At 43.7% G+C, this 117,173-nt stretch overlaps 12 protein-coding genes and 1 long non-coding RNA gene across 14 annotated transcripts; 6 read left to right on the top strand and 7 right to left on the bottom strand.

Moving 5' to 3' along the window:
* Positions 1-364: 364 nt before the first annotated feature.
* On the top strand, positions 365-14,946 carry LOC308146784 (G1/S-specific cyclin-D2-like). Its single transcript, XM_080518705.1, has 5 exons — positions 365-738; positions 1,543-1,758; positions 6,370-6,529; positions 10,038-10,186; positions 13,304-14,946. The coding sequence occupies exons 1-5, from the start codon at positions 544-546 to the stop codon at positions 13,466-13,468; spliced, it is 885 nt and encodes a 294-aa protein (XP_080374831.1). The 5' UTR covers positions 365-543; the 3' UTR covers positions 13,469-14,946.
* A 3,038-nt stretch (positions 14,947-17,984) lies between these two features.
* On the top strand, positions 17,985-21,373 carry tigarb (TP53 induced glycolysis regulatory phosphatase b). The gene is made up of 6 exons (XM_080518425.1): positions 17,985-18,041; positions 18,349-18,386; positions 19,346-19,467; positions 19,556-19,633; positions 19,735-19,845; positions 20,634-21,373. Exons 1-6 carry the CDS (start codon positions 18,010-18,012, stop codon positions 21,036-21,038), a joined length of 786 nt encoding a protein of 261 aa, XP_080374551.1. The 5' UTR covers positions 17,985-18,009; the 3' UTR covers positions 21,039-21,373.
* A 1,763-nt stretch (positions 21,374-23,136) lies between these two features.
* Positions 23,137-25,799, bottom strand: fgf23 (fibroblast growth factor 23). The gene is made up of 3 exons (XM_080518402.1): positions 25,516-25,799; positions 25,304-25,407; positions 23,137-24,514 (listed from the first exon to the last, which is right to left on the bottom strand). The coding sequence occupies exons 1-3, from the start codon at positions 25,751-25,753 to the stop codon at positions 24,044-24,046; spliced, it is 813 nt and encodes a 270-aa protein (XP_080374528.1). The 5' UTR covers positions 25,754-25,799; the 3' UTR covers positions 23,137-24,043.
* Positions 25,800-27,596: 1,797 nt separating this feature from the next.
* On the bottom strand, positions 27,597-31,047 carry LOC308146764. Its single transcript, XR_013937120.1, has 2 exons — positions 30,482-31,047; positions 27,597-29,070 (listed from the first exon to the last, which is right to left on the bottom strand). It is a non-coding gene; the product is annotated as an uncharacterized lncRNA (long non-coding RNA).
* Positions 31,048-31,415: 368 nt separating this feature from the next.
* Positions 31,416-35,970, bottom strand: LOC308146377 (fibroblast growth factor 6-like). Its single transcript, XM_080518158.1, has 3 exons — positions 35,205-35,970; positions 34,527-34,630; positions 31,416-32,127 (listed from the first exon to the last, which is right to left on the bottom strand). Exons 1-3 carry the CDS (start codon positions 35,548-35,550, stop codon positions 31,951-31,953), a joined length of 627 nt encoding a protein of 208 aa, XP_080374284.1. The 5' UTR covers positions 35,551-35,970; the 3' UTR covers positions 31,416-31,950.
* Positions 35,971-53,880: 17,910 nt separating this feature from the next.
* On the top strand, positions 53,881-57,029 carry rad51ap1 (RAD51 associated protein 1; the record flags this gene model as incomplete). Its single annotated transcript, XM_080518689.1, has 9 exons — positions 53,881-53,897; positions 53,982-54,028; positions 54,690-54,825; positions 55,544-55,650; positions 55,729-55,815; positions 55,931-56,035; positions 56,118-56,303; positions 56,381-56,506; positions 56,902-57,029. The coding sequence occupies 9 exons, from the start codon at positions 53,881-53,883 to the stop codon at positions 57,027-57,029; spliced, it is 939 nt and encodes a 312-aa protein (XP_080374815.1).
* An 891-nt stretch (positions 57,030-57,920) lies between these two features.
* Positions 57,921-62,120, top strand: LOC308146647 (putative polypeptide N-acetylgalactosaminyltransferase 8; the record flags this gene model as incomplete). The annotated part of the gene is made up of 11 exons (XM_080518550.1): positions 57,921-58,113; positions 58,468-58,678; positions 58,929-59,095; positions 59,333-59,516; positions 59,619-59,816; positions 59,922-60,036; positions 60,107-60,292; positions 60,392-60,529; positions 60,798-60,893; positions 60,994-61,161; positions 61,974-62,120. The coding sequence occupies 11 exons, from the start codon at positions 57,921-57,923 to the stop codon at positions 62,118-62,120; spliced, it is 1,803 nt and encodes a 600-aa protein (XP_080374676.1).
* Positions 62,121-62,248: 128 nt separating this feature from the next.
* Positions 62,249-68,394, bottom strand: ada2b (adenosine deaminase 2b). The gene is made up of 10 exons (XM_080518649.1): positions 68,297-68,394; positions 66,460-66,832; positions 65,543-65,762; positions 64,573-64,783; positions 64,363-64,490; positions 63,582-63,672; positions 63,353-63,461; positions 63,116-63,273; positions 62,823-63,025; positions 62,249-62,581 (listed from the first exon to the last, which is right to left on the bottom strand). Exons 2-10 carry the CDS (start codon positions 66,761-66,763, stop codon positions 62,494-62,496), a joined length of 1,512 nt encoding a protein of 503 aa, XP_080374775.1. The 5' UTR covers positions 66,764-66,832; positions 68,297-68,394; the 3' UTR covers positions 62,249-62,493.
* Positions 68,395-68,540: 146 nt separating this feature from the next.
* atp6v1e1b (ATPase H+ transporting V1 subunit E1b) lies at positions 68,541-75,462 on the bottom strand. Its single transcript, XM_080518703.1, has 10 exons — positions 75,384-75,462; positions 75,201-75,262; positions 73,513-73,578; positions 72,783-72,892; positions 72,515-72,581; positions 71,824-71,913; positions 71,662-71,730; positions 70,925-71,019; positions 70,744-70,831; positions 68,541-69,129 (listed from the first exon to the last, which is right to left on the bottom strand). Exons 2-10 carry the CDS (start codon positions 75,231-75,233, stop codon positions 69,067-69,069), a joined length of 681 nt encoding a protein of 226 aa, XP_080374829.1. The 5' UTR covers positions 75,234-75,262; positions 75,384-75,462; the 3' UTR covers positions 68,541-69,066.
* Positions 75,463-76,680: 1,218 nt separating this feature from the next.
* Positions 76,681-80,044, top strand: washc3 (WASH complex subunit 3). Its single transcript, XM_080517892.1, has 7 exons — positions 76,681-76,843; positions 77,572-77,670; positions 77,767-77,832; positions 77,911-78,048; positions 78,792-78,908; positions 79,196-79,260; positions 79,357-80,044. Exons 1-7 carry the CDS (start codon positions 76,793-76,795, stop codon positions 79,457-79,459), a joined length of 639 nt encoding a protein of 212 aa, XP_080374018.1. The 5' UTR covers positions 76,681-76,792; the 3' UTR covers positions 79,460-80,044.
* Positions 80,045-80,612: 568 nt separating this feature from the next.
* On the bottom strand, positions 80,613-86,578 carry dram1 (DNA-damage regulated autophagy modulator 1). The gene is made up of 7 exons (XM_080518012.1): positions 86,346-86,578; positions 84,826-84,893; positions 83,892-84,034; positions 83,570-83,747; positions 82,573-82,631; positions 82,401-82,493; positions 80,613-82,324 (listed from the first exon to the last, which is right to left on the bottom strand). Exons 1-7 carry the CDS (start codon positions 86,474-86,476, stop codon positions 82,286-82,288), a joined length of 711 nt encoding a protein of 236 aa, XP_080374138.1. The 5' UTR covers positions 86,477-86,578; the 3' UTR covers positions 80,613-82,285.
* A 1,713-nt stretch (positions 86,579-88,291) lies between these two features.
* gnptab (N-acetylglucosamine-1-phosphate transferase subunits alpha and beta) lies at positions 88,292-107,574 on the top strand (the record flags this gene model as incomplete). Its single annotated transcript, XM_080517877.1, is given in 24 exon segments — positions 88,292-88,423; positions 89,068-89,153; positions 89,804-89,923; positions 90,045-90,095; positions 90,184-90,285; positions 90,287-90,387; positions 91,231-91,295; positions 91,915-92,049; positions 97,902-98,063; positions 98,247-98,426; positions 98,896-99,066; positions 99,159-99,282; positions 99,349-99,570; positions 99,986-100,401; positions 100,404-100,946; positions 101,170-101,369; positions 101,799-102,018; positions 102,114-102,227; positions 102,292-102,377; positions 102,459-102,557; positions 102,688-102,740; positions 102,743-102,854; positions 103,885-103,975; positions 105,592-107,574. Coding segments are annotated over 24 exon segments (3,657 nt in total). The 3' UTR covers positions 105,664-107,574.
* Positions 107,575-107,782: 208 nt separating this feature from the next.
* On the bottom strand, positions 107,783-116,812 carry chpt1 (choline phosphotransferase 1). Of its 2 annotated transcripts, XM_080517963.1 has the most exons (8): positions 116,451-116,812; positions 113,496-113,643; positions 112,892-113,033; positions 112,433-112,517; positions 111,837-111,968; positions 111,600-111,758; positions 110,734-110,859; positions 107,783-109,205 (listed from the first exon to the last, which is right to left on the bottom strand). In XM_080517963.1, exons 1-8 carry the CDS (start codon positions 116,688-116,690, stop codon positions 109,089-109,091), a joined length of 1,149 nt encoding a protein of 382 aa, XP_080374089.1. In that variant the 5' UTR covers positions 116,691-116,812; the 3' UTR covers positions 107,783-109,088. The 2 variants fall into 2 exon arrangements, with proteins under 2 accessions (XP_080374089.1, XP_080374088.1); XM_080517962.1 differs by having other exon boundaries at positions 111,600-111,968.
* Between the last annotated feature and the right edge of the window lie 361 nt (positions 116,813-117,173).

Raw genomic sequence — 117,173 nt, 5'->3', positions numbered from 1 at the left:
CAGGGCCCAAACCTACGTGTGTGTTCTTTCTTACACAAGCACAGTTTGATAACATAATAATAAACGATAACTAAGTAAAAAGTTGTAGCTACAGTGGCTGAAATCAATACTTCACCTGGATTGCAGCGTGAAAGTATGTCTAAAACACGCACACACATAAATCATGGACGTTTCTCTGGAGAAAAAAAAGTTCCTTGAGATGATATTTGTGTTTTATTCAAATACAATAGAGAAGAATGAATGAGCAGCCACGCGCTGTGACGCGCAGGCGGAGCTGCAGCTCTGGATCCGGGTGGGGGAGGCGGGGGAGACGGAGGGGAAGACAGGGGGTGGAGGGGGGGAGAGGCAGAGGAAGAGGCGGCCGGAGCTGAGCAGCAGCCGCCGCAGCAGCAGCAGAAGCAGTCTGAGCCTCATGCTTCGTCCTGGACGCTTCTCCCGCTGCACCCTCACCTTATTTATTGCCCCTTCTCCACTGTTTGTTTCCAGCGGCGCGGCGGCGGGGGCGCGCGGCGGCGGCGGCAGCGGGCGCGCGGGGGCCGAGTCATGGAGCTGTTCTGCCTGGAGTCCGACTCCGCCGTGAGAGCCCTGCCCGACCCGAACCTCCTGAGCGATGAGCGGGTGCTGCAGAGCCTGCTGACCGTGGAGGAGCGCTTCCTGCCGCAGTGCTCGTACTTCCAGCGGGTCCAGAAGGACATCCAGCCCTACATGAGGCGCATGGTGGCCGGCTGGATGCACGAGGTTGGACGGGCTCTTTAACATTAGCATTAGCTCAGGCTTTTTTTTTTTCTTTCTTTCTTTCGTTCTTTCTTTCTTTCTGCCATGTTTGCATGCACACTGGAGCTACTTAAAACGGCATTTTCCAGCGTGTTTCGGCTGTTAACCTGCCTCACAATTGAATGAGAGTGACTCACCAAAAGGCGTGGGAGAGTCGGAAATTCCAACACCGAAGAAAAAGTCAAGCCTCGCCGCATATTTACATCAGCTAGCTGCTATAATGTCACTGCTTTCTGCCCACGACCTTCCCCGGCCCACAGGGGAGGCTTTAATCTTAATTTACGTGACGAAAAAGTCCACGTTTGGCCCGCACAATAATTAATATTAATTTTTTAAAAGTGGCTCCGGGCCCAGCCTGCAGCCTGTGGCGCAAGGCCTCTTCCAGTCACTCCACTTTTCTGCAACGGTCGGAGCCTATTTGGATAAAACTAAGCACTATGCATGCTTTTTAAACACCCCCCATATGCTTTATTCACGTTTTTAAAACCCTTTTTTTTTTCTTCGCCTGAACGAGACAAGCCCCAACAAGGAAGAGGAGCTGAATAGCAGAGGGGGGGTTGGGGGGGGGGGGGGGGGGGGGGGCAGATCAACGACTTCCTATTCAACTCGCGTGTTTCTTGCCTTGTGTGACTTTGCAGCCTTATTAAAAAAACAAAAAAGCATAGAAATGTGTGTTTTTGTCTTGCAACCCATATTTGTGTGTTGAATCTTTCTAATGTGTGTTTTGATCTCTCTCTCTTTCTCTCTCTCTCTCTCTCCTCCTTCCAGGTGTGTGAAGAGGAGAAGAGTAATGAAGACGTCTTCCCCTTAGCCATCAACTATTTGGACAGATTTTTAGCCGTGATGCCCACAAGAAAGAGTTATCTGCAGCTCCTGGGAGCCGTGTGCATGTTCCTGGCCTCCAAGTTAAAGGACTTCAGGCCCCTCTCGGCAGACAAGCTCTGCATGTACACAGACAACTCCATCACACCACGGGAACTGCTGGTAAGGACACCCACAAAGTCCCATTCATTCATTTGTTGGGTCTGTCCAGGCCAGAAAATGTTGTCACATTTCTTTTGGGTGGGGGTGAAGGAGGGGTGGGTGGGGGGGATTTTTTTATAATGCCTAAAAGCTGAATCGGCTTCACAGGAAGTTTCCCATTTTCCCCAGAAATGGAACTTGTGCACAATAACAGCCACATCCTTTCTTTGGACCCATGTGGTCTGAAGAGGCGTGTGATGCCATCTAGTGCCAGTAATGCAGTACAGGATGTGGACATCATGGAGAATTCTGGGTTTCACTTGGCACATAAAAAAAAAAAACACTTTATATTGTTGAAAAGGTCAAATGTTCTTTATATTCGGGTCTTAAAAGGTTTGGTTTTTTTCTTCTCATTAGCATACAGCTTGATTGGGCTTTTAGGGGATTTCCAGTGTGGATTTGAGCCAATGACGAGGGTCTAATATAACTAAACCATAAGTTTCACTAACATCTACTAAAACATGAATTAAACTAAAAGTTAAAACCTCACATGTACTGCTGGTGGAGAAACTGTGTGGCCTCTCCTGTTAATGGTCCACAAGACAACCCAGTTGTGAGTTGTTCGCCCAGAAACTCCATGGAAAGAGTCCATATCATGGTCTAAAACAAGAACAAGGTGTAAGAAACATCAACCTGCCTTGACTCATGTCCTCCCATCTTGAGCGTCCTTTCCTATCTGTCAGGGAAACGTGTTAACCTTTCAGTTCAGTGGTCTCTCGCTGCCCAGCTTGAGCTTGACGTGGCCAGAAATACAAAAGACAGCATGATGACTAATAACTAATAATGAATCTCTAAATTTGAGCAAGAGCAAAGCGCATGTGGACATTTTTCACTCTGAGGAAATGGGAGAAGTCTGTCTCTTCTTCAGTGTTTTACTTCCGTGTCTCAGTGTTTTTTTTGTTTTTTTACGTCTCTCCTCTCGGTGGAGGAATGAAGAAATGGCTTGTTTCATTTTTAACCCAAGTGTCACTTCATCCTGGGGCTCTAACGTTCTGGCCGACCAGAGGTGCTCTCCATATGGAGCAGCAGGTCACACGGGTAATGACCAGGATGTAAAGGCTTTCCGTTATCCTCGGGGGGGGGGGGGGGGGGGGGGAGGGGGGGGGATTTGAAGTTTAAAGTTTTTAGGCTGTGGCTTTGGGCATTGAGATTCAGAGTCAGGCCCTTTGCTCTGCCTGCTGTTAGGAGCTGCTGATGAGAACAAGATGGCAGCTTCACAGGAAACACAACAACAAACTGAGCAATTCACCGACTGATATTTGAAAATACCTCAAGTGTATATCCCCCGTCTAGAGCGTCACTGTTTGTTAATGACGTTTGAAGATCCACAAAGACTTTATATAAACATTTTGTTGAGTTTCTCTTGATTAAAAAAACCCACCTAGAAATGACTTTGTATTCGGTGCTGTATAAATAAAGTTCAATTGAATAGAATTTTACACCTGCTATGGTACGAATGACAGGGGTGTTCTTCTCAGAACAGTAACTTGTTAAAATGAAGCAAACGTGTCCAGAAATGAGAGAAACATTGAATCGTGACCGCAGATTATTTACTCTGTTGGACTTCCTCACTACGACTGATTCACCACTTTAATTTGTAACGTGAGCTTCTCAGTACTGTGGAAAAACATCCATTAATATTGAATAATTGCCAGTTAATTAAACTGACATTGGAAAAATGGTAGAAGCAGCCATTGGTGGGACACTTTCTGATGGTTACACCACGACATCGTTATAAATCCAGGCGTAAGCGGGTCGAAACAATGTTGGAATCTCATTGAATTTCCTCACGTTTCTGTTAAAATGTCAATCTTAAGGGGACGTGTTCCACATGTGATTGAAGTTTTCATAAAACCAGTATGTATGGAACGCACCCCTTGGTCCTGCTGTACAAACACAATATATCACCTTAACTGGGGGGGCGGAGCTTAGAGAGTAACCAAACATTTCTATTGGATGACATCTGACACAGTTTTACAGGAAGGAAACTGGATGTTATGAGACTGTAATCATTTTTTTCTCCAAACAATTATATGGTGCAGATCAAGGGAGAAATGAATAAAATGCTCACACAGGCAACGTTCCAACCACACGAGTTCTTTAAGATCACATTTGATTCATAATTCTTGGTCGTTTTGTTCCCGTTGAAGCTTCATGAAAATGATTTGGTGAAGTTGCCGGATATTACGCGCGACATTTCTTCCTCTGCATCGAGACGGTCACATGAAGACTAGGTCGATGTCGGTATGTGAAAAATTAAATGGAAAATAAGTGAATATCTGCCGATACGTTGGCATTTGGTCACCAGAGCTGCACACCAGCTGCTCCGAAGTTTCTTATTCCTCCTCCCCACGCTCTCTAAACTTCCTCCTGCCTCGCTTGCAGCTGTTGAGGGAAACGGCATTCACCCCCATCCGACGCTCCATATTGTCCTAAACACTCCGGATCGCTGGATATCCTCACAGGATGCGCGGGGCCGGCAGCATCTCCGCGTTGTAATGACGGAGCCGCCGCATCAGCTGGAGGAGAGAACTTTTAAAAAGCTGCTGCTGCTTCTGTAGGACAGCTGTTGAGGAAGTGAGCGTTACAACCAATCACTGGTGTTCGGTCGGGTTGGAAGAGTCTGAGCACCAACGTGGCCAGGGCAGGTTTCGAACAGGAAACCCACGTAAATGTGAATGATGGCTGACATTTCACAGGTGACGGGAAAACGGGGGGGTGTTACTACATTTACTTCATAGGTCGGACTTTTCTGTGTTGGCAGTGAAGTTCAGTGCTTATTAAACTCGTAGTGAACATGTGGAACATTATTTTTTACCTTGGTTCACTTGCATGTTTCCTAATTTAACAGGACAATCAACAGTTTGCAGAGTTTGAATGCAGAGTGCATGTTGACAAAAGTTATCGCAGTTCAGTCAGTCTTTTGTGGTATGTATATTGCGCACAATGATATTGTAATGACTATCAATTAGCAATATATTGTACCTTCTAATTCTTAACTAATGGCAGTAATCCAGTTGAAGTCATGGGGGAACTTTGGTTGTTTTCGTTGTCCACAGCTTTTCTACAGCTACGATGAGCAGAATAGTCACTTGGCTATAGTGCAGTGTTGGAAAACTGAAGATGTGCAGAGAACAATGCGATCGGATGGTTTTGGCTTCATGAAGTGGAGTGCATGATTTGTTCCCAGTAAATTCAAATGCAATCTGTAATCGCACCAGTGTGACGGTAGTGTATTTGGGGTTAAACGCAGAAAAAGAGAAAAGTCATTATTGCACACGTTTTGTTAACCATCAACTCGGGTAAAAGAACATCTGTTCAGTTTGTAATTTGACATATAAGCTTTGTTTTCAGCACACATTATTCTAAACTGTGAAGCTCATATCGCTTATTTCATTCAGCATAAGAATTTAGATTTTCAGCTATACAATGTAAAACTGGGAGTTTAATGTGAAAATGTGTGTAAAACGAATCAAGATTTGTGGCAAATGGCAACAAATGAGACGTGTTCAAACCACAGCTCACCAGCAAACTCCTTTTCTAATTGAGAAACTCGTCCCTCTTCATAATTATGACTGTTGTTCTTTCTGAGTACATGTTGGGCATTTAAAATTTTGTGGCATTGCATGTTTTTTTTTGTTTGTTTTTTTTTTACTTGTATCCTTGAAAAGCCTTCATACATTAGTTCTTGACATTTAAGGTCTAAAAATGTCTTCAAAGGCCATGAATTTAAAGAGGTGATGCACTGAATCTGATGTGTGGCAAAATGAATGAACACATCCTGTTTGTTTTCTTTTGCTATCTGCTGCAGCCCACAGCTATTTTATTGTATGTTAAGTATAAATTGATATAACATAGTCCCTGGGGTGAAATGTTTAGATAATAAAGCATTCATAAGATCTGACGTTTTTTTTTGTTTTGTTTTTTATGCATTTGTGGTGTTAATCTTAATTTAGTGTATATTTAATAGAAAATAATGAGTATACTGTGATCTCTGATGCCAGTGGCTCGAAAGGTTTTTTTGTTCTGGGTTTTTGGCGGTTATAAAAACACTTTTGAAGGGAATTGATTTGTTTTTGAAGTATACCATGAAGTAAACTTTGGTGACCTGCTGAATTTGAAAGGCAGCGACTCATTGAGAGCTGAGAGCACTTCTTTCTTTCTTGACTCGCTCGGTTGCAGAGTGTTCAGGCGTCTCGAGAGCTGCCGCTTTCTGTGCTCTGCAAAACTCTTTGTAGCTCCTCGAGGCTTGTGACAGGAAGGAAAGGCCCGGCCGTCTCATTGGCAGGCGCTCTAAAGCGGGGCAAAGCCTGTCACATGCCGGCGATATGAACACAAAGGATGCGAGGAATGAGAGAGGCATGCAGATAATAAGATACAGCGAGGAGAGATAAAATGAAGAAATGTCGCTCCTCTGACAGAGCCGTTTCCTCTGGGAATTGGGAATCGCTGTGATCTCTTCCACGGTCAATGGAGGCGTGGCTGCGACGCCGTCGAACCCCCTGACCGGGGACGCGGAGTAGAAAGTGGCTGAAAGTGACTTTTCTCTTCCCCTCTTCTGTGCGTCCGCAGGACTGGGAACTGGTCGTGCTGGGCAAGTTGAAGTGGAACATGGCCTCGGTCATCCCCAACGATTTTATAGAGCACATCATTGGCAGGCTGCCGCTTCCCAAAGACAAGCTGTCGATGGTCCGCAAACACACGCAGACGTTCATCGCCCTCTGTGCCACAGGTAAAAAAAACGACTCATCAACCCGTCTTCTGCCGCTGCTTTATTCGACTGGGGTGGGTCACAGGTCAAACACACGCCTCCATTCACATCAAGGGCAAATTTGGAGTCACCGGTTACTTATAAACCTGCTGCTGTGTCACTGTGAACAACAGGAAATGGAAAAGTCTACCTCACAAGCTGAGATTCATGAGTGTCATGTGGAGGATTCCTATCTTCTCAGGTTTTGGTGCACTTTCGTTGCGCTGTTCTAGCCCCACTACAGACCTGGTTGCCCCTGGTTACCCCAGGTCGACTACTGTTTTTCCGTCTGTGTGGGCAGAGTTCGATTAGCTCTCAGTGATTAAGACAATGTATTTCATAGGTGGAATTCATAGACGACCGTCGGAGCATCTCCCTCGTTCCAGATCAGGCCCCGTTTACACGGCGCGTTCAAGTGAACACCGAAAACCTTTGTTGCGTTTCGTGTCGGCTGTTCACATAACAATGGCTCTTGTAGCTTCTGAACGCTCAACTTTTTGAAAACTGCTCTCAAGGTGAAACTTTCAAAACATTTTGACTCCGTCTCCATGGAAACAGGGGGGGGGAAAAGCAACTTTCCCGGAACTCTGTTACTCTGCCTGTGCAACATGACTGTAAACAGTCCTACACATGGGCGAGTTGATCACAATTCTAGTTGGTCATTTCACAGTTGAGTCACCTGGAATAACAATCCGAGTCCACTGCTAATAATTGAGCGTGGGCAGTGTGTGTTTTCATTGGGAAATCAAACAGTGCCCACTTGAAATCCAACATCAAAACTACATCATTCCCTGTGTCTCTGCCACTTCTTCACAAATGAACCTTGTGCAAACCACTCGACCTCGTGTGTGTGTGTGTGTGCGCATTTCAGAAACCAGAGAAAACTCTCACACTCGCGCAGGGACAACGTTCAAACTTCACAAACAAGCAGAACAGAATTGAATCACCTGCCTACATTCTGCCCCCCCCCCCCCCCCCCCCCAGTGCTTGTTTGCCAGGGCCCACTTTGCTGCCTTGTGATCGCTCCATCCAGCCCAATATTCCCACACACACTCACATTCTCCCACCGTGAGTCATCCGTGGCCATATTCTTCTCCGCTGGCCGCTTTATCCACTTTCTCGTCCCTCCACAGCCTGTTCTGCCGTCTTTTTTTTTTTTTTTTGTAAACGTTCTTCACAGCTGCTAAAAGCTGGGAGAGCTCCTCTCTCGGCCCCTTGTTTAGATTGGCCACGTCACGCCGGGGAAGAGGCAGCGGCTGCATTGTGAACGCCGCGCACGCGCCGCGCCGGAGTGACTCAGGTGCGGCGCACGTCCTGCATTGTGTTTGTTGACGGGGGAAGCTTCCAGGTTTAAAAAGTCAGGGCCATGATCCAGCGGTCTTCCTTCCTTCTTCCAGCCTCATGTCCAAAATAAACAGAGTCAGATGTCCCCCCCTCGGGCCCCCTCCCCCCCCCCCCCCCCGAGGTGGATGTACACGGCATTCCTCCGCCTGCGCCGGGAATCCTTTCTAATATTTTCATATCCTGGACAGAAATACTCCTGCAGGATCTCCTAATACACCAACTGCACAGGAGGGCCAGTGTCACAAGGCCGCTTTTCATCCACCGCCGCCTTTCAGTTAATTCTGTGAAGGAAATCAGACAAAGGAGGTCACTTCAGCGCTGGAATTCCTCACCAACGTCAGCGCGGTCGGATCCAGCCAATAAGCACTTGTTTACTAGCGCTCGTTATTGGAACCATAGATCCCTTCCATGAGTCTCATGCCCCGTTTAGCACAGTTTTAGTGTCACACTTATTTTTTTTTATTTTTTTTTTTAGCATTTGGGTGTGTTTCAGTGGTCGCCTCTGCTATTCATAAGCAGCCGCTTCTATCTGAGCACAAAGCAGCCGCAGTGGGGGAAGAAGGAGGCCTGCTGTGGTTGTGCAGTAATGTAAATGTTTGGAGTTTTATATGGAGTTGAGACGTTATTCTTAAATGGAAGGAGCTCCTCCTATGGACAGCTGTGAGCCGGAGGAGGCGGCGGGTGCAGTGAAGCTGTTGGGCCACCAGGACGTGCTGCAAAGTCCCACAATACATCTTGTGTGTTGTGCTGCATTTCATTTCACTGTATTGTTGGACATTTGGGAACTTCTTCCCTGGACTGTATCGGCTCTGAGGGTCAGTGCAGATCTTAACTAATTTAAATTCGTCTATGGATGCTAGAGTGTAATCCTGGTCCAGACCCTTCTTCTGTTGCAAGCTCTCCCCCGTGCAGGTTTTTTTTTTCTGGGCACAGCTTCCTCCTCAAACAGGGAGATGGCATTGTTTGGTTAATCGGAGACACCATGTCACCTGCCAGTGTCTGCAGCTCGTTGATGAAGACGTCCATGTTTTCTGCCTTTTGTCCAACGTCAGTTGGGCTAATATCTATTATCCCTGTTTGTGCTCAACAGTCATGTGGCTTTTAGCTTTTTCTCTGTAGTCAAGCCTTCCTTACGATTTTGATCTTTTTGTGATTGTGCCCAAAGTGATCTTACATGCCACTATTTACTGTATTTAGATTGGAATGGGTCCTGAGGTTGAGACCGAGATGGTTTGAGGAGAAAGTCGGAGAAGATTCACGGATGAAGACAAAGAAGTTGGATTAAACTGTGAAAAACAGTGTAATTTTAGTTTTGGGCTTTTTGAAACTTAACAGTAAAGACACTTTCTATTCTACCTGCTTCATCCAAGTTAAGGCTCGGTCTCCTATCAAAGACAAGTTGCCCCCTTTAGAGTTCACCACTTCATCACAGGCAAACACACACACACACACACTCGCGTCTCCAGCCACATCAGAGTCACCAGTTAAACTACCACACGTCTCTAGACTGTAGAAGCTGGACGGTTGAGAAGTCCCACCTCCAGTGCACTGCCAAATCTGTTTCTTATCAAATCAACAGTTGGATTTTTTTTGGGACGTACCAGTTGCAGACAAAAAGAAAAAAGCACAGATTTTTTCTGGAAAATTGATTTGGTTGAGATTTTGTCAGCATTTTCTTTTATGCAGAATCATGTGCACGAAAATGGGCTCTGGGGTTTAGTGGTTAATGCGTTGGTTATGCTAATAATTAACTCTTAAGCGTGCCGAGGAAAGAAGGCTTTCGGGCCTCCTTCCTCTTCCTCTTGTAGCCGGCTGCAGGTTCAGTCCGTTCGACTTGGATTTGGACATGAAGGGAGTCATGCCTGGAACTCATTGCTCAGTGAGTAGGAGGATTCCGACTCTGCTTTTCTAATCAGACCGGAGTTCTCTATGAAAGCAATGACACCGGTTCCGCCGGGCCGCTACCTCTGCTGAAATCCAGACTGTGGGAAAATCGTGTTCAAGCTGTGCAGCAGCCAACACTGGAGACGATTCAAGACGTTCTCACCCCACGAGCGTCTCCCGTCCTCCCTCTCGCGGGGAAGGATGGCCTAAAGCTGCTGCCTCTGCTTGACTAATTGTGCATTAATGCTCTTTTCCTCACCAGATGACCGCCTCGCCATGAACCCTCCCTCCATGATTGCCACCGGCAGCATGGGAGCTGCTGTCTGCGGCCTGCAGCTTTACCACAACGACCCCAGGCTGAGTCGGGACAACATGACAGACCTGCTGGCCAAGATCACCAACACAGAAGTGGTAAGTGAAGGGGTGTGTGTGTGTGTGTGGGGGGGGGGGGTTATACTCCCCAAAAGTAATTCCTGGAGGGTTTCAGGGGTCCAAAACAATCGTCCATTAATGGCAAACAATGCAGCATCTCACGGCAGCAGCTTAAAAGGCTCTTCCGAAAACAACATGACTTCAGTGGTGGCAGACTGAAGCTATTTACTTTTCAAAGGGGGGCGGGGGGGGGGCAGATTTTGGCTCTTGGCTGGCGAGCCAGACTGCAGCTATAAAGAGCAGCGGCGGAGGGAATGTCTTCTTAAAACCCAAAGCCCACATTCTTGTGGTAGGACACATGCAATTTCTTCGCTGGGCTCCCACTTTAGCCGTGTGCCCCTCCTGGAGGACGGATATGTTTTCAAGGGAGGCCAGACGCATCACTTCACTAAGAAACGGAAAGTGACCTGAGCTGCAGTCGCACCTGAAGGCAGCTTTAAAATGCTTTGATGACTCTGTATAACTCATAATTAGCTATGAGTGTATACCAAGAGGTGCTGAGTGTGAGTGTAGTGTCGTCCCGTTGATAATAACGTCATGAATTATCTCTACATGAGAGTTTCACTATTTCCATGACTGTGGAACAGATTGTTCAGAACATGGGTGTCAAACGGACACAGCACCGTTGCTGCCATGAAAGCTAGAAAACTAGCATGAGCCTCAAAGCCGTGCAGCTATAGGAGATGTTTTTAGGACATTTCATTACATTTTGCATGAGAAGATTTCATTAAAAGTGGCTTCATGTTGAGATTGTAGTAGTTATCGGTAGCATTTGTTTGGTTTTGCAGAAATATCCACATTTTCACCATGTCGACGTCCGTCTGGGTGGATTAACTGTGTTAATGCCGCCGCCATAACGGTTCATACAGTGAACATTGTTCTGCATTCAGCGTTTAATGAGGAAGTCAATGATTGCCTGATGATAAGCAATGATAAACTGCTCATGTTCTCACAATGGACTTTCAGTGTGCACAGTTTTATAAATTGAGGAAACTGTTGCTATATTTTCGGTTCGTAGTAAACCTGAAGGTATTTTATGTGTCCATATTGTTTGATCCAGAAGTCAATAGGTTTATTCCAACCATAATAAAAACGTTGAATGTTATTTTTAATTTACATTAAGATGTAATGTGTGCATATACTGTCTTAGAAATTAAGTGGAGGTCAATTTGCGTCTACCTTTTAAGTGTCTGTACTGTGTAGAGTTGTTTGAATACAGCAGATGTTAATGAGGCGGTCAATGGGGCTCTGATTTGAAGGAATGCATTTCAAACTTCTGCACGCAATGAGTCATTTCTTGAGACGGTATTTAGTCATTGGAACCTGGAGTTTGTTAATATACCTTTTTGAAGTCACTGGGTTTCTAAGAACTTCAATTATGAGGATTGCATACTATCAATGAGATGGTTTAAGTTTATAATTGTACACGACGCAGTGTTTTGTATACTTGAAACCAGTGTTGTCTTGTAAATGCAACTCAGTAGAAGTATGGAAGTCTCTGTGTGGAGATTTTCTGCAGGTCAGGGGTGGAAAGCGCTCAGCATTAGGGAATATCTGTTCAGTTTATACTACATACGATTGATTGAGGTTTTAATAAGTTGTAAAGAGAAGCTGACATCATCGCAGCTTCAAAGAATTACGCACATGCCCACATCTGGTCTGAATCGTTCCTGTGCTGCTGCACGGCAATCAGGCTAATGAAAACCTATCCTTTGTCACAAGTGCCGAAATCCCACGCGGCCGCAGGAGCGGCGCGGCTGCCTCTGAGCTCTGTGGTTGCGTTGCGATGGTGATGTGGGCCCCGTGACCCCGCCGTCACAACAGGCGCTCCGGCTGCAGCCCATCGGGTCTCAATTATTCCTACATTTTAGAGGAATGTTGGCCTCTTTGCGAGCTTCGGCTCATTCTTTTAAGAGTCCCGCCTGCAGCCGGCTCGGGGAGGCAGCAGACCTCCCACATCTCCGACACAGACCTGCAGGAGTGGGAGGGGTGGGGGGGTGGGGGTGGGGTAGCAGGGGGCAGACACAGACAGACAGAGAGAGGATCCCATTTCATAAGAGAAGCTGTGTAAAAACATCCGGTCCCACTGTCCTCTATACCGTTTTACACCCAAACTCTGAGGGTCAGGGAGCAGTAGGTCAAAGCCATTTCCTCCAGACCTCCACACGGGGTTGACCGCTCCGTAAACCCACCGAGGGGGGGGGGGGGGTTTAGACGGGGCGTGCAGAGTTTCAGATCTCTTGATACCCTGATAGACCACAGAGCCCCTTCTGGAACCAAACCACCTTTGAAGCTTCGCTGGTATCGCAGACACGGAGCCCCGTGTTGTGGCGGCGCTGGTACTCATTGTTCTGGCCGTGATGCAGACGGGACCACCTACCTCAGACACCCATAATTCCCCGCTGGTATGCCGTGCATGTGACCCAAGTCTGTCAAATGTCCTGGAAACCAACGACCTGCACACTCGTGTCGGCACACCGCTCAGTTTATTCATAGAACATGGAGATTAAAGCTGCTTTTACTTCTTCGGGGTCTTTACAGAGGAAGTCGATTAAAACCTTTTCGAAAATGACTTTTTTTTTTTCTTTTCTTTTTGTTTTCTTTGCTGAATTGTGCTTGAATCAATCTTCTTGTTTTTGTAGCTTATAACAGGATTTTATTTAGTTTATATAATTTCTTTTTTTTTTTTCTTTTTAATGCAGAAAAACTGACGGTAGAATTTGATCCACGTGGCTCCAGAGACACATTTTGAACCGTTTAATTGGCAGATGAAAGCAGAACCATGTAAAAATACATGTTAAAGTATTATTCTGTGTGTGTCATGACAATTACTGGACCAGATATACTTCCTCTGAAAGCTTTAGGAAGTTGAGTTTGAATCCGCAGCGCAAACGTTTTACAGTGTTTCCTTTTTTTCGATATTTATTTAGAGTTAATCCGGCCCAAATAAAAGAACCGTTGGACGAGCCTGTCCAGAACGGTACCTTGGCCTCGGCGCAGCCCCCACCCCTGACGATCACGTTCCTCTCACACGGGGCAGCTTAGGTTTTGATGGGAATGTGTGTGTTTGACCAGCGCTGACCCGTCCCGTTCCAGGACTGCTTGAAGGCCTGCCAGGAGCAGATTGAGCGTGTGCTGGCCGCCAGCCTGCAGCAGGGCCAGCACCACCGGCAGGAGGGCGGCCTGCGGGCCGGCGGCAAGACCCGGGATCAGCAGGACCAGTCCAGCACCCCCACAGACGTGCGCGACGTCAACTTATGAACTCCCAGCAGAGGCCACGCCGCCCCACACATGGACTGACGGAGGAGGGCTGGAGGCCCGGGGGCTTTTCAGCGATTGGTCTTGACAATCGATGAACTTTTAGAAATAAAAAATTTCAGCTTTTTTTTTTTTTAATTATTATTATTGTTATTATTATTACCCTTTGGCACCTCGTTGGGTGTACGTTCACCGGTTGTTGGGCCGCATGTAATCAAAACAAGCTATTTAAAAAAAAAAAAAGAAAGAAAAGAAACTGTCTTGAAAACTTGATAGTGCCTTAGGTTCCCCCGAGAGTGGAAACCTGGATATATTTTCATACTTGAAAACAAAAAATAGCATAATTATATTAAATATACGTATTTTTCTTTTTTTTTTTTTTTTTTGATACAAACTAGCAAAATGTATATTTAGCTAGCATTTAGTTATGTTACTCTTTACCCATTTTTAGTGAGCAGTTATCAAATGAATGGGATCTTCTGTGTGACGGTGACAGTAATGGCATTTAAACGGAGCTGCGATTATCATTGTGCGCCTGTAGCACTGCTCATTATTTATGCAGAGGAGGTGCTGGCCGGGAGAGGGCTGGGCCCGCTCACACAGGAAGGACGAGAAGATGGAGCGAGTCCTCGGACCGGAGCGGAGCGGTGACCGGACCGGACCGGACCGGAGCGGAGCGGTCCACTTCAGCCAGTTGTTGTGTTCCCGCAGCTGGGAGCTGGAAAGTTGCCTGCTTGGGGAAAAGTTCGATTTCCCAGTTGGGATTGCCGTGTGAAAATCTGTAAAAATCCATCCTCATCACTTGTTCGAAGTTGTTTTATGTCCAGAAATACTGCTGTCAATCTTCAAAGCGAGCTTCATACGCTAATCTAATATAGCCTGGGTAAGTGAATCACTAGAAGGGAGGACATTATTCCAGTTCAACGTTTGGAGCTGTGTGTTATTTCCACTGCGAGATGGTTGCTCCGTTAAAGAGCAGATCATTCAGAGAACATTTCTCATCCAAATGCGTCAAAAGTTTGAGATTTCCTCGACGCCTCATGTCAGGAATCCCGAGTTTGACTGCCTTCAGATTCACTTTTCCCACTTGGAAGTAGGACTTTTCCCCACATTCCACTTCCCCATGAACATAACGTTGTTCTGTTGTTTATATTTCTTTCTCTTTTCTCTCTCATTGTTCGTACATGTTCGAAAGCATTCGGGAAGGTTTTTAAAGCCTCCGTCAGGTGGGCCTGATGTCAAGAGGGGGAGAAAAGGAGACGCGGCAGGTTTGTATTTGTACCAAGTTTGAGAGGGAGCGAGTGGAGGAGTGCGAGGAGAGGAAGAAGAAAGTGTGGAAAGACGTGCGGATTGATGATTGAGGAGGTTAACTTTTAAGCTTTATGATGTTCCTGCAGTTGCACGATGGCAGTAATCGAGTTTGACCATTTATTTGAGACTTGGGGAACAATATTGATGCACTTTTAAACACACTCCTTAAGATGGGTAAGGGGATGGTGGTTGAGGAGAGGGGAGTTTTTTTGAGGGGGAGGGTTTTTTTTTTGTTTGTTTGTTTTAGTTTAAGTTATTTGATTTTCTTTCTTTCTTTTTCTTTTTTTTTTTCCGGGCTGGATCCCCACGGGGTAATGCAGGTTGTCTTGAAAGCTACGCCCCAACAGGTGACAGACATAGGATGACCGGTGTCGTAGTGTAACGGTGTACACACTAAAGAAAAGCCAAGTCATGTGTAGACTTCAGTGCGTTTATTTACCTTTGAACTTGAATTTTTTTTTTCTTCCCTCCTTTTTATAAATCCATAGTCGATCTTGCCCTACTGTGTCCTGAACATCCCTGTCCCTTGTAATGTACCTCGCTCTCAACTGAAGTTTTAAATCTACCCTTTTGTTTTGTATATAGCAGATTTGCTGAAAATCCTCATGATGTATTCGAACAGAGATCTTGTGTCTAAATTGGATTTGTGCATGTTTTGATTGTGTCAACGGCCAAATGTTTTTCCACCCCTTCCAAAAACAAAAAAAACAACAAAAAAAATGCTTTAAACTGAGAAAAAGTTTATGCTTTTCCAGGTTTTGTTTATAATTTGAGAGGTAATTCCAAAGTTAGAAAAAGATTATATATGTTCTCTTGCTGCTATGAAGCTTTTCTTTTCTAGTCTTACACAAAGATGCCTTATTGTCATTCACTTGTGTGCTGCTATATTATGATTTTACATTTTTATTTTTTTTTTTGTATATGTAACAAGTCTTTGCTTTTCTGTTGTATATGTACCGGAGGGAACGTAACACAGTTTGGTGCGGGACTGGAAGTACTCGTGTTTTGCCGATGTCGTTGATTAGCATGTTTTTATTCTTTTATTTGTTCCATTTGTATCTTTATATTCTATAATCTTGCTGCTTCTTTGTAATGTTTGTGTACCTCAGGTTAATTTGGACAGAGCGAGAGCCCATCTCACCATTACCTCATCACACCTCGATTCACACGCGTCGTCATCGCTCTTAATTTGTTGGACTGGTTTCACTTTTTATTTTACTTTTAGAGGAAGTGTAGGACTTACACTTCTATGAACCCCCCCCCCCCCCCCCCCCCACTGAGCAGTTCAAAGTGCCTGCAGCCATTTTAAAATGAGGTTCTCTCTTCACATCTGGTGCTAAGTCAATGCAAACCTATATTGCGCCTTAAACTTGTATCTGAAAAAAGACTTATTGTCACGTTCATCAACAGGTTTTCATCAGTTCAGATCAAAGTGGAATATTGCTCATTTTTGAGGTACCCGGTGATTTAAAGTTCAGCCCACCAGAATGTTTTGTTGTTTTTCAGTGTGGTTATGACGTCAAACTGCCCTCCCACTGTCCCCACATGCAAAAACACAATGTACCTCAACAATTTGTCCTCAATAAATTGGCTAAAATCACTTGTCTTTTATTGTCCAAAGGTATGCTATTAATAGCTCTGCCACCAGGGGACGCCAGAGTCGGTAAACTCTCCAAAGCTGGCTTGCTGTCTCAATAACTGATCAGTGGTTTGGCACACATACATTACTCATGGTTCAAGATGCTTTATTTATCCTCGAGGGGCAATTTAATACTAATTTGCTAGTCTGGACACACTCTTCCAGTGGTTTTTACACCCAAACTGGAAAGGAACGAGAAACCTGTGAAATGAATAAGTTTTACTCCACCAGAATGTTTTAACTTTTAGTTAAGACGTTTTGCTCTGATGACAGATGTGTACACTCATGCTCGTCTCATGAGAGAGCGACCTAAATTGGGTGTCCGTTCACCGGGATGCCTTATCAAGAGTTAGTCTGTGGTGTCGTGCAGCGGTCAGGTGGGTACAACGCTCTGTATAGTGATCTGTTTTACTTATATTTTAATCCACGTCATGGCGACAAACCACCCTCCATTGACCAATCTGACTTTACAAGAGTTCAACTCATCCTCCAGTCCAGTTGCAAAGCCCATTAAATGTTTTGATGAACCTGTCTCTCATGAGAAGACCCAGAGTGACCTTTGCTGCAGTAGTACTGAACTCTGAAAACACACATTAACAGCACCACAGATTAGATTAGATTATATATGTACATCACACATGTCAACGTCAGCTGTTCAGAGGAGACTGAATCAGCCTTCATGGTCGAATAGCTAAAAAGTATTACATTAATTTGAAATATTTAAATTAATTATAAAATATGACTATAATGATGATAAAAAAAAAATTTATTGAACAAAAGAGCAGAATATATACATATAACAAGGCACTTGAATGTCACATACAATGAACAATATAACAATAGTTAGGATACAATTTCAAAAGCAATGCCACAAGTTCAATCTTTATACAACAGAAAAAAAATGGACACACACACCAAAAAAAGGAGCAGCAGCACAAAGAATAGGAAAAATATAAAATAAAATAAATAATACTTATATAGGGGCTTTAAACGTGGTGTGATCAATGGTACGCTCCAGTACAGATTTAAACGGGGCTATGGTTTTTTTCTGTCAGTGTAAATTCTTCAATCATGTTTAACAAGTTTTTGGCTATTTTGTATTTTTTCTTTTTTAGCATTTTGTGGGATTTAAAATATTGTAAGAAAGAGTTGTGAAAGGCATAAAAATGAGGTTTGACTTTCGAGTATTTTGCTTTGTGTATAAAAAAAAATTGACCAAGTATAATAATATTGTTAATAAGGAGGTCGTGGTGTGAATTTTCCATTATAAGACCAAAAATAATATCCTTTTCTGAAAATTTATTTCGCAGAGGGACTTTGTTCTTCTTCGCAACAAAAAAAACAATTAATTATTTCAAAGTTAGACGGGTAGATTCCATTCAATATCTTAAAATGGATTTATTTCAATTTAGGGGAAATAGGAAAGTTTAAATAATGGGATCGTAATTTGGCGATAATTAAAACGTATCACAACAAGACGTCATGATGACGCGACCGTCACGTCGCACTGCAGCGCGTCATGACGCGCGCGGTGACGTCACCGATCTGCACCAGCGGGTCCTCCACGGAAGTGTCACGCAAGCGGCCGGCGAAGATGTTCACGTTCAGTCTGACGATGGTGCGACAGTAAGTGTCCACTTTAATGGCCATTCGGCAGGTTTTTATTTTCCCGCCTCGGCAGCTCCTCGCGAGGAGTTTGCGTTTTTTTCTCCGCGCGAGCGACAAAGGCGGTTTTGGGTTGAAGCGGCGGAGACAGTGACTGGAGCATGGCCGCTGAACCTCCTCACCTCAGCTGTGTAAACTTGTAGGGTTGCTTCAGGGCAGGATGCTTTTCCCCAGGATGGAAACTGGTTTATTTTCCTCTATTTAAAAAAAACAAAAAAAAAACAATAATAATAATTCCATCTAACGTGGTGTCTTTGTTTACACACAGCGGGGAGACGCAGTACAACAGAGACAAGCTGCTGCAAGGTAAAAAAAATGACATTTTAACACTGAATTCAACCACATAAAGTAGAAACGTAGGTTTCATCTGAGTGGTGTGACATGTGGCCTTTCATGGGAAAAAAGATTTGTATATGTAGAATACACTCAGAATATACTCAAAACACCCATGATTACACAAATATGTGACACATACTTAATGGAGGCAATGGTAAGATAGAGAGTAATTAAAATGTCATGCAATGTTCATAGATATACAAAAATACAGCTCAGAAAACAGACATGGAGTGATTAAGTGCAACACAATAACACCATGGAGACAAAAATGATCAATTCATGAAGCAAAAGCAGTCAAAAACGAGCAAAATGACCAAAATCAATTGTAAACAAGGACATAGCCATAACGAACGATCAATATGACAAACAAAACAGCACACAGGCAATGAAATATGTATGTGATACACGAATTAGTCCAAAATCATTGAAGAAGCACAATGGGACATATACAGTATGTGACACCAAGTCAGCAAAGGCCATAAATGTAACCGTAAACACAAAAACACACGGTACACAAAATGGGCGCAGAGACCTTCAATGGAATATGTTTGTAATCTAAAGCTAGTGGATCCGCAATCTTGCAAAAATATAGGAGAATTAAACAAAGTGGCATAAATGAACACAACCAGGTTGTAGTCACAAATAACCTGTCGGCCATGAATTCCCCCCCCCCCCCCCCTGGGATTAATGAAGCGTTTTCTATTCTGAGAACGGGGAACGTTCATAACGAGCACAACACATGGATGCAGCCCTGCGTCTCATCCCACAATTGCACGCCCTTTACAAACGTGGCGCCATTTAAAAGAGAAATAAAGGCGCTTTCAACAACAACAACAAAAACACCCAACTATCTATTAGACGTCTGCGTTGAATGCTGGTGGTTGTGAGTGTCGATCCGTGTGGGTAGTGAGTGTGAACTCTGCCCCCAGGGCAGGGCGTGGACACGCCGCTGTCGGAGGCGGGCCTGCGGCAGTGCGAGGCCGTTGGACGGTACCTCAGAGACGTTCCCTTCACCTGTGTGTTCGTCAGCAACTTGCAGAGGGCCGTGCAGGTGAGGCACGCTGACAGACGTCACACTGACACGCAAGTGTTTGTGATTTTAATTTTTTTTTTTGTCTCGCTGGCGTTTCCTCTGTCAGACGGCTGAGATTATTCTGAGGAACAACACCCGCTGTGGCGGCGTCGAGATGACTCTGGAGCCGCTGCTGCGAGAGAGGGTGAGTCTGCTTCCTCCTCCTCCTCCTCCTCCTCCTCCTCCTTCTCCTTCTCTTCCTCCTCCTCCTCCTCCTCCAGAGGAGTAACTGACCTGTGCTCTCAGGGCTTTGGCATCGCCGAGGGTCGACACAAGGAGGACCTGACCAACATGGCCAACGCTGCCGGGCAGGCGAGTCGGGATTACACACCGCCTGGGGGAGAGACGTTGGACCAGGTGACACACACACACACACACACACACACACACACACACACACACACACACACACACACACACACACACACACACACACACACACACTGTGGACTCTTTTTGTACATATTTATAAACAGATCCAATACGTTCCATCTCTAAAGTTGAGAGTATTGCCTGTGCAACAGCACCACTCAGTGTCCATCTTGGGTATTGCAATACGATCAGGAAAAAACTTGAAGCATCAGACGTTCTCGGGTTCTGTTTGTTTTGGGAAAAACGAGGGTTTTTGCATCACTTTAATCCCCCTTTAATGGTTCTGGTTGAGGCTGAATGTGGAGTCATGGAGAGAAATCAGCCAGACCAGTTTGCCAAGCAGTATTATTAACTCAACTCAACTCAACTTTATTTATAAAGCGCTTTAAGCAGCCGTCGCTGAGACAAAGTGCTGTACATTGAAATAAAAATATAAGAGGCAAAATAAAAACATTAAAACAATAAAAACAATAAAAAAGTTAAAGCAATAAAAACAATCAGATGGTAAAACAATAAACAAAACATTAAAAGTTGAAACAATTTAGAAAAAAAGCAAATAAAAAAAACGAAGGCACTAAAACCAGAGCAGAGTCTTAAAGATAGGAATGTTTCAAACAGGACAAAGACACTGCCGGTGTGGGCAGGTTGTTACAGGGCGGTGTATCTTCAGATCGCCTCAGTTTTTCCAAATACTTCAAAAGACCCGCTGGAGTCACCTCCACGTTTCAGGTCGTAATGATGACCGGAGCATTTCGCTGTCGCCTCACTTTCAGGTGAGGCTCCGATTCAAAAAGTTCCTCCAGGTCCTCTTCAAGCAGATGCTGGACAAACACAGCCAGTCTGAGCCCGACGCCTCCTCGGCAGCAGGCGGAGAGGCCGAGGCGGCGGCGGCGGCGAGCTCGGCCCACGACGGCCTCCAGGGAGTGCCTGTTCACGCCCTGGTGGTGAGCCACGGCGCCTACATCCGCGTCGCCGTCAGGCACCTGGTGGAGGACCTAAATAGCGCCCTGCCGGCGGGGGTGAAGATGTCCCACCTGTTTTCGCCCTGTCCCAACACGGGCGTCAGCCGCTTCCTGCTCACCGTCAGCCCGTCCGAGCCCCGGCCCAAGCTCGCCGCCGCCCGCTGCCTCTTCACCAACAGGAAGGAGCACCTGGAAGGCCTCGCCGAGGCCCCGTGAACACCAAAGTGTCCGACCGGGGATCGACGATGGAAGAGAAGAAGAAAAGACCTCAGTGGCGGCGGCGCACAGGGTAGATGAAGTCCAGTCATTGTTTTCCTGTGGATCAGCAGTCATTATGCAGTACTGTATCTTTAAAGACCATTTTCGTCTCTCTGTAGACAAGAAAGCACCTTGAGTGTCATACTTTACTTTTTTTTTTTTTTCATAATGGTATCATTCTCTTTTATGATCTTATGCCAAAGTTTAAATTATTTATTGTCTTGCCGAACACTGTCTGTGGGTTTTCAGCTCGTTTTACTTGTGCAATGTAACATGAGAACACTGAGTTGTTGAGTGAACCGTTTTGTACAATCAGAGTAATAATGAATAAATAAATGAATAAATATTATGCCCGATCTTCTCTGCTCACGTGGGACTGCTTTTCTTTAAGAATCTTCTCATCCCTCTTACAAAGTGCACTCTTTAAAGAGAAATAATCTGGTTTTCCAAGGTAAACAAAATGTTCGTAATTGTTTATAGAAGTGTGTGACAAAAGTCTATGTTCTATTTAAATTCAGATAAATGACCCTAATGGTACAACAGTTCGCCTTGTGTTGTTTTATATTTTCAGCTGGTTTTGTTGAATGGAAAAGACTCAGACTTTGAGTTTCAGTACTTCAGCAATTTAAAGGTGATTTTATGACGTGATCACAGACATTAAACACGCAACACTGTGAGTTTAAAGAGAAGTGGTGTTAATACATTTGTGTTGATTTGTGTGATCAACAAAAGCACATAGAGAAAACAGGTTTACATTTCACTGAATCATCAGGTTGTAAAGGTGCAAGACGTCTTCATAAAATACGTTTGGTTGTGTTGCAAACAAAATCCTGTGACTTTTAAAGTTGCAGCTCATGATTAACTGGTTATTTGATCACTTTTAGCGTTTCAATTTTGGATCATTTGAATTTGGCAGCTTTACTTTTGTCTAACCTGAATACCTGTATTTGTACTTGAAATGGTAATAAGATGCTAATAGTTCGTCTTCTACAGTCAACAGTTCAGTAAAACTGGTTAGAAGACGTCTTTTTTTAATGTCCTTGACACTGAGATGTTTGAGGACTGACTCAGCTTGTGGATTTTGGAGCTTGTTTTTCCATATTGTATTAATTTTATAGCTCTGGACTCGCTGACGTTGTAGAGTTTCCACATGTGACATAAAGCAAGACTTCAACAATCAATGAATTAAGATTTTTTTTTGCCTAAAATTAGGATCAGAGTTTTTCGATAGCACTCTCTGTCTCAATCGGTTAGTTGGTAAATCAGAAGCCAAAAATTATATAAAATGAGATTTAAGTTCCCCGAATCACATTTTAATGTTTAATCTGTAGGAATTCAAACACATGGTGTTGTGCGTAATAGCGTCACCGGACAATTTAGTGCTCGGCGATGCAGTTTACGTGAAACTTCAAAATTCTAATTATATATAAATTTACGAAAAATATAAAATACATTAACTATTCATATGAAAAGCAAATGAATGTGCACAAACCTCTTCATAACGCTCCGTTTTGTATGTTTGAATGGTGGTTTGTGGGCCTGTGCTGGTGTTACGCTGTGAACTGTTGCCAGACTAATTTGTTCCTGTCGCGCTCCCATTCCGTTGCTGGGCAACGACAAATGTGGTTTTTGAGCGATTGCTTCAAGAATTTACAGATTCATGAAAATTCTGGTTAAATTAACAATAAATAAATAGAAATGTAGTACTGAAAAATATTCTTAGATGAGTTTTAAAGAGTCTCTATATGTTTGAATATTTATTTACAATATATATTTATTATATAATTGTCCAGAAATGGCAGGGAAATTAAAGAAATTTTGCTAAGAGCACCTGCTCAGGTGTAAAATTGGCTACTTCCATCATTACCCACATATGAACCCAAAGACAACTTGGCCTGGGACGACATATAACGACACATAGACGCAGAACAAGTTTGTTTTGCAAGTTTATTCTTGTCCCAAATTCAAGCAACAATTCTTCCAGCTCGTACATTCAAAGACAAACTTTCATTTGTAGCACAACCTTATTATAAATACCATAAATAACAACAAAGGAAAGGATTTAAATAAATAAATACTCGTTGGGACTGTTTCTTTTCTTTTTGAATTGAGTTTGCAGGTGGTGCCCCGCACCTGTAAAAGTCACATAAAGAGGAGTTCATATTGGATAACAGGAGTGTGAAACACCCGGAGTTATGAATTGGTTTGATTCCTTACAAATGGAGATAAACGGCCACATTTTAAGTAACTGAAGTGATTATTTGGTGGAGTTATTTCACTTTTTATGGCAAAGTGACAGTCTTAAAAATACGCCAACTGCTCAATTTAACACTTTAAAAATGTAACCCTAACACTAATAAATGCAACTTGTAAGTAAAATAGTAAAGTTATGATTATTATGATTATTATTGATTAATTAATGCTTGCCTCAGACAGATTTATGTTTCCAGATAGTCAAAGTCGATTCTAAATGTTTTTTTCTCAGACCAGCTGTTTAAAAAAAAAAAGAAAACCTCAAAGAGAAGAGATGACTTAAACAAAGCTAAAGATTTGCTGCATTCAGAATATGATATTCTTGCATTTTGGACCCAAGGAAATAGATCATTCAGCTCTTTCTTGTCTTAACTAATGCCACATCTAATTGTTATTCCTGCAACCAGACGTTTTAAAGCAATGAATGCAGACTATTTATTGATTTACAATATTACATTTACAAAATACTTACAAAACAGAAAGGAAGGGATGGTTTACAGATTAAAAACAAAACCAAAAAAAAGATATACAGATTGTTTTAAATTGTGCAAAAGAGGTTGCAAGTCAAGTGTACATTCAGTGTATTATCACACTGCTTTCCTAACGACTAAAGACTGAACACTCAGAAATCAGTGTGAAGGAATAAAGAGCGACCGTCTGGCTCCAGTTTGTGACCACAAACCGTTAAACTCACACGGAACCGACGGAGATCAGCCCGTGACCCCGGAGCTCCGGGGGCTGCCCTGGTGCGTCGTGAGCACGTTCCACGGATCGTGGTTCACCGGAGCCAGCGCGATCTCCCGGGACGCGTTGCGCCCGTCGTCCCCGACCTCCACCTCCGCCTCCACCTCCACCTCCGCCTCCGCCTCCAGCTCGGCGTCGTCCTCCGGCACGGCCCGGGAGTCCGAGGCCTCCTCCGTGCGCCCCGGGTAGACGCTGTGCGGGTCGGAGGGGTCCAGCAGCCGGTTCCTCTTCTCCCGGTGCAGCAGCAGGCGCTCCAGCGGCACCGTGTTCTTCTTGGGGAGGAAGAGGGAGGTCTGCGGCACGTTCTGCCCCGCCGAGTACACCTGCCGGGAGCCCTCCAGGTTGAGGAGGATGCTGGTCCGGGTGGAGTAGTACACGTCCCGGTTGTTCTCCAGGAGCCTGTGGTTGAAGAGGCACTCGTCTCTGAGGCAGGTGGGCTGGAACCACAGGGAAATAAGGATCAATTCACCAATTTGCTCAATTTGCTATTATTACCATTTGATACACACATAAATCGCGTATTTCTATCAAATGGCCAATGACAGTACAGTTCAAATGGAAAGAAAGATAGAAAAATCCACGCGAAAATTAGGGATAAAAACGCTTGAAGCTCTATTTCATAATAATAGATTTAAAAAAGAAAAAAAAAATCACAAAATGCTTCCAGCAGGAATCTTTTATACCATTTGGCATGTTTACTATTCGTATAAATGAGATTAGAGTGTAGTAGGCCAATCGAAAGTTGTGCGTAAAAGCAACATTGAAGAACGAGCAATAGAAAATGCAGAAAAAAATATAGAAGTAAACCCCAAATTTAAAGTACTTGGAAAAACCCAAATCCGATAGGCATTAAATACATATGTATCATTTTACCTGAAGTAATTAACATTGAAGATGTGTCCCGTTTGCAGTAAACAGTTCAATGCCGCACAAAATGATCCAAAACAGTCTGAGGTGGACAGAAGTAATAATAATAATAATAATAATAAAAAAAAAAAATCAAAACTGTGGATCCCTAAAACACACTCCTGAGATAGTTTTTCCAATTTACTGTCCAATATTCCCGTGAAATTGGGACGAGGTTGAGATAAGAGGAGGATGTTTGTGCGTAAAAGTTGCGTAAAACGCGCCAAACCGACGAGAATGGAAAATCCTGTGGCAGGGATCGATTCGGCAAGACTACCCGTTACAAAGAAGTGTGTGTATAAAGTGTGTGTTTTGCTCACAGAGCTGAACGGGTTGCCCTCCAGGTCCGTGCACAGGTAGCGGCTGCTCTTTACGCCGAAGATTGCGATGCGATCTCGGGTCTCAGCCTTCAGGAGAAGCACAGCTACAAGAAACACAGAAGAAAGCGTTACATAATTAAGGATGATCTCCCCCCCACCCCATGTTGACATAGTACGCCAATAAAATCTGAATTAAAACGAGGGTTTCTTACTATATGAGCCCCTGACTGTGGTTTTGCGCACTGTGCCATCTAATCGGATCTCCAAGTAGAAGTTGTTGAGGTCCGTGGACGTCTGTAGATGAACGTATCTCCTCGGGTTCCCCCAGTTGGACCCAACCAGCGGGGATGGATTCGGGACCGCTTCGCCGAGGGGAAACCCCCGCAGAACAGTGAGGAGCAAGAGCGCCGGCACGGTGTCCCTCATCCACTGTCGCTTGTTGACGTCCATGCTTGGATTACACACCGGTGGCTTGTCCTTCTGAACGCTGCTGGCAGTTTTCAGATGCTCTGTTGTCCCAAAGGTTGGAGACAGACCCTATTTAAAGGCCCCAGAGTGCCACTCCTGCTCACATCCTTCGCCTAAAAAAAAAAAAAAAAAAAGGGAAAAGATCTCGCCCCCGAGGCAGATGTGCGGCTTTGCAGCGGCGGAAGGGCCACTTCCACCTCTGTGTGTTTATACCGATGCTGCTGGTCGGACAACAGCGCTCTTATTTTTGGTCACAGGCTGTGACTCCTCCACTTTCAACTAAGACACCAGTAAATGTTAGTTTGGAGTCTGGAGGTGTGTATAGAAAATAGCACAAATACCATATACGTCTCTAAAAACACATCAGGATTAATTATAGTGTCACTTTATGAAAGAACGGTCTCAACTTACATTTTATTGAAGGACTGTTAACCGGTATATAACAGATTTAATTAGAATTTCTCTAGGTCTTCTCAGAGTTGTTATGTTACAGCCTTTACGCACCTGCACGACACTTTTCTCCTCTTTGGCCAGCAGAGGGCGACACACGCTTGTTTAGAGAAGACACAGATTGGGAAAAACTATCCTGGGATGCTTTAGTTTTCCGTGAAGAGTCTTGAAACTGTTTAGTCACAGCAATGGAAGTAAAATTAAATCATTTTACAGTAATACTTCAAGAATTACTCTAATATGACTACATCCATATAAAGTCACTTCCTCTTCAGAGGTTAAAGGTCCAACCTGCACAGGTCACAGAGAAACGCAGCCACACACAAACCCACATTCAGCACTAACGAGAGATTCAGATTCACCAGGTAACCTTGAATGGATAACCTGAAGCACAAGAAGAACATGCCAACGCCACACAGAAGGGCCTCCTCGGCTCCAAACGGAGCCGTGCTCACCGTGAGAGTAGAATGCTGACCTCCACACTTCCAATATTGACAAGTCACCGCATTACGCGGCACTACAAGTCGTGGTTAAAGTGGAGTATTCCCCCACTTTCCCATTTTACATCTTACAACCGATGTGGTGAATGATACTTTTATGAAACATTGCATTTCTGAGGTTTAAATCACCTTTTTGGACACAGAATCCAAGACTAAGTTCTGATCCAAAAGTAGGGGTTTTTTTTCTGTTAGGTGTCAAACATAAGGCCCGTGGGCCAAAACCAGCCCGCAAGAGGCTCCAATCCGGTCAAACCACCAAGCAAAGTACAACCATTTCAGAGAAAACATTCTTTTTTTTAAAGAAATGTTTTAAAAGCAGAGGAAAACAACACAACACAGACCTGAGATGTCGGTGATGCTGCCATGTAAGATAAGCAAACGAGCATTATCCTCGAATCCACGAAACCGTCCACAATGCAACAGCGATCATAAAAGCCTTTTGGACATTTCATTGTATTTTGAACCAGAAGATACCCATTTTTAAACTGGCTTTATTTTGCGATTGTAATAATTTTCGGTTGTAATGTTCAGGCTTTTGCAAAAATATAGACATTTTCAACATGTATTATACTCTGTAACACCACAAAGGGAAAAAAAACTTTAAAAATTTTCAATTGAAAGACAATGAATGCATGTGGTAACTGATGATATCGTAGCAGTGCAGTGCTCGGTAGTTTATAGATTATTGCCAAATGATCGTACATACAACCAACAAAAATAATTCTATAATTCTTTAAGCTACAGATTGTGAAAAATGTTTAATTTTTTTCCTATAGATCTTAAAATATCCTATAACAACGAGAACCAACTGTATTGCAATTTCGAAATACAAGATGACTTTTCGCGACCCGCATGAAGAAAAAAAAGACAGAAAAGAAAAACAAACTTTTATTGGTATCTCAGGAATACAGTAGACTGCTGTGCACAGCACATACGTACAAAAATAAAAGGAAACAACTTTGAACGTCCTTACTTAGCGTTGTCTGTGTTTTCAGGAACAAATAACCGAAGTTTGCTTTGTCTTGATTTACAGTCGTCAGCAGACCCAAACTAAGGCAGAAGGTGAGGTATATGAGAACAGAGGAGAGGAATAAAGTACAGCAGGAGTTAGAAAAACGAAACGTGAGCGCCTCTCGTCACGGCTCCGGGTGCAGCCATGCTCCACGTACATTAAAACATCATTCAAAAAAAAAATAAAAAATTCCTCACCTTGAATTATTCAATTTGACCTATGATAATCTGAGGAAAGAAAAAAAAACAAACAAAAAAAAACAACAGAATAAATCTGAATGAACTTTTTGGTCAAAGCTTAAAGGTGATCTTTTAGTTTTAGACACAAACTTTCCCTCCTTTTCTTGACATGTGGGGAAACTTGCTTCTTTACGCCATTTTTTATTATTATTATGAAAAGATGCCAACGATAAGGTGCTACTAGAGGAGTGCTCATTGCTGCGCATGCGCAAGGTTAACCTCGGCACCGTGTCCGGTCGGGAAGCGGTTCCGCATGCGGCCTCGTCCGCTACTTCCAACGAGTCTCTGGGTCGTCTCGCCTCCGTCTCGGAGAGGATGAATGAGAACGGGGCCGAGAGCCGGGAGAAGAGGCGAGGAGAACACTGTAATGGTGCCACAGACGGGCGAGCAGCAGGTGATGCCGAGTCAGCGTGAGGCGTGACGGGGCCGCGGGGTCAGGAACGGAGCCCCGCGGCGGCGGCAGAGGGCTCGGCCCGAGGAGCCTTCCTGCAGGACGGAGCGGTGCAGCGGGACGGGCTCGGCGTGACGCACACACCGCATTAACTCTGCAGATGTCCCCTCCCCAGAAATATCCCGACGCCGAGCGCTTGCGGAGGGGAGCGGGACGGCATGCCGGGGAGCTGCGCTTTTTAAAGAGCCAGAGCTCCGAATGCACGCGCGGCTACGGAAGCTCTGGGGTTTTTGTTTTTTGAGGGACTTCAAGAGTGAAGCAAGGCATCAAAAAGATGCTTTAAATTCCTGTTTTGTTGGAAACAGTCCGACCCATATAGACGGACCTCCCCAGCCAAGGCTGCTCCAAACGACTCTGACCTTGAACTAAAAAAGGCTGAAAGGAGAGCAGGAAGCTCCCGGGTTACGGCTGGAATCCCAAGGTCCCTGGGGTGGGGGAGGGGTGGGGGGGACCGGCGGAGGTGGGTGCTGGCAGGTGACGGAGCTCAGGTATGCAGGAAGCTGCTTGTCATCGTGGCAGATCCACATTCCGGACCGACAACAAAGGGAGCGGGCCCGGCTCCGTCACATACGTCTTCTTCCCCCTGGATTTGAAATAGTCCTGCCGCCAGGCTGACGGTGCAGCCGGTCCTTGGTGGGAGGAAGCGTCTGCAAAAACCACCAGGATCAATGCACTCTGTAAGACTCCCAGACTCACAAAATATGACTGGGATCTTGAGAAAAGCCTCATTTGGTTGTAGCATTTTTGAGCAAGCAGCCAAGATCCTTTTTTTTTTAACTTTTAATTTACTGAAACTCTGACCTCCTTTGCACATTCTATCATTCAAATACACACAATTATTTGAATGTTTCACATAAATGACCTAAAGTTGCACCTAAACCTCATTCTGCATTCAAATATCTCCACAGATAGAATCAAAATATACTCAAAGTACTACAAGTAAACAGAACAATAAGCTGAAAATACACTGGAATACAATGTAAACATGTGTCTTAACTTGAAAAAGTAATCTGAAACTGCAAAGTAGCTTGTATGTGAAGGTGTCTGATGACTATTATAAAGTAAAAACATTCAAGCTTTCCTGAAAAAAAAATTGTGAGTGTTCGTCCAGCCTTTAAAATTCTGTATAAGTAACATAACTCACAATAATGCTAAAAATGCTGCAAGTTTAAAATTTTCGATTTTAACTTTTCTGTTCGTCTTGACTTAAATTGCATAAATAAAAGTAATTTGTTACTAAATCTTACTAAATCAAAGCTTTGTCTCTAATTGTTAACAGGTAAAAGTCATGCAATTCATATTTTCACAATAGACTCAAAGTAAAAGAGCTCATTGTGGAGGGCTGGCCATCACAATGTAAAGGGGTTTCTAGTTCCACACGGTAACAATTCTGAAATAATCCTTACAAATTCCATCAAAATAATGTGAATCTGCAAAGTTACTTGCAGCCAATGCTATCTGTTAATATAACAGTGAAAAATAAAAGCATCAGATTGGTGAAGCTGATTTGAATCTATCTTCTAACAACACTTTTCAAAATCTGAATTTTGAAATAAAATTGTATCTTTGACAAAAGCATCTACACATTTAACGTGAATAAATAAATAAAAAATCATGCATTCAAAGCATCAAAAATATACCTTAAAGTACCATATGTAATAGTGCTCATAGTGCAGAAAGCCTCATGTAAATCCCCCTGTAGTGGATTACAATGTAACTTTGTCTGCTTGATATGTAAATAGCTGGTAAAGTTGTTGTCTTCTAATGGATTCTTTAACAATATTGACGTAATTTCCTCAAAAAAATTCAGAATCAACAAAGTAAATTGTAAGTAATGCTTTCTGATAAATACAAAAGTAAAAAAAAACAACCTCTCCTCTGTAATCTGTTATGTAATGAAACCAATCTGAGTCAAGTAACGTTAAATCTCCACGGGAAAAAGTGAACGACTCAAAATGACAATTCTGCCTTTAAAAAATATGATCATTCGCTTATTGTCCTTCCATCCATGCGTCTCAAGTCGCGAGAACTGGGGGACAGTGAGTTTAGGAGTCTTACAGCGTGCGTCCGTCCCTCCGACTGCACCGTCCTTCAGTCCCTCCACATGATCGACTCGTCCATAATTGCATTTGGACCCACTTGCCTCCAGCTCCAGAACCACTGCAGTGCTGCTGCTGCTGCTGCTGCTGCTGCTGCAGCGCACACAGGCGAGCAGGGGACCCGGCCTGGGACACCCAGAGCACACACAGACACACACACACACACACACACACACACACACACACACACACACACACACACACACACACACACACACACACAGAAGCAGCAGGCACCATCATCGACGCTCGACTTTGCAGCCCGAAGTCTTTTTTTTTGTTTTTTGTACCACGTTCAGGTAACTGCGACAAAGCAGCCATTTCAAACGAGCCCCCGGCTTCGTCTTTTGACGTTTGCGACTATTTACACCGTTTTTTTTTTCGACGGCTCAACGTCAAACAGCGGCTCCTCCCGGCTCCACCCGGTCGCCAAGACTGAGAAGCTTCTCCATGCTGGGATCATTAGATGGGAATAAACTCCACCCTGTTTACCGGCCCGGCCGACGTCACGGGGGACACGCGCCTCCCGGCCTCACGCCAGCCTCCATGGCCGACCCCCCCCCCCCCCCCCCCCCTCTCCGGTCTCAACCACAGATTGTTTATTACTTAATCGATCTAATTACAGAAAAGAAAATAAACCAGAGATAGTCACCCCCCCCCCCCCCCCCCCCCCCCCCCCCACCGCCCACACCCCCTTCTGAGGCCCTCTCTGGAGCGTCAGCCCTATTTCTGACTCCAGCGGGTGTCTCTTACATGCAGGTTTAAGGGGGCCACAAGTGGGAACACCAAGGCACCATTAAATCGTGCAGCAAAGGTAGTGCATTTGAAGTTTTGTTTTTTTTTTTCTCCCCCCCCCCCCCACCACCCCCCCTCTCCCTCCCCCCTGCACCCGCTGCCGGACATCGAGAATCGAGCATGGCACCGTTCGGCGCTCAAAGGTTTCAAAGAAATGATCAACTCAGCAGATATTGCAGCAGAAGTCCATGCACCCCCTTCATTCTTTTTTTTTTTTTTTTTTTTTTTTTTTACTAAAGTGGTTCTTTGAGGTAATAAAAAGTATTGGTTTCACTCTTTAAAAGCACAGAATATAGCTCGTCCTCCATCTCAAAAAAAAAGAAAAAAAAAGGAAGTGACACATAGTTCAGTTACAGCAAGCACCAAGGTAAAGTGAGACAGGCAAAGGCTTCCACTCTCCACCGTCCATAAAAACAATAAGCAGCACGTTGATGCATACATATACAAAGTTAGCTATCCAAATATACATATATATTTATGTATATATATATATATATATATATATATATATAACAGAATAAATATTTGTGTTTTCTTTTGCAGTCCACGGGTGTGTGTATCATGATTATGCATTTCTGTATTACCTGGAAGAACATCCACATGTGCAAATTACTGAGTTATTGCCAGTCTCTCTCATAGTCGCGGGAGGAAGTGTGTGACAGTCATGGCGGTGGTGGCCTTGTTGCCCCTCTTTACGCGGCCATGCTTGCTGAGGGCGATGTAGAAGCCCTTGTAAACAAAAGACTCGTAGGCGTTGTAGTTGTTGGGCAGCAGAGTCTCCTTGAACTTGCACTCGTCCCTGAAGACTCTCTGGAGGGGAAGGGAGAGGGAGAGACGTGGGCAAATCAAAATGACAGTAGGAGAGTCAAAACAGTGAAATACAGTAAAAACAAAGAATATTATTGAAACACGACAGTCTACAGATGCTAAGATGTCGCGTCATCAGTGTGCAATTTGGATATTGTTGCCGTGGAGGTTGATTCTGGGGTAATAAAGGGTATTTATTGAGGCTGTTTCACTTTGAAAGTAAACCTTACAGGAAGTCTCTACATACCGCCTGCTACTGTCGCTCACGTACCATTTATGGCGTTGCACTGTAACTTATATTATTTATTACAATTTAACTACTTTACATTCATTACATTTTAGTTTTTTTTTTTTAACTGGCTTCAAATAACTTAATTTAACATTTTTTAAAATAATTTTCCTTTTATAGTTGTCTATTTTTTAGCTGGTTGTGTTTTTAATCATCACAAATCAGATTGTGTGTAAATCCAGTGTTTCCTCCAAATGCCTGTGTCGTCGTCACGTCTTCAGCACCATCACAAAATACTCAAACTACTACAAGTAAATGTACTTACTACTGAATGATGGATGTAAGCAGCAGTTTTGCCTTAAAACAAGGCTTCGGTTGTTTAATGACACATTTTCCAGGCGTTCAAGCAAATGTTGTAGATTAATTGCTTTTATCATCAGTGTCAACGTGTAATTGGTCAAATCATAGATATATTGTGTAAATGTCTACTTCTGTCATAACTACTTTCTAGAACTGCCCAATAAATGGAACATCGGTAAAAAAATGGAAGCTTTGTGCGGAAAATGTAACAAGTAAAGGTTCTTCCTGCTTCAGTGCCGTCAAAGTACTCTCAAAGTACTCTCAAAGTACTCCAAGTAAAGGTACTTCTGTGTATTCTCTGTACAGGATTACAATGTAACTATCGTTTCGATCTGTAAAGCAGCTTATACGAAAATTAAAGTACAGTACAGTAAATATACGAGTAAAAATAAACACGACCTGAAGCCTCAGAACAGCTTGTTTACAAGTATCATTGTAGGTGATTCACATGTTTGTTTACTATTTATGTAGAGTAAATCTGGAAAGTAGCTTGTAACTCAAGTAGCAACGGTAACACATCTTTACCTGAAAACACAGATATAAAGATATTGATCTTCTGTTTTTTTCATGAATATTTAAGTTGAGAAATTACAAACTAATGAACACCGAAAGGGATGAATCAATATCTAGCAGTCATTCTAAAAAAAAAAATCGCTATTCTGGCTATTTTGGGGTTCACTATTTTGTAAAATACCAAAATTTAGTTACTTTGAATTAAGGAAACAAACTGAGACCCAACAATAGAGACACAGTGAAGACGTGTGTTGAGATTCTCACTGGAATTAGAAAAAAAATAATAATAATACTGATTTTCAAGTTACTTTTTAAATTGATCCTATTTAAAAAGAAGGGGGAAAAAAAGTCTTTGTGAAAGACCCCCTGAGTTATTTGATGTCAGCGATTTCTAAAAATACACAAATTTCACAGAGACGCTCACTTTTTATTTGGCATCTCAGGCACTGAGCAGTGAGTTGTGGCTGACCTACTTTAGTGGCTCCGTGGTCTGCTGTCGCTGGTTTTCAACACGCTTCATCACAAATGAGCAGATGTACTTTAACTCAAAGTGCTGGATGCTTCTCGTGTGCTTTTCCTTTCAAGCGACACGACACTGCGGATTACTTTACACTTCCAGCTACTTCGCAGATCGGAATTAATCCTTGTTCGGTGACAGATTATGACGCAAGCTGCTTTGATTTTGATAATTTCACAAGTTTATCTTGGGGGTTTTTAATATTTTGTGAAATCTTTTATTTATTTATTTGTTTTAAATGGTTGCCTCAACATTTTCATATTACTGGCACATTGTTTACAGTTACACAAAGGTTTTTTTTTTTTTTTCCCAGCAAAGTGGGTATTTTAAAAGCAAAAGAGGTCTTGATAACCGCCCTCCACGAGATGTAATCTGTGGACCCCCTTTGAAAAACTATCTGCCCGCTGCCCCCCACCCACAGTATTTCCACCCCTGATAAATGATACTTTTTTGGATTACAGTCGGTACAGTACTGTACTTTGCCTTGGGGACCAAAGCGGGGAACTAAACCCCCTCATCTGATTCTGACACAGCAGAAGATTGGAGAATTTCTCTAAGGGGGGGTTGGAGAGGGGTGGGGGTTGCTTTTTGGACCTGTGAATCCCCCCCTCCACCCTCTCCACCCTCCCTATCATCAGGGCATATTAATAACACAACAGTGCTCTCAAACTCGTGGATGCAGCAGCTATATGAACTCGTCTTACACTGAACAGGATGTGTGACAGAGAGAGAGAGGGAGCGAGAGAGAGGGAGAGAGAGGGAGGGAGTTGCGCACAAACGTACCGTTCCGTATAACCTTCCCCTGCTGTTCATTGCGACAAACAGCTCACTCTTCACCCCGAACAGGCTGATCACTCCTCGGTCCACGGTGGAGATCTCAATGAGACCTTGGGTGAGACACAGTGTTAGAGGAGCTGCTGCTGCTGCTGACGGGGGACAAAGTCAAAACTGGCCTCTGCACCACTGATGGGTGGAACCTTTGCAGGTGCACTGCGACTGGATGATGCTGCCTCGCCTCAATTAAGCACCCCCCCCCCCCCCCCCCCCACCCCCCAGCCTCCCCATCCCCGTGCATTAATCACCCATCTGCGTGTTCGACATAATGAGAGTAGTTTACAGCCTGCTGAGAGGCATATGAGCGTGCGTCCTGCTCGCGGGGTAAAAATAAAGTGCGCGTCTAAAGCGGCTCAAGCATTCATGTCATGTTTTTGGCTTTGGAGAGGGAGGGGGGGGCGGGGGGGTATTTCGCACGGCACGGATGCGAGGCTCGGGACACTGTTTTTTTTTTTTTGCTTTGGGGGAGAAAACTTTCAACCGAGCCGACAGCGCTTATTAAATATCATGCAAGACGACAGGCGAGCGGGCGCTTAACTTTCGCGCGAGCCTTGCGCGTCGGCGTTACGGTCTGTTTTCTAGGGGGGGTGGGGTTGCGCACGAGCCTCCGTCCGGATGCAAACTCACTGTGTTGGTTCTCGCTGTGTGCACCGCTTATCCTGCCGTCCGGGAGCACCTGCAGGTGAAACCCAATGCCCACGTTGCAGTACAGCCGCCGCACTCTTTTGATGCCCTGCAAATAGTCACTCTCCCAGTTCAGCTCCGATTTCCCCCCGGATATACCCAGATAGGAGCGCGAGAACAGCGTCTCCCACCTCTTCTCCAACAAAGTCGCGTTAGTCCTGCTCGGAATCGGGTAAGACGAAACGATCCCACAGAGAGAAGTCCACAGTACAATCACTGCCGGCAGCGTCCAGTGCGTCCTGGCCCCGCTGGACATACTGGAGCGGTGGCACCTTTGCGCAGTGGCCATCCGGTTCACCTCTGGGGCACGTGGTCAAAGTTACCTGCCCTAAGAATGCAACTCGTCTTATTTTCTGTCCTTTGGCATGGTGGTGGTGGTGGTGGTGGTGAAGGCTTATTTCGGGATCAAGGCAGACCAGGGCCCCATGGGCCGAGATCTGTTCAGGAGGAGAGGGACTGTGCGCGTCGGAGCTTGAATTGGTGCCGGTGGCGATGACCATCTTTCGCCGCTCCGCGCCTCTCTGCAGGCTACGCTGGCCGTGGAGGTGGACACCACTCACCGCAACAAAAAAAAAAGCAGCCTCACCGTTCCCCCCCCCTGACTCTCACATCCTACACTGACATGAGCGGGACTTCACCGCTGCAGACCCCCATCAGAGGTCGGAGATGGGAGGAGGAGGAGGAGGAGGAGGAGGAGGTGGTGGAGGAGGAGGAGGAGGAGGAGGAAGAGGAGGAGGAGAGAGAGTTCCTGGAGCCGGCGGCAGCAGCAGTTCTGATGGGAGTGATGGGGGGCTGCTGCACCTTCACTCCAGAGCATGATAAGCCAGAAAGGACCAGAAAAACAGGCTCCTGTGGTATATTTCACAATAAGAGACCCCAGCGCGGCGACCCGCTGCTTCAGTTCCACTTTGGACGTAGAAAGCAACGGCAAGCAAAAAACAGCAATTACATTTTGATTTTTACGTTTTCTCTCTCCAAGCAATCCAAATATATTACTATAAGATGTAGTTTTTCCAGATTTTAGGATACGTTTTAAAATAAGTACAAGATGGAAAATATAAGACTTGATTCAAGCTCTAGTAGAAGGTTTCACAACAATCAAAACAGACTAAGAAAGCGTATATTCAAGATATATGGCCTCTACAATCTAAATAGACAATATATACACGATGGCTGCTATTTTTTTATATTTTGTGTGGATATACTTATCCAGTTTTTAAAAAATATTTATTTACTTTAGTTATATTTGCTTCTATGACTTTTCATCTTTTTAATGTTTGCCTCTTATGATGTTGATTTTACGAGAGATTCCAATGTTTAATTTTGCATTTATTATAATGACAGTCATTCATTCATTCATTCATTCAATCATTCATTCAATCAATGAAAAGGTGACTGTGACCAAAAACAAATGAGATATTCTGACTTAATGATTTCAAACAACTTTTCAGGGTTCAGGTATAATTATAAAGTTCATTTTAGGTGAGTCATAAAAGTAGAAAAAGAAAAAGAAAATCTGTCAATTCAAACAAGTTGACCTTGTTTTTCCGCCCATAAAATGTCATGATAAAAAGCACAAGTTGTTTGAGGGTTGCAATTTTGGATTAGATTGTGTCTTGGTCAATCGTCAGAGTTTGACTCTTGACATTGGACTCAATTTGAAAATTTTTATTTATATATATATATATATATATATATATATATATATATATATATATATGTATATATATTGAAAATGTTTTATATATATATATGACACTCATAAGCTAAACTATTGAGTAAATGCCTCATTAATTGAATAAATCAACCTGGGATGAACGGCACTACGAGGAAAAAAACTGCCACAAATTTCGTATAAAAGTGTTTTTGTGTGAATACATTTTGTGAATGACAAAAAAAAAAAAGTGATTCCAAGAAACAGTTTCAGTAGCAGTATTATTTTGAAGGTTTCCTAACCTATTTAATCTCTCTTCCTCTGAATAACTCCTCTGACTTGACCCCCCCCACTCCCCTCACATGGGAGACCTGTGAGCCGGGGCGCGCGCGCGTGCACGTGTTTGACTTTCATTGGCGTTGAGCAATCATGGGATGGATGGATGGATACTGTGTCCAGGGCCCAAATCGGGACGGTGGTCATATGTCCTGGCAGCCTGCGGCCTTATTTAGAAGGAAGGTGTAAAAACAGTCGCAGCCAGTCACAGGCGAGCAAATGGAGATCCTGTCTGACACTTCCTTAGCTGTTTGTCCAGGAAGTTTACACAACCAACTATTCTGCCTGGTCAGATTGCGCGTTATTATTGTAAGTAACACAGCCCTGCAGCCCACATCAAAATATAACCTGCGTGAATCAAATACGTGACATTGTTCGCTGTGACCCACTAAGTTCACGTCCTAAAATAAAGTGGCAAAGGACACATGGACAGAAACCGGTGCTGCTGTTGATGGTCACAGTTTGGCAAAAAATAAATAAAAAGAATGCCTATTTTACTGCTGAAATGATTTATTCTCCGCCGTCTCGTTTAGGAGTTATAAACAGCGGCATTATGAGTGATCTATAGCGAGTTTTCTAAGGGAGTCGTTGATATTCTACAACCACGTTTTCTCTTGTATCTTGTGTCAACAGACGATGAATGAAAGTTAACCCGAAGCAAATTGACACTGGTGCGAAATCGTAAAATCTGCCCTGTCAATCCATCACGTTCACTAAATTGCCCTTTCCCCCTTATGCGCAGCTATAATAAGCCTTCGTTCAGTATCTCAGTATCGGTGCGCTCCTTAAGGGCTCAGCGTGCCGTTTGCGTCAGTGGAAAATGAGGACGAAACCCTGTGAAAATAAAAATAAGTCTAAGCCCCCCCCTCCCCACCCCCCCCCCCCCCCCCCTGTTCCCTCCTTTGACATCGCCTGTTTGCATCCCATCGTGCAGGGTGCAGGGAGGAGATGGAGGCTCGGGGGAATTCCCAGCACGTCACACAGGGCAGTGATCCTCTGAGGCCCCCGGAGCTGCTCCCTGCTGCCAGGGAGCCTCGGGCCCACCTTAGCAACCGCAGAGGCAGCGAGCGGCACTGACACACAGCAGCAGGCCAGGGAGAACCATATGGACCTTATTTATACACAGGGTGATGACCATTGGAAATCTGTTTTTAAAACTGTCTTAACAAAACATTTGTAAACAAAGACCATAAGAAAACAGTCGAATTCTACTTTAAGTAGTTGTAGAATTTGGACTTTATGCTTATGTTTGATGAAAGATTATTATCTGCCTGCTTTCTGGAGCAACAATCCTTGAGTCATTTCTGTGTCCCTGCTGCCTTCCTGTAGATGAGCTTTTATAAATCAATAAGTATTAAAACGAGCCTCATACAAGAACAAAAAAGTGACCAAAATAGCTGGTAAATTGAAGAATGATCAATTAAATCACCTCTCAACATGATAGTATTCCATGTTGTGCTTATTGAGTGTTTACTGAGCAGTAATGTTGACATACTGCATATTATAGTAATCATTTCAAGGATTACGTGCCCATTTTAAATGTTGGGGATCATATTATGCAAATGATGGAAAATCAAGAAAAAGTAGAATTTGGGGCAATAAACTTTGAAGACAACATTTGTGTTGACCGACAAGTAATATAATATGAGACCTTTTAAATCAGCGTCCGTATATGTGATTCATTTCCACAAAATCATGTTTGAAAGTTTATAAAGGACACAGTTTTCACTGGTTATTGGTTTAAAAAAAACAACACTTTTAATATGATCGGTATGTGACTGGATTTCAGTAAAAGATATCCCAATACACCATTGACTTCTTCCATCGCATAATAAAATGTTCCATTTTAAATAAAATAGCCTAAATATGACTTACTAGTACTGGACATCCGTTTAATAACTACAATTACTTTCACTTGAAGAATGGGGGGAGAGCTTATCCTTAATGTGTCCAAATATTATGATTATTGTTTATATAACAGACTCTTCATTACTCCAAATACTGACCTTCTAATAGGACATCCAGCTACATTTATTGTATTTAATAACACAACCATCTCACATTCTCTTCCACAAAAACATTATTTTTTGTTGTGTCTGAGTATTTTAAGTTGATATGAACACTGCATTTCATCATATTTTTCACAATAAAAAATAGATTTCCATTCATACTGTCTAGAACTGTTGTTTTGGGATTTTTATTCAACAGTTGACTTTATGTCAGTTCTTGAAACCAAAAGGAAATTCATTCAGCACATTTACATTAAATCTGAATATAGCTTAATTGCAATTCACCATTGTGTGTAAAATAGTGTAATCTGAATTACTCACTTTAATTGGTGAACTTTGAGCTCCTTTTATACGTAATGCTCAAGCTCATATTATGTTTACAGCAATCACATTTATCTTGTTTAATTGTTATATCATTTTATATGATACAAGACAGCTCAGCAGCATTGAAAATGCAACCTGCAAAATAAAGGAGTAGTTAAATCACATCTTCTGCAGAGATCTCCAGAGGGACTGAACATGGCCGCCCCTATGAAAGTACAATTTATGTTCTATATTAAGTCTACCTGATGAGGTCCAGGTAGGTGTATATTGGGGATAAATCAGAAACAATTCAACTTGTGTATTTGGAATACATTTAACTTTATTCCTTTGTCAGCTCACAGGAAGTTCATTTGATTAGATCTACATGTTGTGGTACCTGGTTTGCAGAACCAGATTTATAGATGTGAATAGTGAAGCTCATAAAACTCAGCGATTGACGATGCTCTCATGTTGTTGTATTCGCACGTGCTGTGGTAAGTCTGGTTTGTTAGGGTCATTAATTAAATACAATTTCTCGTGTGGACGCAAGAATGCCGTCATTCTTAATGAGTCGGAAGTTGAAAGTTGGATCATTCTGATGAACGTTTTTCAACTCAGAAGCTGAATCGTCCCGGTTACCTCTGAATGAAAAGTAACCGGTTCAAATATGAAAGTTTTGGTCACGAACCTGCTGATTCCATTTGTCTGGAGCTGCACCGCCTCAGTGATACACATGGTAGAACCCAGCAGGCCACACAGACCAGACCTCACCCGACAGCCAATTAATGAGACCCGCTCCTGATCTGCCGCGTCAGCACATGACTGAGCAAACCGAGCCAACCGATAGCCTGAATAGACAAAACCAGCGAGCTATTGACAGAGTGGAACTTTAATCAATGGAGAGTGGCCACTTTTAATGAGACGCTGCTGAGCTCTGGAGATTAATTCAGCTAATACTGGTACGCCGGCGTGTGACGCTGAGGCGGCTTTTTACAGATGGCAGCAACGTGAATTGCTGGAGATCTGAAGCAATTACATGTTTGGCCTGACATTATAGCCCAGAATCAATGCTGTGATGCACGAATTGTCATGTTGTGTTGCGATACAGAAACACAATATGGGAATATTGAAACGCTATGAGCTTGCATCCTCCACTGTCCAAAATTAAAGGACAACATTTCTTCTGCAGGATGTAAAATAAAACGAGGTGGCTGAAGCCATGAGTATATTTACAAACATTTATTATATATATAATATAGTCTCTGGGAAACAGGAAGTCAGTGTCTCATAATCAGCCAAAGAAAAAAAAAGAGATATTAAAACAGAAGCAGCAATGGTCAATGCGTCCAGAGTTTATTACCTACGCTGTGAATCGCTTCAAAAACAGTGCAGCCCACGTTTCCCACAATGCACCACAACACTGACTGTGATTCAGCTTCGTTTGCCTGGCAAATGTTAATTTTTCTGATTGAGCGCCAACAAGTTTAAATGGAAGTCTTTCTCTTCATATCGAATTGATAATTATGAATTAATGGATCGATACACATTCTCTTGATGACATCACATCATCAGCATGAAAAAAAAAATCAGAACTGGAAAAGCTATTTAATCTTCTCGTGGTTGATAAAAGTGATTAATCAGCTTGTGTCCAGCCACAGAGGGGCAACGAGGGAACGGAGATGGAAAGTTGCTCTGATATAGAATTCTACTATAGATCCGCCTTAACAGAATCTACTAAAGCTTGAGGACAGAGTGGAGAAACTCGAGGCTCCAGCAGGAGAAAAGTGTCGGCAGTTTACTGTTGTCAGGTCAGCTGTCTTTTCCGCAGTTATAGGATCTATTAGTACACACACACACACTGAGACACACACACTTACACACATCAATCAGGACACCAGTACGGAGCAGAGGAAATAGCTATACAAACAGCTTTTATGCATATTACCAAAGTGTAAGTAACTGGATACAGGAGGACGTAAAGCTCTTCCAATCACTGTTTTATTAACGCGGGGTTTAAAAGACGATATAGAAACAACAGCTGGGGAGCCCCGGAGATGAAGAGGGGATTTCTCTGGCATGGCATCAAAATCACTGGCATAGACGGACAATAATACTCAGCTCGACTGAATCAGGCTCACCAGAGCTGCACAAGGCCGCCACATAAAGAGTGGCTTCAAGCCATAAATCAAACTATTGAACAGATCAGACATGCACACAGCAGGTCCACATATTAGTCCTGTGAGTTTAACAGTTTCATCGGTGTGTGGAAGAAAGGTAGGAATGTACCTACTGAGCCACCAGTAGTGTAGTGACCCCTAGTGACCGGAGTGATTATGACAGCGACAATGTAGGAATATAAATACTCATAAGCTGGGTTGATATCATCACAAGGAGCAGGTCAAACCTGATGTCCGATCTCACAAAAACACACAATATTTCTTCCATGAGCTTGGAAATACAGAATCAAACCGTGAGGCGAGATTGCAAACGATCACGCCATCGTGTGGTCTACGAAATTCTCCATTAGTCTCCAGTAAAAGTTCTGTTAAGGCCCCTTTTTACGTGACAATGTTTTTAAGTAGAAGCAGAAAAAAAACTTCTGTTGCATTTTTGGGTATTCGTTTAAATGACAATGATGCTCGGGGTCACAAAAAATACAACTTTTTGAAAAAGCTTCCAAACTGGAACCTTTTGAAAATGCGGGAAACGGGGTGAAATGCATCTGCTTTCATGTAACACCATAGTTGTAGTAAATACTTCTTTTGCACATAGATAAGTAGAGGGACAATAACAACAATGTCGGGCTCCATCGTGTCACATCTATCAGTCCATATTCTCCTGGGTAGTTTTAGAGTTGACAGTCACCATATAACAATCCATCGTTTTTCAAAACCAGTGCCGCGTAAATGCAAAACCTTTCTGAAACCAAAAACGTACTTGAAACGTTTTCCTGGAATCGGGGAAACTCTGGGTTTTGTTCCTTGGGAGCAGGAAAGGTGCCACCAGTGGTGCCGCTCTGAAAGCAGGTTTTTTTTTTGCTGAACCAGCTCATGTATAATGCAACAGCCAAAAACTGCTCAGGGTTATGCTCTTTTCCTGTGCTGCTCTAAAAAAAAAAAAAAAAAGTGTGATACGGGCCAAAACAGCATCCAACTGTGACACGGCGACACACACACCTCATAAAACATGATGAGAAAAAAAAAAAAAATCTGGTTCTTTCAAGATTAATTTGTCCAGCTTTGAGCTCCACAGGGGGGACGACAACTTGTCAGAAGGGAGTGTTCCCAGTAAAAATATCTTTTCAAGGGTACAGCTTGTGCACCTTGCGGAGGAGGATGTGCCTGCTGCTAAATTGGGCGTCGAGTGACGAAGGAGAAAAGAAGCAAGGCAGAGGTGACTGTTGAGCCGGCAACAAATCCCCACCAGTGACACAGCACATTTTTTGTGCTTGTGTCAGGGAGCGACGCACAGTGTCTTAAAACAAACATAATGACCCATTTGTCATCAGATGGTTTTGGAAGCCTCTGGCATTTGGCAAAGCATCCGAGATGGAGGAAAAGACAGCGCAGAGGAAGAAAGAAGCCCCTCCTTATGTTGTTGTCGGTCATATTTTTGGCTGATTTACCCACGTGTTTAATTTGTACATGACATTAACATACACCTCAAATAGGAAATAAAAGCATTTTACTATGTTTTAAAATGGGGAATTATAATCGTGACGCGACAGTGTTAGAACATCAAACTGGTGGTTTCTATGCATAAAGACCTTGTGGGTGGGGTAAAAATACTTGCTGAATAATACCTCCCATCACGACCATTGATCTGGTTTTAAGCTCTGTAATCAGGCTCATCCCCAGAGACCTCAGAGACACGTCGAATTGTGTCCATCATGCTGTGATCAAACACTTTGGTGAGCTTAACACTGGACCCCGAAAGAGAGCCGGCTCAGCAGAGCTGTTAACTTCTGAGCCCCCCTTTGGCGTGTGATGCCGAGAACTCGCGGCGGAGGGCAGATTCTACGGTGCAGATCGCAGGTAATAGTGCATGTATCTGTTGATGTGTCGTTCAGGACCTGAAGCTTCGACTCACATTGGGGGGCGAGGTTGATGATAAAGATCCAGCCGAAAAGGTTTATTTGTATTTACATCCATTGGAGATATTGCTCTTCTGTTCAACCTTAATTACACAAAGATGCATGGAGGATAAATCAAACAGTATGCCTGACTCTGAGAAAAAGACTTTGCAGCAATGTAGAGAACTTTGCACAGGAACCAGACTTGTGACCTTCACGCCTTTCAACAACTGCATTAAGAACAGGTTAGCGGTCATTACCTGGACTCAGGACCAGGATCAGAAACCATTGTATGTAGATCCACATCTAGATATTTAGGCTGTAAGAATGAGAGACGCCATTTGTGGCCGTGGTGCAGAATCTCTGCTGCCTTCTCTGGAGCACCGTCCCCATTGGAAGGACGTGTTGGACAGATTGGCTACCCTAAAGTGAGGGCAGGTCAATTGTGTGAGCGTGTGTCTGTCTCTCTAATTGTTTTATGACGGGCTGTCCAGAATCCCCCGGTTCTTCTCCCACCGCGAGCCAGACGAAGCACCTGCTTCCTCTCCGTGCTCCACCGAACACCAGGCCTGGCATCAGGGGAGGCCGCGTCTTCTCCCCGCTCACTCGAGGCAAACGCCGACCGGCCTCTCGGAGGCCGCGGGGGGAAAAAACCGTGTTTATGTGGCTGCCATGCTGGAAAGTCAGACAGTTTGGTTTATGGCTGTAGGAAGAGATAGAGATCAGAGGAGGTGTCAGCTGCTGAGTCGGCTGCCGATTCCCCCGGCTCCTCTTCCCTCTCTCCCAGGAACCCAACACCAAACCCGGCCACCGGGACCGAGTTGGAGAATGCGAGGAATCCTCTCAGCACATTTGCTCACCGCTTTGCACGTTCGCACCCCTGTGGGATGAAAAAAACCGCGCCGCCGTCCCAGGAGGATGCGACCGCCGCGCTCGGCCTGCGAGCGAGCGAGCGGCGGAGGGAGAGAGGCGGCAATGAGAGGGGGATCAAGGCAATTTGGCTGCTGGGCTGGAGCAGAGCGTCAGGAATGGCACACCGCTGTGAGAGTGAGTCATCCTGGACAGAGCTGCTGTCGATCTGCCAGCACAACAAAGATCGGATCATTTATTTTTGTCACGGCCCCCGCTGGATGAAATCTACACCCATGAGGAGTTGATCAAAGGTTTGGACGTGCCGCCCGTCCTGGAGAGCCACTCATAACAAATGGCATTTAAAAAAACAAACAAACAAACAAACAAACAAACAAAAGAAGCATTCAGAAGAATTAGCCGCCAGTTTTCTTGTCCAAACCACGTCAAAGACAGATTTCTCAGTATCGGTCGCAGGCAAAGGTGCAGTCCACGCTTTTCAAGTCCGAAGCAGAACTGCTCTTTTCCTGCGCTGAAATTCACTTGATTCTACTTTGCTTTATTTTCAACACTGCAAAAAGCCGTATCAGCATTTAGGAGGGGGAGATACTCAGTCTTCCTGATATTTCCTGTTTATCCGGTGATTCTTAGAGGGAACTGGGACAAGCAGCAGCAGCAGCAGCAGCAGCAGCAGCAGCAGCACAAGAGAAACTAGAACGCCATGAGGAAGCGGGAGAAACAGAAACGGATGTATGAGTCGCATGAAAACCACAATGATCGTCTTTGCTGCATGTCACCCCTCTGAGGTCCCGTTAACACGACGACATTTCAAGTGAAAGCGCATTGTTGTTGTGTTTTCGTTTCAGAAAACGCTGCATTTACGTGGCAACGTTTGTTTATACGGAAATGCTGTCAACAATGTCGTTTTCACTTTGGGCCACTGGCGGGTGCTGTTGTTTGTTTTTGTAATGAAACCGCACACGTGCACAGACCAATATGCTGTAAACATTAACAATAGGCGAGTACATTGACATTCGAGTGGACAGACGACCAAGTTGGATCGTGACTGTCGACTATAAAACCATCAATCAGAGGAGAATCTGGACTGGGAGTCATGGACACTCTGGAGGAAACATTGTTCTTATTCTACGTCTACTGAGCATGTGCAGAAGAATGATTTACTGCTGGTGTGCTGTGTGTGCACACGGCATTTTTTTTTTTAATTGCCTTTTTCCAACTGACAGGACGATGAGGTTGAAGCGTTTTTGAAAACTTCCACCTTGGGAGCCATTTACAAAAAGTTGCATTTCCAGTTGTTCTGACCACCGTTTTTGTGTATACCCACAATGCAATGAAAGTTTTGCCTTTTCACTTTAAAGCATTGTTCAAATGCGGCCGAAGTGCTTTCACATAAAATTAGATATACATGAATGGACTGAATGTGTTGCAACAACACTAAGTTATTAAAACACGGAGAGAAGAGGACGACATTTAAAAGACAAAACTAATCACTGATTAGACTCAGGCGCCTCACCACTTCCTTTTGCCTGAAGTCTGTGATTGAGCTGTGAACAGAGTGAAAGGCTGGAGGATAATCCAGAAGCCCTCACATCCTCCTTATATTTCTTTATAGTGTCAGATAAACTTTGAAAAAGCACATTATTTGCAAGTATACGGCTGGATGGGTTGCTGTTTGTGACTTCAGAGGCTTCACTGATTATTTGTTGTCAGTGTAAAAGTGACACGGTATAGTTTTTGTGTATGGTTGTCATTTTACAACCATTAATGTTTCTTGTTTTTTTGTTTGTTTTTGTTTTTTAATGAATGAATAATAGCTTGAAAAGTGCTTGCAAATTAGAGGAAGTCAAGGTGACGCACGAAAGCATGGATAGCACACACTGGTGGGACCAGAGAAGAGAAGAACTTTCTTTTCTGACTGTGGATGAGGTCTCCCTCCCCTCTCTCGTGGGGACAGCGCCCTCTGGCGTCGAACGGGCTTCAGGACATTCTGTCTCTGTCAAATATGATAACTCACTGCATTGCAGCACTGGCAGGATGGCAAGTGGCTCGACCAAGATCAATAACTTTAAATAAAACTTCCCAAGCATGCACTGGTGCCATTAGCATTGTCTATGAGCACAAACTGTAGGTGAGTGAGTCACACTGGCTTCATCAGATGCAGGACGCGCAGTTTGCATTTACACAATAAAGAAACCTGTGCTCTTCCTGCATTGCAGGTAATGTATCCCAGTGGAATATTAAAAAAAAAAAAAAACATGGTGGAAGCTTACCTGAACGTCAGGTTCAAATCCTGCACTAAACACTGAAGTCACTGACTCGTCACAGCTGAGAAAAGTTGTACAAGATTTTGTGCTTATCTGGATTTTTTAAAAAAAGTCAGTTTTCCCATTGAGTGCCATGAGACCCAGCTGCCGTCAGACGTGTGCGGATACATATTGGGTATTGGAGACGGCCATGCGCTCTGCGCAGGCACAAGGGAGCGCAGGGTACTTTGTCAGAAATGCACAAGAGGGAATCTGAGACGGCCGATCAGTCAACAAACGAGGCGGCAGTGAGAGACGGCCACGTCCCAGGAACGTCCCGAGATCTCATGTGCCTGTGACCTGCCCGTTAAAAGGTCATCCTAATGAGGACCCCCTCAACCCCCCCCCCCCCCCCCCCCCCCCTCCCCTCCACCCTCCCCCTCGTTGCCCTTCAAGTACCAAGCTCCGTCTCAGGAAACAATGCCGCGTCACACACCCTATTTTAAATGGTGTCACAGTGCAAAACTGGCAACGCTGAATTACCGTCGGCCCTTTGATGCTGTTTATATACCCGCCGCCTTGTCAACACATATAATCACACTGCAGATTCCTCTTCTGGGACCTCGTACGGCCAATAACAGCGCCTGCAAAACACAAGCAGCGTGTTGTGCTGATTCAGCATGAAAAGGTTTCACTAAACTCACCTTCAGCTTACTTTGTAGTGTTGTTCTGCTATTGTGAAGTCAATAGCTCTTCTTCTTCTTTTTTTTTTTTTTTAGAGCAGTGTTTGCCCACAATAAAGGGTCGAGACATGAATCACTGTACGACTTGTTGGTTTAGCATCAGTTAAGACTTATGGTGGATAATCAATTGTCATTTTCAGCCTCAGCTGTCAGTGATTTGAGGTACGTACCAGTAAACACAGTCTGTGAATCTGGTGAAGTTTCTTTTTAAAGCGGTGGTTTTCTAAGTGTGGGGCGGGGCTCTCCTCGAGGGGATTTTAACCTTTATTTAACCTGGCGAGTCATTAGGAACAATATCTTTAATGATATCTTTGATAAAATCAGACAATATAATAATTCCAGCAACATGGAGTCACTGGGTTCCAAAGTATTTTCATGGACCAGTGAGAATGTTCATTATAGAGACTTTGTAGAGCTGTAATACAGGATGATCTATAAGCAGAGTCCACATGAGTTCAAAATAGACAGGATTGTCATGTTTGCTGAGGTGATTCTGTACAGATGCTCACCTTTAGATTTGACTTTACTCTGTCAGATATTTGGAAACCTGTTATAATGAAAGTGTGAAATGGGCAGAGAACCCTTCTTACCAAAACGGATGGCCTTTGGCTGGGATGGGCTTTCAAAATCAATACTTTTGAAACTAGACTGAAGTCACAAAACTGAGGGCGTCCAAGTTACAGCAAGTGAATTACTGAAAGGCAGAACACTATTTCAACTAACGGCATCTGAACTGTCCTACAGACATAAGCTGTTTACACTGAGATTATAAAACGATGGACTGTGACCAAAAATATCTATTTAAATAAATTCAAACACCCTTAAGTGTTAGGAAACAATTGAATTGCTATGATAGAAGTGCAATGTAAGATAAATAACCCTTCATTGTGCAAGTGATCACATTCAGCAACACGTAATTTAACTAGGTAGTTTGTTTCAGTCAGGAATTGAAAGAGAAAAAAAACAGAACATAGGTAATAAATACTCTCTTAATAATTGTATTGTATTCCTTATTGTAATAGGTAAATACACATAAACATACAGCATTGGCCCTTTTTGCATCTTCTATTTCCAGTCAGAGCAGCTGATTATCTTGAAAATGTGAAAAAGTATACTTGAATATAAAAAGCTAATTGTTAAACACATCGAATATGTTTAGTAAGGCATATTTAATGCACTTACTTTGTAAATAACACAATGTGTTGGAGGGTAGGAAATCTCTGAAGGAGACTAACGACCATTCAGGGAACATTTTAAGGAGATATAGTGAGATATGTATGATTTTGAAGTATTGGAACACCTTATACTTCAGCTTTTTAGGCCTGTGCTGGGTTATATATTAACACAAACACATGCACATGGACCAAATGTTCAATATGAGTGTTTAAGTTCTATGTTTAACTCTTTAAATCTAACAGGTTCTTCAAGTCAACAATGTCTTGGGACTGTTTCTCGGCCCGAATTCAATATTTGTACAGTTGTTCTATCACTGTGGCTTGTGTTGAGTCCTCCCCCAACAGCTTATCTTAACTTGACTTTATGCAGTCACAAGCCCACACGTCCCAAACATCTCCTCATAACTGCTCCTCCGTGGTCGCTCCTCTGCCATGCAATTAGTGTGGCGGTTGCCGCGTGTGTACTCCCTAAAGGAGAAGCAAGGAAAAGGGTCAACGAGAAAGACAAGTTGAGAAGACGTCGTCTAAGACATCAGCCCCCGGAAACCGCCGACTGACAGATCCCTCGGCCCACTCTGGTTCCCCGGGCCGAAGCCGCGGCCGCTGTGGCTGTGCTGCGGTTCCCCCTGCTCTGTTCCTGAAGACCTCTGAAGCAAGGCCACTTCTAGGTTAGAGCAACAACACCACACTGACACTACTGCAAGGCCGGACGTCCGAAACACTAAAAGCTCATCAAGACGTATTTAGTTTGAGGCTTGTAAATAACTGGTAACCCCCCCCCTCCCACCCACCCCCCACATGAGGAATTTGGTCTTTGACAGGGCATTTTGCCTGGGGGCCTAAAATTAAATCTAAAAAATGAAAACACCTCATGAGTGGGAATCGACAACAAATCCCCTCTGTTTTACGACATTAACATGTAACCAATGACCAGCTTTTGCATCTTTCCCCCCAAAATATCTCAATAATAGTAGGAGGGCAGTCTATTTTTTTCCTCTTTGCCCAGCGTGGAATGTAAATAACAACATTGCGAGTCTCCGCCTGCGGAACAGCCATACAGGGGCATTGGTGCAGCGTGGAGCGAGCCCCACACAAACTACCACTCTGAGAGGCTGCACAGTGCATAATGATGGCATTCACGTCAGCGGTTGAGGGGGGAAAACTGCCTCCTGACCACTTCCAACTAACAAGCTCAAATTAAGACCACTGATGAGCTCACGGCTGCCGGCGAGGCCAGCACATCCAGCTGGACGTCTCCTTTCAAAATAGTTATGCTCACGTTGCCAGCTGCTGCCACAGGCCAGAAATACACAAACGCACCGCCGCCTGTGGAGAATTTAAATGCAATTAATGACATCCGTGCGCGTCATTAGCGCAAACTACAAGAGGACATATTAGCGAATGATCCGCTTCCTGCCGATTGTCCCGATAATGCAAATAGTTGCTCAGAAGGAGAACATTCAGTATGTCACGTTGAAAACAGATTGATTAACAACAATAATAATCTCTCTCTCGCTCTCTCGGAACAAGTTGAAATGTGAGGAAACCACTAACACGACATAAAGAGTTAAGGCTTCAAGATATTCATATGTCCCGAGGGATCGTTCATATTGAAGATGTTCTAAAAAGACAAATTGCTCAGTAAGTGACTGAAAGAATTCAATATCTTAAAATAAACATTTTAAGCAAAAACATTCGTTGAATTCAGAATAGGTTTTCCATTATTGTTAAAGAGGAACTCAAATGATGCTTCAGAGGTCACAGCTGACATGATAGAATCCAATACATTTATCTTGAATTAATTTGTTTAATCTCAAAGGATTAGTTTTTACGAACAACTGCCTCATGTTTGTTTGTTTCTCCTGTGAAACATGGGTTAATTGCTTGATATGGGATGAATCCAAAAGAGAGTTTCTGCCAACATGTGTGTCCGACACAGCTAGAAATACTGAAAATAAAATATTATAATTTCAATAAACTGCATTTAAATTCACACACCATTTCTGAAATCCTTCAGATTTGATGTACTGAAATGGGAAGCTTTAATGCACCGTCATTTTAAACAAAGAGCATACAATTGATTGTGATTTTTAGCAATCCACTGTGAGAGAAATTCATTGTAAACATCTTGGATCATAACCAAATCACATGCTGAGACCCAGTATTAAGGGATCAATAGCAAAAACATACACAAATGAAATGTACCATGTGTGTTTAACTTCATGTTTACATACATTTAACACCGCATACGTCCTTATTTTAAGCTCAGGAGCAGCTTCAGTGCATAATATTTACTTAACATCTAAACGGGTATGTCTACTTTTAGTGAAGTGAAGAATACATGGACTTCGCTCTGTTCCCCGCCGGTCTTCATGTGACTTTGTTTGGGAACATATAGCACACGGGTGGAGGCGTATAGCAATTTTCACTGTAGAAACAGAAAAAGACATCCTGCAGTTAAAAAGACATGCAGTATATGTCTGGAAGGGGCAGATCGATGAGAGACGGGTCAAGGAGACTGCAGGTTTATGAATACCTGCAGCTGTTTGTAATAACGCCACAAATGCAAAAGAAACATCTATACGTGTGAATGGCAGCGTGATGTTGTGGCCACAGAGTTTGCATGACTGGACCTGATATTTTAGTCACGGCTGTAGGCAGTGCTGGAGGAGTTGAGGAATGTGTGACCACAGGGCCTGTTGGCCCCGCGGCCGCATGTCTTCCTTCCTTGTCTGGGACCGAAGACATGGACCATCACATCACATGGACGTCTCCTCCAGGTCCCCTGTGTGACAAACCGCAGCCGGCAGCCACCCACTCACACGCTGGAAAATGACAACCCTCGGTACAAGCGGCAGTAAAAACGGGGCGATTTCTCTTTCGCTGCACTTCAGAGGGAGCTGTGATTGCTTCCGCCCTGAGTGTGGGCGACTCAGTGACTGGGGACATGGCAGGTTCATGTCAATCAGCTGCTCAGACTCTGTACCTCTGAAGGGCTGAGGGTGTGTGTCACCCATCAGGGTCATGCTGCCACCTGCTGGACGGTGCAACTGAACTCAGTCACTGACTGCAACGGCGCTGCCAGGGCCTGGAAATGGAAAAAAACAAGGATTAAGTTTACTCCTGTTTACTCCAGTATTGACTTTAAACATGTTTGACATGGTCAAAATGTATGTTTATCAAGTTTTTTATTTGTTAATATGACTGTTGCTGCAGTCTTAGCCTGGTCTTAATTAAAGTTAGATAAATGCCTGGTTTCAATTTGTTTAAAAATAAAAGGTTAAATAAATATAGATATTAAAATGGTGTGATAAAGTTAGGATTGTGCAACGAAAATACGTTAAGGCTGATTACCTTCAGTTGTATAGAGTGAATATGTAAGATGATGTATAGAATCCACATTTCCAAACTACTTTTTAGAAATAATCTGCAAACATGCTTTAAAAAGTCCTTTCTTTTTCTTTCATTTTTTTTTTTTTTTTTTTAGTCTGGTCTGCCACACACACACACACACACACACACACACACACACACACACACACACACACACACACACACACACACACACACACACACACACACACACACACACACACACACACACACACACACACACACACACACACACACACACCTACTCACAGGCTCATTCAAGCCTTGGTTTGGCAGACTGATCCTGAAGGTGTGGGATGAATAAGCAGTTTTCAAAATGTAACTTTTGAAACGGATAGGAATAAATAGCTCCTCTAAGGGACAGAAAACCAAAAAAACACCAAGTGGCATGAAGAATATGTTGTTCTCGTGTTCTCAGTGTGAGCTAATAATAGGTTTTTCCACACAAATGTACACATTTCCCTGTTATTTAAATTATGTCATCACAGACTGTCTCTGGGATTGGCACTAAACTGATCAGCTTTATACTGACAGTTTAACACCCAATATACATATTTATAGCATTGATCATTCTGTATATTATTGTTATCATCATGAACATAAATGCAGATAACCAAATGATTTCTCAGCAACACTCATCTTGACACTTGTCCCGTCTGGTAGTTACACCATATTTATGTTCATATTTTTGTTCTTTCTTGCTATTAATTGCCTGTAAGCATTTGGCATCGGCATTTCTGCATGGACATTTCTACATTGTGTTATCATGAAGTAAATACTTCATGGTTATTTTCAGATATCTTTTGCAAGATGCTGAAACCATCCATGCATAGTGAGGATCTTTGTTGTTTTGATGTCTTCTCCTTTGACCAGTATATAATCCCAGCTGGGTATCTGATGACTGGCATGTTGATGACTCGAACCTTATTCTTACTTTTTGGCTGCCTTCACAGGGCTTGCCTCGCTATGGAGATAAATCTTTGTCGGTGAATTCCCCGTGCCGTCCTCGTGGTTTCCGTAAGCCTGTGGGATCCCAAAGTACTTGTGTGCTTAGGTAAATATTGCCCACTGGTAGATTGAGCTGTTCAGTTGTGGTCATCCTGCCATGACCTTTATCATATACAGGGATATAAAGGACAGAATGTTTTTATTTCATAAGTCCTAAATCTAGTTTATCTAATATTGGAGTGAGATTCATTAAAAAAAAATAAAGGTAATATAACTAAAAATGCAGCGACCTTTTGTACAATACAAACTTAAATAGCATATTTACAATGTAATTATCATACCTAATCTTGGTCAATCTGTTGTCATAGTAACCGCTTGGCACTGATAAGGAAAAGCTATCCGAAGCAGATTCGAGACTTTTTAAAATGAAAATGGAAAACAACAAATGTTGGATCTGTTCAAAATGCCATATGTCCATACACCGAGTTCGTTTAGTTCAATTTTTGGAGAAAAAAAAAACACTTTTTATATATAGCTTTTTTTTTCAGGCACGAATCAGCTTCCGGAAATAGTCAGATTGGTCAACACATATACGTCACTTCCGGGTGGTTCAGGCGGGCTTGTTAAACGTTTACCGAGTGAGTTTTTACTTCAAACTAATGTTTTTATAGATGGTTTGACGCCTTATTTAACGACAGTGAACACATTACAGGAAGGGCGAACGCTCGCTCTGAAGCAGTGGACGCTTGAAGCGAGTCGCCGTGAGCGTTTTCTCCAAGGTTTTTAGCATTTTGTAGCCAGCTAGCAGCGTCAACGTGAATTTTGTTATCTGGATTAAATAAAGTTCTCTCAGGTTTGCAAACTCCACAAAGCATGGATCGTCCCTCCAGGTGAATACACGATTCTATCAATATCCCAAGTTTAAAAGACGGCAATTCCATGTCGGTTAACATTTTATTTGTTGATTAAAACAGGAAAACAAAGACTGTGAATTACTGTGAAGGCAAAGACTTTGATGACGGTGAGTTAAAATGTCATTTGAAGATCTGTTACTTGTTTTCAACCAATCCAAGTTTATTCACGGCATCTTTCTTTCTTTTTTAAAGCTCTCTCTATATAATTTGTTGGTTTGTGTTTTCATCAGAAGCACAGGATCGGTAAAATTATATGAAACACTCATAAACAAATGTTATTGCTCTATTAAATGTTCTACCTTTTTATATCTATGATGTGGCACATGCACAGGCTGCACTTAACATTTCGGTTCGTGTTACAATTGAGAAATATAGAAATACATTTTTAAGAGGACAACTAAAAGAATGTTATTTTAAAGACCAAACAAAATATCGAGATCAAATTGAAATAGGACAAAAGTAAAGTAAAATTGTTGATTTAAAAAAAAAAAAGAAGGTATAATTGATTTTCCAACTAACGTGACCGTAGGAAAGGTAAAGTTGGACATATTTGTAGGTACTGACAGTTGAAATTCCAAAATTTTAATCCACACTGGGTTTTTTTCTTCATCATATGACTGTGCAATAAATAAAACAGTCCCTACATGGCTGCTGTCCAATGCACACTGTCGATGCATCCCCAGGTCGAGACATAAACCCTGAATAAACACTCCTCCCCTGGTCCATTGGCAAATATATCTCTATTGTTTTGTTGTCAATCTGTGACAGATGAGGATTTTGCGGTCGTGAAGGCACCGCCAAGCAAAAAGCAGAAAGAGGACGTGAAAAGGGAGCACAGGCAGTCGTCCAGCAAATCCTTCAGCCAAGAAACCAACTCGCAATCCTCACAAAGTCACAAAAGCAGGTGGGTGACGAGCATCTCAGTCACTGACTCGTCGTTATCATCGGAGGCAACTTCTTGTCGCATCTCAGCTTTTATATATGGACTTTGTTGTTTCAGTGCAGTTTCGACAAACTAACATGACAAAAAAAAAAAAAAAAGCCTCTCCATACTATCGTAGGTGAACTTTGTGAAGATTTGTGCAATATTGTCATTGCACCTCAGTTTGTTTCAGGTTACACACAACTTCGACCTTTTTTGGAACTTGTGTTGAGTTACTTATATGTTGTTGAGCTCTCTGACTTCGATTTCCATGGTAACTGAAAAGAAAAGCAATTTGAAGCAATTTTTTTGTTTTCAAACAAGCAAAATCTAAAGTTTCTTGTATTTTAAAAGTAACAAACTCTTGCAACGACGCAGTTACTTAATAATAAAACATCTATCTTATGTAAAAGTAACAGCTGTTTTCAGTGTATTTGCATCACTAATGAAGCAACATTAACATCAAATCCACACTGAAGGCAGATTTTCACAGCCGAATTAAACGAACAATAGTCGTTTTTTTTTTAAATGTTTTTTCGATGCAATGCGATTGAACAGAAAACAAGCGACTAAAAGCATTTATGGGTATTATTAGTTACTGTGCTATTAAAAATCTGAGCGCTATGTAATGTGATTATGATGTGATCTGGAAAAGCGGCATTAACTTCCAATATTCTTGTCGACTGATACGTTTTCACAGAAAACCTCTGGATGAAAAGCTGCTTAACAGAGATCTGGAAGCAGCCATTACACTCTCCATGCTCAATCCTGCTGATGGACAAAAGGAGCAGTCTCACACAAACAAAGGTACGATGGGGAACAATCGGATTGATATTTGTAATTTTACAATGTCTTTAGGTTAATTTGTTCATTTTTATCAAGCAGCGATCAAAGCTGAGCGGCCTTTGGGTGAAAACACAGATCCTTCGTCTTTACTTCGGTCGAACTGCAGTGTGGATATTGACATTCTAGGTAAATTGCCTTTTCTTCACTCTTGATTTTTTTTGACTGCACGCAATTGTGCATTTTAAGTTCGTAGAGTAATTTTAATACCTGCAGCTGTTGGTTATTCTTTTTTTTCTGTCAGGTCTGGACAAAATCACATCAGAGCATCAGAGTAAGAAACAAACAAAGACAGACGAGCCGAAGAAAAAGGAAGAAGACGACGATTACGTCCCCAAACTGACCCCAGGTTTTCATTGCTCTTCAAAATGCGTTTGCGAATTTTTTTTGTCAACTTTTGCCCGACTTAACGAACAAACATCCTTCTGCAGAATCAGAAAGCGATGACAATTTCAGCGAAGCGGATGAGAGCGACGACGAGGAATTCACAGTGAAGAAAGCCTGCAAGGTTAAAAAAGGGGGGAAGGTCGGCAAGAGTGAGAAACCCGAGAGCAGTCCTGCTGCCCACGGAGCAAAGCGACCGTCGAAGCCGTCGAAATCCAGATCGCCGACAGCCGGTACGACCCGCCGTCACCGTTTAGCTCGCGGGTTGTCGTTTTGATCTCACTGCAGTGACGATGGCGTTTCCTCGCAGCCGCTTCCACCCCGATGAGAAGCCCTCCGACGGCCAAACCTGCGCCCAGCAGGGCAGCTTCATCCTCCAAGCCGTCAGTGTCCGTGAGCCCAGCAGGGGGCCGAGTGCCCAAGTGGAACCCTCCAGGTATGTGTAAGGCTCCTGCTGATCCCTGTAGAAAGTTTAATTTCACATCGGTGTGGTTTGCATGCATAAGAGATCGAGGAATTCATGTCAATATTTCAAATGGGTTGTATAAGAACCTCATTAGTGCAGGTATAATTAAAAAAAAAGATGATTTTAAAGCTCATGCATGAGTTTAGACGTGATATGGTTAATCATGAAGACTGAGAAACTATATAAGATGACATTTGAAGAATGTTTGTCCATTTTTGCTCAGATTACATCACATCATGGTCGTTTATTTTGTTAATGCACATGGTGATGAACAATAATTAGCTAAAATCTTGTTCATGAAACATAATAATGCAAATATGTTCAGAAGACTCGAGCTTTTTCTTTTTCTTCCCTCTTTCTTCCAGCTCAAATCGGTAAAAGTCCAACAGCGTGCCAGCGTCCAGCCGGGCGGTCTCCAGGTCAGGGTCTGCGACTCGGACTGTCGCGCCTCGTTCGAGTCAAACCTCTTCACCCCAGTGTCGCCAGTCACTGACTGGACTGTTTCTACACTGATTCTCTATTTGTAAGCAGATTTTTTTTTTGTCTAAATAAGCATTTTGTTTTTGCTACAATACTCAGCACACCCCCCCCCCCCCCCCCCCTTTTTTTTTTTTTTTTTAACCCGTGTGGTTACATTGTACATTCTGTATATAGAAAATAAAATTGAAAATCAATTTAATCGCCATGTTTTTTTTTAAATCACCCAACACTCTACTAAACACATTCCGTTATCTGCATCTATCCATTTGGGATACGTTACTTTCAACACATGAAATATTTTCTTGAAAACGAATGCACACCGTGACTCCAATACAATTTTACACGCAAGTTAAAACCTCTAAAGCAGTTAGTGACACACCCTGATGATGTGGAACTACGCTGTTCTCTGGAAGCAACAAACAACTAATTAACTAATTAATTAACTTCTCGGCGTCGCTCTGAGTCAGTGTGGTCCTGATATGAGAGCCGTTACATGGGAAAGAATGCAGAGCTGCAAACGGAGTTTGTTTTTACTGCTTTTGTACTATTTAATTCCTGTACATCCAGGTTCATTAAGCCATGTAGCGTCTATTGGACGATCTCAGATTGCACTTCCATCTGTTGTTGATGTTTTCATAATTGCTGGATGGATGGATGGCCTCCTGTCTGCAAATAACATTCAATTCAATGTTTGCACTCAGAAGCGCTTTTCTCTGCAACACCGAGCAGAAATCGAGATGCCAGGTGAGACGTTTGGTTTGAGTGAAGCATCTGATTCCCTGAAGGAAAAAAAACAAACCCCGGCATGTTGTGATGTCACCTGAACAAACAAGGGGAGGGAAGGACGTCCTCCGCTAACCCTCTCACCGCGCCGCACAGCGAGTCCCGTAGAAGGAGCGACAGGATGAGATCCGCTCACGTCAAAGGGTCAATATTCGTCTTTGCGCTGGCGTCGACCATCCTGTACCTCAGCCACATCAAGGAGGAGTTCCGCAGCCACTCGGAGGAGCTCCAGAGAGCCCACCGCAACCAGTCCGTCGCCGGGCGGGGGCTAATGAAGAGGATGGAGAAGATGGAGGAAAACATCAACAGGCTGAGTGAGTCTCCCAACTTTTGGTGAATAAATTCTGATCTAATGAGTTTAGGGGTCAAGGGATGAAGATCACCATCACTCAGTACTCAACCAGACAGACGATGCTCTATGATCTGGATGTTCTTAAAATAAATAGATTCTTCTTGAGAAGCAGCAGCAATGAATGAACTACGACTTTGGGAAAAGTAAGTTAGCGTTTGTTTAAGAGTGCGTCTGTACACATGCCGTTCACGCTCTATTTTTCTTAGGATTAGGCCTCAGCTGTGTGTTTGTCCTCCACTAAGCCGTGGTGGGATCGGACAGGGACGACGGCGACGTGCATCGGAATGACCTGCCCGCTCGTCTCTTTCATCTGCAGTCGGTCTGATGAGTAAACTTGAAAAGAAGGATCCGAGCAAGGAGGTGAGGAAGTTGTACCCGAGGTCGGCCCTGTTCAGCAAGTGGGGCGGCGGACTGTCCGAGGAGGAGCAGAAGGAGGCGGAGGAGCTGTTCCAGAGGTACGGCTACAACGCCTTCCTCAGCGACAGGCTGCCCATCGACAGGGAGATCCCGGACACCCGGAGCCCCAGGTGACCCCGAAGCCGCCGCTCCATCCGTTCACACAATCAACTTCATGTTTAGCTTATGGATTAGTTCTTCTCTGTTCTCATCTGTGGTCTCCAGTTGACACTATTCCTCTTCAAACTTCATATTACTTCCTCAACAATGACATTGATGTGGGTTGCCAGCCCTTTAACAGCCATTGTACTGTGCAGTTAAAATCACATTCTAACTGGTTTCAATGCTTCCTTTATGCATATGGCATATTTGATCTCGCAGATGTTTTCAGAAGAAATATCCCGAGGACCTGCCGACCATGAGCGTCGTGTTGATCTACCTGGACGAAGCTCTGTCGGTCATCAAGCGGGCCGTACGTAGCGTCATGGACAAGACGCCGGCTCGGCTGCTGAAAGAAATCATCCTGGTGGACGACCACAGCAGCAACGGTAACGTCCACCCAGAATCTCCATGTCTTATATTTGTCCCTGTCCATCTGATCTATCCATGATTTAACATATTAATCAGGTGTATTATTGTCAAAACTAGTGCCATTACTTGTAACACTTTATTCCTGGTGTTGACGTTGTTTGGGTCTGAGATCATTCCTTTAAGTTATTTGTCTCCAAAAAAAAAAAAACCCCCACAGAATCCAGTTTGTGTTACAAAAACCCTTTGTCCTGCAGAGGATTTAACAGACAAGCTGGACCAATACCTGTCCTCCGTGGAAGAGCAGCGTCCCGGCCTGGTGAGGAGGGTGCGGCACCCGGAGCAGCTCGGCCTCACGCAGGCGCGGCTGTCGGGCTGGAAGATGGCGACCGGCGACGTGGTGGCCATCTTGGACGCACACGTGGAAGTGCACGTGCAATGGTCGGTCGACTCTCCGAGCCGCCCGAGCTCCTGTCTTCTTGTTTGACCGGCGCGTTAAAACAGGCCTTCCGTGGCGTTTGTGAACGGCCACCGTGTGTTCAGGGCGGAGCCGCTGTTGGCGCGGATCAAGGAGGACCGCACCGCCATACTGACTCCGGTCTTCGACAGAGTCAACTTTGACGACTTGGAGCTGACCCCGTACCCGCCTGCAGCCAACGCTTTCAACTGGGCCATGTGGTGCATTTATGATTCCTTCAAACCCGAGTGGTACGCCATGAAGGACGCCTCGCGGCCCGGCAAGTAAGAGTCGCCCGCCTCTTGCAGAGGTCCGTCGGTTTTTTTTTCAGAATCGTCAATGATGCCAGAATAAAGAGTGTCTAAAAAACAGTTCTTTGCCTCGTCCAGGAGCCCCTCCATCATGGGGATACTCGTCGCCGATCGCAAGTTCTTCGGCGAGATCGGCAGCCTGGACGGAGGGATGAAGATATACGGAGGAGAAAATGTGGAGCTCGGCATCCGGGTAAGATCGCGGGGACTTTAAAGCCGGAGGTGTTCGCCACGTTACCTGCTCTAACTGCTGCCCTGTCCAGGTGTGGCTGTGTGGCGGTAGTATCGAAGTTATACCTTGCTCCAAGATCGCACACATTGAGCGCTCGAGGAAGCCTTACCTCCCAGATCTGGGCGACACAGTGAAGCGCAACGCACTGAGGGTGGCGGAGGTCTGGCTGGACGAATACAAATACAACGTCAACGTGGCCTGGGGCCTTCCTCCCGAGGTACGACGCCTCAAGCCACTCGCGTGACGCAAACTCACGATTTGAAGGAGTAACACTCACGTCGATGTCGGCCCCCGTTCCTCCCCGTTCCCCCGTCAGGATCACGGCATCGACATCGGGGATGTGTCTGAGAGGAAGAGGCTGAGAGAAAAGCTGAACTGCAGGCCTTTTAAGTGGTATCTGGACCATGTTTACCCCCTGCTGGACCCTCAACTCGACCTCATCGGTTACGGAGGGGTAGGTCTGAAATATTGTCACAGTTTTGTTCTTTAAACTTGCCTTGTTTTAACTTCCTAAAAAAGGACTCAATGAAAGATTTCAATTAAATTCGAAGTGCTCCTGAGTCTTATTATACTCTGCAATGTACATTTACTTCCATTTGATCTTTTATTGACTGTGCTGATCCCTCACAATTCGCTCCGGCGGCTCCGCCCCTCTATCCAGGATTATTATACTTAATGCTGTAATTACATCCGTAAGCTCTGATGTCTTCTTCTCCCGGCAGCTGAGAAACGATCTGAGTCCTAGTCTCTGTTTGGACCAAGGCACCGTCGCTGAGAACAAACCAATCTTATACAGATGCCACTTTTTCCTCTCACAGGTACGTTGAGACAGAATCATTGCACGTATGAAGCCCAACTCTGCTGTTACAAGTTTGGAAAGTAATTGTTTTGTTTTGTTTTTTAAATTCCGTGCTGAAGCACTGCTACTATCGCACTCATGGGCAGCTTTACATCGGTGTGATCAAATCTCACAAGTACAGTACAAACCGCTGTCTGGTGGACGTCGGCTCTGGGATCCAGCCGGGCCTGTACGAGTGCAGGGCGGCCAAGGCCAACAACTTCCACATACTGTGGGATTTTAATCTGGTCAGCATTTCTCTTTTAACCATTTATGAAAAATATGTTGGGGTTTTTTATCTCAGTAGACTTGTTCGTTTCACTATTACTCACTGTATTAATTTAAGGCTGTTGAATACCAGATTTGTACCACAGACTTCCATCATAATGACATTTTTTGACAGGCCTTTGAAATTCAAGTGAAAAGAGAGCTCTGCTCTTACACTGAGTTTATAATTGATCATCACCAGTATTACTGGCTGACCCGTAGGTGAAACCATCAATTTGAACGCATTTTTTTTCTTATAGTGCAATATCAGATTGGAAGGGGGGAGAAATGGCTTTCAGATTATTAACTACGAGGTTTGTCCCACAGACTTTCATTATAACCACATGTTTTGACCCCAAACTTTAAATCAAAGGGAAAAAAAGACATGAAAATACTCTCTAATTCAATTTTGATCACCATTGGTATCACTGGTTGACCCATAAAATAAACGATTAATTCTTACTGCATTTTTTTCCTACCTCAATGTCAAATTGAAAAAAAAGTGACATTCATATTGTTAACAAGATTTGATATGTTTTCATCCTTTAAATCAAAATTAAGTCACTCACTTTGTGTAATTTATGATTGCCAACCAGTTCAAAAACGTTTTGATGTGCAGTCATATGTATAAAAAGTAGGTTAAAATGGAAGTATATTGGTGGATACAATTAACAAGAAGAAAAAAGAAATGGGGGAAATGTTCACCTTTCTTAATTGAATCTGAAAATACACTCTCCAATCCCTGAGTCACATGAGAAAACGTGGCCAGTAAAATCTGTATTTCCATTCGCAGGGAGGACCGATCCAGAACCGAGGGACGAAGCGATGTCTGGAAGTGGCGCCGGATGAAAACGGAGATTACCAGCTGATACTGCGGCAGTGCAGCGGCCAGAGGTGGAACATACAACACGTCATCAGAGGTCGCGTTGGACTAAGATGAGTGCAAACTGCATCACAAAGGGAACCTCACGTCACACGAAGACACCGAAAAAAAAAAAAGACTTTTGTGTGTTTCACAAGAGGAAAAGTTGAAAAACTAGATTTTTCTTTTTTATTATTATTGTTTTTACGTTGTAACAAAATTTAAGTTTCACTTACATGAGACGTTTGAATATAACTGACTCACTTGTCCTCATTAGAGCTTAAATAAACTGACAGAACCTCCCGTCACACGTTAGACCAAAACATGCACTTAAAGCGCGGCGGGGAGTTTGAGTTCTTATCGGAGCGTCCTTTACAAACACGTGTACCGCGGAGTTAATCAGCGCTAATGAACCAGAGACGTGTGCTGGAGATCTGTTGTACTTCGGCCTTTATAAATAGCTCGATATGAAGGCGTCCCATTTCTTCTGCCACAGCTGTTGAGCCACGTCCTTCTCGTGAGCCGGCAGCGAGCTGTACCTGCGGACAGAAGGCAGAAACTCATGCAGCGTTTGAATCGTCGTTATTTTACCCCTACTTCCTCCCCGCTCTCAAATATTTCTATTTATTCTAGGTTAGTGTCTAAATACGGCGATTTTCTGGAAATGACTATCTCAGTTACAGGTATGAATTGTTTGAATTGGCGAGTTAAGGGGATGGGGCGGGGGACCTCGATTCATCCCCGGCATTGAAGGCCGACGCCGCTCTGTGGCTTTCTGACCTGATGGAGTTGAGAGCCAGCTCTTTGAGCGTGCCCAGGTTCGCTTTCAGTCCCCCGATGCCCACGAAGGCTTGGTAGAAGTCGTAGGAGAGGCCCGTGGTGCCGAACAGGGACGGGTCGTCGGAGCTGATCACCAGCGGGTGGCCCTCGGACATCAGCACGGCCGCGGGGTGGTTCCTCAGATCCGACACCAGCTTCAGCACCTGCGGTGTCACAGGTCCGCCGTCGGGTCACGCGCTCGGAGATGCATTCTTGCAACGCCGTCGCCGCTGTGCTCCGGCAGTGACGCTCACCTGGTTGGAGATGGGACACAGCTCCACCGCCACGTTTCTCTGCCTGGACATCTCTTTGGCGAGGGGGTGGTGCGCCAGAGCGAAGCCGTGCCCGATGCGCTTGGTGTCGAACAGCAAGGCGTCGAGGATATTCTGATCCACCTCGGTGCCCTCGTCGTCTATTCCAACATTTAAAAGGTTTGTTAAAAAAGCCCTAACATAACCTAACGAAGCATTTAAAGCTTTGAATCCACTCGCCTGTTTCTCCCGCGTGGAAGAAATATGGCAGCGTGGCGCCGAGCTCAGCCGGCAGAGCGAGAGCCTCTCTGAAGTACCAGAGAGTCCTGCCGCTGTCCTCCCGCCCAACCTGGGAACCGTCGTGGAAACTCATCCATCGGTTCGTCTTGTTTCAGACGACCACAAAAAAAAAACCCCAAAAAACCCAAACCGTGCTGCTGTTTGTTGAACTCGTCGGTTCATCGCTTACCATGTCGAACCCCGACACGACGTCGGGGAAATCCTTCTGGAGCTGAATGGCTTCTTTTATCGCCGCTTTGACCTCAGACACACCCAGAACCCTGCAGGAAGCACAAACACAGAGGAGACGTCAAGCATAAGAAGCCCGCCGGTCCTACCTGAGCCAAAAACACCCCAAAAAAATCTTTTTAAACACATTTCTTAAGAGTAGCAGACACAACGCAACACTGAACTCGGAGCATTTAAAGCCAGAGGTTTTCCCGAAAACATGCATAATGCAACGGCGATTGGAGAATTTTTTTTTTTTTTGTGACGTTTCACTGTATTTTGTTCCAGAAGGTTTAATTAAAATTGACTTTATGTTGAGATTGTAGTCATTTTCATTGAGTAATTAAAAAAAATATGGACATTTTCCTTTCATAAATTCTGCGCTACAATAAAGAAAAGCTTTGTTACAATTTAAATGTTATTTAAGGCCCTATTTTACTGACTCTAGTTCACTCAAAATGAACAGTATGTGGCCCCTCAACTTAAATATGATTAACACCTCTATAATAACACATGTGCAAAGTACAGTTAACGCAGTGAAACCGTCAACTTCTGGAAATAAAACCAAAATGAGGATGGACTTAATTCTTTTCAGATGGACAATTTGCAAAAAAAGAAAAGGAAAATTGAAATATTTTTCACTAAAGAGGTAAAACACAGTCTCGATCCCCCCCAATTTGTCCTTGAGACCAGTAAATTAAAGTTTCCCAGAGGAAAAAGAAGTCCTTGTATCTCGCTTTTACCTGTGGACGGAAATTATGATCCGAGCGCCGAAGAAGTCCGGATGATCTTTCACAAACTTCTTTGTGACTTCTTGAAACAGTTTCAGAGTCCACACTTTGTCGTGAACCGTCCCGTCCAGCTCGTACGCCTGCGTCGGGGAGAAGCTTCGGTGAGACGTGGAACGTGTCGAGGAAACGAGAGAACCACAGAACCGGGGCCCGAGACTTAACGGTGGAGAGGCCGCTCCTCAGCTCCAGGTACAGGATGTTGTCTCGACGGAGCTCCTCCAGGCCCTGGTAGAAGTAGTCCCTCAGCACGGGGGCGTGAGTGACGAGGCCTCCCGCCGCGGCGAAGGCTTTCTCGAACTTCTGCCACACGACGTCCTGATCGGGATATTCGCCCTCTGGATCCTCGGTGACCAGCGTGAGGTGCTGCATCAGACTGGGAGGAAGAGGAGAGAGTAGAGAGCTTGATTCCCCCCCGAGGGGGAAACACACACTTACAACAGCTCAAGGTGAAAAGGTGCAGAACTTATCAAATTAAGGAATTAAAATATGTAAACATCTATATGTAAATATCTAAACGAGAGCAAAAAAGTACGGTGGCCCTGAAGTGCAAACCACAACAACAAATCACTAAACACAACAAATGGAAAAACACGACTTCAAATTGAAAAACACAACAAACAAATTCAAAAACACAACTGCAAATTCAAAAACACAACACAAATTCAAAAACACAACAGCAAATCATTAAACACAACAACAAATTCAAAAACATGACTGCAAAATTGAAAAATACAACACAAATGAAAAAACACAACAGCAAATCATTAATCATAAATCATTCAATTTGCAGTTGTGTTTTTTCATTTGTTGTTGTGTTTAATGATTTGCTGTTGTGTTTTTGAATTTGCAGTTGTGTTTTTGAATTAGTTGTTGTGTTTAGTAATTTGTTGTGTTTAATGATTTGCTGTTGTGTTTTTGAATTTGCAGTTGTGTTTTTGAATTAGTTGTTGTGTTTAGTAATTTGTTGTTGTGGTTTGCACTTCAGGGCCACCGTTAAAAAAAAGAGCACCAAAAATAGAATATGTAAAAAGAAAACAATCCAGTAAAAAAGAAAAATCAAGGTTCAAGGCCACGTTCAAGGTTCCCGTCTGGACCGTTGAGTGTCTCTGGGGGACTGAAGGTTCACCCTGACCTGTCGTCGAAGCCGGCGGGGTCTCCCGTCTTCTCCCTCAGGGTTTGGACAAGCTGCCAGTAGAAGCAGTCCCATCGCGGGAGGGGCTGCCGGCTGGAGAACAGGAAGCGGACCGAGTTGTCCCAGGTGAAGCAGACGTAGCAGTTTGGCCTGTAGGTGACGTTCCTCACCAGCCAGTCCACGCTGACCAGGGACGAGCTGTGGATGTGGAGCGCCGCGCCTGCAGGGACGGCGCTTGTTACACTCGCCTCAAACTGAAAACACGTGTTCTAAGACGTCGGGGTTTAAAACGAAACACGATGCCGACAGTATGGGAAGACACGTAAAACAAAGGCAAAATGGAAAAACAATAAATAAATCGTGTCGGACGGTTGAGATTGAATATAGTCGGACCGTGTCGGTTTATTCAACGCTTTTGTTCGTATATTTGACATCTTTTTTTCAGTCCTATAGGTCATACACAGCTTCAAATTGTACTTTTTCATTACTTTGCTCCCCAGTTCTGAGTTGGACTTAAGATTACAGCCGTAATTCCTCTCAATCCAGAAATGGGTCAATACTGCGTCTGTTCACAGATTTTCTCGAGATATCAGGAGCAGGAAATAGTCTTACTAAAGTGCAAATAAATGCTGCTTTCTTCTCCTGTTTCTGAAAAGGAACTCGGTGATTTACTGAAAATAAGAGAAAAGATGGAGAAAGTGATTAAAATGTTTCATATGACACAGTAATTGCACTAATGTGACATTTAGTCGTCTGGATTAATTGGTCCCGTGGTTGGAAAGATGATTTTGATTAAATCTGGACCCAGGACATTGAGCCTCCACCAGTCCGACTTTTAAACTCCGCGAATACTTTGCCTGACACGGCGTGGAGACGAGGTACCGTCTGGAGTCGTGAGCGCGCGTGGCCTCCGTCACCTTTGGGCATTTTCTGCAGCACTTTGAAGACCGAGCTCCGCTGGATGAGCGGCTTCGCCTTGAAGAAGTGCACGGCGGGGGGGAACGGCGCCGCGGACATCTCCTGCTCCTTCAGCCGGCGGAGGCGGGCGTCCAGCTTCCGCTCGGCCGCCGTCAGCGTCGTCCGGCCCCCCGTCTGCCTGGACGCCTCCTGGCGCATCAGCAGGTCCCTCTCGGTGGGGTCGGGCGCCCCGTCGGCCGCCAACAGGAGCCACAGGAGGGGGAGAAGGGCGACCCGGGCCGGACGCCTCCGGGAGGGCGCCATGTCCTTCTGCACCGAAGGGAGGTGCTAAAGCATGACGCCGTCACTTCACAGGACGGCTGTCATTTACAGCTGGAGGGAGAGAAACGGCATGAGGCAGTGGAGGGGCTGCAGGGAATCTGAAGAACTTCTTTTAAGGGCATCGGCTGCAAGTTGCTTAGTTCTATTGTTTATTTATTTATTTATTTATTTGAGCAGTACACATTCTGCTCAAAAGCAGTGGGGCTGAAGCAACAAGCTTATGAGCTCACGGACCAAAACGTACGACACACACACGCACATATACGTTGATCCTACTTCTTCAATGCATTTCTTCTTCTCTGTATGTTTCAAAAATCTTTTGTTTGTATTTGTGTTTGAAGAGGTTGATGTTTGGACATTGTTTCAACTCCGTCTCCAATTTGTTCCACAATTGAACACCATGAACTGTTGGGCTAAAACTTTTCAGGGTTGTGCTTCTGTTTCTGAGTCCGAAAGTTTAATTTGTCACGTATTTCATAACGACCAGTACGATCTGGGAACCTTCTTTGTATTTGGCTTGGTAACAATTTGTAACTGGCTTTATAGAACATCTGGACTGCTTGGAACTCAACAATGTCATTAAACTTCATGATTTTTGTTTTTAAAAATAATGAGTTTGTGTGGTCCAGAAACCCAACTTTATGAATTAATCGAATAGCTCTTTTTTTGTAACATTACTATTGGTTTTACTGTGTTTTTATAAGTACTACCCCAAACCACAGTACAATACTATAGAGCAAAATCATTGTTCCCCAAATGTCTTATTTGAAGCACACAGACAGTTTCTTTCTAGTAAATGACAAAAGAAACAAGTCAGCGTTACAGAGTTATTAGTTTCATAAATCTCCTTAGTCCTGTTTTAATAATATTCACATTTACATTAGTTGACGCACAATAATCTGGATGTTACTGGGAGGAAGATGCTCTATAATCTGAAATTGGGAAAAAACAGATTTATAAACTATATCCGAGAAAATGCAGAAGTGAAACAACAGATAAACTCACAACATGCAGACAGTTTCCAGAGAGGGACGCCACAAGGAAACAAACAAACAAACAAAAATCCATGAGAGTGACTTCACACTCAGGTGTGTGAGGGTTAGGGTTAGACAGAAACAACAGGCTCAAGGAAACTTTTAACTGTTGATCTAATAAGTGTAACGATGGTAAAAGTAGTGGGATTACATCAACGCAGCTCAGCTCAGACAAACTCACTATCCTGTTTTCAATCTGGTGTTAAAACTCATTTTTACAGCTCGGCTTTTATAAACTAAAGTGCTTTTGCTGGTTCTTTCTGGTCTATTTTATTATGGTTTTTAATGTAAAAGCCCTTTGTGGCTGTTTAGAAAAGAGTGTATCCTCCACACGAACATATATAGTCTCTTTCACAGGAATCTCTACTACTTAAACGTTTCCTCTTTACAATCAACACGAACAAAAGTGCAGGGAACGAAGTCTTAAGAAACACATGCAAAGGAGGACTCAAGTTAAAGGTTATTTAAAAAGGGAACGTACTCGGGAGGACGTCGCAGCTCCTCTTTGTCCTTCGTCTCCGCTCGGCCGTCTCCAAATAACTTTGTTTTCCACAACGAACTCCGCGTCTTGTCAGCGAAATCCTCGCAGCCTCTGGGTAATTGGGGCATTTTTGTGTGACTAATACCATGTGATAAACTAATGAGCGGAGCATGAATGACCAACATTGCCAAAGAAATATTTGCCGGGACAAAGCAAGAGGAAGTGAAAATGAGGATTTCAGGTTTTTAATCGTTTTACATTTCCCACAATGTAACATTTTCAGTTGGAGACACAATTGAGAAAAAAAACAAAACAAAACGGAAAACACACAAACAACAACCACACGTGTATAATTTAATCTGGAAGCCTCATATACATACAGCACACCCTCTGGAATGATATCGGCCACTCCTTTAATGGGAATAAAGCGCAGGCCGAGGAAACACCAATAAATTAACTGTGTGAGGTCGCGCTTTGTTCCTCCTCGCTGATTGGCCGGAGCAGACACTCATTACAGCAACACAATGCCTCATGCAACTTATAGCCCAGTGGAATGGACACTGTGTGCGTTTGTGTGGAGGCTGATCCGATTAGCCAGCCGCTCGCACAGCTGCGCACATCTGCACGGCCTCCGTCACGCCCCGCGGGGGAACAAAAAAAAAACACAGCAACACAGAAGTTTCATTTCACAGACCAAGGAATGACAACTTTTTTTCTTCCATAAGACCAAATAATAAAAATCAAAAGGGGGGGAGTGTTCGTCTCGGCTCTCAGTCCATGAACTTGCGGTTGGGGTTGGCGCCGAACAGAGCCACTCGGATGTCAGGCATCATCTGCAGAACCAGAACAGAACCAGTGAGAAAAGAGAAAATAGCACTTTCCTTTCCTGAAGAAACACACCTGAAATAAAAGCTTTGAATGAATGAATATCTTGATGACTTAGAGGCTTAATAAACACGTAAATACATAAAATAAAAAAGGTGAGATGAGGTGAAAGAATCGCATAAAAGTACATTTGAATGATTTAAATAAGCATTTTAAGCATAATTACTATATTTGATTCATTTAAACCACAAACAAATATTGGCAAGACATATTGGTGATCAAAAATGTATTATTCTTGAAGTGTACAAATAAAGTAAAAATTGCTAACTTTATAACATAAAATAATAACAGCAGCCATTATCAAATTAGTAAAATAAAATGAGTAACCTCATAACATTTCAAAACTTTTTGGTACTCTTGTTAATCTAAATAAACCTGAATACATAAAATATGTTTTGGAAGTTATATCCATATTGGAAAAATAACTTTATATGTTTTTGTGGCTTTTAAATTACAAACTGGCTTTGTAATAATCCCGCGTCTTAAAACTTTATTGAACAGAATTTATATTTCATCAAAAAATGGTGGATTATTCTTCTGTTATTTGGGCATATAGATTCAAACAAAACTGTTATATATATTGTGTTAGTATTTAAAAGTTTGAACTGTAAATAACGAAGAAATGAAAACATGTGTTTGATAAAGTCCGAACCTCAAACATAATGGTCACAGAACCTCTTTTTAAGCGATTGATGTCTTCCTCTGTGAAATGAGGAAACACTAAAAAGCCCCAAACTCAGACTTGATGAAACTCAATGAATATGAGCCTTAAAACATCCGATTCCCTCGACCTTGTGACAAATGATGTTACTTAAACTTCCTCACGAGGAAACTTTGGAAGTTTCTGCAACATGAGAGCGACAGTAATGTCATTTAGTTCAAGTGATTCTTAACATTTAGGGTTTAATTCAATTTTTAGACCGACAATAGATTCTTATCCAACGGCTATTTTCCAGCTGACATTTATACAACCTGGGGCCGTGAAAAATCTGCTTTTGGGCCAATAAAACCCACAAAATACAGAATATCAAAGCCAAAAACACACATTACATCTAAAGAGGACCTCCACTATTAAAGTGACCTGAATTACTGTCAATTAAAGTACAAACTACATACGCAGGACAAGAAAAACCCAAACAAACAAAAAAACATTAAATCAAATCTCAACTCTTTTTCGCATTTTTCTTTTCGGAGACATTTTTCTTGCTTCGTCAGTCGAACACAGTGGTAATGGAGAGATTTATTGTGGTGCTGTAGCTGCTTTCTTTTGTCAGTCGGTGACATCTAGTGGTGACGGAGAGTATTTACTGTATCTTTTGACATACAAGTCACACGACCTGCTAAACAACTAAGAAAGGTGCGACTTATAGTCCAGAAAATACAGCAGCTATTGCTGGTAGCTGCAGATGAAACTCCCTCGCCTTGCTTTCATTCCTGATATCTGTAGATATCATCATCAAGTCAGGCATAAGACAACTGATGCTGTAATTATTTGATATTTTCTGAACTATTAAATAGTAAACTAGATCCAAGAAAAGGCTCCGGCCGCCGCTGCGTCTCACCTGCTGAGCCATCAGGTCCAGTCTGCTCTCCAGGGTGTTGGCCACCTTAATCTTCCCGCTGCTGCTGTAGATCTCCACGCCTCCAGACCTACGAGCAGAACAAGGCTCCGTCAGATCAACACGGGTGGTTTCATGGCGGAGCGAGGACTTATTGCTCAAAGCTGCAGCAGCTGCTTCTTACACATCCGGGGCGAGGAAGTTGTCCTGGTCAATGCGAACCTCCAGGTTGGTTTTTACAGACGCTTTATATATGGGGATGTTCCTCTGGATGGACGCCTGAAGGACAAGAAGCACAACTTTAAAAACAAATACTGGCGGTTTTTAATAAGCTGTTAAGACTGTAAAGTAACATGCAATAGTATGTGCAATAACCCCTGCATCTACGTCACTTAATTGACCACTTGTACTCGGACTGAACCTGCACTTTTATTTTATAACCTATTATTTTTTACTATAGTATGTTTATTGTACTTTTATTCTATACTTTGCCACCCATCCCCATCATAGTTTAATTTCCTTGTATTTCATCTTACCGTATATTTTGCTCCCCTTAGATCCTATTATACTTTATTATAGTTTGTGATTTTTATCTTATTTTTTTGTCCTATTTTATTTTATTTACTTATTATTACTTTCTACTGTAAATACTTTTGGCCCATAGAGTTCTTGATAGTCATTGTATATAAGATTCCTCTATTCTTATCTAACTGTTTGCACATTTCTTGTCTTTCCTACTCATGAGTCCTTAAGAGCTGAATGTAACAAGTACATTTCTCCATTGTGAGATCAATAAAGGCTTATCTTATCTTAAATCAAACTTTTTTGGGTTGGTTTTTTTACATGTTTTTCATTCTTTTCTCTCCCTTAAGAGGAAGAAACCTTTCACTCTTCTGTGGGACGTTAAGAGGTAAACATCACCTGCACCAGCTGCACATCCTGTTTACGGCAGCGAATAGTCAGTTTGGGCTCCAGGAGCTGATAGAAACCCTGAGAGGAGAGAGGCGAACGGTCATCATTTAACATTTGAAAGACTTTTTGCTCCGCCAGCAGAACAACCAGGCTCTGGAAGGACAGACCGACCTGCAGGATGAGTCCGTCCAGCAGCGTCGAGTACCTGGACGGGTCCTTGGCCACGTTGGCGAGCCGCTGGCGAGCGTCGTTCAGCATGTCCTGGAGGAGAAACACGCACCGTCACTCGCAGGCTGGTTCCATTTTGTTTGTTTTTCCCCCACTTTACTTAAGCCGCATCATGATTTAAAAAAAATAATACCCAGAAATGTCTCACTATTCTGCTCATTCTGGGAGAATAAAAACTATTTGTAATAAAAACGTATGTAGACATTAATGGACTTGGAGAGTCGTTGCTTCAAATAATAGTAATAATAGTCGTTTTGGGCCATTTTGTAAAAAAAATTTCCCTGATTCCCTGTGAGCACCAGCTATTCAATAGTTAGAAATAACAATCCATTATTTAATTCATACCATATGATTTCCTGTAACTAAAATGATTAATAGCACTTTTCCTTCATATTTCTAAACATAATTGATCAGGAGTCATTCTCCCACATCTATACTGTACATCAGGGTGACATACAACCTAATTTCATCTTGAATGAGCCGTACCGTTGAAATGGCGCCATAATAACCTTTAAATTCAAACTCATAAAGGGTTTTTTCTTTGCGGCGCAGCGTATACGTGACTTAGCCGTCAATTTCTGCCGTGCACTTCAGAAGACTTAACGAGGCGACAGGAAGCGAAAGAGCATCTTACCGAGATCATATCGTCACGGGCCTTCAGCACTTTCAGTCGAGCCTGGTTCATCAGGTTTGACATCTGGCTGTTGGACAAATCACACACACACACACACACACACCTGGTTTGTTAAGCCCCCATGACTCATTTGTCGAGTGGCGCTGCTAAATAAGATCAGGGAAGCCGTCGTGCCCACAGAGCCCCGTCTTTGTTCTTTAAAAAGGACAGACTAAAGAGGGACGGACAGGCGTGACGGTGACTCCTGTGATGTCTCGCCATGACTCACATTTTCTTCTGCTGCTCGATCTGCTTCTCCTTCTTCTCGTAGTACTCCATGATCTTCAGCCTCTGGGTTTGCACCAGACGGCCTTTCTCGATGTTGAACTCCTCTTCTGCCTGCAGGACGACACACACACACAGTCCACTGAGTCTGCAGGGATTAGCGAGATGCATTCAGAGGGGAAAACGGCGAAAATCTGTGTTAGTGAAGAACTGACATTTGCTTTTTTTTTTTTTTTTTTTTTAATAGAAACAAAGCATTTTGTTTCCCCAAGTGAATTCTGTGTGCAACTATTTCAAGGGTCATGCTCACTGCGAGCATTTCCACAACTAATACCTGCACGTCTGTGACTTTCCCAAGTTTAAATTGCCTCATTTTTTGCCTTCCAAAAAAAAAAAACACAGGAATTTGAAATCTTCAGGTTAAATCAACACACATTATTATTTGCAGGCACAAAGCTGAGAGGCGCTTCGGTTCATATGTGTACTTTAGTCACCTAAATATAGAGATATAAAGGTAGTTAACTGGTGACCTATAGATGGAGGTAACAGATCAGGAAAAAAGACAACAGATGAATGGAATACAAATACTTCTGTAATCCAAGGGGAAAGAAAGATAGATATAGATAGAGAGATGGATGGATTTATATAGGAAGCAATAAAGATAGCGATGTCGATGGGTATACCAATATATGTTAAACCTGTCTCAATAAGGACGTGTGTGTGTGTGTTTGTACCTTTGCATCGATCTCCTCCGCCTTCTCATTGGCCTCCTGCTCGATGAAGGCCATCATGTGTTTGATCTGGAGATGAAAAACATCCCGTTTGTCTGGTTTATGATTCAACCCTGCAGAACATTCACGTCCTTTAGGATTACGCGAGTCGCTTTTCGATGAGGGACGTCGCAGATTTTCTCACGTCGCCATTCCCACCACTCGTTTCTGTGGCTTCAGTGAGAAAAGTTTCACGTGGGTGTCAAGCTGAACCAGAGAGCTGATGAGAGGCACCACAACCCTCACTGTCCATGTAAAGACACATTTTTAATTTACGCTATAAAAAGACTGATTAGACCTGTTCAAGCACGTAAGACCGGTCCAATATTTGTTCCATTTCATTGCTTTCTTGCATACATTTTTTTTACATTTCTTGTGTTTTTTTTCTGTTGCACTTTGCCGTCATTTTGCTCATAATCATGATGATAATCTTTGTAATACGTGAAGCATTTTGGAAACAAGAAAAACTGAATATTCGTCACATAAAAAGAGCTATTGCAAGAAATAATACACTCATGCATATTGACTCATACAGTCCATCTGTTATATATCTATATTACATATAGATAGGGAGAATAAGTTCTATTTGTGGATAAAAAGCTGATATTTGAAGATTTTGCTGAAGAAAACGTTAAAAATAGTGACCATCGTATGTACAAAGTGACAGATCCTTACAAATTCTCACTAAAACATGGGTGTATTTCATGAGGTTTTGCAAAAGCTACAACATCTTGTTTTCCAAGCCAATTTGTTGGTATTTGTTTATTGAATAAATTGTACAGTGTTATAGTGGTGAGGACTTTGTCTTAAAGCAAGAAAGACCCTGCTTGTTGTCCGAGTTGTGCTCTGGGGCCTTACTATGTTAAGTCAGGATGTTTTCCTGGTATTGCAGTCAAAAGAAATGCATCCAAAAAACATTAATTTGAGATTGACTTGTGTCTTTAACATTGCCTGTAGGTGTGAGCGTGTGCGGCTGTCCTTCACTGCGTTTTCCCTGCAGACTGGTTCCCTATTCCAGGGTGCAGAAGTCCTAAATTAGAATAGAGTGTCTACAGCGGGGAAACATTTTCAACTCTTCCAATAGTATCGGAGAAAACAGTTGATCTATTTGATACACAACAGAGAAGTAAGTCACTTCCATCCACTCCTCCTTTGAATCCTTGCATTGCAATTTTATTACAACTGTATGAAGCATGTTTGGTATCTTGGTATGGAAAACGCATGATTAAATTTCCCTCGGGATCATATTTTCCCATCTTTGGAGGGATTCCCCATCGTCCCCATCGTCCACATACACCCTCACGTCTCAGTTCCTCATCAGGCCCTGGCATGTGTTCGTCATGTGACCGTCCACAAATGTGACTGCGTCTCGGCCCCACGGTTTAATGTGCGTCTGTCTGCTGGAAGCAGAGACGGCGAATTGTTGCAGACATCAGCAAAACGACGACAATCGCGTGTCTCTCCGCCGCTAACGTCCTGCAGCTTCCTCAATGTCATTCATAAATCCGACCTGAATCGCACCACTGAGGCCTCTCTCCACGGTGTGGCGCTCTAACTGGACGGCTAAAACCCTCCCGCGCGGTGGGTTAAAGGGGGTAAATGGTGACAGTGCGTCGTTTTTTTTTTTTTTGATGATATAAATGCTTCGTTACCTGCTTCTGTACGTCTGCATCGCTGAGCGCCATGGTGGAGCTGTCAAAGGGTCCGCTCGGGCCTGTCGGGCAGAAAACACGATCGAAACACGATGAAACGTGAAAAACAGCGCGTGGTGCCGGAGAACAGTGTTGAAAACAGCACATTTACGGGACGGAGGGTTTAAAATGACGAGATCTTACCGCAGAATCGATGAAAGAAAGGGATGAATTAATCGCTGCAGTCGTGACTCTTAAAGACGGAGGATCAGCTGATGTGCGGAGTCACGTGATGTTTACTTCCGGTAAACGAGCCAATCAGGAGCCGCTAGAAAAGAGACACTTTTCCTGTTTGCTTCGATTTCATTCCTGAAATCTATTTATTATTATGAACTCTTATAAAACTTTCTGGATTTCAACATATTAAATCAAACATCTAAGATTAATTGAGTAAAATAGAAAAAACCTTGTATTTGGAATATTATTTCTTTCCATTTGTGAACCAAACTCGGCACCATTTACTTTTTTTTATGAAGCACCGTAATACATATCATTGCTAAAGTCCCTATTCAATTGTTTGCGTTTGATCGCCAAGCCTTTCTTTCATGGTCACTCATCTACAAGCATATTTTTCACCCCAGAAACATATATATGTTTATTCTTCTTTAATCTTTTTCTATCTTTTTTTTTTTATATTTTAGTCATTCTGTATATACAGATATTACCTAATATTTTGGGATGCCTGTCTATTGCTCAGCATAAAATGTAAATCAATGTTACTGTGCCATATAGATTTGGTAAATTCGCAATTCTGTTTAATCAAAAAGCCTTTCTCTACATATTTATTGTATTTCAATGACTTTCCTTATTATTCTTTATCAAATATTATTTTCACTTTATCCTCTCCTTATTATATATTGTAATCATACATTCATTTTGTGTTTTACATTTTACATTGTCAACATTGAATAAAGTTGTCTTTAAACTAACCATTTTCAATCATTTAATAAATAGCTACATTAAAGCATTTACTGTTTACTCACAGTTAGTTTTTAGCCATTTGAAATTAGTGTCTTGATATTGATCATCTCTTTTGCTAAATATCTTTTGAAATCTTTTAAAATTTCAGACTATTATTAGGTCAGAATTATGAAAAAATTAAAAACCCGGATGCAAATGTTTTGTGAAATGTTTTAAATAGAATCTGAAATCGGACAGAAATCGTTTTGATCATGCACATAACTGCAGAAAATATGATATATATGTGTGGAAAAAGGAAAATGACGAAGCGATTGAGAAGAGAAGACACGGAAGGATGAGTTAAGGACACAGACGATGTTTGATTATTTGTCTTACAGCAACGGGACTGGTGAGAATGATGTAGATAAATCGAGCCAGCAGGTGGCGGTAGGTGCAACTGCGTGAATGCAAACAAGTCAAAGAAGAAGAGCTGCCTTTCCGCTCGTGACGTCACGACGCTGTCACGCTGCGCAGAGTCACGTGAAAGCCTCTCCAGTAAATAATCTCAATGTTTTTCGCTTTTCTGCCTTTTCGGGGCGAATAAAACCTGAAACTTGCACATTAATCGGCGGGTATTTTTTGATATTGGCGTCATGGACGAGGACGGGCTGCCTATCGTGGGCTCCGGAGTGGATCTCACCAAGGTGAGACTCCAACGTTTGATGCGGCCAAATGAGCTCAAACTGTGTCGGATCAATTGTTGAAAAGCGTCGTTTGACAACTTGCGTTCGTATTTGCAGCAAAGTCACTTTACTTATGTTTGTGCTGTTAAATCCGTCTGCTGTCAATGTGGTCAGCCTTCTTCCTGGTCCTGGTCCTGGTCCTGGTCCTGGTCCTGGTCCTGGTCCTGGTCCAAACTCGATTAATATTCTGCTCATGTAAATTCACCAAGAAACATTTCTGTTCATTACAGCCTTATTGATTAGCAATCTGATCTGCAAACATTTCTTACTCAAAGGAAATTTAAAAAAAAAGTAGCATCGGCTAAGTTAAAATACTGTTTTTGCATCTATATTATAAATGTATGCAATTGATATGCTAAAGCTACATGAGGAATTCAGTTTGTATGACCAGATAACCCATAGTACACTCCATGGTATCACTTTTTCCTGTAATTTTAATTCACTTACTACTTACTCTGGACTTTGACTTTACTTCTCCTATTATTTATTTCTTTATTCTCCTTATTATGATTTTATTCCTTTGTTGTAATGTATTTCCTTGTAGAATAATTGCCTTGCCTCTAAATTATCCAGTAGAGCTATCACTCTTGGCCATGTCTTACTTTAAGTATGCGTGGCAGATGGAAGTTGCCTCATTTCCTTCCTTCCTCCTCTTTATCAGTGAGACTCTTTGACTTGTCATCCTCCAGGTTCCCGCCATACAACAGAGAAGGATCGTTGCCTATCTGAATCAGTTTGTGGTGCACACCGTCCGCTTCCTGAACCGCTTCTCCACAGTGTGCGAAGAGGTTAGTGCGTCTTTATTTCACCCTTTCGTCACTGTTTTCTTCTCCCTCCGATCACACGGACGCTCCCAAACGACGGTTTTGCCCTTGTCTCCACAGAAACTTTCCAACATCTCCCTTCGCATACAGCAGATTGAAACCACATTGTGTATCCTGGAGGCGAAGGTGAGCTCGTGTTTTTAGCGTCACAGTGTGAGGATCCACTGTGTTTCATTAATCGAAGGCTGTTTGTGCTCGGAGCAGTTGTCCTCCATCCCCGGACTGGAGGACGTCACAGTCGATGGAGTCAGTCAGCGGCAAACTGCGCAGACCAACGGCCCCACGGCAGCCGGCCAGAGCCAAGCAGCCGGTCCAGCAGCAGGGCCGCTGCCCCCCCCAGAGGTACTTCCACAGGGCGGGATGGCAGCGTGCCCGCGGGTTCATTCGTCCACACTGAGCTGCAGGAGCCACAATGCATCCCTGAGAAAAATCATAAATAACTTTCAGACATCGCCAAGCGCCCCACAGCTCCATAATTAACAGTGCATATCTGCTTTGTTTATTTCTGTCGCTTCCTGCAGAACTTATGAATAAGACATATGCACAATTATTCTCTCCAACTATCAAATCCATAGAAAAGCTGCAACGTGAAACGACGAGGCTTTTCCTCCATTATTACATTTGCAGATCGATAGTTGTAAATGATATTTGGAATCTATCAGTCCTTGCAACCAGATTCTGTGGAAATAAACAAAATTATTAATGCTAAACTTGAAAATGTAAAATAGTTTTTGTCACTACGTTTTACAATATTTTAGAATATACTAAAATCTTATTGATATGACAAGAAGGGCTTTGTGACATCACTCGGCATGATTAAACAAAAACAGAATCTACACAGATGAGCTGAAAACAAGCTTCACGAGCTCTACTGGCGAGATCGTCGTCCCAGTATGAATCGTTTATTTAGACTTTGTTGCCTCGCTTTCGATTTATTTAGAATTTTGTCACAATTTTCAGGCAGAATGTTGCACCGAAAAAAAAATCAGCAGATTCCAACTGGAAGTGCGAGTTTTATCCCTCAAAAAGTCATCTCATAATTCATTAGAAATACAATATTTATACATTTCTTTAAAATTCTCCAGCCTGTTCAGAGTCCACCTGAAGCGGCGCCGACGGAAAAGTGTGAGCCTCCTGCAGAAAACGTCATGACGGTGGCCAAAGACCCTCGTTACGCGCGATACCTGAAGATGGTGCAAGTGGTACGTCCTGCTGAGCCTCTGTTACGACGCTACTGTGGTCCTTAAAATAGTGGGAACACATCTGAGTGATCACTGCAAACTTACAAGCTAAAATGAACATATTGGTGAATTAAAATGGTCATTTTAACATATAAGGTGATATCAAGCAAACCTGGAATCATAGTGGGGTTTGTAGATCAAATATTATAGACATATTTCTTTAGAATATAATAAGGACACTTGAAATTAAACGGCTGTTGTCGACTTGACATGCTTTATCGCTGCTGTAATGACGTCATGTCTCCCAGGGTGTCCCCGTCATGGCCATCAGGAATAAAATGGTCCTGGAGGGTTTAGATCCCAACCTGCTGGAGTGAGTGTTTCTAACCACTGCTGATCACTTCCTGTCAACCCCCCCCCCCCCCCCCCCCCAATCAAACTTGACTCATTGTGTTTTCCCGCATGGCAGCACGCCTGACGCCCCGATGCCCGACGGAGAAGAGGCAGGAAGCGGCGAGGACCGAGACATGGCCGCCACCAGCTCGGACAGCGAGTCGTCGTTCAGTGACTGACGCCGCTCCGTCCCCCCTCCCTCCCTCCCTCTCTGCTCCTTCCGGCCCGTGGTGGGAGGAAGGTCGAGGGGGTCTTGAATGTCCAACGCGAGTGATTGTAACCTCGGTGTGAAAAAAGAGCTGAATCGCCTCTCGCCACCTTGATTCCGATGCGCGATTCGCATCAAGCGAGGGGATTATCGGAGAAGTCCCGAGACGACGGCAGTAGCAAGTAGTTTTTTTTTTCTTTTCTCGAAAATCAAATCCTGTGGAAACATTCCGTGTGATGCCTTTGAGAGATCAGCTCATCGCTGGGTAAACTACAGAACGACAAATCTGGATGTTTGGAAATGTTTGTTATATTTCTGCTTGTCACATTAGTGTTTTGCTGCTGATACGCAGAAATAATTTCACTGCAGAGCTCTTGGACTGAAGTATTGGAACTCGTTTCTGAGCGTCGACGCAGAGGTACTTGTCATTTTTCTGTTAATAAACTTTATGGAAAAATGATGAGGCTTTTGGGAGAATTCCTGTACCGTTCCAATCAGAATGTGACAAAACGTGTATTTTTTCCACATCTTTAGAGAAAGACATATTTCCTCCCAGTAATGTAATAATAATTTATTGGTTGGATGTTGTTCAGTCGTTAATAGATCAGCAACTGCACTATTTTCCATCAAATAAAAATAGATTGTTCCCTGGTGACTTTCACCACTTTATCAGGATTCCTCAGTACTTGTCTTATCGTAGGCTCTTTCTTGATATATTTTACATTTACATTTAAGTGTCACTGTTTTGATTTCTTACACTTAAATCAAGGATATAGAAGTAATTCCGTAATCTAAATGAGTGATAGGTCACATTTGTGCGAGCCACACAATGATATGAGATTTTATTATACCATGAAAGTATAATATCAAAATGTCTTACCATAAAAATCATAAAAACTATCCCGGAACAATCACCTGAAAGTGACAATCGTCTCCACTTGTCGTCTTGCAGTACCACTTAACACCACGTGGAGGTGCAGAGTGTCGTGAGCAGTGTTAGTCTGATAGAGAAGAAGATATTGAAACTACCCCAACCCAAGAGAGCAGTCAGACTAATACAGTCTCAGAATTTTGTGTAAGAAGCATAAAAAAATTATATTTATTCTTGTTTTTAGACATATGTTCAACATTTTTACATGCAATTGAATAAATTCAAAGGTTGTTGCAGGATTACAATAGAACATTGCATATTTCCATTATAAATACGTCTTTAATGACAAACTGAAGCAGGTGAACGTCATTAAATGAACATGGTTTTATGTTGAATTTGTCAGTTGCATCCAGTTAAGACTGTGTGATGATGATATGAGCTTATCGGTTCATGTTTGACAGCAGGAACCTAAAAAAGAAACTTTAGGACAATAAAGTTACTGGACCTGTGATTTGATCTGAACTGGACACTCATTCAGTCCACATCCACATTAAAAAAGGCAGCATGTGTTTATTCATCAGCTCGGCACCAGGTACTAATGATTACAGTATATCACAAGTAAAAATACAACAGAAATAAAAAAAATTTTTAAAAACAACTTGAAATGCAGTACCTATAGTGAAAATCTGCAATCTTTTTTTGAACAACTGCTTGTTTATCGTGTCTATGAGGATAAAATTCACTGACCTCGAATTAACACTAAAGAGCCGACAGGCCATAAACCTCATCATCGCCTGAAAGCATTTCTTTATGCTCCCTTTGGTCCCTTTCAGGGAGTTTTAGGTTTTTTACCTCAAAATAATGAGCCTATCCACCAGGATATTGTAACCTATCCTGTTGAATTTGATTTAATTTGTAATAAATTTAATTCTTTATAGAAAAAAAATACAGAAATAGCAGCTAAAGCAGTGGCTCCCTAAGACGGGAGTTGTGGAATAAAAAAATAATTAACAAAACTAGGGAAGATTAAGGAAGAAATTTTCGAGTTTGCATCTGGAATACAGTACTGAATAAAAATCATTATTAATCTAAATAAATCCAATAATCGATGGATCAGAGGTGGAATCAACTCAAAGGGGCTCAAACGAACAGCCACTATTTAAAAAAAATTAAATAAAAAAATCCCTTTGAAGTTTAACCTGAAACGACAGATTACGATTCACATCTTAGTGTCACACAAGGTGAAGGAGGAGAAAACAAACTCAAGTAAGACAGGAAGTGAAACCTCAAACATTTGCTGGGGGGGAAGAAAACAAAACACTTTGTTAACTCCAACAAATCCTGTTTCACTTTCTGTTTCCTGGCAGCAGGTGTGGTCTAAAGAGAGCAAACTCAAGAAAAAGTACCTTTCCACATGGGGACAGCTAAGATCAAACACGACATTTACAGAAGTTGAAGAGGTTTTTCTCCAGGTGAAGCACGTGGGCCCGTTCCGGGGCGTCAGCATGGCCCCGACACTCAGGACCTCGTTCTTGCGTGGGGAGGGACGGTCATGCGCTCATCAAGAATGATGCAGTGAACCTTGTGTGCGGCCACCATGTGACGAACTTCTCTTATTCGTGGTCACAGGAGGCGTCGCGCTGTCGTAACAGCCGAGCAAAGTGCAGAGTGAGGCTGGACTGTGACACGGGCGACGCCGCCGGCGCTCTCAAACGTGGAAATGTATAAAAAGTCACAAAAGTTTGTTTTTGTTGTTGTTGTTGTTGTTTTGAACTTGACTAATACCCATAACGTACAGTATAAATAAGAACGTGAGAAAAAAAATTTGAAATATATTGTGTCTATATAAATATTTGTGTGTATAAAAGCTCAGCAAAAGCATGCGCGCATGTAAAATACTGTGAGTCGCGGTCGACCCAGCAGCAGCTACATCTGATACTCCAAGTTCACCCGTAAGGTGAAGAGCTGCGGGGGAAGAAAGGGGGAAACGCTTCAGACACACAGGCCGTGCAGAGAAAGGCGGATATGGGCCGGCGCTCACCTTGAAGTCGTGGATGTAGGTGAGGAAGAAGCAGATGAAGCTGAAGGCGACGACCCACTCGCACACGGCGCTGGTCAGGTAGAAGTGATAGTCCTACAATGGGAGAGGCGCTGCCGTCAGAACCAGCGTCTCAACGTGTTCACGACGCCAGTCACACAGACCTGCGGCTCACCTCGTCCTCTGGGTCTCTGTGCAGTTTGGTTTGGTCCACGAAAAATGTACAAACGACCACTGAGGGCTCAGTTGAGGAGAATTCAGTGTGTCAGATTTGTATATGCATACACTTGATGCAAACATAAAGTGTGAGAAGCATGGCAGAGCGTATAAGGTTGCAACAGTAAATGCTGACTTCCTGCTTCCTGCAGTACGAATGAGAAATTAGTAGTCAAAGCACAACGGGTTGACGACGTCTGAAATGTGGCCACACAACCTAAAGTCAAAGTTTCTTAATATCTGTAGGAGCCTAAACGCAGTTCATTGAGCTTGGGTAAAAAGATAAATAATTTAAGTTGATCTAAAACAGCAGCAATGTAAGACGTTTAATTTGGTAGGAACTAGGAGCATTTACAAGTATTTTAGTTCACATGGGCAACGATGTAATGAGTTAATCATTTAAAATGTTGTGGTTGATTTAAGTGGATAAAAGTTTAATTATTAGATTATTTGCAATGTTTGGGAAGGGAGAACTGTTTGGTGTTTTCTGGTGGCTGTGCACCTTTAATTGTTTGTTGATGCTCCCGGGTGGGTGGAGTTTGGGGGGGTTACCTGATACAGGAAGTCAGGCAGGTGAGAGTGGAGCCCCACGGTTTTTTGACCTCTCTTTCTCGCTCTCCCTTTTTCTTTTGTCTCTTATGTCTTGGATGATTAATCCTGACTGGATTTAACGGACCACTTACAGAACATGGAACACCTTTGGACATTTTTTTCTGTACCACCCTTTTGTTTGCTTCTTTGACAAGTAAACTATTGGACCTTACCAGTGGGCCTGTGGATTTTTTTTTTTTTTTTACTTGTTTACAATGTGGATGAAGGAGAGGAGAAGAGAGAGAGCGTCAAGCTAAGGCCACATCTCAGTGGAAACTACAACATCAAAAACGAGACTGCTTCATAATAAAGTCATACTACATACTACTGTCATTCGATTGGATTCGCCCACCGTGACAGGATACTGGGGAAAAAAGCCAGAACGGCGATGCCGGAGACGCCGGTTCGAGCCCAGCACACACCCAGGGAGGAACCGTACGGGTAGGCCGAGAACGAAATCACCGACTGGAGCGCGATGTAGGACACCCCCGAAATAAAGAACAGCAGCGCTCCTGCGTCGTGAACGTCGGTCACCACGGTTTCCTGCCACCAAAAGGAAGTGAAATTTAATTGCGGGAGCAATTTGGAAGTGTTGCTCAGGGACACTGTGGACCTGAGTGAAAGACATTTTTTTTTAAAATTCCAATCAAGTCCTTTTTTTTTTTCAATGCATCCATGAAGACGTACCTGAAAAGTCGCCACGACGCACATGCCCAAACAGGACATCATCCCCAGCCAGAGCGCGACTTTATTGACGCAGGGCCTCACCACACGCGTGTCCTCGTTCAGCTTCTCCACAAACTTGTATCTGGCGTACACGGTAGCCATTCCTGCGCAACAGCCATCACATGAGCATTTACCACAAATATGTGACCTGAGCTTAACACTACTCACCCCCCCTCACTTCCCCGTGCTTTCATTTTTTTGAAAAGCAAGGGAGGGGGAACAGGAAGTGGGAACATTTGACTCCTCTGTTGGGAAAGTCCAAAGTTGCCAAAAGTAGACAGATTGTCAAGTTGCTTCTGTTGCGGAATTGAAATAGTTTATTAGGAATTTTTATAACAAAAGTCCATATTTCCCCACGAGCTCACGGGACTTCCTGTTTGTGTTGCATTGGGATCAGATCCACTGTCTGATAACAGACGTGAAACTAGTTGGTATCTTCTGAAGCTCTGACACACAGGCAGAGCTGTTACAGCTGGTTTCTCCCACTGGGGGTCAAACACGAGGCCCGAGGGCCAAAACCGGCCCCCAAGAAACTGTCAATTTCAAAGAAAACTTTGGATTTTTACACAGATTTCTTAAGAGTAGCTTGCGATCACAACACAACACTGAGATCCGAGCTGACATGTCGACGCTTCATGAAGCCTGAGCTTCACGGCCGTTCCTTCAGACGATCTTTTCATCATGGATACTCAAAGAAAAACTTTAAAGTTACAATTTTTTAAGGCTATTATGGTATTATTTTATCGGTCCAGCTCACTCAATATGAAACTGAGCTGTTTATCACAAGCGTTTGACACCGCTGATATAAAACAACATATTGCTACAGCTGCTTTGATTTTAAGGATCACCATCATCGACGTTGACGCACATTTTTCAATCAAATCTTTCACGTTACCTGCACATGCAGAGACGAATGTCATCAGGCCAAAGATGCAGCTCTCAGGAGGGTTTGCTCCGGTGTCACTGTCAATCAAGATGATGTTTATTACCAAGTATATATGAAGAGGCGGAAGGGGCTTCAGAATCTGTACAGCAATTACATTATGCTTTTGGTAATAATGTGTTACGAAACATAATTCATGCATAAAAAACATTTTAAGAGTGTCAGTTATATGGACGTGTCATAAATGAAGTTTGAAGCACAATTTATGAGACAAAGTGAAAACAAGGCAAAAACAGCCCGTTCCTATTCAAAATGAGGATTACAAGTTGAATTCATAGTGTTTCATGTAAAGTGCAGAAAATAATTTAGTTTCTGACTCAAAACTACATTTTAATCTGAATCGTGATCTTGGTTTTTGCTCTACGTTTTGTCCTCTTTCTACCCATTTTCAATGGATTCATTTATTTCATTTATTTGTTTATTTGGACGGGACAGTGCGTATTAATGTACAAGCCATCTCTTCACCACGTTACTGTAAAAATGCCTGATTTAGCACAGCGCTATTTTCCGTGAGGTGATTTTTATAAACTACTTTTCAAGTTGCCTTCTAATAAAGTAGGTCAATGTGTCACTGCTAACATTTAACCCTTATTTCCGTTAAGGTTGTGAACGTCATCCATTGAAGAAATTGTGTGCTTGCTTTTGATATGTAGGAACTATAAACTACAACATTTCTACCACAGACTTCTATTATAACCATATTTTAACCCATATTAGTCATATTACTATCAAAAAATATGTGAATGCATCGTGATTGATAGGTTATTACATATATCGTATCATCTCCTTCTAAAATCAATTTAATGAGAAAACACAACAACGCACTGTTTCAGTGTTTAGAGCTTTATAAGTTGTCTTTAGTGATCGACACCTCTCAAGGCCTCTCACGTGCACTGATACACACATTTATATCACAAAGTTTGCATAAATGGCAGTACAATCCGCAAAAATGTGCTGAAAATAGCTGCATCTACAACTAAATACAAGAAACACAAACCCAATAAGCATAATAAGCCATAAGTAGTGTAGCTTGTCTATAATGCAGGACACCAGCACTCAGTGATGCATTGCCAATCTATTATTTGAATCTATAATTCATTTCTTTTAACAGGAATAAGTGAAATATGTGACGAATAGAAAACAAGAAACATCACACTTTAGAGCAATAAACGTCCATTTCCATTTACTGAAGTGAGAGGGTTAAGTAAATAAGTTGAACCGGTACTTTCACCAAACTCTTTTTTTTTTAACAACAATAATGATTCAGTAGTGAGATGTATTCCTAAATCCGTTACTTCACCCTGGAAAATATGTCGGGTTGCAGCTCGATGTCTAAAAATGCAGAGATAATTATAAGGAGGGAAGTGAAAGGCGCAGAAGCTTGGTGCGCAGCCAGGTGGAGAGACTGCGCGAGAAAACGAAACTAAACGGTGGACAAAAGGACCCAAAAAAAAAAGAAAAGAAAAACGTACCTTATGTATGGAAAAACCACGTCCACGTCGTGCCTGAAGAGCGCAATGAGATAAGCGACGATGAAGGTGCAGGAGGACCAGATGACCAGGAACACCGGCAGGACGCACAGTCCCTGCTTGAACCACAACATCTCCCCGGTTGTCAACTCAAACCCTCCTTCCACAAAGAAAAAAGAAACAAAGCAAACTTCACCCCAGCAGAGAAAACACAGAAGCGTGTCAGTGTGGACGAAGAGAAGCCGATCCCCTGTGTGTTTGTCTGCTTTTACCGGCAGTCACATGGTGGTCAGGACGCAGTTTACTGTAACCTCCTCCCCAAACTGGCCCGCCTCACTAAACCACCCTGAAAGCCACTAACTCTCTTGATTTCCTCATAAAGAAGAACAACAGTGCACGTGCATCTCATGAACTTACCACTGCAGAGTTTAAAAAGTTGTAACTGTGTACAAGATCATTTAAAAAAAAAACTCAGATTATTAAATATAATGTACATCAGTGGTGTCAAAGTGATTGTTAGTTCAGCTCAACGTGCAAGGGGAAGAGATGGGAATGTTAAATAAACCTTGATGCAGATGTGTCAAACCTTTAAATATAAACTTTAAAGTTTTTCTTTGTTCTGTCACAGTGTTGGAAATGTCTATGTTTTCACAATTACTACTAAATGACTACAATCGCAACATAAATCTAATTTTAATGAAACATTCACAGTGAAATGTCCCAGAATGTTCTCATATAGCTGTTGCTTAGTGCATGTTTTAACAAACTCACAATGACAACATCAATGTTCAATCAACCAATCAATCAATGTTTTCGTTAATTTTTTTTTTTCCAATTTGCTTGGTGGTTTGGCTGGATTGGAGCCTGTTGCAGGCCAATTTTGGCCCACGGGCCTTATGTTTGTCACTCCTGCTCTACTGCAAAGTATTAGTGTGACTTTTGTTGCAGGTTACATAAAGACGACTGCAGTGAGGCGAGTTCCTCCTCCCACATTGTGAAAGTCCTTTATCCCTGCCCATCTGAGCCAATAAAGCTGCTTTGGCCACCTTCCAGCAGATAAAATTCACAGTGGATAAGAAGATCTTTCATCACTAAAATGAAGATAACGCAGCTTGTAAACTTGTTGGATGGTAGAGGCTTTGCTACACGGACCAAAGCATCTGTAGAAGTTTGAACCTGTTTCAGCTGTAGTTACTCACAGTTAGATTACCAAGGAGTTGGATAATGAAGCCAGCTCACAAATGCTTGAATTATTCTTCAATTTAAGATTCACATGTTTCATCTTGAGCTGTGGGATAAGAGCTCCTTTGACATGTTGAGTGACAACATTAGGAATGAAATTTAAAACCAAAAAACGCCACTGGATGCCAAACACAGTATTGAAGAGTTAAACGCATAGCAGTCAGCAACCACAAGTAGCCTACACATTCACACAATAGTTATAGTGCCACTAATTTAGTTTATTTATTTACAAATATAATCCTTGTTTCCGTTATTGGGAAACTAGAATGTCCACATGTTGAAGTATCCTTGAGCAAGACACTGAACCTAAAATCCCCCCGAAAGGATGGGCTTGAGCGGCCACCTCCATTGGTGTGTTAGTGTGTGTATGAATGAGTGAATGTGGTGAACAATGTAAAGCGAATTTGGAGAGAAAATGGCATAAACAAACGTACGTCTATAAATAGAACGAATGGCGCAGTTCCCCTCCTCGCCGCTAGAGGGAGCCCGCGTGCAGCAGCGTGCCAGCAGCGACGTCACAGCCACCGCGTCAGCGCCTCAGAAGAAGAGCTGGATGTATGGCTGTCATGAGTCGCGCTGTGTGGCCGGTCAGCTGACAGACCCGCGTCGTCGTCCCCCCCCCCCACCCCTCACCTCGACATGTTTACCGTCCCCGCGCGCCGCGTCTACCTGCGCTCAGGTGCGTTCAGCGGATGACCTGGAGAACCATGGTGGTGGTGAACTCGGTGCTGAAGCTGCTGCAGCGGCAGACCTACACCTGCCTGTCGCACCGGTATGGACTGTATCTGTGCTTCGGAGGCATCGTGCTCATGATAATTTCCGCCTTCCAGTTCGGAGAAGTGAGTCTGCTTTCGTTCGTCCTGCTGCTCGAACCAGAGTCCGTCCAGAAAAAAAAGCTCCTTTTTTTTTTTTTACAAGTGAGCTCGCTCGTCAGGCGCCAGTCGGCTCCGGAGAACTTCCGCCACCGCTTTTAATGATTATATGTTCGGTTCCTGCCAATTCTGGCTCATAAAATACAACAACCTGCACTTTAGTTCCATTTGATAATGAAAATGTGTGACAGATGTTTGTGATTCACTGTCACGTCTTGAGGGAGAGAGGTGAACACTCCTTACACACTTTAAACTTTGCATTAATCTACTTTGCACAAGTTCCAATATATTAATGGCAACGTGTTTCATGAAAAAGTACTGTAAGTTTGCTCATGCACCTTTTTTTCCAAAATAGAATAGAACAGAAATACTTTATCTACAGAGTAAATACAGAAGTTAAAATATAGCAAAATGCAGCATGGATTTTTAATTTGATCTCTTTAACTGCGTCATGTTCATCAGAAGATAGTGTTCGGTATTTACTGTTTGTAATTATTTCCTGTTGGAAAGCTGCTGCTGTGTGAATGTGGATCGGTGTGACTCTGTCCTGCAGGTGATATCTGGGGGAGAAAAAACAAAACAAAACGTGAGAACATATTTTGTCCTTGCAGGTGGTGGTGGAGTGGAGTCGGGACCAATATCATGTGCTGTTCGACTCCTACAGAGACAATGTCGGTGGGAGGTCCTTCCAAAGCAGGTGAGCTGTCATCCTGCCAAAGATTCGCGCCGTCGTCACAAAACAAACAAGAAATACAGGATCCCGTTTACAGCCAGTCCCACTACTATAAAGTCACAAGTAAGACTTGCTGGGGTTCAGCGGAAACACAAATCATATGCAACCAGGCCTGTACTTGTACTTCTCACCTGTAATGTGGCTTATCCTGCACACCAACAGTGAAAATCTCAGCATCTTCACCTCCAGTCAACGCTAAAATGTGATCATTTATCACTGTGTCATGTTGCGTTGTAATAAAGTACCAGCTCTAACATGAACCCTCACAGATTAATATGTATTCTTTGATATAGAAACATAATGGGTTTTTTTTCTGGCTGTGAAGCAAGACAACTTCATCTTCAATTTTTCAGACTAGAAAGCAGCTGATTTCTGCCAAACAAGATCAGGCAGAGAAAAGTGTTTAACTTTATTATGCAAGAGTATTAAATTGCAGTTAAACAACCACGCAAAAAAAAAAATCGCAAATTAGGCTCACAAATAACCTCGAAATGTAAAAACTGCAGCCATGCATGAAGAGAAAGGAGCCCGGAGACGCGTTGGGAGACAGAATGAGGGCGACGGCTCAGCAGCGGTCTTGAGCCACGGTGTTTGTGTCCCCCGTCCCTCCCCAGGCTCTGTCTGCCCATGCCCATCGACGTGGTTTACACGTGGGTGAACGGCACCGACGTGGCCCTGCTGAAGGAGCTGAAGGCCGTCAGGGACCAGCTGGAGGAGGAGCAGAGGGCCCTGAGGTAGCCGTGAGTCTGCTGGCGGAGCGTTAACACACTGCCTGCCCCCCCCCCCCCCCCACGTGCAGCTCCCACCTTTTGGCTTTACGTCACCTGGAATGACTTGCTTCCTGTTGCTTTTTAGGGAACGCTTGGGGAGAAATGCAAACGAGACAACGGAAGTTCCAAAGGAGAGGTGAGTTTCATTTTCCCATAGACCCCCCCCCCCCCCCCCCCCCCCCCTCTTGTGTCTGAGGTTGTTCCGTCTCTTCTTGCGTCTGAAGCGTGAAGCCGGAGTGCCTGCTGTCTCACTGCATCGTGGCGCCCATGCTGGCGCTGGACCCCGCGCTGCCGCCCAACGTCACGCTGAAGGAGCTGCCGTCGCTCTCCCCCCTCCTTCTCCAGCGCCAAAGAGCTGCTGCTCCTCAACAAAGCCGTCCCTCCGCCCAGCCCCGTCTCCGTGCTCGTCTTCCACTCGCAGGCCGAAGGTAAAGACGACGGGGACGCACTCCAGATCAGCGGAAGAATCTCCACGTGTGACCACGTTTCCAAAATACGGATTGAAATGCAAAATAATCTCATTTAGTTTAATTTACATGCATTTTTTGGGGGGAAAAAATGTTCATTAGTTCCACTAATCTTTCCCACTACATTTTTTTTTCTAATTATAGAGATAATTTATATTAACTGTTAAGATATCTGTTATGTTTTTAGACTACTGGATTTTTGTTTGTTCAGTATTTTATTTATTCCAGTAATGATGATGATGATGACGGTGGAGAAAAAAAAAATCTGCTAACAGCAGCATAAACATTCAATACAGGCGAAGTCCGAGCAGCAGTTTAATCTCCAAATAGGAACGCTGAGACGTGGAAATGTAATTAGTCATAAGAAAAATGGTGAATTTCTAATCTAAATGGGACTTACTGAGGCGTGCCAAGTGACCAGCATTCATTTACTGCGGCAGTATTAATCAGAAAGGTTTATTCACTCTTGACGTTGTTGGAAACCTTCTGGTGTCTCTGTTTGATCAGCGTCTGGAAGATTAAACTCCACTCCTCCATCAGCATGTTTTCTTTGCTGGAAGGCGTCGCTCCTGTTGGGAAATGTCCGAGAACTACTTTGTGACAGAACTCAGGCTTATCAGCAATTTAAAAGTTTCACCTTCAATCCAACATTTTACTGAAATGCCGTCATTACACTCGGAGACTGAAGCTAATAAGTATTTTCTTAAAAACACTTTTTCAAAAATCTGTGATCATGTGAGAGTTTCTCACCAGGATTTGTTTTTGAGCTGTTTCTGTTTCTATCTTCATTCTAACACGTTCCAGCTGATCAAGCCTACACCGACCTGTCCAAACAAGTCCACACATTCTCCGTGACCAGATGTTACCTGGTGAGTTTATATTTGCTATTATATAAATTCAATAAGGCTAATAATGCAATATTAATAGTCCCTATATTATTAAAGTAGCATTTAAAATTATTTTATAGAAAATGTATTAACTGCAGCCGATAATATAGTAATAGATAAGTATATTTATCTGGTTTCTCATGTTTATATGGTTCTTTATTCTATATATTTTTTAAGTGTACCTGTGTACAAGTGCTTTCTTTCAGATCTGTTGGTTTTTTTTCTTGAGTGCTGTATGAATAATGTTGAGTTGACCTAAGAGACAAAAATGCAGAACAACAAAACAAGCCGCTGTCGGAGGGAAAGCTGATTGACTCACTGCAGTTTGGGAGTCGAGTCGGAGTGCACAGATCACAAACTCACACTTCTACCATCAGAGGGAGAAAGAGAAAGGAGAGCGAGAGAAAATGTTAGTTATATATGAAGTTGAGACTGAGAAATAAAAAAAAAAAACCTCATGAAAGAATGTGTCCCACTCAGCAGTTTAACTATAAGAAGCAGTCCACGATAGTTGTGTCGTATTGTCGATTATGAACATAGAAAGGACAGAAATGAACACAGACGTGGTTTCGCCCTGAGATTCTCGTCCGTCTCTTTGCAGACGACGGACAAAGAGGCGCCGGGGCTGATCCGCATGCACTCGCTGGCGTATCTGAGCGGCTTCCCGGCCTCCTACAAGGAGACGGAGCAGCTGCGAGTCAAACTTCCTTCAGTCGTAACCAGCAAGATCAAACAGGTACGAGTTTTTATTCCAACATCATCCCGCAGCACTGACATTCTCTCAATACAGAAGAAAACAAAGTGACATTGGACGGGAAATCCTCCCTGGAACTGATTTTTCGAGCCACTGCTCATGTGATTTTTCACGTGTCCTTATCAGAACCATCATTTCTTGACTATTTGTTAAAAAAAAACAAAGACAGAAGCTTCCAGAAAACAGATATATATTGGTATATCTATAATGTTATCAAATTGGCCTCCTGACTTCCTCAGTACGACAAACCGCCGATCACACATTTGTCACATGATCTTCTTCTCGGTATCTTAAGAAACTTGAAGTAAAACTGGAAGAATGAGACCAATCGACCTCAAACCCATGTCTTTACTGTGAGAGGAAACACACACACACACACACACACACACACACACACACACACACACACACACACACACACACACACACACACACACACACACACACACACACGCACACACACAGGGGAGAACATGCGTCTCCACTGCTCCACAACTTGATACGTGCAAAAGAAGACTCTGAGAAAATAATGATATTCAGCCTGTATTTAGTTGATCATGCATTATCTTCTTCTTAAAGAATTGCATTACATCAAACCAGGATGTAAAGACATTCAATGTATTTCTTGAGAGGGAAAAAAAAAACGGATCAAAAGAAAAAACTCTAGAAACCTGCGGCAGTTTCCTGAAAAAGAGGAATGTGTCGATTTTTTTATGGCCAGCAGGGGGCAGAGTTTCACTTTTTTTTTTTTTTTAAAGCTCTGTGGTGACTGTTCAAAGTAGATTCAGGAATGCGGTGACGTTTCCTGAAGATATTGTGGTGATGGCGGTTTGGATATTCTTGTATAGTTTAATAACTGCAACAAAAACGACAAAACAAATCTAGATTTGATTATAAGATTGTCTTGACTTCCTTATCGAGGCGAAGTTCTGCTATAAATGTCCTCTTTCTCTTGAAATGAGGGGCGTCTTTGTACCCCTGCTGCTTGTGCGTGTAATAATTTTCTCTTCTCAGAGCTCTGCTTTATATTCTGAGCAGCAGGAATTCCACTAACCAGCGTCAGATTACTCTAATAATCAAAGTAAATAAAAAGGGGCACGGAGCGTTGTGACCCCGGGTCGACTGTCCTTCCCTTCGTCCCGCCGCCGTCGCTGGGGACGGTTAGTGGGTGATGTTAGGTAATGGCTTTCATAAGTGTTTTGTTTTGTGTCCTTCATTGAATCAGCAGGGGATCTGGAGTTATAAGATAAACAAAGATGAAGTATTGAGGGGAAAAAGACATTTTAAAGATATAATGAATAAGTGGGTAGATAGGCACCGGTACAAACGATTAATAAATACAATTAATTACAAAAATGAGATGATTTCCTCCTGAAATTAGATAAACAGAAACAAGTACATGCAAAAAAATAAAAGTATATAATTTGCAGAGGTTTGATAAAAGAACTAAGAACAGGTTGTAGAAATGCATGAAAATGAATAGATTTGGAAATATAAATGACAAAAATGACACACATTTTACTTTCTTGCACTCTCTTTATTGACACTTTTGTTTTCTCACTCTCAAAATGTCTCATGGAATTTTTCCTTCCCAATTTGAAACGACCCAAAAATCTATGAAACTGAATTGCAACTTGCTCGCACACATTATTACGACCAAAATATCCATTATGTAATGGCATCGTATGCAGTAGTCAGAAATGCGCAGCTGCCCTGTGTGACTGTGAAGCTCGTGTAAATCTCCGCGCCGTCACTGGATCGCTGTATATGTGCATATGTAGGTTAGCGGTCTTTAACCCACATATCCTCCACCCAGTTGTCCCGCCGTTCCCCCACCGCGTTCGTCTCCAGGTCGGCCGCGGCGGGATAATAACCAGGCGGTATTTGGCCGGTAACCTTAGCTGGCCGTGCCGGGTGGGGGGTGGGGGGGGGGGGGGGTTTAACATTAGAGCAACTGTTTGGAGTGGCTCGGCGCCATCCGGCACGCTTTAAAGGTCACGGGGATTTTTACCGACCTTTCTCGGCCCTCGGTCCACGCACCGCCACGTCTCCGGACTTTACCTGTCAGGAGCCCAGTTCTTTTTCTTTTTTCTTTTTTTTTTTTTTAAATTAAAAAAAAAAGAAAGACATTTTTGAATACATTACAGTCATTCCAATGTGCTTTTATAGAGAAAATAGAAAAGCCCAACATATCCACATGAGCAAGCAGGTGTGTTTGCGACTGTAGAAAGGAAAAACTCCCCCAACAGGGAGAAACTTTGTAGAAACCAGAGTCAGAGGTGGAGGAATTCTGAGGACCGGTTGGGGTGAAAGGATGGAGGAGAGGAGAGGAAAGACAGAGAGAGACTTGGTGGGGAGATAAATACAATACCCTTGTTAGTGCTACATAAATTTTTTTTCTACTTTTTAACAATACAGTAATCACAGTAATATTTTCCAACTGCCATGAGATTAAACCAGCCTGAGCAACAACAGAGCAAAAACCGAAATAATCACAACAATGATAACAAAAGCAAAAATAAAAGGACATAAAACAAAGAGAAAAACAGAACGAAACAAAAAAAACTAAATAAAAACAAAAACAGGAAGAAAAAAAACCCAACAACAACAAAAACAGCAAACAACAACTTGATTTTGATCATTAACAGAACAATCTCGTCAATGAGGAGTGGAAGTGTGTGTGTGGTTTGTCCTCTGGATGTGAATGGAACCGTTGTGGGGGCCGGATCCCAGTTCTCATGTTTGAGATGTGGCTTGGCGGTGCGCTGATCCTTGGTCATGTTGGGCGTGAGTCCAGGAAAAGTGTGTTTGTTTGGCGCGTGGAGCTGGAAGGACTCTGGGTCCGCGGGCCGCCGCACACATGCCCGGTTTGGACTTCACGGTGTTTTCCCGGTGAGACTGGGCCGCTTCCCTGAAAGAGGGATGATGTGCATAGTGCCGAGGGAGAGGCAGGGCCGGTATTTATAGCCGGAGTTGGAGGGAGCGCCATGGCGATGACAGCCAGACGTCCAGTCCGGCCGATTGTGTTTTTCATCCACATGGGGTCTCGTCTGCACCGTGGAGTGGAATCTCGCCGTTCTGTTTTCTGCAAGTCAAATACGCAGCGAGTGGAACTATGACTGGCACCATTAGGTGAAAACAGTTTGAGATGATATTTCCAGTTTCTGCCACTGATGGAGAACGCACAATCCATAAACGCTGATAAGCAAGTCAAGCAAGTGTCTGCGGTCTCGTTGTACCGGTTTCTGTTTGGATAATGAAATGAGCCATGAAAGCACTTGTCAACACACGGTCACTATCAGTTTCAGTATCATTCAAGCCGGAATCTAGTGGGGGGGGGGGGGGTCTGCAGTAATAATTAAGACAAAGCCCCAGATTAATCAGTTTGAACTTGTTGAACCTGAAGTTTTAAGATTATTATTAATGATCTGGAATAGCTGTGACATGTGTGTGTGTCATCTTGAAAAGCTGCAACAGTCTTGTGCTAAAACACATCGATTAAAAGGGTTAAATGCTTCTTTACACTTCTCAACAACTGGTGAAGCCGTCGCCGCACAGTCTTGCCCCAAACATGCCTCCGGTGCCCACTTGAACACTGTTGTTGTTCACCAGTACCTCCAGCAGGGGGCAGTGCAGGTTGTTGATTTCCTGTAGGACAATATTTTTAATCCAAGCATCCATTAAACACGTTTCAAAAATGGCTAAAAACAAGTATTTGTGTCCCTGGTAGTATTTGAAATTGGGTCTTGTCGTGTTTGAAGTTGTTTGAAGCTGAACTTATGGAAGCTTTCTGTCTTGGTCCTTCACTTACCATTAACCATCTTTATGACGGGAGAATTTGTCATTTAGTTATCATTTTATTTATTTATTTGTTCATGTTATTTCATGCCATTTCACAATATATATATATATAATAATTTGTCATTCATACATGAACAAAAGGGAACAGAGAGAAGATTAATCTTGTGTTATCTGTTCCTATTAGCACTTTTCAACAAATCAAATCAATTCGATTCACCATCGTTCCCCCCGACTCCTCACCACGTCACACAACATAACAAAAAACAGCCTTTTGTCTCACAGTTCAACAGTTTACAGTCAATTCTTTTTTATTTCTTTTTTTCAATTCTTTTCATAGTCTCTCAAAATTTTCTGTTTGTACATTTTCTTAAATTTGTAAACATTTAAACAACATTTAAATTCCACACTTAAAGAGTTCCACAGTTTTACTCCATAAACAGATGGACATTTCTGTTTCAACGACGTTCCGTGCAAGCGTGTTCTGAAAATGATGATTTTTTGTTTTGCTTTCCACATAATAATCAAAATGTTTAAGTCGACAAGGTCCTTAACTTTAAGAAGTTTATTTTCAATAAATAAAAGGATTGGTGTGTTCTCTATAAGCTTTCTTACTGATGATTCTAATTGCTCTTTTTTTGCAACAGGACTAAGGGCTTAGTGGTGCTGGTTGAAGTATTACCCCAGACTTCAGCACAATAACTGAAATATGGGAGAATCATTGAGGAATAAAGCAGATTCAACAGCCTGCAATCAGACAAATCTCTAACTTTATATAAATCAGAATCAGAAGAAACTGCTTGGATTCTGTGCTGGTGAGCATTTCAAAGAAAAACCCTCCACCCTGCCCTCGTTGAAGCCTACTGTGTATTGAAAGTGACAGGAATACATCTGTAACTGGGTGTTAGCGTCGCACTCATCACTCCCACGTTCGACATGGCGACTGAAAACCCACCTCTGTTGGGCCGTCTAGATTTCAGGGTGATTTCTCCTCCCAGCAGGAGGTGCAAGCGTGGCGTCTCGCTCCACCTGCCGACGGAGATCTCTCACCGTCGTGTCGGCTCGCTGTTTTTCCACACTAATTGCATTTCCGTTAGGGAGCCGCGGAGACACGCACACCTCAGTGATTACGGTTTCTGGAGTGTTGAGAGCGCCGTCCACCCGGGACGTGTTAATACTGCCGCCAAGGATAACTGCAGCTTCTGGACATCGACGGTGTTTACTTATGCGGCGTTCATTTTCAACCGCGTTCGCTCAAAGTGCAGACAGCTGGTGCTGGTGTCTCCTGCTCCGTCACTTCACGGCGGCTTTTTCTCACCCCCCCCCCCCCCCCCCACGTTTGACTGAAAGAAGAGACTTTTCAACGCTCCATGAAATAAAACCGTTTTCTTTGATTGAATACTTTCACAAGTAATGATGCAACTCCTTCTTCAGTCAACCAGAGGTTAGTGAAATAGTTACAAAGCTGTGTGTGTGTGTGTGTGTGTGTGTGTGTGTGTGTGTGTGTGTGTGTGTGTGTGTGTGTGTGTGTGTGTGTGTGTGTGTGTGTGTGTGTGTGTGTGTGTGTGTGTGTGTGTGTGTGTGTGTGTGTGTGTGTGTGTGTGTGTGTGTCTCTCTCTCTCCTCACATAAATAAAACACACCCTCCCACCCTGCTCTCATAACTGGCCCAGGATCAGACGCAGCTCTGCCTCCATGTCGCCGCTTTTAGAGGCTGATATCACACAATCTCCTCAACTCTCACCTCTTCACGAACACAGTTTGTTTTGACTCTGTCAGCTGGCACATGACGCCACGTGGGCATAGGAGCTTCAATTTCACCCTTATAACACGAAGGTCAAAGGTCACAAAAGCACAGCTTTCACCTTGGAATATGATCTAATTTAAACCCAATTTTTCTGAAATCCCGCTGTCAGGACGTTTAAAATTCAGCCTAAATAAACGACGTTCTCCACAGCAGTTTATTTAAAAAAGATGACATTTTAATAAAGTCTTTGCAGACGCCTCCAGTGAATGCTGCTCTGTCTCTCCTCTCAGTTTGAGTTGTACTCGGAGGCCAGCATCGCGCTGCTCCACCTGAACGGCCCGCAGGACTTCACCGACCTGACCCAGCAGGCCAAGAAGAACCTGACGCTGGACGGGAACGAGCTCAGCATCAGCCCAGGCTACCTGTTCTGGGACCTGACCGCCATCTCACAGGTGCTCGCCAACTACTGTTTAATTTTAATATTGTCTGTACGTCGACACTAAAGAACATAATATATAGAATTGATTTTCTACACCAAAAACCTCTCGTAGGGTAGTTGTTTTTAGCCCGTATCTAATATTTCATGATTAGATATGAGGTGTTGACGTTCACCCGGCGCCCGTTGATGTCCTCAGTCCAAACAGGACGAAGACGTGTCCGCCAGCCGCTTCGAGGACAACGAGGAGCTCCGCTACTCGCTGCGCTCGGTGGAGAAGCACGCCCCCTGGGTGCGGCACATCTTCATCGTCACCAACGGGCAGATTCCCTCCTGGCTCAACCTGGACAACCCCAGAGTGTCTGTGGTCACACATCAGGTAAAAACCCTCCGCCTCCCACCAGCGCCGCTCTGAACCCATCCGATTCAGAGGCGTGGCCTGTTTTTTTTTACCACCCGACTGTCCTGAACGTGTGACCTTCAGTGAGCTTGCAAAAACCACGATGTGCCATTTCAACATTTTTGTTTGTATGGATACATTTTTAAAAGTTGATGTGTCGTCAAATGAGAAATTTGAGATGCCTTGATTTCGGTTAAATGTGTATAAATGTTCCTGTTTGCTCCTGGATTGTGGAACGACCTTCCTTTGTCGCTGCGTGTAGCCGACTCTGTTGATTCTTTTAAGAAGCAGCTGAAAACACGACTGTTCAGACAAGCTTTTAGTTGACATGGCTGTGATTATTCCGTCCGCACTATTTTATGGTTTTTAATGCCTCTGTGAAGCACCTTGTGATTTTATCTGTGAAAGGTGCTCTATAAATAAAGTTTCTTCTTCTTTTGACTTGCAGGATATCTTCTCCAATCACAGCCACCTTCCCACCTTCAGCTCTCCAGCGATAGAGACCCACATCCATCGCATCCCGGGGCTCTCGCAGAAGTTCATTTACCTCAACGACGACGTCATGTTCGGCAAAGACGTGTGGCCCGACGACTTCTACAGCCACTCCAAAGGACAGAAGGTGTGAACGCAACCGTGAGAAGTGCTGGGGGGAAAAAAGGTCAGAAGCCTGACCTGCAGTCTGAAGCTATATTTTCTACCGCCCCCCCGCAGGTGTATCTCACCTGGCCCGTACCAAACTGTGCAGAAGGCTGCCCGGGGTCCTGGATCAAAGACGGCTACTGTGACAAAGCCTGCAACAACTCGGCGTGTGACTGGGACGGAGGAGACTGCCTGGGTAAATCTCAACGCCCACCTCGACACGCTTCCCGTGATCCGCGTGTTAATCCCGGCGTCTTGACAGGTGCGGCGGGGAACAGCCGCTTCCCCGCGGGGGTCGGCGGCGGCGGCGGCGGGCCCGGCGGAGTGGGAGGGCAGGTGTGGCAGTTCGCGGGAGGCCCCGGAGGATTCGGGGGGACGTCGTACTGCAACCAGGGCTGCGCCAACTCCTGGCTGGCCGACAAGTTTTGCGACCAGGCGTGCAACGTGCTCGCCTGCGGCTTCGACGTGGGCGACTGTGGACAAGGTGGGTTTCGAGTAAATACACGTGAAGATTGTAGGTTTTTTTTTTTTTAACCACTATAAAAACTAGTACAGGTAATAAACACATCTGAGGATCACTGGCAACAAATCTAATGGCATGAAAGTAAAGAAAGTAATTTATTGCTTTGAATGGTTATTGTAAGTGCTACAGTGCTACATAATTCAACGTTGTTAACACTGTTACACATCTGTTCTCGAAACATGAATGTAAGCATGAAGTGTGTATGAATCCATACCTGCAAAGAAATTGTAGACGAATGATTCAGATCATTCTCTACCAGGTTTTCTGTTTTCTACCAGGTTAAATAAAGGTTGAAAGGAGGATAAAATTCACTTAAAGCACGGAAGAGTTGCAATTGTGGCAGTTGAATCCCAGAATGCACGTTTGTCCTTCACAGCGCACTTCGGCGAGCTGCACCAAGTCCCTCTGCTGAGGAACCAGAGCCGCTACACCCTCCCCGTGGGTGAAGTCAGGCCCTACTTCACGTTCTCCAAACTGGGCCGCAGGATCTCCGAGGCCCACGTCAGCGACAGCGCCGTGGTCCGCCACACCTCCGTCGCCAACAAGTGGAAGACCATCCACTTGCTCCTCCACCCGGGCCACAACTCCACCCAGATCCACTACAACCTCACCCTCCAGGGCCTCCAGGGGGAGGATGACTCCGAGTTCCTCGTGAGCTTCAGCGTGGTGGTCGACACCCGCGAGGCGCCTCAAGCCAACGTGTCGCAGCCCGCGAGCAAAGACGCGGGAAAAGAGCCGAAACTGCCCCCGACTCCGGAGCCGGCGTTCCCGTTCTCCGACGTTCCCGACGAGACAAACGTGGGCCGAAAATCCAGAGGAGGCAGCCCGACGAGGCTCGGGCCGTCGTTCTCGGCGTTCCGCCGTTGAACGTGTCGACTTTACCCGCCGCCGTTCGCAACGAGCTGCAGAAGCTGGAGGAGAAGCTGCTGATCGGCGACATCACCATGAAGGGGTACAACCTGACGAAGGCCGAACTCCTGGAACCTTACAGGGATCCGGCCCGACAAGGAACTGATGGAAACCCGGCGGCGGGGCGAGAGGAGGGAAAGCCGCACGGAACGGACCTCCTCCAGAATAACGAAACCTCGAGGGAGAAACGCGCGACTCCTCTGGTCTCGGTTCGCATCGACGACAAACAGGCGAAAGCTGCGGCGGGGCGGCCGATGGCGTCCAAACTCCTGAGCAGCATCGCCCACAAAAAAGCCCCGGAGAGTCGGGCGGAGCAGGCGGAGCAGGCGGACGCTCCACCGGTGGGAAGGAAGCTGCAGCATTTCGTGTCGGCGGACCGAGGCTTCCTGCCGTGGGAGAGGAGGAAGTTCTTCCAACGTCTGCTCGAGGTGGGAAACTCTCACTTTATAGTCCACGTCCAGTAGCTTTAACGTGTATTTGTTGTTACCATGTAGGGACTGTGAGATTGTTGATTACAGATGTCAATAATAGTATCAATTCTGTTCTATTATGCTCCATTTCTATTTCTGTTTCACTCTGTTGACCGGGCTCAAACTCACTGTTGTTGCTCGGAAGAAACGTGCAGAAATTGCCTCTTGTGCGTCTCCGCAGGAAGAGGAGCGTCTCCAGCGGGAGCTCTCGTACGAGGCCGACGGCGCGGCGGCGGCCCGGAAGCTGCGGGACACGTTCGCCGACTCGCTGCGCTACGTCAACAAGCTGCTCAACAGCCAGTTCGGCTTCACGTCGCGCAAAGTCCCCGCGCACATGCCGCACATGATCGACCGCCTCATCATGCAGGAGCTGCAGGACACGTGAGGCGACCGCACGGCTGCACCTTTACAGTCTAGTCACAGGAAGAAAACAAAAAAAAAACCACATCAGTATAATATTTCTGTTAATTGAAAAACGTATTTTAGTAACCATAGTTCTTGCAGATTGAACAATTTCACAATGGAGTGCTGTGGTAGTGTTCACAGTGGTCAATGTCAGTCTATTGTGTGTAAAGCTGATATATGAGCAATCGGCTAAAATACATTAATTTTCCAGACGACACTGACAGCGAGCAGTTACAGGATCGTCTTGGATCAGTGATCCTTCAAAACACCAAACCTGTCACACTTGTTTACATGTGACTTGTTTAATTCTCCAAACTTGTTCTCACTTGTCAAAGTGCAACTATAACAGATTCGACGTGGCTCCCGCAGCCATTTGTTCAACCAGAGACTCTTTCTTCTCCTCAGATTCCCGGACGAGTTCGACAAGACGTCCGGCCACCGCGTCCGCCACTCCGAGGACATGCAGTTCGCCTTCTCCTACTTCTACTTCCTCATGAGCGCTCAGCAGCAGCTCAACGTCTCCGACGTCTTCGACGAGGTGGACACCGACCACTCGGGCGTTCTGTCGGACCGCGAGATTCGAACCCTGGCCACCAGGATCCACGAGCTTCCCCTCAGCCTGCAGGTCTCCTCCACTGTCCTCCAACAGTGTGTGTGTGTGTGTGTGTGGGAGATTCTTAATGTAAAGTGTGTGGTTTTTCTTATTCGCGTTGCTTCCAGGACCTGACGAGTTTGGAGCAGTTGCTCATAAACTGCTCGAAGACGCTCCCGACCAACCTGACCCTGCTCCACCTCGTCAGCCCCACCCAGGAGGCGTACTACGACCCCAGCATGGTGAGTCTGAACAAACGGCCGCCGTCTGTTCGTGGACTGGATGTTGACAGTTCGGTTTCCGCAGCCCCCCGTCACCAAGGGCCTCGTCCTCCACTGCAAGCCCATCACCGAGCGCATCCTCAAGGCCTTCAAGGACCAGAACAAATACAAGTGAGCGCTTCCGTTTCGGATCTGACGGGCTCGTCTCTGCCGACGCTCCGAAAAGCTGACTCGGCTCTTTTTACCCGGCAGGTTTGAGATCATGGGCGAGGAGGAGATCGCGTTCAAGATGGTGCGCACCAACGTGTCCCATGTCGTCGGCCAGTTGGACGACATCAGGAAAAATCCCAGGTAAAGAAAGCTTCAGTTACTTTCAAAATAATGGCTTTTAAATAGTTTATTTTTTTTGTTTTTCTTCCCCCGCCGCCTTAATTTGGTGTCATGAACTTGACAGAGTCGGTCTTTTATTTCCGTCTGAAAGGAAGTTCATCTGTCTGAACGACAACATCGACCACAGCCACAAGGACGCGGCGACGTGAAAGCCGTGCTGAGGGATTTCTACGAGTCCATGTTCCCGCTGCCGTCCCAGTTGGAGCTGCCCAGAGAGTATCGCAACAGGTTCCTGCACATGGAGGAGCTGCAGGAGTGGTACGGTTGCAGCGCCATATTGCGTCTTCAGTCTGCAAAAAAAAGTTTGAATCGACACGAAAGAGTTTCTGCTTCGTTGTAATGTTGCGTCGAGCTTCGTTACAGATTTATTATCGTCGTCCCGCCTGGGGACACGAGGCTGCCAGGGTGAAGTGTTGGGAATCCCCCCTGGAGAGTTGGAGGGATCTTGTGTCAATACCCCCCCCACCCCCCTACCAGGGGGGGTTTCCCACCTTACAGAGACTTTAAAATGAGGTCGAGCTGCTTCCAATCAGCCTCTCGTTCAAAGATAGTTTGAAGACGACGGCCTCGTCCTTTGCACCTCTTTTCCTGTGTGAAGGGGCAAAGCAGTGGGCAGATGGTGTACACCCCCCCCCCCCCCCCCCCCGCATACTGGATCAGATTAGAAAGCTTTATTTTGGTTGTTTGTTATCTGACGAAGACACCAGGGCCTCAGCGCAGAGTTGATAAGCATTAACTCCAACTTATAAATAACGTGAGGACCAATATAAACTCGGCGCACAACCAACAAATCAACAAATAGAGCTGTAAACATAGTTTGGGTTATTCTATTGAAACGTACAGTTCTTATACTGAGGTGGAGTGTCTTTACACTGGTGGTCATATTGGAATGAAAATAGCAAATAAATCGATAAACTAATAGAAAAAATAGACACTAAATGAATGTGGAATCACAGGAATTAATACATTCTCAGATGGATTAATTAACTTACGCAGACGAGATTAATGAATATATGAATGAGTGAACAAACGACTGAAATGTAACGTTAACTTACGAGAAAAATACAAAATGATTGAATGCATATCTAAGAAGGTGAATCAAATGAATGAGATTATTATTATTATTATTGTTATTATGTGTTGTTGTCTTCTCTTTCCGGGGGGCAGCAGGCTGCTCGCGTCCCTCTTCTCACGTAACACCACTGTTATTTCATTGTGAAGCGCGACGCAGCGTTTGACGTGTCCTCCCGTCCTCTTGGGCGTCTCACCGTAGCGTGTCGTCCTCCAGGCGGCTGTACCGGGACAAGCTGAAGTTCTGGACCCACTGCGTCCTCGTGACGCTCGTCGTGTTCACCGTCATGTCCTTCTTCGCCGAGCAGGTCGGTTTGTTTACACACACACACACACACACACACACACACTCATACACACACTCTTCTCTCTATTTCCATGATTCAGGCCGGAACTATGATTCAGGCCTCTGTTACCCGTCTCGTGTGTCGCGGCGGCTCGGCGAGCTGAGCCAGGCCCCCGACTTCACAGAAATCAAAGACCCCCCCCCTAGCAGCGCTCTGCCTTTCTTGACGCCGTGTATTCACTTTGACCTTCTTTGTTGCCAGATAATTAGATATTCCCGCTGGAGGAGCTTCCAGAGATCACGCCAAAGAAATGTAAAGTGACAGAAAGGTGTGTTTCTCTCCTTTCCTCCCAGTTTGGTGGTGGTAGCAGGTGAACACACGTCAGGACGGGTCTTAACGACTAACTGACCCCAGGATGAGCTTTGAGCTGCACCCAAACCCCCCCACCCCCCCCCAACCCCTAATCCCAGGGTTTCCAGTTTCTCCTCAGACAAGCTACAGAAAGGTCAATAGTTGCAGTGACCTGAGGAGAATCCCCCCCCCCCCCCAGCTGTCTGTGCAGGTGTCACTGCAGGTGTCTTTCTGACACCAGATGAGCCGGGCGCTCTTATCTGTGCTCATCTTCACTTTCTAGGGTTACAGATGTCTGCGAAGGCTTTTTAAGATCTATTTATTCGTCTTACAAGGTAGTTGGTGTGTAGCAACACAAAAACTCTCTTTCATGACTTTCCAGTGCCTTAAATGTGGTGCAGCAGGAATGTAGATCTCACCAGAGAGCGGACGTGACCTGAGCCCTCGGTGCTACACTGAGACGAATTCACCACCAAACACTTTGCTTCTTCCCGCGCGTCACATTTCTTCATCTTGCAGGGGAGTGCTGTGGAGGAAAGACACGGGTGTCGTAGAGGTTTGATGTCTTTCACGTTTGATGTCTTTCTGCATCAGACGATCAGAGATGTTCAAGTGTCCTCGGCTATCTCCTCTCTCGCCAGTTACAAACGTTTGAGAGGCTTCGGTGTCAGTAGTTTGACATTTTGGCATATTTATGAAGGATACTTTGATATTTAGTCTTTTTTTACAAGAGATCTTTAACTGTGTCCACCTCTTTAAGAGGCAAGGGGACTTTTTAAGCTGCTGGGTTTTTGGAGCGTAACCGGAGCACGTACACAAAAAGCACATCAAAATGTGCAGGAGCTTCCAGAATTGTGTGCCGGGATTTGTATAAACTATTAGGCCAATCGTTTCCACAAAAATCACAAAATAACAAAAAAAAAAGAAATCGCCCAGTCAAAGCAGATGGGATTTTGGTGAAAATGGGTGCAGGCACACAAAAAGCAACATGCAGAACATTCTGGAACAGGGTGCTCTGCTGGGTGTAAATGATTCGGCAGATTGATAAATGCAAAAATGTGGAGAAAAAAAAGCAAATGGGATTTAGGTGAAAAACACAAAGCAAATGCACATTGAGCGTAAAAGCTGTGTCAAACTACACTTCTCTTTTTTTTTTGACGCAGCTTTTGCTCTCATGTTGGGACACTGGGTTGTTTGGGCAACAGTTTCTGTGATGTTTTCACGATGAATCCTCCCTCTCTTCCTCCTCCTCCTCCTCCTCTTCCTTCTCTTCCTTCTCTTCACAGCTCGTCCTTTTGAAGCGGAAGCTGTTCCCCAGACGCAGGGCGACCAGGGACGAAAACCCAGAGAGGGTGTGAAAGAGGAAGACGTCCCTCACTTTCTCTTTTCTAAACCTCCTCCTCCTCCTCTTCCTCCTCCTCCTCGTCAGCAGCTCTGAGGCCAGGAGAGGCTCCTCTTGGGGGGGGGGGCATGGAGACTCTTGAGTGGTGTTGCATCATCAGCAGAGATGCAGCAGGGACTGTGGTGAGATGATGATGAGGAGACATTGTTTCAGAAGATGACAGACGGAGCTGTCCAGCCAAAGGAAACCGCAGAAGAAGAGTGAGAGTCGTTGGTCCGACACTCGTCTCACTCCACAAACTCTCCTCTCGTCGTCGATGCTGTGTGCTGTTAAGGCATGAAACTCTTGGTACGAGCAGGACTTGGAGGGAAAAAAACAACAACAACAAAAAACTGCCAGTTTCTTGAATGTTGGTATTTCGCTCCTTTTCTCTCTCTCTATTTTTTTTTTATCATAACAAGTTAAATATCTTTGAATTTGTCGACAAATGGATGAAAAGTTGGAATGAAAGTTAATTCAAGTTAATTCAGGATTATTGAGGCACTAAAAAAAAAAACCCAACAACACTCCTCCGTCCTCCTCCCGTAACTTTGTGTTGTTAAAGCCTGAAACTTTTGGAAACACAAAATGAATCAAATACTGAACCAAGTTCCTAAATTCCTGCAGTTCCCTCCCCTTTTCCGTCGCATCGGTACGACTGTGCATGAAACTCCTGCATCAACGTCCAACTTCCCTCCTTAAAGAACAAATGCACAACGTGCTGGTGCCAACGTCTGAAATATTAGCATGACATGCTTTCTTTCTGTTTTTTTTATAAATGAATATTAATTTAATGTCTTTGACCGTTCGAGTGCACATCAAACTGTTTTAAAGCAATTTGTAGATTCAACAAATTAGCCTCAACCACTACGGCTTTATTTTAAAGCAAATCTTCAATCTTGCAGTTATTGGTTCACTCGAACAGAAGAAACACTCCCTCTATCCTCAGAGGTCAGGACTTAAAATCAGGCTTTGTTGAAAAATACCGAATGACTTTAACGTTAGTATTTTGTGCCGTTGTCAGTTTTTCTCATTTTGTGCTTATGCAGGGGAAATTTTTGTTGATTTCTAAACAAAACATTTGAAAATAGAAGAAGTCGGAATGAAGCAAATGTTCTTTTTCCTTGAGCCGTTTGTTCTTTCACTGCTACAGCTTTATTTAAAACAAATCGAGAAACTCGACATACAGAAGTGGGATAATGTAACTGTTTAATATTTTGTCTGCTGTCTTCAGAGGAACCGTATGTAAGAGGTTTCTGTGGGAGTTCGCCGGCTCGCCGCAGCCGGATCCTTCTTTGTAATTCCACGCTTTGCCACCAGTGGGTACAGTGAGTCGAACTCTTGCATACGGCACCTTTTGAGGAACGTGAAAACTTGAAGTGCCTTCGTTCATTCCCGCCCGTCTGAACGTTTTTTTTTTTTGGGATGTTTTTTATTTTAAACCGTCGCCCTCTGCCCGTCGGCCTCTGATGTAACGGTTTACAGTGAGAATGAATGGGATTAGACGATATTGTGACGATCGTTTTCCACACGGTACAGATGTATGCGATGCTCCAGCTTTCACGGCCGCCCGGATGTGTGTCCCCGTGGGACTCGACGGGCCGGCTGCTGTCTGAAATTCAGACCCCCCCCCCCCCATCGGCATGTTTCTAACTTATTTCGGATTGTATTTTTTTTTTTTTTTGCGACGGGGACTGATGCGTCTGATTGGACAACGCCTGCCATCTGTTTATCAACCTCCTCCGAATGTCAGTTGAGCATTTTTCTGTAATTGAATTGGGGAAAAAAACAAAAACAAAACAGGAAGTTGAAAGTAGAAGTGGATGTCAACGTGATGTGAGTTGGTAGAGATGCTGAGTCACACGTTGGGAAACTGGATTTCCTCAGATTGCGTCAGTTTCAGTCGTCTATCTTGAATGAAATAAATATGATTTGGTTTAGAGCCTTTGTCATTTTGCTTGATGTTTTAGTATTTTGTAGAGTCGTAAATATGCACGTTTTATGCAGATTGCACATGAAAAGTGGCTCATATCACCTTCTGATCGTCTTATAAAATCGGTCATGAAACACATTGGCCCTCATTGAGTCACTACAAAGCGGGTGAAAAATAGTTTCTTTATTACAATCGTTTCCACTCGCTTCTGTTAGTAGAAATGTTTCACTGTAATATTGAACAGCGTAACAAAAGGAAATCAGTTGTACATTTTTTTTTTTTAATGCATAGTTCCAAAGTCCCTCTGTAAGTGATGAGAATGAAGGACTCGCCCCCCCCCATCGTCCGTCACTCCTGCAGAAACGAGACCCGAGGAGACGAGAAAGTCACTCAAAACAAAAATCAAAAGTACCCTCTGTTTATAACGTTTAGCGCTGCAGGAAAATCCCTTTAAATCCAAATTAACCTGAATAACGAATCAGATTGATTAAATCAAAGTACAATAACCGGTAATACAACTAATCTTCAATACCCAAATAAGTCACTGACACAATGAAAGAAAAGAAAAAAAAAAAAACAGGTGAGAAAACAAAACCTTCCAGTTGCTATTATTACTATAGTGGTGTGTGTGGTTTTCTACCGAAGTAAAAAAAAAAAAAGGTACAAAGTTGCTTTAAATATTCACAACAGTAATTACAAGAGAAAAAATATCTTTAAGGCGTCTTCAGTTCATTTCTGTACAATCACACAGAATTAGGTTTTAGCCCTTCAGGGAGAAGAACAGAGAAAGCAGAGCGAGTCGGCTGTCGATGCTTCGTCGGTTGAAGGAAGTTTTTTTTTCCCCGTCTGGATCTCCTGGTACAGGTGGTTAAAAACCGAGTTCCAGCACCAACAGCCCCGCTGGCCTCCACACGCGCCGTCCGCAGCCTCACAGCCCACATTGAAACTTCATTGGAAATCATTTTGAGGTTTTAAAGGTCTTTTTCTTTTCTTTTCTTTTTTTTTTAAACCCTGATTAGATTAAGATTCAATAAATAAAAATGATTTAAGAAAACTTTCATTTACCTCGGGCACACATCAAAACATTAAAGGTGATTGTCGTATATTTATGTGTTCAGTAAATATATGATAATCTCCTTAAACTTTTAAAGCACATTTAAAAAAAAAAAGGTTTTGATATCTGCCCGAGCCTTAAAATTCAAACATAATTTGGTGTTTTATGCTCCTCTTTTGTATAAAATGCATTCTTCTGACAACATGCAATAATCAGGATTTGAAAGGAAGCTTCAGCTCTATTCGTGCGTTTCGTGTTTCGTTTTTTTTTCCAGAGTCGTGGGACAGTTTCAGTCGGAGGTGGTGACTTTGTCGAGGCTGCAGTGGCTCGGGGTCGAGGGTCGCTCCTCGTCGTCTGCTTCCAGGAGCGGGGCGAGATCCGGGTCCCTCCCCGCCTCCTCCCGCCGGGCAAGCCGTCAGTCGCGGTGGGCGTGGCTCTGCGGCGCGATGCTGAAGACCCGGATGCGCAGGTGGGAGGCGATCTGGAGGCAGACGCCCGTGCAGTACCGAGTCAGATCCACCAGAGACAGGACCTGAGGGCCGGGGGAGGACCGGAGGACATGTGAGGAGACGTGAACACAGCAGCTCTTCACCACACTTCAGTCTTTCATTTGAAAAAAACACGTAGAATTTCCCTTCTACTTCATAACTATGCTGCTCTGTCACATACACTCCCATTAAAACACATTTAATTGTATCTTACACTTTAAAGTTTAAAGAAAAGGCAAATAGACAGTGACTCCGAACCAAGAATTCAAACTATAATAAAAGGATTGGAAAAAAGAAAGAAATCCAAAAAAGTGCAGAATATAAAGTAGACCATCAAGAGTTTTTGGATATTTATAAATCAGAGACTAAGAAAGAAACATTCCAGACCTCACAGATGAACTAAATAAACTTTTTGAAACGCATTTAAGAAGGAGAATATCTGAATTACATTCCGGCCTGAGTAGGAACACTGGAGCTGGGTGGGAAGGAGAGGACTGAATAATTGACATTATGTGCTACGGTGTACGTGAAGCACAGCGGCTCCACGATGAAAATGACGGAGATGATCCGCGGTTCAACGTCAGGGTTGTTGCTGGAGGCTTTGTGGGGATCAAACTGGACCACACAGGCTTTTTTATTTTGGCGGGGGTGTGTGAGGAAGCAGTTCTCAGGTGTGACTGACGACTGAGGCAGACGAGCACGACGAGCAGGTGTGGCTGAAGATTTCCTGCTGCAGGTCGACTCCACCCGACGACACCAGGGATTCAGCGGCACGCAGGTACGGAGAAACCGAGGAAAACCTCTGACTTTAAAGCACGACGTGTGACTGCAGCCACACACCAGCGCTGACGTGTCACGAGAGTTGAGCGGCGACCCGTCCTGCAGGTTCTCGCTCCACGCCCGTCTGAATACGCCCGTTGCTCAGACGACACACACCTCTGAACTTGGAGGAGGCAGGCAATTTATGAGCTCTGCTCTGATTTGTGTAGATGTTCAGGGAACTCGGCTGGGATGTAGAACAAAAAGCATTTAAAGTATTCAAATCCATATTTTTTTTTTTTTTTTTTTTTAGAATCCTACTTGGTGGAGGTGGTCCTGAAAGTAAACTCATTTAGAGGAATTTGTTTTCTCACTATTTCTGATATAAAAGGTGAAGTTTTAATCAAAAGAATGTAAAACACGGTGGATTTTAAGAAGCGATTGAAACAAAGCTGAGGAAGAAATGATGGAGAAACAAAGTGTTGATTTTCAATGTAAATTAATAATCATCTTTGTGCTCCTTTTCCTTCAGGGATTTTAAAAAAACCTTCTGTAATGCCTTGAATTGTTTTGGGTTTATTTCATTACAATGACTGAAATAAGCCAAAATTCCGATTTAACTTCTTAGAATCACTTATCAAACTCCAATTAAAAGTCTTACTATTTTTTTTTTTCAGTTTGAAAGACTTAAACTCAGATGTGTGACCATACGACACCAGTAAAAATGGAAAATGTGAATTTCCACTGAAAGGAACGTTTGGAGGACTCTGGACTTCCAACATGACCTGAGATTGTGTCGTTTCAGTTACTGACCATCGCTATCCAGAGGACTATGTGCTCGTCGATGAAGCTGTTGAAGTATTGGTTGAGGAAGAGGAGGCCGGGGCCGATGAAGGCCGTGTCGGGGAGGTTTAACTCGCTCTTGGTCATGTGCGCGACCTGCAGAGGAGAAGGTGAAGAAAACACAGTTAAATCATACAAAAACAAACATATTTCATTTTAAATGGTTTTTTTTTAATGAACAACTGTAAAGATTTGATATTTAAAATTGTTTCAATATAAAAGCTTGAGGATCACAAGCAGAAACCCCAATATATACCAAGCATTTTGATTTAACTTGACGTGTGATGGATTTAATAGAGATCATAGTTTGAACGACTGTTGACGTAATCCAATGGTTTTCTACTTTCATATTTGTTCAGATTTTGGAGGTGAGAGTAGATAAAGTCCACCTCTGATCACATGTCAATGTGAACAATGACACAACACAAACCTCCAGAGATGATCCAAAATCAAGCTGCACCAACTGGTTACTATTTCTTTGCAGTAACTCGCAAATTATCTTTTTAAAACTGGAAATCTTTACTAATCATCAGATTAAAGCCACAATCCAACCTCGATCTTGAGGCATTCTGAGTGGTTCGGGTAGGAATGGATGTATTTCTGAGTGAACTATTATAACAGCTCTTATTGACGTCACTATTAATAATAGTTCGGTTTGAAAATCCAGCTTCAGATGTGAAATGTTACTATTTCAGATACTCTCGGGGCTTCTTTTTTTTTTTTTTTAATCTTTCGTGTGCGTGTTCCCATCATCTTGGACCACTGAAAGAACAGAATCTTACATTTCCCCGGGCGTTTTCAACACAAGTTTACGGTTCGATTCCCGCGCGACGTACCACCAGCTTGTTGGAGATCTTGGCGATGACGATGCCGAAGGCCAGGAGGTACAGACACGGGTGGTGCTCGAAGAGGTGGCTGGACGACTTCTTGAAGATGATGAAGGCCAGCGTGAGGATGAGGCCGATGTGCAAACCGGGAGTCAGCACGCTGGTGTCCTGAGCGGTGGGAACCACAATTACGGTGTTGGAAGCGGAATGCGAGGGGGGAAAAAAGGTGAAACTGGAGCCACTTACAGCCACGGTGGAGCCATTTTTACCCACGCCCCCGTTCAGGATGACGTGGAAGTAGTTGTAGCAGGAGTAGAGCGCCCCGCCCACGATGCCTACGATTGGGAAGACGTAGAGCTGCAGGCCGAGGACGGGCAGCTGCGGGAACACGTGGAGGTCAAAGAGGTTAAAGAGGAGGACGAGGAGCCGCCGCCGCCGCCGCCGCACAGCCAGAAGAAAGGTGCTAATATGGAAGCTTCAGCATGCCGAGCGTGATGAGAGAGCAAAGCCAAAAAAATAACGAAATGAGGAAAAACAATGCGGGGGTGGGGGGGTGGCGGGGCATCATCAGCTTTTTTGAGCCGGATCATGTCCAGTAGATGACCCGTGGCGTTAAGCTACCATATTTACCTTTGCACTTCTCTCGTTAAGTCAAGCCTCCGCAGGCAGCACGGAGTAGAAGTAAAACACAAATTCTATTTAAAACGACTAAAAAAAAAACAAAACTAATGTGTTAAAAAAAAAAAAAAAAAAAACTAATGGAGAGAAACTATAACTATTAACTGAAATGAAAGTGTCCCCGTGTGCATGAGGAGGTGAGGGGAGGTGAAGGCTCCAGGTACCGTGGTCTGCCAGAGGCTCACTCCTCCGAACGCCGACATCAGGTACATGACGACGATGGCGAACTGCACCTCGGTGACGTCGACGCTGAGCAGAGAGGGAAAAAAACAACCAACTTAGAGAGCGGCTGGGGAGGGGGGAGGAAAAAAAATCAGTTTTTATGTTGACTCCACGGCTCAATCTGTCATTTAGCTCTTGGATTTGAGTAGAATTATTGACAAAAGACTATTTTCAAATCAAGTTAGCTTCTTTTCTTCCTGCACAATATTTGCCGACAGGCATGGAAGGGCGTGGCCACATCGAGGCAGAGCGGTGGAACCATGTTTACATTTGAAAATCTAATTTCAATCTTGGGAGTTTCGTTTTGTTTTGTTTTTTTATATAACGGGCAGCAGGAGCTCCTAGATTTAACCAGTCAAAGCTAAGCCACGCCCCCCCGTTCAACTTCAAGAGCGACTTACAGGCCGAAGCGCAGCGTGCCGGACACGTAGGTCTGCCAGTGAGCGCAGAAGAACATGAACATCCCGATGAAGCCGCAGAAGAAGATCCAGTTGGGAAATCTTCCGATCCCACATGATATGCAGGTTCCCACGGCGACGAAGACTGAGAGACGAGACGAGGGAAATCAGATTATAAATACCCGTAGCGGTTTGTCCTCAATTGCCTAATAAAGTGCAAATAATTTCAATAGATCCCATATTTAAACTTGTTATAACTTCATATGAAGTTATAACCTAAATGCATTTGACTTGTGACAAATATTTTGTTATATAAAAGAATATTGTATATTAAATGATAGCATAATGATATATTACTTAGCGTAAAACTGAAAAGTCACCATGAAAATGTGAATAAGTGCAAAATGATTGACATATCGCACCGTGAAACGAAGTTATTATGTAAAGATTCCTCAGAATTCAACATCAAGTTCCCTGAAAACTTTAGTTTTAAAGTGAGACTGAGCTGATGGCGTGACGTTAGAAATAGAAACTTCCGCTGCGGGGGTGCGTCGGGATTGGTTGACGGCGGTTTGGGGACGGTCGGATAAGAGGAGAGCAGAATCACCGGTGGACACGGCGTCACAGCCGTGGTCGAAGAGCTCCCCGAGCGGCGAGCTGCTGTTGGTCCGCCGGGCCTGCTTCCCGTCGATGGCGTCCAGAGACTGGTAGGCGAAGAGGCCCAGGGCCGACAGGAGGAAGGCCCATGTCGGAGCCTGAGGACAGAAGACGGGAGACGGTTTACGACTTACGATGACGTTTTTCCGTTTATGTCCACTTTTTCCAACTTTGTTTGAAGAATTGAAATAAAAACCCAACATGTTGACTTCAATCTCGTTTTCTTCAAACTTGGGATTCGGCCGAAAGTTTAATCTCAGTCCATAACGTGTGTTTCTGTTAAAATCCATATCATTCATTCTGAGTAAATATGCACAACATAATTCATTTCTGGTGTTTTGCCACGACTTGTCAATTCTATAAATGTACCTGCAGGTATTTGGGTTGTGAAGCAGTCAGTCCGTCAAAACCGAGATGTTCAGGGACTTTGACTGGTGGAAAGTGGATTCGTAGCCTAAACAACAGATTACTCGGTAATCCACACAAGCAAACTGTCACGAGAGCCCTGAATATGGATGATGTATTTGTTTTATATGCTCATTTCTACTCGCGAATTATCAAGTAAAAATAATCCAGGTTGGAGGAATAACGAGAAAAAAACACTGACGCTCACTAAAAACTATTGATGATGCTTCATGAAAAAAACAAAGGTAGTAACAAAGGTCTTCATGGTTAACAAAGACATTACAGAATGTCTGTAAAAGGAAAATGCGCTTTGCAAAGATCACTGTTCGAAATGGGGAGAGCAAGAAATAATGGGACAGGAAAAATAAAATAAGAGGATTTTAAGAGAGAATCAATGTTAATGGACAATTCATATTAACAGTTAAAACTCAGAAATGGCTCTCTATTTTTGCAGGGGTGGTAGAGTAGAAAATGACCAGAGAAAAGTTTTTAGTTTTTTTTTGTTAATGGGTTTTCTGTTGTAATTCAGCTCAAAATCTATACTCCTAGAAATGTATGCAACACATTTCCCTTTATAGCTTATATATTTTTTGCTTAATTTCATCTTCTGGCATGTTGTTTTCTTTAGATCATGACACATTTAATTAATTCCCACAATTTCATGCACCGTATGTACTGTATTTGCATGTTAAAAGGGTGGAGGATGAGCGACTGCAGGCCCTCGGTTGGAGGTTATGGACCATCTGGAACAAACTACAGGTCCACATGGTGTGTTTCCAACCACAATGGGTGAGTGTGCAGCCGACACACACACACACACAGTCTGCATTTCCACAGAAATCAACAATCCCATGCTGGGTGAAACATTCAGAGGCCTTGCTGTCTTTCGCTTGTTTTTTCCTCCGGTGTTTTCTGCGTCTGGCCGCTGGACGCCTCGTCAACTGTTGAGGACAGAGTCTGCTTGTTTAGGTTTATCTCGGAGGTCACTCTGGGGCGAGCGCCGCTGGCACTGCGGCCTTGGGAATTTCTTGAACGTGCATTTCTTTACACAGCTGTGATAAGCGTACGGAGCTTGCAGCATACAGCGGACAGATAGCTGAGAGTTAAGCTCTTATTAGAATAAACTTTTGTGTGTTTCCCAGCGAGAGCGAGCCGCGTGGACTTTGACTGAGTTTGAGGTTGTCGTGACTGGACAAAGGTGTAAATCTGATAAACAGAGCAGCAGCAGCAGCGGTGGACCGACTAAACCTGCAGACACAGATTTACCAGCTCATAGGTCGTCCGTGGCTCATTTGCATAATTTATTGTTTGACTGTGGTATTTTGACCCTCATGCTGGCCATTTTTAGACAATTTCCCTCACCTTGTTTGATATGGTGATCATTTTAGCTGTGTTTAAAGCTTTTGGCAAGAGTTCTTGCAGCAACTTTTTGTCTTTAAATCCTCATTTATTCTCTCAATGCAATTTGCATTATTTTATCCAATTAGGAACTGAACTGTTAATGTGTAAAAGAAATTAATAATTTCCACAACACACACTTTCATTAGTGTCATTCAACTGCAATTAAAATTCTTTTTTGTTTAAATCGCAGTGCCAATTCAGTGTAGACTATAGACTAAACTATTCCACATTTGAATAAAATGAGTGAAACTTGTGATTTTTACCATAATGCATCACATTTATTTCTGTGGAGAAAGTCTGTGTAGTAAATTTGAAGAGGTGCATAAATGAAGCTGACTGAGTCCACAGATCTTCAGGTATTTTACAATCAGTCCAGTTATTTTAAAGTTCTTTATATTTAGCTTGTGACTTCACGTTAATTCTATTAAGTGATCAGTGCCGGCCGCCTCTCTGATGGCGAGAATTGCAAACATCGTCTCCGCCACACAAATCGCAGCGTTTCAACAATAACAACAACTTCAAGCTGTCAACTTTCCAAAAACGCACGCGCAAAGGCCACGTGACCGCACGCCGATCCCCAAAACAGTCATCCAGAGGGGAGACCTTGTCACGCCTGACACCACTACAAATATCCCCATTTAAAGCGAACTCGCATTTGTCCGGCTATTAAAATGCGACACATTCATACCACACATCTATTCTGAATCACAGAAAGATGATTTTAAGTTCGGCCTACATTAGCATTTGCAAACCAGTCGTTTTACTCCTGAATTGATTCGTTTAGTGCCGTTTGAACAGCCCCAAAACACACCGCCGAGGGCGTTAGCAAGCGGCGTGACCCCGTTAATAAAGTGGAAGTTATAGTTGTATACAATCAGCCGTCTGGTTCACAAGTATGCCGTATTTACAAGTAAACCTCACGGATTCAAACACTGTCATCAGTCGCAGCTTTTTCCGTACGTGAAGTTCACACGATACGGTGATATCCTAACTTGCACGGTTTCTAAATGGAGCCCGGCATTCTCGCCATACCAGAAACGGACGCCTGAAGTGGGGCCATGTCTGTGAGAAAACTTCAGCCAAGGTCGCTTTAACTCACCTCTTCTGTCGCCGTGGGGCAGTAAAACACGAGCACCACCGTGGAGAGGATGTTGACCACCAGCCCGACGATAGTCAGCGTGTTCGGTGCGACCCAGGTGGGGATTTGCTGGACGAGCCAGTTCCAGTAGATCTGACACGGAGGCTCGAACAGGGACCGACCCGAGGCGCTGTATTTATGTTCATCCAGCCGCTTGAGCTGCGCGGGGGACAGCGGCTCCGGCCACAAGAAGTGTGGCATTATTACTCTCGTTCCCGTCTTTACCTCAAAGTACCGCTATAAACTTCACCCTCCGCCCCCCAAAATCCTCCAGGGAAGGCGGCTCGGATGGAGCTACAGGCTGTGTCCCAGTGAGTGGCGGCTCATTGGAAATGTATGGCAGCGGAGGAGGAGGCCATGAATACAGAGCGGAACCAAGAGGCGGCGGGTCGGTGTTTCTCACCGGAGCCTTTACCCTGCAGGTAGCCTCGGTTCAGGAGGGGCACGTGACCGTGCGCTGGTTAATATAAAAAACACGCACAATCCTCCGGGGTTAAACTAGTTTTATTCACACAAGCCACTTTATTTATGCGAAAAAATAGCTCTGATTATTAGAAACGTGATTAACACTTTTTTACTTATTTGGTAACTTCTGTTCCCTCCTGTTTCTCAAAACCAAATAAATGCACATTAATGTTGTCACATAGAATATCGTAACCCCCCCCCCCCCCCCCCCACCTTCAC

Source organism: Blennius ocellaris (assembly GCF_963422515.1).
Source record: "Blennius ocellaris genome assembly, chromosome: 22".
In the NCBI taxonomy this organism is placed as follows: Eukaryota; Metazoa; Chordata; class Actinopteri; order Blenniiformes; family Blenniidae; genus Blennius; species Blennius ocellaris.
Note: the sequence above shows the minus strand (reverse complement) of the source record. Positions and strands in the feature narration are given on the sequence as shown.

What these genes read in the sequence shown, in the direction of transcription:
- LOC308146784 (XM_080518705.1), top strand. Translation starts at nt 544, where the DNA reads ATGGAGCTGTTCTGCCTGGAGTCCGACTCCGCCGTGAGAGCCCTGCCC. An exon ending in TGGCCGGCTGGATGCACGAG is followed by an intron (nt 739 to 1,542) that starts GTTGGACGGGCT and finishes TCCTCCTTCCAG; the next exon opens with GTGTGTGAAGAGGAGAAGAG. An exon ending in TCACACCACGGGAACTGCTG is followed by an intron (nt 1,759 to 6,369) that starts GTAAGGACACCC and finishes GTGCGTCCGCAG; the next exon opens with GACTGGGAACTGGTCGTGCT.
- LOC308146377 (XM_080518158.1), bottom strand. Translation starts at nt 35,550, where the DNA reads ATGGCCACTGCGCAAAGGTGCCACCGCTCCAGTATGTCCAGCGGGGCC. An exon ending in ACACAGCGAGAACCAACACA is followed by an intron (nt 34,631 to 35,204) that starts GTGAGTTTGCAT and finishes GTCTCACCCAAG; the next exon opens with GTCTCATTGAGATCTCCACC. An exon ending in GGGGAAGGTTATACGGAACG is followed by an intron (nt 32,128 to 34,526) that starts GTACGTTTGTGC and finishes CTTCCCCTCCAG; the next exon opens with AGAGTCTTCAGGGACGAGTG.
- dram1 (XM_080518012.1), bottom strand. Translation starts at nt 86,476, where the DNA reads ATGTTGTGGTTCAAGCAGGGACTGTGCGTCCTGCCGGTGTTCCTGGTC. An exon ending in GCGTCGTGGCGACTTTTCAG is followed by an intron (nt 83,748 to 83,891) that starts GTACGTCTTCAT and finishes TTTTGGTGGCAG; the next exon opens with GAAACCGTGGTGACCGACGT. An exon ending in CGTTCTGGCTTTTTTCCCCA is followed by an intron (nt 82,632 to 83,569) that starts GTATCCTGTCAC and finishes CTGAGCCCTCAG; the next exon opens with TGGTCGTTTGTACATTTTTC.
- fgf23 (XM_080518402.1), bottom strand. Translation starts at nt 25,753, where the DNA reads ATGGACGTCAACAAGCGACAGTGGATGAGGGACACCGTGCCGGCGCTC. An exon ending in CACAGTCAGGGGCTCATATA is followed by an intron (nt 25,408 to 25,515) that starts GTAAGAAACCCT and finishes TGTTTCTTGTAG; the next exon opens with CTGTGCTTCTCCTGAAGGCT. An exon ending in AGGGCAACCCGTTCAGCTCT is followed by an intron (nt 24,515 to 25,303) that starts GTGAGCAAAACA and finishes CTGTGGTTCCAG; the next exon opens with CCCACCTGCCTCAGAGACGA.
- tigarb (XM_080518425.1), top strand. Translation starts at nt 18,010, where the DNA reads ATGTTCACGTTCAGTCTGACGATGGTGCGACA. An exon ending in ACTTGCAGAGGGCCGTGCAG is followed by an intron (nt 19,468 to 19,555) that starts GTGAGGCACGCT and finishes TTCCTCTGTCAG; the next exon opens with ACGGCTGAGATTATTCTGAG. An exon ending in GGGGAGAGACGTTGGACCAG is followed by an intron (nt 19,846 to 20,633) that starts GTGACACACACA and finishes CCTCACTTTCAG; the next exon opens with GTGAGGCTCCGATTCAAAAA.
- ada2b (XM_080518649.1), bottom strand. Translation starts at nt 66,763, where the DNA reads ATGGCGCCCTCCCGGAGGCGTCCGGCCCGGGTCGCCCTTCTCCCCCTC. An exon ending in CTTCCACGCGGGAGAAACAG is followed by an intron (nt 63,274 to 63,352) that starts GCGAGTGGATTC and finishes ATGTTGGAATAG; the next exon opens with ACGACGAGGGCACCGAGGTG. An exon ending in CTGGCTCTCAACTCCATCAG is followed by an intron (nt 62,582 to 62,822) that starts GTCAGAAAGCCA and finishes TTCTGTCCGCAG; the next exon opens with GTACAGCTCGCTGCCGGCTC.
- washc3 (XM_080517892.1), top strand. Translation starts at nt 76,793, where the DNA reads ATGGACGAGGACGGGCTGCCTATCGTGGGCTCCGGAGTGGATCTCACC. An exon ending in TCTCCACAGTGTGCGAAGAG is followed by an intron (nt 77,671 to 77,766) that starts GTTAGTGCGTCT and finishes TTGTCTCCACAG; the next exon opens with AAACTTTCCAACATCTCCCT. An exon ending in TGTGTATCCTGGAGGCGAAG is followed by an intron (nt 77,833 to 77,910) that starts GTGAGCTCGTGT and finishes TGCTCGGAGCAG; the next exon opens with TTGTCCTCCATCCCCGGACT.
- chpt1 (XM_080517962.1), bottom strand. Translation starts at nt 116,690, where the DNA reads ATGCCACACTTCTTGTGGCCGGAGCCGCTGTCCCCCGCGCAGCTCAAG. An exon ending in TGAGCCTCTGGCAGACCACG is followed by an intron (nt 111,969 to 112,432) that starts GTACCTGGAGCC and finishes GTGTTCCCGCAG; the next exon opens with CTGCCCGTCCTCGGCCTGCA. An exon ending in TAGTCCTCTGGATAGCGATG is followed by an intron (nt 109,206 to 110,733) that starts GTCAGTAACTGA and finishes CCCGGCCCTCAG; the next exon opens with GTCCTGTCTCTGGTGGATCT.
- atp6v1e1b (XM_080518703.1), bottom strand. Translation starts at nt 75,233, where the DNA reads ATGGCGCTCAGCGATGCAGACGTACAGAAGCAG. An exon ending in ATGCAGACGTACAGAAGCAG is followed by an intron (nt 73,579 to 75,200) that starts GTAACGAAGCAT and finishes TTTCATCTCCAG; the next exon opens with ATCAAACACATGATGGCCTT. An exon ending in AGGATGTGCAGCTGGTGCAG is followed by an intron (nt 71,020 to 71,661) that starts GTGATGTTTACC and finishes CTTGTCCTTCAG; the next exon opens with GCGTCCATCCAGAGGAACAT.